General features: G+C 40.5%; 5 protein-coding genes and 1 long non-coding RNA gene across 12 annotated transcripts in view; 2 read left to right on the top strand and 4 right to left on the bottom strand.

Annotated features, from left to right (window-relative positions):
* Positions 1-273: 273 nt before the first annotated feature.
* On the bottom strand, positions 274-3293 carry LOC130154913 (uncharacterized). Its single transcript, XR_008823884.1, has 3 exons — positions 2302-3293; positions 1401-1606; positions 274-425 (listed from the first exon to the last, which is right to left on the bottom strand). It is a non-coding gene; the product is annotated as an uncharacterized LOC130154913 (long non-coding RNA).
* A 954-nt stretch (positions 3294-4247) lies between these two features.
* On the bottom strand, positions 4248-26200 carry ANAPC4 (anaphase promoting complex subunit 4). Of its 3 annotated transcripts, none has more exons than XM_056349199.1 (28): positions 25906-26200; positions 25211-25316; positions 24003-24135; positions 22733-22807; positions 22565-22591; positions 22412-22456; positions 20634-20718; positions 20135-20245; positions 19485-19568; positions 19148-19234; positions 18383-18447; positions 18248-18290; positions 18066-18142; positions 17524-17624; positions 17393-17444; positions 17036-17091; positions 15791-15840; positions 14809-14865; positions 14592-14648; positions 13948-14041; positions 12183-12280; positions 11626-11687; positions 11504-11542; positions 11315-11416; positions 8147-8224; positions 7211-7381; positions 5892-6015; positions 4248-5514 (listed from the first exon to the last, which is right to left on the bottom strand). In XM_056349199.1, exons 1-28 carry the CDS (start codon positions 26011-26013, stop codon positions 5299-5301), a joined length of 2403 nt encoding a protein of 800 aa, XP_056205174.1. In that variant the 5' UTR covers positions 26014-26200; the 3' UTR covers positions 4248-5298. The 3 variants fall into 3 exon arrangements, with proteins under 3 accessions (XP_056205174.1, XP_056205182.1, XP_056205169.1); XM_056349207.1 differs by having other exon boundaries at positions 15794-15840; positions 25906-26199; XM_056349194.1 differs by lacking the exon at positions 25906-26200 and having other exon boundaries at positions 25192-25316.
* Positions 26201-27024: 824 nt separating this feature from the next.
* Positions 27025-38847, bottom strand: ZCCHC4 (zinc finger CCHC-type containing 4). The gene is made up of 13 exons (XM_056349145.1): positions 38691-38847; positions 38254-38375; positions 36832-36914; positions 35926-36201; positions 35338-35418; positions 34971-35043; positions 33238-33388; positions 32627-32727; positions 31114-31235; positions 30433-30508; positions 29876-29927; positions 28996-29140; positions 27025-27325 (listed from the first exon to the last, which is right to left on the bottom strand). Exons 1-13 carry the CDS (start codon positions 38800-38802, stop codon positions 27199-27201), a joined length of 1521 nt encoding a protein of 506 aa, XP_056205120.1. The 5' UTR covers positions 38803-38847; the 3' UTR covers positions 27025-27198.
* Positions 38848-39000: 153 nt separating this feature from the next.
* On the bottom strand, positions 39001-64283 carry PI4K2B (phosphatidylinositol 4-kinase type 2 beta). 4 transcript variants are annotated; one of them, XM_056349158.1, is made up of 10 exons: positions 63962-64283; positions 56335-56492; positions 51549-51749; positions 50920-51051; positions 49390-49543; positions 47732-47799; positions 47128-47227; positions 44306-44439; positions 43186-43245; positions 39001-40599 (listed from the first exon to the last, which is right to left on the bottom strand). In XM_056349158.1, exons 1-10 carry the CDS (start codon positions 64281-64283, stop codon positions 40426-40428), a joined length of 1503 nt encoding a protein of 500 aa, XP_056205133.1. In that variant the 3' UTR covers positions 39001-40425. The 4 variants fall into 4 exon arrangements, with proteins under 4 accessions (XP_056205133.1, XP_056205140.1, XP_056205158.1 ...); XM_056349165.1 differs by lacking the exon at positions 63962-64283 and adding an exon at positions 60594-60986; XM_056349183.1 differs by lacking the exon at positions 63962-64283 and adding an exon at positions 60708-60986.
* On the top strand, positions 63685-89282 carry SEPSECS (Sep (O-phosphoserine) tRNA:Sec (selenocysteine) tRNA synthase). 2 transcript variants are annotated; one of them, XM_056349132.1, is made up of 11 exons: positions 63685-63822; positions 65719-65873; positions 68193-68311; positions 68399-68557; positions 71063-71216; positions 75173-75275; positions 77531-77660; positions 77781-77872; positions 84090-84183; positions 84813-84903; positions 86841-89282. In XM_056349132.1, the coding sequence occupies exons 2-11, from the start codon at positions 65785-65787 to the stop codon at positions 87088-87090; spliced, it is 1281 nt and encodes a 426-aa protein (XP_056205107.1). In that variant the 5' UTR covers positions 63685-63822; positions 65719-65784; the 3' UTR covers positions 87091-89282. The 2 variants fall into 2 exon arrangements, with proteins under 2 accessions (XP_056205107.1, XP_056205097.1); XM_056349122.1 differs by lacking the exon at positions 63685-63822 and adding an exon at positions 64263-64395.
* Positions 89283-114548: 25266 nt separating this feature from the next.
* Positions 114549-121896, top strand: part of LGI2 (leucine rich repeat LGI family member 2) — a 20452-nt gene continuing 13104 nt past the window's right edge. Inside the window, exons 1-5 of the mRNA XM_056326397.1 lie at positions 114549-114830; positions 114912-114983; positions 117826-117897; positions 121105-121176; positions 121739-121810. Of these exons, the coding sequence (XP_056182372.1) occupies positions 114634-114830; positions 114912-114983; positions 117826-117897; positions 121105-121176; positions 121739-121810 (485 nt within the window). The 5' untranslated portion in view covers positions 114549-114633. The remainder of the gene's footprint in view (positions 114831-114911; positions 114984-117825; positions 117898-121104; positions 121177-121738; positions 121811-121896) is intronic.

Below are 121896 nucleotides of genomic sequence, written 5' to 3'. Positions count from 1 at the left end.
GCAAAGGATAGATGGAATCAGCACTGCAGCAGCAACATAGCAAACCGTAAAGCCAGGCAGTGTAAGAAGATAAGCCGATTTCATTTTAAAACAAGACTGATTTCATTCACTCTCACCCTCATATCCACATACTCACAAGCACCTGGATGTGTGTGACCAAGCAGTCTGTGCAAAATTCAGGTGCCAAGACTATTGAATCCAGGAGGTCTGTCTAGGACTCCTTGTGACAATACACAGGAAAAGGGACACCAGCTATTGAGTTCTTACCACTCTGCGCTCCTCTTAGGCTGGCAACCATGTGCTTGTTTTGGGTAGGCCTTTTTGTACCCTTTATGAACTGTCAATAATCAGTCTGTCCATTTTGTCCTGCCTCCAACAGCGATCAAGATTTGCTCATTTGCTCAGGTCCTTCGCATCCTGACCACCTGCACACAGACACATGTCAGGATTTTGATGACCTGCTAATCTAGGTGACTTCAACACGTGCCATTCTTATAGCCCTTCTGCTGCTGTTGCTCCTTCTGATACCTCCAACTCCCAGACACTCCCATTCATACCACTTTTAACATATCTATTACAATTCTCCAAAATTTCAGTGATAACCAACCATGAAAGAGAACTAAAGAAATTATAACCCTCTGCAGAACAAAGCAGAGAAATTGTTTCAGTGCACAGAACTGCACAGTATCTTAAGGCAAGAGATGAACAAACAATAATTTGGTCATAGGTTATAAATGGGTTGTTTTTAAATATTAGTTTCTTAAATAGTTTCCTAATAAGACCATATGCATTCCATGTTATCTCTCTCAAGGGATTACCATAGATTGAAAACATGTTCTAAATATTATTAAATAAACTAACTTAGAGAGACTCACTTCTAGATACCACCAAAAAAAGATCTAGAACTCTCATCTGCTTTACTCACTAGTTCATCTTCCTGCTCTAATAATACTTCTTAGAAAAACAAAGTAACTAGAAATTGGGGCAAATAGCATGTTGTTTTTCATGCTGCTGATCAAAATAACATCACCTCAAGATTAACATACACTACCTGGAAGCCACAGATGGAAGACACCTTCCATCCTCCTTCTGCATTTCAATATTCTGAACGTTAAGTAACTGGAGCACTGAACCTAGCATAGATTAGCTGCCACAGGGGACATCACAAATGCCACTCATTTCTAAAGCAGAAAGCAAAAGCATTGTCCATTTGCTTCTAGTCTAGTAGGATTACACTACGAAGGGAATACAGTTAATTAAACATGTGGAAAGATAAAGTTTATTGTTCTTCAGATTACTGCAACATTTGAATAGCACTAGTCTTTGTGCTATCCTCAGGAAATCATAGGTTACCTCAACAGTCTAAAACAAATACGTGACCACATGAACAAATTCCTTACCTTTGCCCCTGTAAGTCTTATCTGTAGTGGCTGTTTAACAGAATGATTTTCCGTGCACCTGAGGACAAGTCTTCATCTTCATTACAGAATTTATATATCAATTCTCTTGAGAATTCCAAGAGGCAAGATCAATCTCTGAAGACTTTATTTTAACAACAAATTTAAGAAAAAAAGATGTACAGGGGAAAATGACTGCACTGCTAAACCTGTAAAAGAACACCAGGGTTTTTCAAATCAGATTTTCTGGTCACTTGGAAGCAGGTCTTGAACCTCACTTTCTCAGGTGACTAACACATACCCTGATCTCCAGACTGTAGAATCAAACAGTTTTCAGTCAAGCAAACAGATAACTGGTTTGTTCAAAGCAGAACAGATTCAGTGACACACTAAGAGAACTCCAACACCAGATCCAACATGCAACAACTCTACTGACATGGGACTGAATCCCTTTGTACGACAACAAGAGCACGGATTTGAAAACAGTTTTATTTCCTATACTAGGCCCTAAGTGGTTCTTTTCTTTTTCCTCTAGTAAAAGCAGGCTTACTTTAGGAGGTAGGGCTCCTGGTGAGAACTGTAATAACTAAACCTGATAGGATTCTTTACTTTATCCTCTAGGTTAAGTGTAAGAACTGCATAAAACCACCCAAGGTCTTCTGATTCACAGGAGCAGGCATGATTACATAAATTGCACTGAGCTGCCAGCAGAGCTGTAAAACTGCCAGGTAGGAGCAGTAGCCACTTAATACCCCCTGGGGGAAGAATGTCAGAACACCCACGCTACATTTATATCCCATTATAACTTCAACCCTGGACAGTGCTGGCACCCATGGTCTCCAGACTGATTTGCCGGGCACTCTATTACTTAATCTAAAGGTATAGTTAAATGCATTTTATTCACCTACAAGTGGCACTTTGGCACTTCTCTTCCACTTCCAGAGGCGGTGTGGTTTTTTTTTCTTAGAATTCCTTCACAGTGGTATTCTCCAGAGATCTCCATGTCATTTTGCATCTCCCTCCTTGAAACTCATCCTGTGACAATTCCTTTTGTCCTCTCTGCTCATTCGCATGCATTCTTCTTACTGCTTACTATGAAGTGATCCGTGGTGAAGTCTTCCTTACCCTCTCCAAAACATCCTTCTCAGACTGCTAACATTGCTCCATGGCACAAGCCAAGCCAGTTCTTCCCCTAAACCAGGTTGTGAAGCAAGAAATTAGATTAGTCACAACTCCAAAAGCGACAGCTAGCTCAAGGTAGCAAGAAAGAACTTCTCAGATATTACTGCAGTATGCAAGCCAATTCTGACTCCAGATACGTAGATGGCTTTCCCATTCTGTCAAGGTTTACATATGGGCTGAAAGCTTTTTTAAGTATGTTTTTCAAAGCCAAGCAGCATTAGGACAAACTGTAGGTATTGCTACAGAAATACACATCGCTTCTCCCCTCTGTAAAAAGAAACAGTTAACTAAAGCAAGCTTTTGTTCATGATTTCTCTCCATCCATTTCCTGTCTTTTTGAGCAGCTGAAATGGTCATTTATGAAGGCAGATGTGAACATGCAACGAAATCCATGTAAGTGGGAGGCAACGGTACCACAGCATGCCCAGGTTGTGATGCAAAACAGCACCAGCTGGTGAGAGACTGCAGCAAAGTGGCAAATTTTGAAGTCAGAGAGATTAGGCAGAAAAGGCACGGATAAAAGGTCTGGAAAAGCGATTACACGAGGTGAACAGCAGAAAATAAAGGCTGCCCAAGATCTTTAACAAACTAGAAATGCCACAGGCAAAAAAGGTAGACATTAACAAAGAAGCAGCAGTAAATGATTCTTAGAGACCTAAAGATTAATATTACAAAGAGTGAATTGTTTGCACACTTGCTGAGAATATCTTTTGATATTTTGATATTTTGAGAAGAACTTTTGATTACAAAACTATTAAGAAAGAATGAGAACTCCTCACAGAAAAAGGTAGAAAAAGCCTTGAAAAAAAAAGATGGATGTCGAAGAAATCAAAGTGGCAGAGACCACCATATCCAGACACCACCAAAATCCTGAAAACTTCTAGATCAAGTACTTTCTATCACCCTTTTGAAAAAAAAAAAATGCACAAGCACATTACCAACACATTTATTATTTTGCTTTTGCTACCAGATTTCTGTAGTAAGTTTGACAGGAGTCAGTAATGCATTCAGAAGTACCGACCTAAACTGGTGCATTTATATCGTGCCACTGTGAAATGTGGACAGTGCACATGCACTTATCCAAGCCATGAACAAAACCCCCACTGACATAAGTATATCCAAGACTGCACTAGAAAGATGCACAGAATAACCTCAGGGAGATTTCTGAAGGGCATGCCCCTGTGGGACAGGACACACCTGCTAAATTAACACAAATTTAGAAACAATTACAGGCAAGACAGAGCAGATTTCCTACTAGTCAGCAGAAAGCACAGTAAAACAATTGTTTGCAAGCACTCTAGTGTGACAGTTCTTAAAGTCAGATTGGAAGCACACAAGGCCAGGCTTAAGCTGAGTGGGTTCTGTTGTAGCAGCAATTTCTCATCAAGAGTAACTGCTCTACACAGAAAATCCACAGCACTTTTGAATGGGCATTTCTGCCCCTCCTGTCCTACAGCTTCACTGTGCCTTCAACCATCAGCATGTTACGTGAGAATGCTGAACAGCAAGCAGCTTTCAAGAAGGTTGATAAGGGAAAAAAATAAGAAGTTTCTCTCAAAACTTAACAGCTTTGTTTGCAAGGGTCTCGCCCAAACAGTCCCCAAACTTCAAAAGTCCATTTTTAAAAAGTTACTTAAAAACACTGTATTTCAAAAAAAGAGAAAGAGGGTAAGTCTAGTATTTTATTTTTCAAATGACAAATAGCCATTTCAGAAGATTTATTTATTTTTGAAATACAGAATGGAGCATTTGCAAAAGACCTGGTCCTCTTCACAAATACAAGGTACACTCACTGTTCTGAAGGAAGATCATGCATTTAGCAGCATTGTTCATCAAAGAGCTGAATTTTAAGTCAGTTAAGACTCTGACAGCTAGTAGGGAAGAAAATAGATTTTAAACACCATTTCTAGCTTTTACAACTTAGCACTACAACATTCCTACAGCAATGTATTAATTACTAAGCAACATGATTATGCTGAAGTCTATGCATGATACACAATGCCACATCAGAATAAAAAAAAAAAATACACTGTGTTGTTAACTTTTCATTATACAGCAGACAGAAGACACTTTCAGGAACAATCTCACAGAAACTAGGCAGGCTGAGACATGCAAATGTTTGACAAAACATACACACAAGTGTTGCACTGAGGACTATAGAACTGCATAGACTGAAATACTGCAGTACCGAGGAAGACAGATGTTATCAAAAGAGTTTTTAAAAGTATGTATTTAAGTAACAACTGCTAAGTTTTCTTGCCTAGTCTTCCGCTGATCCACAAGCTTATTGTTGGCCATACACTCTTAGATTTCGGCTCTACAGGAAGCTTCTGTACCCATTACTAGAACATAAACTTGAGGAAGAAAATAATTCGGTCCTGAGTGTCCTTTTCACATACAAATTCATTTTATCTTAGTAACAGTATTAAGGGCTGAGGAGGTTAACTACAAAAATGTCAGCTGGTATTTCTTTTTCTCTTCACCTATAAAAAACTGCAAATGGAAAAGTTCTCAAGTAAATTCAGTTCACACCAAACTGTGTGCCAGACAAAAATGGGTCAAATAAACATACTCTAGAACACAGACAGTCTTTGCTGAGAAGCAACACAGATTCTGACCACATCCTACTACAGCTGCTTGAGTCCGTACATGATACATCATCTCAGCAGTCTGAAGTTAAAATTAGAGTCTTGTCCCTTTACCAGTATAAAAGCCTATGTCAAGGATCCAGACTTGATTCATGTTCTTCGGTTTCATCAGGCAGTTCTTCAGCAGATGCACCACACACATTGTCCTGGTTATCTGCAGACTGATTTATCTCAGAAGGTTCCCCAGCTGCAATCTGAGTTGCTTCTTCTTCCTCTTCTTCCTCAACTTCCCCATCGTCCTCCACGTCCATCTCAAACACCCTCACGTGACGGAGATTTGAACTTAGCTACCAAGACATTAAGAAGTTTCCATTAATAAATAAATAAAAGCACCAATACTATTTTAAATGTCACCCAATAGCTTTGAAAATAGCCTTTATCTTTAAAATGGAGGCATCAAGGAAATTACTAACTTTTTTAATTGCTCTGCAGTCTGAAAAGTAAATCAAGTAGTTTAACTTCTGTTAAAAGTTTTCCCATGTTGTGTCATGAGAGAGATACGACTGTATCCTGACACACTTGTAACAGACCACGAGAGAATAATCTCTTAGTTAAAAAAAAAGTTTTCATAAATCTCACTAAATTAGCAGAAACAGGTTATCACTCTCTCCAGTCATAACATGTTTTAATAGTTTCCAAGCTTGTTCACATATACTATACTTACCACACAGGAAACTTTTCTAATGCCATTTACAGAAACATACTGAGCTTTCATGTTCTCCAGCACTCTCCACTGATTCTCCAAGAAGACAGTACGTGTCAATATCTCACCTCTTTGCTCATCCAGTCTGCACATAGCAAGAAGAAAAGCACAAAGCTAGTACATAAGAAACAATTCCACTACTAAGAAAAATCTCAGTCAGTCCATTTTTTTACATCTAACTTTTATTATATCATATGCAACAAGCAGATAAACATAAAAATCATAATGCTGCTACAAATATTCTAGAGTGGGGGATCCAACTGTGGAGACACAGCATGGTTCAGCTGAGGAAAAAGATTACAGCAGGTGAAAAGGGAGTTGTAAAGCCTGATCTTCCCACAAGGAACAGCCACAGCAGGAGGATGAGGATGGCCTTCCTTCAAACCTCTCTTCTACAAGAAGAGGAGCTTCTGAACAAAGTCCTGGAGGCAATCCCTCCACTTACACAGAAGTTTGGCCTTCATGACCTTTCAAAGATGTATCACTCCACCCCCACTCACAAGGTCTGTATGAGGGAACTCCCTGCCTATCAGCAGCCAGGATTAGTTTGAACTTGCTTTTAATATTTTCTGTTAATTCTTCAATACACAATTTCTTTGTGGCCTAAAAAAAAATATTTAGGGTTCAGTATGCCCATTTACTTTGGGGTAAAAACATATCTTAAGCAATCTACCAGAGGGGCACAGGGAGAAAAAAGAAAAGCAAGTAAGGCACAGCAACTAAAACATTAGATTCAATAATTACACTGGCCTTTTTTGTGTCTGTCTGTGTGCGCACGAGTGTGTGTGTGTTCACTTCCCCCAGATGCTCTCCTCTCCCTGTGCCAATGCAGACAGGGGCACCAATTCTGATGTTCCACAGCTAAACTGACAATAGCTGTTAAGTTTGACTACCAGGGAAAGACGAAGCAGTATCTGTGTATTTTCATTACAAGGTAGAGGTATATGAGCAAATATGCTGAAAACATCCTAAATTCAAGTATTCTTACCAGCAATGTTAGCAACCTCATGAAAAGATTTCTGATACTACAGGATGTCTTCAATTTGTCCTGGCATTTCATGAAAGCCATAAACACAGATAGTAAAAATGCAAAACCAACCCCCCAAAAAACACAAAACAAACTGTTTAAGGAGGCTTCCATCTCCCCACCCCACTCTACCCAGCACAAAGAGGTTTTGAGTTTAAAATCTTTACACACACGCAGCACACGAGTAACTATACACAATTAAAATATGTGCTTAAACTGCTTTTTTCCATACTTGCTCAAAGTTTTTCAGTACCTTTTAGTAGAATCCCAGATTAATTCCCTGTCTTGGTCCTCATCTGTGTATATGGAAGATAAAGGCAACTGAGCCAAGACTCTCTCCTTTCCCTCTTGTTCCACACTCTCCTTCAGAACTACAGTTACAGTTTCATCATCATAAAAGTGTGCATCTAAACAACTGTAGCATCTATAGGAAAATAATTTAGAAAGCATCGAGGAATAAAAGTAAATACAGAACTAAAATATTTTAAAGTTGCACAGCATTCATGTTAAAAAGTATACAGGAGTAAACAGTGAGCTTTACTGTTAAATGAATAAAAAGGTCATGCAGCTAAGACACTGAAAGACAGCAATAACCACAGCAGACTCCTGTATCATTCAGGAAAAATGATGTGAAGGAAAGAAAACACCCCAAACTTACTAGCAATCTTGTTATTTTCCATTTCAGGTGAAATGGAAGAAACAGTAAACACAAACACCCAAGAAAATTTAGAAACACAACTGAAGCTACAGAGGGCAATCACATCTGGCCTTTCTGCATGAAAAGGATGAGCTTAGTCTGGCATGCCTTTTAAGATCCCTTCAATCAGGCATGTCAAGTCTCACTCCATCTTAAAGAACATCACAGATATAAGTAAGAGCTGTTTCCAGCTAACTTATTTTCTTGTACATGTGCTAAAGCTCTAGTTTTCAACTAAAGAACTAAAATTTATTTGACCTTGAAGTGCAAAGTAAGTCTCCCACAATCCTGCAGCTTCATGCACCTGTGCCATTTCTTACAGATTGACTCCCTCAGGAACTACAAGCTGGTCCAGCATCTGAAGCAGTAACTTGCAAGATAAAAGCTAAACTATAATGCTTGAGAAGTCAACTTAATGTAAAATAAACACTAGAAAACATGGTTTTTTATTTAGCAATCTGCAGTTCTGGAAGAAAAATCAAATACACTGACCTGGAGTCTGAGCTGTCATTTATACTGTTGTTCAAGAAGCTTCCAAACTCTACCGCAAGAATTCCATTACTGACAGACCTAGAAGAACAGTGATTATTATCTTAGGGACTTAATTTCTTTCCCATTCATAGAGAACCCAAAATCTCTAATGACAACTGTGGTAAGAAATGGTGTAAGGCTGTCTAAGCTTAGTACAGTACATGGCTACTTCCCAAAATGGTGTAAATGGTAAGAACTTTTTGATTTCTTCTGCCCCTCAGCAAAACATGATTAATCGAGTCAAATGGGAAACAGTCTGGTTTGTGGGGTACAGCTCTTTGCAGGACTCTTGGCTTAGTTGTCCTAGTCTCAGGTCCATTAAGTTACTTGTTACTCAGATTTACAGAAAACAAGTTCAGACTGTTTTAGGTATCAATGAGGGAAGAAATGGGACAGAAACTACACCACAAGGCTGCAATTTTGTCATCAGCAGCTCTCAACTGGAAACACAAAAGATAGTTTCATCATGTATTTTCTCCAGCAGTAAAACTGCTTTAAAAATTCCCAACCCTATCACAATTAATTTTCATCTCAAATTAAAGACAGATTATAAAAAAAAAAAAATCAGTATTTTACAGAGAGGAGGATTTTTGTCGTTTTCTAAACCCAGGTCATTTCAGTGATGTCACTGACAGAATGCAACTTAAACAGTTCATAGAATGGTTCACGTTAGAAGGGACCTTAAATATCACCTAGTTCCAACACTCTGCCATGGGCAGGGACACCTTCCACTCGAACAGGTTGCTCAAAGCCCCATCCAGCCTGGCCTTGAACACTTCCAGGAACGGGGCATCCACAGCTTCTCCAGGCAACCTGTGCCAGTGCCTCACCACCCTCACAGTAAAGAATTTCTTCCTAATACCTAGACCAAACCTACCCTCTTTCAGTTTGTCCTTGTCCTGTCACTACAGATCCCACTAAGAAGCCTGTCCCCATCTTTCTTACAAGCCCCCTTCAGGTAGTGGAAGGCTGCAGTAAGGTGTCCCTGGAGCCCTCTCTTCTCCAGGCTGAACAGCCCCAACTCTCTCAGCCTGTCTTCATAGGAGAGGTGCTCCAGCCCTCCGATCATCTTTGTGGCCCTCCTCTAGACTTGTTCCAACAGGTCCTTTTTATACTGGGGGCCCCAGAGCTGAATGTGGTACCTGAGATGGGGTCTCACAAGAGCCAAGCAGAGGGGGTGAATCACCTCCCCTGACATGCTGGCCATGCTGCTTTTGATGCAACCCAGGAAACAGCTGGCTTTTTGGGCTGCAAGTGCACACTGCCAGGCAATGTTGAGCTTTTTGTCCACCAGCACCCTCACATTCTCCTCCTCGGGACTGCTCTCAACCCATTCTCTGCCCAGCCTGTATTGATTCTGGGGGCTGCCCTGACCCATGAGCAGGACATTGTACTTGGCCTTGTTGAATTTCATGAAGTTCACATGGGCCAACCTCTCAAGCCTGTCAAGGTCCCTCTGGACAGCACCCCTCCTTCCAGCATCTGGACCACACCACTCAGCTTGATATTGTTGGCAAATTTGCTGAGGGTGCACTCAATCCCACTGTCCACATTGCTGACAAAGACGTTGAACAACACTGGTCCCGCTATAGATCCCTGATGAACACTACTCGTCACTGGTCTCCACTTGGACATTGAGCCATTGACCGCAACTCTTTGAACGTGGCCATCCAGACAATTCCTTATCCACTGAGTGGTCCACCTGTCAAATCCATGTCTCCCCCGTACAGGGACAAGGATACCATGCGGGACAGTGTCAAAAGCTTTGCACAAGTCCAGGTAAATGATGTCAGTTGCTCTTCCCTGATCCATCAATGCTGCAGCCCCATCATAGAAAGCCTCCAGATTTTTCAGGCATGATTTGCCCTTAGCGAAGCCATGTTGGCTGTCAGCAATCACCTGCTTATTTTCCATGTGCCTTAAAACAGTTTCCAAGAGGTTGTTTGATCTTGCCCGGCACAGAGGTAAGCCTGACCAGCCTGTAGTTTCCCAGGTCCCCCTTATTTCTCTTTTAAAAAATGGGGGTTACATTTCCCCTTTTCCAGTTTGTGGGAACTTCACCGGACTGCCACAGCTTCTTAAATATGATGGATGGTGGCTCAGCCACTTCTTCCACCAGTTCCCTCAGGACCTGCGGATACATCAGGTCCCATGGACTTAAGCACCTTCAGGTCCCTTAGATGGCCTCCAAACCAGTCTTCTGCAACGGGTGGTTCTTCACGCTGCCAGTCTCCACCTTTGCCTTCTGCAACTTGGGCGCTGTGGCGGGAGCACCGGCCAGTGAAGACCAAGGTGAAAAAGTCATTGAGTACCTCAGTCTTCTTCATATGCTGGGTAACCAGGTCTCCCATTTCCTTCTGGAGATGGCCCACATTTTCCCTAGTCTTCCTTTTATCACCGATGTACCTATAGAAGCTTTTCTTGCTCTCCTTATATATCCCTGGCCAGATTTAATTGTTTCAGGGCTTTAGCTTTCCTAACCTGATCCCTGGCTGTTTGGACAGTTTCTCTGTATTCTTCCCAGGCTACCTGTCCTGGCTTCCACCTCCAACTGGCTTCCTTTTTGTGTTTTATTTTGTCCAGGAGCTCCTTGTTCATCCATGCAGGCCTCCTAGCCCATATCAGCACAACTAGGCAGTGACAAACTGTATCTTGGACACAGAAACTCCTGAAGGTACACAAAACTACACCCCAAAGAGATGTATTCTATTTGTTGCACCTGTGAGTCCAACTCCCATTTTTCCTTAAAGCATTAAATTTCAGGCTGCAAGGGATTAATCAAAGAATAATATTGACAGTAAGCCAAAGCACTGAAAGCATGATGCCCTGTAATTTTTCACAAGTTTGCACAAGTGAGCAATTCTGTGAGGAACAAAACTAAGGGAGCCTGATTTTTTTCCTAAGCCTAAAACTATCTTGGGTCTTGTGATTAGATTTTCTGAGTCTACTACAACACAAACTCCTGCTGCAGTTCCCTATTGCATTTCTCAATGTCTCCACATTTTTCTCTAATATCCAAGAAAGATCACATTCATGCTGTTCATTCCTTTTTTTCAAATAGATTAAAACTGTAATTGTCTCTACACATGTGCTGAAGCTCTCGAACCACTTTTTCCCTTTGTGTCTTACCTGGAAGTATCAGTATGTCTCCTCAAAATGTATATTTTAGAAACAGAATTTTCGAGTATGGTGAAGAGAACATAATGTATATTGGATGTTTTGTCATTCCACCTGTAATGTAAGGGAAGGAAATGAAAATTTAGATCAAGTTTTAATAATTGGTAAATTACATTGAACAAGGAATAGCAACATACTTACAGAAATGGTAGTTTAAATAACTGAGGTGTGGAATCTTCACTGAAAAGGAAAAAACAAACCAGTTTATAAAATGCTACTGTAATTTTGTGCAACTGAGCTCTAGAAATAACTTAAAGAAATACCTTTGAGAAGTTTTATAAAGAGACATGCAGACTGCTTGATGCACTGACTTTCCAATTATATCCTAATAAATACAATAGGCAAAAAATGCAGGCAGTTATTCATAATTATACATGTTTTTAAGATAAAAGAAACCTCAAACAAACAAAACCACCTAAGTACATCTGAAAAAAAATCACCAACACTTATGCTGGAATAAACATCCCCAACACAAACACTACTGTCACTTGACACACCTGTTTCATGTTTCTTCATAATATATAGACTAACATATTGTCAGCTAACAGTTATAACAGTTATCAAGTACATAGCACATTCACCAAGCTAATTAACACGAAAAATAGATCACAGTACCGTGGGAACAGAAGACATGAAACAAAAAAATCCCCCTTACACTCTCCCTAGCCAAAGGCAGTGGTGAAGCTGGGCTACATGCTACCCCCTAAGTTGTAAGCACTCAAAGGCAAAGAAAACTTCAGGCCTTACTACGCATGACTACTATCTTTCAGTTGACTGCTACCCCTAAAAGAAAGTTATCATTTATATAAATTGAACTCACCGCTGGCTTTTGTAAACACTGATCAATGACCTCTTCCATTTGCCTTTTGACAAAATGTAGTGATTTCTCAGGATAGTAGGGAAACAGAAGTGGACTTTCTGTAAACAGATAAAGTTTTTATAAAAAATGCTTGATCTCTATAAAAACATACTACACCGTTATTAAAATGACAAATTGGAATGAGTCCAGTGGAGGGTCAAATAAGATGGTCGCAGGGCTAAAGCATATGCTTTATGAGTGGAAGCTGAGGGGGCTGCATTTGTTCAGCTTAGAGAACTGAGGGCTAACAAGGAAGAACCCAGTGGTCTCTTCAGCTGCCTAAAGGAAGCATTACAGAGGACATTATTTTCAAAGCTGCATACAGGGAGAGGAGAATTAACAGTCATAAGCACCAGCAAGGGAAATTCCAATCACATATAAGGAAAAAAGTTTTGACAAGGATTGGTTAGCCACTGGAAAAGGGCAGACATAGAGAACTCAACTGCACAAAGCCTTGAGCAAGCCAGGTTATCTTCAAAATTAGCCCTGTTTTGACTGGATTAGGTGACTGCCTAAATAATTGCCCAATTATAAATTCTAACTCAATTAACTAACTGGATTACAATATGAAAGGAGATAAATGAATGAGAAATGGAGGCCTGTCTGCCCCTTCAGCTTTTCTTCACAGCCCGTTCACAATAGCAAAAAGACTGAATTGCATTTACCAAAAAGCTAGAAACACAGTTGTCATAAAATATCTTGTTTAAGCAAAACAATTTCCATGCTTTTTAGAGTAGCTATGAATGGGCTTCAATAGGACTGACTCATTCTTACGAAATTAACTACTTTGGAAGAAGACTTTTAGCTTCTGCGATATATCTCGTTACTTATTTTAAGTACATAACCTGTTTCTTTTCCAATGCTTAGCTGGAAAAATTATAACAACTACATCAACCAACAAAGCAATGTAAAACACCAATGAAGGCTAGAAGGTATCAATCAAATGACAGAAGCTTTACTTGTCCTATAGTCCCATAAACATCTCAACACTTACCATTAATACTAACAAAATCACTTAAAACCATCTCTACAAACAATTACGAAACTTGGGTAGTAACAGAAATGATCAGTCAACACATTTAAAGTATCAACCATATTTTCCAAGTATGTCTAAAACCACATTTTCTAAATATTACTTTCACAAATGAAAATGCTACAACTTCCCCACTTTTTATTGAATCAAATAGGCAGAAAAAGGCAGCTACAGCAAATTCTATTAAAAGGCAGCTTATGCTGTAGAAGTTTTACAGTCTATGGTTTCTGAAGTTAAACAAGACTAATTTTCACCATCAGCTTGCTATAGTCTCTTACTTCTTTTTCACCGCTAATTAAAAAATAGTCTCAGACTCCAGTGAAAGAGAACAAGTTAAGACACTTTCCCCCAGGTATGACTTAAGCGTAATTATTACTTCCTTGAACTCAAATCAAGACCTCCTAAAATAGACATCTCCTGGGATTCCTTCCAAGTCAATATTTCTGAGACTGGTACATAAAAAATATAGGAAACTCCTAATACCCAGAAAAAAGGTAATTGACTGGGTAAGCAGCTACATAAAAACTGCATAAAATAACATGGCACATTTGTTTTATTCTACTCAGATGAAAACCCACAACTAACACTATAGAAATAACTCTTAAGCATGAAAAAATAGATTACTCTTCTGCATTTGTTACATTCCACATGTATCTTTGATTCACTTTTACTTTTTACTAAAGCACACACAACCTTTAATATGAGTACTGTCTTTAAGAAAGTTAAACCACTGGTTTCCCTCTGTATTAGGTGGTGATACAAGGTCATCATCTTCATCTTTCAAGTACTAGAAAAAGAAATGGACATTTTTAAGATTGCATGTTAAGAATAAGGGACATTAGATTTCACTTCCACATTGCCCCTCACAAGTCTGTTAAAAATTTCTTGTTAATTTAACATGCCCTACTTTTAAAACTAAGTATTCTACCCCTTCTAGAAACATTAAGAGAAATCAACTATTGTCAAAGATCACATTGATATTTCCATAAAAAAAAAAATTTTAAATCAAGTTTCAGCACAAATGTTTTGAAATCCAGTGATTAATGGCATAAAGACAAACAAACACATTTCAGTTTTACATTACTATTGCTGGCTGCAAAGAAGTTTCACCCTTTACCTAAAAAAACCCAGCATGTGCAAGGTAAAACTATTAGATGAATTTTTAAACACTCCTTTTCCTGACAGGGTAAAATAACTAAAAGCTCTCCTTTACCATTACTGGAATGTGCAACAGAAAGCAAAAGGGACAGAGAAGAAAGGTGGACACAGCTTTAAAAGCTTCTCCATCTAAGGATTTTCTCATTTGTTCTTTTCCCATTTGTTCCCTAGTTCTTTACCTGACCAACTCTCTCCACATTGAAGTATTTTCCTTTACGATTGTAAAGTTCTGGTGCCTGAAAAAATTATGCAAACAAAACCATTATTTAAACCCAAAGTTAATGAGAAGTAGCGTACAAAAAGATGATTGAATTATTTTTTTACAAGATTTTTTCAGATTCAATTATTGGCAGCAAAATAGTCAGATGCTGCACTTGACAAACCAACAAAACTTACCTCATTAAAATGTTCAGTAAGAAAATCAGCAACAAACGTGATATCTTTTTGAGTCATCTAAAATGAAAAAAAAAAAAAAAACAAAAACCGTCAGAAAAGCAAAGGATAAGAAATACATTTCAATGAGCACAGAACACACGTTCTGCAGGCTGAACAAGCACAGCTCCCTCAGCCTGTCCTCACAGGGCAAGTGCTCCAGCCTCCAACTTGCTTGGGAGCCCTCTGCTGAAATCGCTCCAGTTTATTCATGTCTGTCTTGTACAGGAGAGCCCTGAACTGCAGTAAGTGTTCTAGATGAAAGATGATGAGTGCTAAGTAAGGAAGGTAACTACTTCCCTTGACCTCCTAGCCATATTCCTGTTAGTACAGCCCTGGTTACTCTGGGCCACCTTTGTTGCCAGGGCACGCTGCTGGCTCATGCCCAGCCTGCACCCACCAACATCCCCAGGTCCACCCCATCAGTATTGCTCCCCAGCCAATTTGGGCCCTGCTGTGCAGTGGGTTACTCTTTCCCGTAACAGAACCTTGCATTTGTCCTTGATGAACTTCAGGAGGTCCCTATCTGTCCATTCCTCCAGCCTACCTATTTCCTTTTGGAAGGCACCTCTGCCCTCAAGCGTATTAACTGGTTCACCCAGTGAGAGGGCGCCTGCAAATCTGACGCAAGTGTATTCCATCTCCTCTACCAGGGCATTGGTAAAGATGTTAAAATCCCATTCCGGTTAACTTAATCCTTTAGGGCATATAAAAAGCTGCTATACACAGAGGTCTCACATTCACATACAATATACTATTAACAAAGAAAACAAAAAAAAATTAATGCGAGACAGCATATTAGCGTGACTCTGCAGGCATCAACTTTCTCAAAAGAAATGACACAGACTCTATCCTTTAAGTTTTGGAACAAAAATAAACCTTTAATCCTGTGTTCAAGTCAAGCAGAATACAGAGTATACCACCATTTATTAGAAAATGTTACTACTACCTTGTTCAGCTCTGGGAGCACATGATCTTCTGACATCCTCAACATGGCTGCGGGAGAAATTATACTCTTACTGCATTAACATTAATACGTTCTCCTAATATTCTTAATTTTCCATGGCTATGTAATAAGACATTGCTAATAAAATAGGAAGGATTAATTTGTCAGAAGCAAAACAGTTTGGAATGAAGAATTACGAATTGAGACTAAAATTAAGCCTCACTTGCCCCACTAGTTTAAAATACAGATCGTGGAGAATTTTTATCTTTGATCTTTTCCAACTGCATTGTACCCTGTACAAGACTGAGATAAGATTATTATAAAAACAGTTCATATGAATTTATTCTTGTGCAAACTAAGAGCAAAAAAAAGATATATATAAAATACATGAATACTCTCATGTCCAGAATAATGTGTTTTAAGAGAACTGCACAGAAGTAATTTTAAATCAGTGAGGCTTAGATAAACAGTTCTCTGTCTAGTTTCAACACAAGCAAACACAGTCAACAATTAAATAATGAAAGTTCTAACATTATGACAGAGAACTCTGATTGTTCTGCTTTCTGCAATTTTAAAAATTAAAATTATTATATTTGTACTAGCAAGTACTAACGCTGCATTTCTGGTGCTTTTACAGTATCTGGTAAGACTGCTTACTTTTTTAAAAAAATTTCTAAAGAATCAGTTAAAAATTACAAACCTATTCATAACTACTTTATAAAAACAAGCAGGCTAAAGTAGAGTGCTCTGCTCTTCCTTCTAACATTTTACCTGCAGCTACACAGCTACAAGTGAAGCTGGGTATTAAGTGCATCTGGACATTCTGAGCCCCTTTACACCTGTGTGTAACCTTACAGGTAACTCAGTCCCCAAAGCATGAAACAGCAAGTGACAGAGTAAAGGAGAGTTAGACTATACTTCAAATTTGGTGTAAACTAAGTGAAGTCCTTTAATTTCTTCAAGTCAAGATCAGCAAACTGCTCATGAAGCAGACAACAGTTTGGAGTAACGCTACAGGGTAAGTGTATACAATACCCACTGTACACACACTAAGTTTAATTAAGACCTACGTGTTTAATATTCTAATTATTCTTGCCTTATCAACTTTAACCTTTTAAATGTCCAGGAATTTTCTGACAGAAATAAATAGATGGTTATAATTAAGATTTGCTTAATTACTTGCTGACATTTAAACGCTTACAATACAAAACAGATATCAGACCCTTACTATGTTATCAAGCTTACCAACATACAGCCATCGAAAAAATGCTTTGAAGTTTTTCATACTACTGTCGATAACTCTGAGCAAGAAACAAGAAAAGAAATTACCAGATCTAAATGTCACAAGCTGCTCCAGGCTTAAGTCCCATCTTTACTACAGAAAGGTCTACAAGCACTATCAATTTAAAAAATAATGCCAAATGCAACCTTCCAAATAAGACTTGTCTTGGGGTATGTCTATAAGACGCAGTGAGACAAGATAAAAGCTCACCACCAGAAGAGGAGCCTTGCTTTCCCAACCTCTTCCATTCCCAGCCACATGCTTCCCCTTATATATAAGACTTGATAATTGTTTTTTAACTCCCCAGACTTTATACTTACTGAAGCAGCTCATTTGCTTTCAGGATGAAAGAACCAACAGCAGTAATAGCCTCTGCAAAAAGAGCTAACCATTATTATTAAGCTTTCAAAATTGAAATCAAAGTGGGTAAGGGACAAGCACGCTACTCTACCTTCAATTCCAGATGCATCTAATCCCAGAGATTCATACTTTTGTTTCCATAAAGCCATTCCTTTCAATTCACTCAAGTGGTATAACAGTGCCTCAGAGCCACTAGGAAGGCAAAGCAAAGTAATATAATCTTTTACTCACCCTTTGGAAATTCACTGCTTCATTGCACGCTACATTTTTGTCATTTAATGTGCAAAGTGGAGAGCTTTGTAAGGTGGTCTGTCATGTAAGACAAAGCATCACTTTACAGAAAAGCAAATATTGCCCTAATGATTTTAACCACTCCACAAAGTTGGTGCAAACGTTTTGCATATATCCTGCATATATGCAGGCAGTGATATACAGGTGACATATCATGGAGACTGTTCAAAGTACTTCCACAGTTCTCCACTACCCAAAAGTAAAATAGTACATTTTGTCATGACCACAGTCTCTGCTCCCGCACACCTACATACAAAGAACCACCAAAGCAGCATACTGTCCTTTAGCAAAGCACAAAATATGCCATTTTATCTACAATGCATTGGACATTCTGTGACTTACCTCTGCAAATGACTTATGACCAACTTTTGTATACTGGAATAGGAAGACTCTATAGACTGACCGAGTTTTTTTAAACCCTGTTAAAATAGAAATACAAACATATAATAATTTTCTGTTAACAGACCAGTGATTAAAAGACATCAAAATAGATTATTTTAATATGTTAAAAGATATTAACATACCTTTACTGTCAGTTGGTTCATTAGTAATGCCTGAAGTTCCAGACTGAAGAGGTGGGGGAGAGAGCCAAATATATGTTCATTTTGTATTTCACTATCAAATGCAAATGCATACTCAGATAAAACAACAATAACTACCTTGCTTTGCCCCATAACAGCAGCTGCATAAACTCATCCTGAACAGAAGTGGTTGTATTCTTTTCCTGTCAGTCAAAATGATTGGAAAAGATTGGTGAAGAGATTAAATCTGGGCTACCAAATAATCTCACAAACACTTCAATAAAAGTGGATCGGAGGACCCGCCCATATCCTTGAATGCTGAAATCAGACTACTAATCACTGAAAATTTTCTAGTATTTTATGCTATTTTCAATTGTATTACCCAGTAAAAATTCCAAGCAGTTTGCCATCACTAAGAATCTATTTTGAAAAAAATAAATAAATTATTTGATTCAATTAACCTCTAGCCATGGTCAATGAACACACAATGTAAGCAAATCCATAATGGCTGTTACACATGCTCTGTTGAACTAGGCTGTAAGTTCTGGTGGGCTGTTACTCAACATTTACATTATTCAGTTTATCAGTGACTGAAGTTCAAAGAGCACAACCTTTAATAGAAAGCAACTGATAATAGCTGTGCAAGCTGAAAACTATCACTTCCGAGTAACTTAGAATAAATAAAAAAGCTTCACAACACAATCATGCTTCATTGTACTCTGATATCTTCAGCATCAGAAACCTTGACACAATAGCTTCCAGGTTGCCTCTGAACTTCAGAGTTTGTTAGCTGGAGGCATCATGTTTAAACAACATTAAGATATGCAGTACGTTAATGTGAAAAACAGAACTACTGCAAAAAAAAAAAAAGTTTTCCCAAAAGAATGGTTAATACCACAGTACCTGTACAAACTTTGTTAGTCGTGAGTCCATCTGCATCAATATTTCTTCCCACGCTTCACACATACATGCCAATGACAACTTTATATACTGTAATACAGACATTAGCATTATTCCCTTTTCACTCCCTTCAAAACACATGAAAGAACTGGATGTTACAATACAAAGGGAAGATACAATGTAGATATTACATAAAACTTATCAAATTCGAAGTTAGGGCTCTACAATAACTTAAAACCAACTTAAGCTTCCCACTAGGAAACCTTTATTTTACTTGCATTAAGAATATCAAAGCCTGTAAGAACTGTGATATTAAAAGGACGTTGTAGCACAACTGTACCTGTAACAGAGTTGAAATGTGAGTAAACTTTCGAGCCATTCGAGTTACCTCAGGTAAGTAACTTGATAATAGACTAGTGTCCAGCTATAATAAATGAAACAAGCAACAGTTACAGATGATTTGTCTTTTAAATTTTAGATTACAGAAACTAAAAGACAGATTGGGAGGACCCACAGAAAAATTGTCATTTCTTATTTCCTTAAGGTTGATTTTAAGAGGGAAATACATTCAATTCAAAGGGGCAATAAATATTTTTATTACATCTATAAAAACTCCTGATAGGGTTCCTCATTTTGGAGTCCTAACAGTAAAAGTTTTAGGGATGACTATTTCGGATAGACTGGATAATCAACAGCATTGCTGTGCCTTCGGGTGCAGGATGAAGAAAATCTGAATAACTGTAACTGTAATTGAATAAATGAATGTTCTATTTAAAATATTTTAAAATAATGCCTCAGATCATCATCATCAGTCTCACCAGTGAGACTGCATGTTAACATGATAAATCCAGAAGCATAATGGGGGTGAATTTCACAAAGACTGGAAATAAAAAGTTTGTTTTTTCTGCAAATAATGGGAAAGCAATAAAGCCACCAGAAAGTAATTAAAAAAACAGGTTTACTGTTAAAGAACGTTTTAAAATTACTTGCCTGAAAATATGTTATCTCTGCTGCATTGTCTGAGGAGTCTTGTATCTCTGTAATAACTGACAGTGATTTCAAATCACTAGACAAACATAGTCCACGACAAGATCCTGCCACCTGAAGGATTCCAGTTGGAAAGTTAATGAAATACTGCATTTCCTCCGAGACGTACTTACTGGTCTAACATATTCACATACAAAGAAGCCTGCAGTCACTGATATGTAAAAACAAAGCAGATTTTTCAGCTGCTGTTCAGGAACAAATGTACTCTTTTCACTGCAGATTAGTGTTGAACTTTGTTCCACTTGAAACAAGATGTTAAAATTGCCAGAGTTAAAATGTCTTTCCAACAGTAACAATACAACTCAAGAAACAACTATTCCTTTTCTTTAAATTCAGCAACCCAGTTTCACTTAAGTGTAAGTGTACATACGTATTTTTTCACTCAATTCAGCTGTAGTTTGGTACATTATGAAGAAAAAAATATGGAAAAAACAGAACGTACCCCAGTTACTGTAGCAATCTTGAACATTCCATAAGCATAAATCTCAATAAATCCTGAGCTGCCACCAAGGACAAGAGCATTAAGCCTATAAAAATAAAAGAATGTGTTGATGAGCACACTGAAACCAATTCTAATGCATATAAATATAATTCTTAATACTTAAAATTCATCCCTTTACTAAAGATCCTGTAAAGAACCACTGAACAAAAAGAAACACTGTGCTACTGTCTATGATACAAGAAATTTAAAAACCAAAAAAATATGAGATTGGATTTTATTCATAAGACCTGCCTCTAACATTTACAGAAAGAGTATCAATTACTAAATTAACTGAGAGAATAGGGGGAAAATTATACACTTTAGGCACAGAAGTCCTTCTTCACTAACTCTGTACTTTGTAGAGGAAAAGAGTAACAGTTTCTAGCAAGAGCCCACCTACCAATAGACAGCAAAGCATTCTTACAAAAGTAATTTTGTATTACTAACTACACGCAGAGTAAGTTTGTCAAAGTCACTCAGCGGCACTCCTCAGCAAAACCGCAAAGGCAATAAATGTTTGAAAGGGATGCAGCAGCAAGAAACAGCCACAAGGAACAACAGCACCAGAAACTGAACACCAGTTCAGAGAGTAGGGTCGGGGGCAGGCAGGTCTGCATTTTGCCCATTTATTACAACCAACTTGCTACAGTGACTGGGAAAAAAGCTTCTCTGTGACCTCTCCTTTTTTGTCTAAGTTTAAAAAAATTGAACTTTGGACAGGGAGGTTGTCTATTGCTGTCATACATCCATACTTCTTGAACTACACATATTTGCTTACATTGAGGTGAGCAGTAATGCTCTCCAACATGAAAAATGAGCATGTTTTACATGTCCCCTTATAAATACAAGAAAATTAACTGCAATTTCTGCCTGTTACACACCTAAATACATGTTAAAGGAGAATGATTTCATTAAAGTGAAAAGGGAACTTAACAAAATGGTATCTGAAAACCTTTTGGTTTGATTAACTGAATGGATGAAGGAGCACAGAGTCCAGAAAGCTCCTACACCACAGACAGCCACCACGTGTGTCTCTAGCAAGGAAGTCCTACTGTAAGTAGAGGTATCAAATCTTAAAAAGGAATAACTGGTAATAGACAGAGGTGAATAAAGAGGATGATTCTCAGTAGTGAGACTGTAAAGAACAGTGGAAGAAAGCGAATGGAAAACCAAGGCATAGATGTTAAGCACTCTCCTCAAAAATGCACCACAAGCACTCTACAAAGCCAGTCTCAGTGTGCTAAACTACACTTTCTCCAGTTGCTCCTCATGTGTTTCCTACTAAGTGATGTTTACTTATTTTAAAGTAGCCCTAATACAGCTGATATCAGAGCTAATTTTAACTTTGTCACACTCATGCAAACCCACAGGAATTTCCCATTTATAACAAGCATTCATAAACATTTCCAAGCCAGCTTAAGTAACACATATAACATAGCCTTCAAATGTACCCCAAGAAATCTTTTTCTAAGGGAAAGATATGGCATCAACAGCAGCTGCTAATGAAGTCCCTTATAACCCCCTAAACTGAGGGGGAAAGGGGTAAACTGATACTTTATTTTCCTAATATATTCTTTGAACTTGATCTTTGTACATGACAGAAATTCCATATCCTTTCTCCAGGACCCTTAAAAAGAGATTATGTATAACTGAAAAGTAAACCCACTTATCCATTGTTTTATATCTTTAAAAAAAACAACCAACCAAAAAAACCACAACCACCTGCATACAGAATTTACCTTACATCACCCAAAAGCTTCATAATCTCATCTGACTTTTCTTCACTGAAAATACAAAAGATATGATTGGGGGTTATATAGCTTTTCCAAATACTAGAAAACAAAATGAAACAAAAAAAAAAAAGAGAGATACACAAGATGACAATTTCTTACCTGAAAATTTTTGCAGTGGTACTGTAACTGAAAACAAAATAATTATTCTCAATAACAATGATCAGATATATAATCCAAAGCATCTGTAGAGCATTAAAGCTGAATAACCAAAACATTGACAACGAACAGCAAACTGTATCTTCTCAAGCTCAATAGCATAATGCTTACTTTTTCGGTAGCGCCGGTAATTTAGGCAAAAGGAGATTTGATTCATCCTCAGCATTATAAAAGGAAGTGAGAACACTGAAAAAGAAGTAATACTGTTTATCATCCCAGCCATAAAAAGCATATACTCAATACACCATGTATATTAAAGTTACAAATATCCAAGGGTAATCCCCTACAGGGCCTTTAATAATTTATCAAATCATCAAATTAATAAAAGAAATCTGAAAAATCTTTTTATTTCCACCGAAGAAGAACATGAAGTTTCTATCTGCTGGCTCAGTAGCTTGCCACCAAATCCCTCATCATCTGTAAGCAGCTATGACTAAGATTTTCTGTTTAAACCCTGTACAGCCCTGAAGTACAACCTACCTGCACCTCAAAAAAGCTAAAGACACATTACAGTGAGAGAAGACTAAATGCAATACCTTAACACCACACCTTAGACATGCCAGAAGGATGAGATTCCTCACAAAAGGATAAATCTACCTCCATCAGGGGAAAAATGCTAGAGTGATTTAAGATGCAGTCATTTTACTATTTTAAGATTGGTGTTTTCTGGAGAGGGGGAAGAATCCCAAAATCAGGCTTACACCACCTCCCTTTTAAAAAGAAATGTCTTATTTAATTATTGTCTGCAATAAGTTGCATATCAGAGGTTTTTGTAAGACCACAAAAATAGGGACCACAATATCCTCCAGCTCACAACTGCTGCTGAGCATTGTCCAGTGCCACAGAGCTTATGGTCACTAGGGGCAACCTGACTGTGTGAAGCAGGTACACCCACAATAGAATTGCCCACAGGGTTGGATGGAACACTAAAGGCAGATCGTGAAAGAAGTAAGCACCAAACTAAAGATCATGAAAACACAACTGAAGATAGATTTCAATACAATACTTATTCTGACTAACAAAACATCTCATTATAATATCTATTAATTTATTAAAATAATTAAAGTAAATGGATCAGAGACAGGCTGTACAAGCTAATATTAGACTAAGCAGTTCTTAAGAAGTGGGCACTCAAGATCATGCTGAAATTTTTGCGTGTAACCTAAAGAACCACAAGACTAAGATATCAGCACTAAAAATAAATGTATGAAAAGTGTCTATTTAATAAAAAAGACAATTTTAAGCAAAAAGGTAAAAAAATCCCCACAGCTACCTAATATTATATTATTTTATATGACTGCTTGTAGCATAGTAAGTATAAATTATTAGTAAAGTGGCACTACATAGCCCATAATTTACTTCAAGGGTTTTTTGGACTCACGTGCTTTCCTCAGTTACTTCCATCCAGTGCATGTATGTAATAGATGAGTCCACGGAGAAGGAGTGCAAGCTTTCAGGTTTTTCTACATCACACAGAATAATCCGCTTCGTATCAGTAAGGCCAAAAGCCAAAACTAGAGAAAGATGAATAAAATGTATAAATAACCAATGCACAAAACTTTGTACTTTACACAGACCTAGGAAATAACGTGTCTTCAAAGCCAACTACTGCACAGAACTTTGTCTGTTTACAGTCCTTCCAAACCATCTTTTGAAATCTACTTATTAAAGTGAAAATTTGAACTCAAATCATATTTTATGTGATGAATTTAAGTCAAAGGCCTGGTTTCACAATTACGTACCTACATATTGAACTGAACATGCTTTTAACACTTCTAATAACAGTTCTGACAAAGCAGAGGCTTCAGCTTTTGCAAATTTGAGGCCAAAATTATACATGAAGAATGTCCACCAGAAAGGTTTGGGTTTTATTACAACAAAATACAATTTAAGAATTGCTAAGCAGGTTCTGCATCACCACCTTCTTAACTTCATTCATCCACAAAAGCGTGTGGCAGGCATAGGTTTCTGTGCTTACTTCCTTGTAATCACACGCAACCAGCTTAAAAAGAAGTTTCTTAAACCCCTCGGACTCCATCATAAAACAATATAGGTAGCTTTTATCCACATGTCATGGAAGAAGGCATTGTTCCCGTTCTCCCACCTCTAATGAGTCAAAAAATTAACTGATTTCCAGCCTAGGTTTATTAAACTACTAACTTCAATATTATTTCTGTTGACAAGGAAAAGGCTTTTTTTTTTTTCCTTCTTTGGTGTATTATTAGAGCAATTTCAGACTATGCTAAATAAGCTAACATCTTCAGCCAATCCTGATCAGACAGCCTCTCCCAATAAATTTGGTATTTCATACAGAAATATTCTGCTTAGTTCGGAACTTGGGAGTTTTGCTATACCTTGAAAGCTGTATTTTCGACATAAACCCGCCTTGCAAATCTTTCTTGCAATTGCTTTCAACATTTTAAATCTCTCTATTACTTTGAATAAGCCTACATAAAACTAAGCCACACTTCTCTTGAAACAGCTGACTTGAGAATTTCCTTCACAGGTAAGAGGTATCGTCACCACAACTTGCACTGATTTCCAATGGGATTTTTAATGCACTGTATCACCTCATATACTTGACATTACTTTTGCCATCTGGTCTCCAAGCAAGGGCTGTCACTTCTTTTCCTGTATTTTCATTTGGAGGCAAACTCCACACTCGTTGGAAGTTTGCAAGCCGGTGAAGTAAAACCTACAAACACATTGAAGACAAAAACAATCCACGTTCTCCCATTAGTACCAGCTTGTAAATCAGCTCACGATGCGCTTTTTTAATAACTCCTGTGTCTTAAATTTAGATTCGTTCCTATGACATTTTAGAGAACAGCATACTGTTTACAGCAATACAGAGAAATAAGCTGCTGCCTTGTATAAGCCTGGAAGCCTGTAACCAACAGGGGCTACTCACGCCCCTCCGGCAGAGACAGCCTGAAAGCGCAAGTTTTGTCTTCATGCATGATCACATACAGCGGTTCCAGGAAAAAACATCTGAAAACATATTTAGCTTAACTAAGAAGTTTCACGTGCTTTAGAACGCCATAGAAGCAGACAACGTATTACCAATGAATTTGCTGGAAATTAGAAAGTAAAAACGAAGGAGCAATAAGTATTGAGGAGCTTGATAAAAAATTTGCTGTTCTTGGCTAAGCTTACAAGAATTATGCCACAGATGACAGCATAGGCACCTCGGGGACCGCAGAGCGGAGGCAGCGCCTCCCCGCCAGCAGCAGCCGCTCTTCCCCCCTCAGAGTCCTCCCCGCCGCCCGCCTGGCCCCACTCACCTCCCCCGCCCGGTTGGCCAGGGCGATGAGGTCCCTCTTGGGGGACCAGGCCATGAAGACGATCTCCTGGGGCAGCTGCTTCTCCCCCACCTGCCGGAAGGCGGGCATGGCGGCGGGCCGCTCCGGCCGAGCGCCGGCCGTGCTCCAAAGGGCTGCCGAGCCGCTCTCCCTCCCACCGGGCGCCTCCTCAGCCCCCAGCGCCGCCCGCCCGCCCTCCGCGCCCGGCTTCCGGAGGCGGAGCTTCCCGCCGCGCCGCCGGCTGGGCCTCGACGGGTGCGGGACCGCCGCGGCTGCCCGCGCCTTAGCGCCCGGCTCGGGGAGGGCGGCGCAGGGCAGCGCGGAGGCGGGTCAGGCTCTTCCCGCCCTGCCCGCTGGGACAAGGCCCCGCCTGCGGAGGGGCACGGCCTGTCCCCGGCGGGGGGCGGCTCCCTCCCCTCGCTCCCCACGCGGGGCCGGCGAAACGCCCGCGGCCGGGAGGGCCCGGCGGCAGAGGGGGCGGGGCCCCGGGCTGACGCAGCGCCCTGCGGGGGGCGGCCGCGTCTGGCGGCCGGTGCCGGGGGAAGGCCCTGCCCGGCCTGCCTGCAGCGCAGAGCAACGCCGTTTTAGCTTCGGGTAACGCCACAGGAGGCTATCATCCCCTCCCGCAGCGCACACCGGGTTTCGTATGCTTACACCCAGGAATACGCTAGCCCACCTCGGTCAGCAGTGCCAATCCAAAATATTGCATACAATGATTTTTTCTGATACAACACATGCAGGTAGTTTACATTTACACCTAAGGTCACTTTTTTTCACTTACAAAGCTTCTGAAATACTTTCTATGGTGCTGTTCTTAGTCTTTTTTCCATTTGGAGGGAAAATTCAAAAAAACCCAAAACCACAGTGTGAGAGGCCTGGGACTAACAGAGCTTGGACCCCTAAGAATCTGTGCCTTACCTTCCCCTAACTCCCTTCCTCCGAGACCCCCAACACCTGCCACAAAGCCACAGCATCCACCAGTACCCCGTTTCTCACCACCAGTACCCCGCCTCTCGACAGTACTTACCCCTAAACTTGAGGCTCCCACTACATCAGACAAATAGCTTATCCTGAACACACAAAATCATTACATTATACAAATATATTGTAAGTGTGTAGTTTACTTAGTATGTTTTTTTTGTGCGAGTGCTGATGTATGATAAAAGAGTTGCCACTTAACCCATTTTTATTTTGGATGTTAATATTAACATTTTTAGAAAATGGAATCAAAGGCTGGCCATAAAAAAATTAGTAATTATGTATCAGCAACCAAAGTCACATCTTTTTTTTCTTATTATTCTTTAATTTCTTCCTGGAGAATATGGCACGCTTCATAGCTGATCTTTTACAGATGCCCATCTTCACCCTCTTTACAGTTTTCTGCCTTTGCTTTTCATCAGCTCTGTAAAGCAAAGAAAGAACTTACTAATTAGAATAAAATGGAGAACATACTTCTACATTTGCTGGTATTTTAAATAATCTGTCATGTAAGTATATGAACTCAGAAGTACTATCACAAAAAGTGCAAGGAACATTCCATCTTACAATGTTATGACATCTAATCTTCCTAAAATTGTCTGCCCACTTTACTACCATTATTTTTCATTTATGTACATATTCAGCATTTAAACAGATATAGAAACTTTAAGAAATGCCGCTCATCGAGTACAAAAAAAGCACATACTTTCATGCTCAATATATAACATATGAATATACACTAACAGAAAGACTTAGAAGAAATTATGTTTAACAACATCATGAAGACTCCCGCAAATAACACAGGACCTAAATATAACTAGCAAGTTAATTGTTTTCTGTCTCTGACAAAGGATGTACTTCAAAACACAAAACATTGGTGTTTTTATTAGAAAAAGAAACCTAAGTTATCTTCTGCAATAAATAAGCAGAAGAAGTAACTGATGTGCTGAAAGGACTAAACCATTCCAGTACAATGGACAGAGTATCTTACTTGACAGAACAAACAGATGAGGTTTCGTAATTTCTGTTAGTATTCTTTTTACTTTTGTAAGCAAAGAAAAAAATATTAAGGGAGGGAATTTTTAAGAGATATGTAAACCAAAATAATGCTACCTTTTATCTCTAATACTCTATAACCAAAACTCAGATTAATGTCACAGCAGGACACAAAGAATATACCTGTAGTACTCCACCATCCAGCAGGCATCTGGTCAACCTCTTGGTACTGATCCAAGAGGTTAACTATCTGAATCTCACTATGCAACAGAGGTACATCTTTTGGGAGGGAAGATTTGGATTTCCACTGCTACAGCCATTCAGGTTTCACAGGCTCACAAACAAACAAGTTCAAGTACACAAACAAACCCATGCACTCTGGAGAGGAAGTTACTACAAAAGTGCAGGCCGACTACCCTGAACTGGAAAGACTGAGGCAACTGCTAGATCATCTCTTAGCAAATCCCCTTTCTTCTTTTCAGTTAATTCACACCTGAAATGTGTGAAAACACACATTTTTTTTTGGTTTTGATACATACAGGTACATGCTTGTGTATGTTACAGAAGCACAATCATAGCAGAATAAAAGTACTTAATGTGACCCTCATTAACATAGATCTTACATGGCAGAGATTCAGACCATACTACAGAGAACCTGAAATACCAGAAGAAAAAAAAAAAAGAAAAAGATACCACAACAAAGCAAAAGAGACAGGAAGCAATACAAACAGTGTAGTAACTTTTCTCTGCCCTTTCGTGAGGAATCCAAAGGGGGTCAAAGTGTTTCATTACTTTAATTTTGAATCTTCTCGACAGAGCTATCCCATGCATCATTCACCAAGTTTGGGATCCACATAAATCAGTTTTTGAAAGAAAAGCCACATTCAGGGACTGGGAGCCACAGCAAGTGACCTGCCCATTTTTTATCACGTCCTCCCTTCAGTGTAGACTACCCAGCAATAAACCAAGTGGGCAATAGTGAAAGTTGACATCAGCACCCAAAGCCAAAAATATCTCTTTCCAAATCATTTCCATGAAATAAAAACTAATCTCACCTGAATGCTACCTTTAATTATATTAATGAAATAGCACACTTACTGGCAAGCTGTTCTGGTGCGGGAGAGACTGGGACAGGAGCTGCGTTTGTGGCCTGCCTTGCCACAAACAAAACAGCCAGCATCTGTCTTCTCACAAGCATGGTTTTGAAGAGTGCAGCAGTTGCAATTGTTACAGTGAAACCAAGCTGCAAAATAAGTAACATGATTCATGATCTTGAAAAGGTTTAGAATCATCATTCTGAAACTAAGCTTTAAATATAGGCTGCATTACCAGGTTTTTAATTTTGTGCTAGTTTTATAGAGATGGATGTAGTCAGATTCTGGTCCCTTACTGCATTTCATAAGGTATCCAGGTACTTCATTAGATATACTGTGTAACTATTCCAGTGTAACTGAACTATTTTGCCATTAGAACTATTATACTGTATGCAATCACAAAAAAAATAGTCTAGATATTAAAACGGACTTCCAAATTGCTATTTCTGTACCAGCAACAAAAAAAGATTGCTTCAGCTATTTAAACACAGCTATAAATACATTTGTGTATGAAACATAATTTAATCATGCTCTTTCAAAAATTTTAGTAATCGCCTATTTGTTTATGAAATTCTAATGAAAAAGTTTACAAAATCAGGAAATGCTTATATGACAAATCAAAATATTTAAGTTTTCCCATAACAAATATAAATGGGATTTAGTATGCCTTGACACAGATTTATCACATTTCCACACAGTGCAAATAAACCTAAGTTACTCAGTGGCAACTTGTGAGAAATTGAGATTTTTCCTTTACTCTTTGTTTTCTGAATGATTACATTTTGTATCTTTCACAAAATATTTTTCTATTCTGGTTTGTAATCTCTGTTTCTTTGGACTATAGAAGCATACTTTTACTTAGAATTTTTTTTTTCTATACTTACAGGGTTTTACACATCTTTTGCAAAGCACACAATGTTTCCATCGTCTACCATCCTACAAAAGATGAATAAATGTTTCATGTGTTTGTTTAAAAAAATCCCCACAACATTCCATCTTAAAACTGAACTACCAATGTATGGTCCCCATTATTTACAGAAACAGGTCCTCTGTACGAAGCACAGTAACTTAGAAACAACAGTCCTGAGCATCTGTGACAACTGCAGCAAAATGGCTACATTTTGAAATTAGCAAGTTCTACAACTTCCAGAACTAAGAAGAAACGTACATGTCAACAGATCCTTGATGAATAAAGGTATAAGTGGTATATAGCAAACTCTTCCTGACGTCTTTCCAACACAAAGGAATCAGGGAAAGAGAAATTAATTCCCACTGGGTTATGAGTGATGTCCTATGAAGTTAGTAAGTCTATGAAAGTGAACTGTTCAGGGTTTCCCAGGGAAATCAGTATCAGAGCAGGTTTTTACCAGATCAAATATTACAGAAATTATTATCTGACTACTGCTAAAAGTGCTATCCAGACAGAAGTCAAAATACTTACTTTTGACGTACACGAATTGCATATCTCACAGTGCTGGTTACCAGAACTAACATACCGCTGACATACAGCGCAAAACCTAGGAAAAATAAATAAATAAATGTATTCATTCACTATTTGTTCACAAAGCGATACAAATTAATTTTATACAAGCTCAACAATAAACATAAGCATTTGCTAAATTAAAGATGATGGTTTTGATGTATAAAATCACCACTTAGGCCCAGAGCCTCATAATCATTTAGACACAGTACATTTGAATAAATTCAGGTGCCTGAATTCAAATTAGCAACACTATCAGCAGTAAATCAACCAAATCTATTCCTTTGTCCTTGATGCTTCTGTTAGTGTTCATTCTATTAACTATTGTGTCAACCAAGCTGACTATCAGGCACAGCTATAAATCTATCTCATAGACATACACACAGTATTTCCTACAGACAAGCTGAGGAATGTCATCGTTCCACACTGGAAAACGTAAATTTCTTTTTAGCTGCCCGGTTCTCCTACACATTGTTTATAGGACACACAACCTTAGAATGAGACAAAGAAATGCGGTCTTGAGCCCGGCATCCAAAAGTTAGGTATGACAATACCAAACAGCACCACCCCAAAGTCCTTTAGAGACTTTATGCCCTAAGAAGAACACACTCTCCCAGTGATTTAAGTGTTAACACATCTTACCTATAACCCTCTTCTACAGGAAGTACAATCATACTTGGGGTGAGGTTCGTGAAGATCCTGACAGGGGACTGCCTACGACCTGTCTTACCATGTTTATAAAGTGCATGATTATCATAGTCTACCTAGAAGAACAGAACCATAGAAAAAGAGTCTTAAACAGAATGCTAAGCAGAGGCAGCACTACTTACATATTTATTATATGTGCCTTACGAAAATTTCATTTTTATATAGAAGACTCTAACCCCAAATTAGATTCCAAATTCTACAGCTAGTATTTTGTCTCATTTATTTTTAAATTTGTGCAACCACAGTATCAGGCTAGACTCAAAAAACTAAGTTCCTGATACTACAATAATCCTATTTTACTTATCCATTTTTGCTTTTTTGCATGGGATACCTAAGATAACATTGCAGTTGTTCCATAAAACAGCAACCCATTAAAAAAAACAGCACTATACCATTTGGTCTATCTGGAAGTACAAAAGTTGACATGCATCTTAACATATCTCAAAATAATTATAAAGCTGCAAATCCAGTCAGCACTGGTTTTTCCAGCACTGCCTTCAGAGACTTGTCAAAAAAACTCTCATCTCTGAACACTAGCACAACAAATGCAGACTCTAGCCTAGCAGGACTTTTCAATTTTCTTCCACAAATTTCCATTCTGCAAGTATGCACCTGTCAAAATTAATGTAAATTTTGTCACACTGAAAACCTAGCAGAAAAGATGAGTTAATGGACAGACGACAGGTGAATTAAAAATACATAATAAACTGTAGGAGTGTTACAAAGTCATCAAAGGTGTTGATATAAGAATTAGTCACTTTAAAAAGGAACATGTAAATATCTATAACGAAAAACAAGAATTTGAAAAACAGAGTACATTAGTTAATCCTTACAAATAGTTAACAAGACATGGCCTTGGAGAAGGAATAGACACCATAAATACCTCAAGCTAAGAAATAAGAAGGTAAGCTCATGGAGAACCAAATAGTTAATGAGACCAAACACAAAATTACTTGACCTATGTGTGAACTATCTTAATTAACATGTAAAAGATCCACCTTCCAGCAAAGAAAGCCCCGTACTAACAAAGCCCACTCCTCACAGTGTGTGAAAAGAATACTGCACCTTTAAATGGAGGCAAGGCTCCCAAGACCAATAAGAATTAAGTGTGACTAAATGTAATTGTAAGCAATTGTAAGGAATTGTATAAACTGTTATATGTCGCGTTAAGAGGTATGCTAACTTTGTGGTTTACCACCTAAGCACCCATCTCCACACAGATGTGTAATAAACAAATATCTTAACTCTGTGTGTGGATCAGTCAAATACAGAATCTAGGCTTCACATGACATCAGAGGGTTTGCAGTACCTCCAACACAGTTAAAACGGAAGTTCAAGAAGGTGACCCATTTACAGACAAGTGCTACCTTTATATCAGCTTTCATTCATATTCCTGTTCACACTGCACATAACTGAAATTTAGCAGATGCACTGGGTTCATTTGTACCTGGTAATCCATCATATTGAAGGATGGAAAAAACTCAAGAATACGAGACTCAAAGAAGTATGGAAAAATCCAGAACATGGGCATCTCTTGGTTTTTATGACCTAGTGATGAAAAGACTTAGATGTAGTACCTTGTTTTTCTTTAGTGTACATGAAGCATGAAAAAAATTACAGTAAACATTCTTAATACATAAACGTGTATGTATGTCATGCTGGGCCTACGAACCAATTCCGTTAGGCAACAGAAAGTTTTGGCTTTTTTTATATACGCAGAGCTGTAAGCTCTACTTAACCAACAACTCTTGTCACCCACCTAGGCTGCTTAGAAACAGGCCTGGTTTGATAGCTTATTCTTCTCTACCATTAAAGTCCATTTTAATTGCAAAGTAGATTTTTAAGAGTTTTGTAAAAGTTTTTAAGAGAGACATAGAGAACTAGATATCATTAAACTAAAAGTATCAGGAAAGTAAATTAGACATATGGTAGTTGATCTTCAGAAATTATGACAGTGTTTACATTCACCCGGATAGCATGAATCACAAACTTTTAAACAGGTACTTTTCCTTACAGTGATGTTACAGCTCAGCCCACCTATCTGACTGTAATACATACCTTCTTTTTCTGTCTCCTTCCACATCGCCATCAGTTTTTTAAAACTAGAAGCCAGTGCTTCCACTAAACCTCCAAATGGGGGATCAGTTACCATAATGACTCTTTCACCCTTGTCTTGATACAAGAATTTCCTACAAGTCTCACATGCAGCCTGTAAGAAACAAGAAGTTAAATTTCCAGAAATACAGATTAAAGAACTAGTAAAATATTGTCTTTGGCAAAAAATTATTATTTTACTAGTTTCAACTTTGAAGATGGAAGCTGTTTTCTCTTGTGGAGGTGAATTTCCTCTTGTGTAGCATTTAAAAAAACAACCAGATTTGGAGCACTGAGAACAAGTGCCTTCTTCAGTTAGATAGAGATAATATATCAAGGCCAGATGCAGTACAAGCTTCCTAAGACAGCCTTCTTCCTAAAGGTACTAAGTTTAACTTGGAAAAAAAGATGTTATTCACAGCAAGAAAGCAAAGTTCAGGCTCAAAATACATTTTATTTATGCCCTTCAGTTTTACTCTGTAAAGCATCATCAAAGTAATGGGAAAAAATTCAGTCCACTGAAAACTGACTCAATCCATACTGGTTATAAAAATACAGTGTTCAAATTTTAGCAATCCACCATGAACCCTACTATTGAAGGAAATGTAAAAAGCTATGTATTTACTACCATCTTGCAGTGTTATCTCATCTATTAACTTTCCAAAACCAGATTTTTAATACTAATATGCATTCAAAAGTGCTGCGATTCAGTCCTTGAATATACAGCAATACAGTGTCATTACAGGTGTCACACCTTGAAAAAAACACTACAGTGTTTATAATGCAGATGAACAGTCTTGTTTTAAGTGAAAAATACAAAATTTGAGTACAGTAATGGATTAAAAACAATTCAAACGTAAGACTTTCAGACCAGCTTCCCATTTCATTCTAGACGGTTCTTTTTATTTTCATGATTCCCATCAAAATTAGGCTTTAGAATGGAAAAAATATTAAAATTATCTACATAGTGTGAAAGGTATTGCAATAAACATGTTTATGCAACTCAGTGGTGGCTTGCTAATAATGGCAGAGAAAGAGCAAAGGGGGAGTGAGTATACTACTGGGATAAATGTTTGAAATGTATGTTTGGAATAGAATTACACTGATTCTACAAAGCTACAATAAATGTCCTACTACAGCTGCAGGTTTCCTAATGAACTCAAAATCAAGCACTTAACGTGGTATTTAAAAAGAAACAAGAAATTCAGCATTTTCTTTAACCTTTACACTAATTCAACCTCATTTTATGACAATAAGGTTAACCTTTCAACCTTGCTTGCCTGGAATAAAGCGGAAAACCCTCCTCTTCCCTCCCACCTCAAGCACCAGTGAACAAGTCCCAGGGCATCCATTGGGCTTGTTAAGGCTGGGAATAAAACAATTAATTCTGTTGTAGCAACACAAGAACAGGGCTAATGTATATTTATATACAGCAACAACTCACACCAAACTGTCATTTTAAAAAAAGCAGCAGTTAAGGTGTATAAGTAACATTAGTTATTATCATAAATTTAATAGGCAACATTTTTTTTAACCAAGTGGGAATTACTGAAAAGGCACTGTTGATTTCCAGTACTAATGACCGTTTTTACCTCATGACAGTTGCTTTCTAGTAGACCAGACATGACTATCTTACAAAATTCTGCATCAACAACATGTATTTCTTTATAAAGCACTCAAGAAATACTTGGCCTTACCTCTCCACCAAAAAAATAATGATTAAACATGTTGTAGTGGCAGAATTCATCCTCTGTGTAAAACTGTGAATACCTGTAAAATAAGTTTTAATAGTAGTAGAAAAATATAAATTACTTCTTGCCTGCCCTAAGGAGCATTTACAGTAAAAACAAGGCTTTAAGAAAAAGACCACCTTTGGGTTCTGATTACTGGCGAAACACACCAATACTGGGAAGTAAGTACAATACACACATTTGTGTATGTGTGCAGGAACACAGACACAGAGACAGGAAAAGGGAAAACAACCACCAATTTAGCTTTTAAAGCAGTAAGAACACAAACCTATGTACATACTCTTCAGACAGATAAACGTTTGTCAAAACCTACCTGAAATCAATATCTAGCAGAAGGCTTCTAACCCTGAAATCTTCTTCTTGTGATGCTTTTGACTGGATCATTTCATGAAGCCTGAAGTATAATTGGAGCAAAGAAATTTAACACATAATCATTGGCTTCAGAAATTGTCTCGCAAGACAAGAATGCCTGGTACTTTACTAAACCTAAAACCAAACAGACAGAGAAAATGGAGTAATCTGAATTTGGATGATTGCATTTGGCTAATATTCAAAGTTAGAAAAATATGTTAGTCTTAACAGATGAAAAGTCAGTGGAGCCTACTGGATCACTATGAACAAAGCAGAGGAGAGAGTAAAAACCAAAGCAGAGGAGGGAAGGAGGGGGCAAGAGAGGAGGGGGAGCATGAGCGTGTGTCTGTTATTTGCAGGGCACCTACAGTCCTCTCCTGTATCTTATAAGCTCAAAACAAGACCCCACTTAGATGCCTGGATAATCCCAGAAAACAAGCATAGTGAACCTCTTATTATGGGAGAAGCCTTGATTATTTAAGTATTAGTCAGCTGCACAGTTTTGAGAGCGAAATATTAGTTGGAAGTGTAACAATTCCCTCTGACGTACCTGGGTGTTCCAACAGAGAGCACTCGTTTGAACCCTAAATCAATAATAAGATCCAGTAGGAACTGGCAACTTCTGTCTGTAAATAAATACTGCGCATTTGTTTTTTTATTCTCCAGCGGATACAGAAGTTGACTGGGACTTTTTAACTGGGCAGTGGAGATATCACACAGGAACTGGTGATTGGAGTGTTTTTCCCATTCAGCTGGCAATAGCAATTGCTGGCATTCCTGGCAAAACCTCCTCTCTGACAATGGCAACAGAACAAAACTCTTGTACCTGTAAAACCAAAAGACAACAGGGAACTAATTTTGAAAAAGCCTCTATAAAAGACATGAAGGGGAGGTATAAAGGGGGTTTCAAAAGAGTTGAGACTTTTAAACAGACCATGCAGCTTAAGCTGCTTTTGCAAAACTCCACTATCTACATGCAAATGAAGTAATATACTGGCCAAATATATTGACAGTCCCCATAAAATAACTAGATTACAGAGTGAAGACTCCATATCAACTACCAGCAAGCAGTCCTGTACGTTTATATACAAAACTGGGACATTATTTGTTACTGTATTACCTTTGCTTCTTTCCACAATGTTAACACTGTTACTTTCGCACAGTGAAGTCAGGAATAATTTTTTGAACCAAAACTGCTACTGACCTGTTGTTGGCACATTATGAGCACTAACGTAAGAAGAACTATACATTAAAAAAAACCATACAGTTCCTGGGCTGAAAATACCATGCTTTAATCAGATGTTTCATGCAATTTTCCCATTGCAGTCAGCCAGTTTTTCTAAATCCCTCTGGCTTCTTTTCATATTTTAATGAACCCTGAAATATTATCTCTACATTCAGTATACTTAAACTTGTATTACTTGATTTTTACTGAAGAAAATATACATAACAATACCTTTCCACATTTTGTCTGTGTGTAAAAGGAGGCTGATGATTTCTATTATATTCTTCACGTGCTGCAAGCCTCGTTTCTGACACCTGTAAAATTTATATATATAAAAAGTTACAAAATGAGTAGATATTACTCTATATTGTTCGTTAAATCTCAATATTAAACAGAAAGGGTGCATCAAAGGTCTCATTCTTTAGTTACTCTGCATTCACATTCCTTAGATTGTTGTTTCAGAAGAACAAGAACGACTGCAGCAGAGGCATGCTGCAAAACAACACAAGTCTCATGAATTTAAACTGTGAAAAAATAAATATAAGCATTTCATTCTTCTACCACATGTAATACTCGGAGAAAAACTTACATGATCACGATGAAGACAGAAAGAGGTACACTTTCCATTATTCACACATGCCAGCAGTTGCATTCCCTCTGAAGAACCATATGTGATCTGACCCTGAACAACTTGTAACAGCAGAAATGTTGCCAAGTCTTTTGTGTGTTTTTATTTTAAAAGCACAACAGTCCTTCTCTGAGTCTCCTACTTTGCTCCCACAAAACATACTTATGGTTTAACAGAGTTCCAAGACGAGTGCAAAACTTAGGGAACTGATTTCTTTACAGGGGGAAGACAGTGAAGTACAACAGAACAAAAGACACCTGATACAAGTGGCATTCAAAACGAAATTTCACTAGGAATGTCATTTACATCTACACAACCAAGTGATCAACCACCTAATCTTCTCTTTATACAACTTTTCAGTAGCAACCAGCACAGCAATGAACTGCTTACGAACCCGATTCACCTCCAGCCTGCCAACCTGCTGAGGATAACGACCACAACACTGGACATTTTTATAGGAAACCGAGAAAGGAACACAAAATGTAGTGGACAAAAGCCATGGGAATCTCACTGTGAATACACATCCATCCCAATTTTTCTACCCTACAATTATCTGACCAAAGTTCTTAGACAAAAAGAAACTGCTACAGATATTCTAAGACTATCGAGTATCGCGCTGGTGCCCACCCTCTCACTATTTTGTATATCCCACTGCCTGCCTGTATCCACCAGATTTTCTCTGTATTAATCACGAAGATGAAGCCATCTTGGGACTGGAACTATCCTATTTTGTTCAACATAGCACAGGATTAGCAAACTTCATACCCTGAATACTGAAGCCTTTTGGCAATACAGTAACAAATGCCAGCTCTGCTCAAAACGTACGCTGCCCTCCTTAACGGTTATACTTGAAACGTATTATCTTGACATAAGTGCTCCACTAAACACAAACCATTAGACAAAGTTTACAAAACAGCAATTGCCACAAATTTCCAGAACAAAACGTACTACTTTTTTCCCTAGTTTTAAATAGAAGGGAAAAAAACCCCGAATATTTACCATAGTCTTAAGCAGCGCTCACTTACCTTCTCATCTTCCCACTGGAAAAAGTTACAATCTTTTCTATCCCTACAAGCCGAACAAGCATAAAATCTCCTCCCACCTCCTCCTCCTCCTTGGCCGGTCTTCACGAACAGCAGAGCGGGCCCTGAAGGACAAAGCTCAGTTACGGGATGACACGCAGGGCACCAGCAGATGTTTTCACGCCTCCACTGCTGGCGCCAGGCTCCCAGAACCAAGCATTAACAAAGCGTTGCGTTAAAGGGCGTGGAATAACTTGGCAGAAAATAATTTTTAGATTTTCCGACACAAAGGCCGCATTAAAACCCAACCACTGGCAGGGGAACCAGGGGCGCAGCTGGAGGCGAGCGACAGAGGCGCTCGGGGACGTGCCCTCCGCCCCACCGCCGGGAAGGGCGGCCACCGTCGCCAGGGCCCCGCAGCGCCACCCCGCCCCACTCACCGTGCGGGCAGCTGGGAGCGCTGGGCGCCAGCCCCAGCAGCGCCAGCCCACCGGCCCCCGGCCGCTCCGGGCCGCACACGGCCGCAGGCCCCGCCGCGCCGCCAGCCGCCATCTTTCCGCCTCCCTCCCAGCAGCCCCCGCCACCGGAGCACGGCGGCAGCGGCGCAGCCGGCGCCCCCCAGCGGCGCGGCGGCCCCACCTCCGCGCGGTAAAACGGGCATTAGCGCCAGGGCCCGCTCCCTGCAGCGCCGAGCCCGAGCCCAAAACGCGCAGTTTTACGCAGTGACATTTATTTTCTCCAGTAGGCGTGTCCGGTACATAAACACTATCTTTAATTTTTTAATAAACCGTTTGGATAAACAATCATGGGAAGCTTATAAAGGCGATCATGTCAGTCTTATTTCATACCATACAGTGAGCTTTACATTTAAGGCTTAAACGTTTCAGTTAGTCATGTAAATTGCTGGCATGCTACATTAATATTTACATCTACTCAAAAATAAGTAAAATACAAGCATTTTATTATTTGAGTTCAGCAGTATTGCTTAGAATTACAAAATAGAGTAGTGTCTGAAATACTGAAGGTTCCAGAAAAGCAGCAATTTTCCTCCCATTCCCCCTCCTAACTGTCCAGAAAATTACTAAAATAAGAATATTTGCCATGTTACATAAGCCACAGATCGAGAAACATGACCATCAAGTCTTCAACTCCGTAACTTAAACAAACGCTAATGGCAAGGTGGGCACGGCCTTGCCCAGGGCACAACAGCAGCTCTGTGCTCCATGTATTACGGCCCTATCGTGGCTGTTCTGGTCCAAAAAAACACAGCTGTGTTTACACAGAAATTTAGAAGGCAGACTGGCTCTGTGATGAACACGTTAGCATTTCTGTCATTAACGGTGCAGAATCACTTCGGTGACTACCGATGAACACATTATTACAACAAATGGCAAAACAAACCTGTAACAACATGGTGGGTGCAATTCTTTCATTGTGATGGCTCTATCAAGAAATATCACAACTTTCCATACGTGTGCTTAAATTCACAAGTTCTAAAAGCTACAGGTGAAATTTCAACCTCTGAAATGTACACTCAGTTTATTGTGTCACAGTAGGAACTGTGTGTACTTGTGTTGAATTTTGCTATAATTCAACTAAACTGTTTTTGGTCCCCACGTGCAAAAAACCTACTTAGAGCATTTTTTTCCCCTTCTCCATTTCTATCACTGGTTTGTCAAAGACAAACTGTTTTGTTTTTTTTAGTGCATTTTTCAAGTAGCTTAAAATACAAGAAAAATTCCAAGGAAAAGCATTTTTACAATCAAAGATAACATTCTGCACTTTGTCTTTTTAATGACCGTATCAAAAGAAATTGATAGGGTATAGGTTTTCACATTTATATTAAACAAAAAGAATTCCTGTTGTATTCAAAAGTAGTTTCTCAGCATATGCAAACCATGTATCTTCCCTTATTCAGAATACATTAATTTAGCCTATAAAAATACAGTATGGACAAGTTCTTGTTCCCTGACATAAGAATTCACAATTTTGACACAAAAATTGTAAACCTTTATTACATTCAAAATACATTTCTTAAGTCTTTAGAATTTAAGTTCTGAGGTGTTGGCAGTCAGAGCTCTTGGCATACAGCAGAAGTACATTATTGCAGAGCCTTTACACAGAAGTAGCTTTCTAAAGTTAAGAAAAACTTACTCTTCCCATGTATTTTTGATGCTACCAGGAGGAAAAGAAAGGCTTCCTGCTATGAAAGGTCTGTGTGAATGCATTACTCAGATGAACAACTCGGCCCTGACTTCCAGTGCTACTTCGCTCCACAATCACACGTGGCATCTGAACAAGCTGAATGGGACTTTTTTCATCCTTTAACGCCTGAGTAAGGTTTAGTATCTAAAAGAGTAAGAGCAGGTAAGGTGAGGGCACACAAGTAAATCCATGGCTAACCAGCTTACAAATTTAGATGCCCGTCTTAAACCAATTCTGTAGAGGACTGTGCTATCAAATGCTTTTTAAATAGATCTACTGCAAGTAGAAGTATTTTTATTTATTTGGTTATATTATGACATCCTACTGCTCTCTGACTACCCTTCTTTTCTTGAATATTTCATGCAACCCTCTCCAAATTTTTGGAAAATGTTACAGACAAAAAAATAATCTAACGCCATTTTAAATTTAGCACATCTCTTAAGAGCATTGCACCTTTAATGAAGGAAACCTGCAGGAAAGCAATCAACATGTATTTAACATAGGATCTGCCAGAAGTTTAGCTACAAATTATTTTCGTATCAGAAGATACGAAGCCGTATTATTAACCCAAACCAAACCCAGTGCTAAGATCCAAATTTAACCCTCAGCTCCCAGGATTCTGTTATCTTCTTTCTAAAACTTCAGTGCTGATGAACTGCCCTCATAACTTACCCCACGTTCAATGTTACCCTGCTGAAAACTGAGGCAAGTACTCAATTCAGTTCTGGTGACACACTTGCATTATCCTTAATATTAAGCCTTTTTCTCCCCTGCACAATGCCCCTTTCTTCCTTGTGTGACTTAATGATCCCCTGCTCATTCTGCACTTTCATGACTGAAGAACCCTGACAGGTAGTCTTTTGCATGGTTTACTGTAATTTGGCTCTTGCAGCAACTGCATTTGACATTTACATTTTCTAAGTTCTAAGGCAATCCTTCATACATCTGTGTTACCTGGTTGTTTAGTCTCCATATTCTTGACAGAATCGTTTATCTTTGGTTTGAAACCCTTCCCAATATTTTTTTCCCCCCACTGCACAAAATTATGGTTCTAAGTACTTTTGGACCCCAGATTTAAAGATCTTGCCCCTTACCTGCAAGACATATTTCTCTTCAGACTCCTTATGTTCACCAACTAGATTCTTCATTTTCTAATTCTTAGAGTTTTCATTTTAAAGGATTTATAGATGTTTTGGCTATACTGCAAATTCATCTTAACTGAATAAATCCATTATTATGTGATCTAGATATCCAACTCTTCTTTAATAACCTTGTAACATACTTTGCTTTTACACCAAAAGCAAGTCCAAAATCAGTGCTAAAAGGCATCATTTGCTGATTTCCAGTCATGTCCGAGAATAAATCATTATCTGTATTTCTTCCCCAAGTCCACACCTAAAAACCTTAGTCTTCCACAGCTAAACAGATCCTTGTATAGCTAGAGAGTTTTTTTTAAAAAACCCAACTAAACAAAAAACCCCAAAACCAAAACCCTCAAAGGTTTGAAATCCACCTCAAGGAAAAAGGTGTGAAGAAAGGGACCAGATGCAGCCTTTATAGTAGGAAATTAATTTAGACAACCTTAGCAAGACTTCTCTCAATTATATAGATCTGGGTTATTTCCTTAATCTTTTTGTTAAATAACAGATTCCCTATAGTCAAATGTCTCATCACAGAAAAGCTACTTAACACAGTGTAAAATGGATGAATACTTCAAAAGTGACCTTCCAGTGACTGCACAAACTTCTCAGGAAAGTTCTTTCTAAAATAACTCCTATAATCCAATGTAATAACTAAGGTCTGCTGGCTTTTAGCCACCACACGTAACTAATGTTAACTAGGATTATATTTGAGTAAGCAGAGCTGCAGTCTTGTGCGACATACTTCTTGATACAGGAAACTACAGAGAAAAGGTTGGATTAAGCCACTCTACAAATTGTGAATGTCTAGCTTTAAACTATCCATGTTGAATTTATGAACACAGAGGAGTCACATGCAATAAATTCAGGGCAAATGGGACTATTAATTTGTCTAGTCCAATTCCCTTACATTTTCACAAATCACTATTTTATGCCTTCAATGAACTACACAATTTGTTCTTAGCTAAAGCTTGTTTCCAGTATATCACACCAGTCTTAAATTTTAAAACATCAAGAAGATGGAGAAACCCTTCTCCCTCCCTTGTTTCAGTGTTAGAAAAGACCCAACACAACTTTCATCAAATTTCTAATCCGAAAATGACTGGATTCGTTCCAAGTATGGTTCTGACATTTGCTAGGATGAAGAAATGTTATTACCTAATATTGCTTTCTTGTGAGAGGCATTTCAATAACCAAGTTAACCCTCCAAAATAAAGTCTCATTTATTTTAATAACAAAATCACCAACCAAGTTTTCTATCCAAGTTTATGATCCTTCTCCAGTGTTTCACTTTTAAAATACTTTCTAAAAATATATAGGTATTAAGTCCTCCCCATCCCCCACAGAAACATTAAAACCCAATTACATTAAGAAAATCTATACAAGTGAAAAAAATTATCAATTTACACTTTCTGCTGTCCCATCTATATCCAAATAAGAACAAACTCTAGAAAGAAATTTGGTCTTCTCAGATGACAATACATTCAAGTGTCTCAATGCAATAGCAGTCAGGTTTTGTAGCTCTAAGAAAACAGCTGAGAAGTGATGACAAATTAAATACATAAATAAAAATATAAAAAAGCAGTCTTACCTGCCCCCTCATAACAGACATTTGGTTTTCAAAAGTAGCCTTATCAAATCCTTTATCAGTCTTTATTGGAGAAAATGAACAGTTGTTATAGAAAATGACCCATTTATTTTTAGCTACATATTTAGCATGCAAATTCATCAATTTCATAATATGCATAGTCATATTTAGCAACACAATTTTTGAAAGCTTCAAATACTCATAGTATGACACCAAAAAAAAATAAATCTATTTATTGCAGCACTTTTACATATGTAAAAATGAAGGATGTTCCACATCATAAAAGTGAAATACGTCAGTGGATGCCACTTCAGGACACTAGTAGATAGGCTTAATACCATCACATGATGTTACACTGCTCTGTCTTTCAGTTTTACTCTGGCTAAAGAACACTTCCTCCTTCAGATTTATTAAATACTTAACTTCACAGGGTTTAACAGACAACCAAGGGTCACTCTGAATACAACCGAGTCAAAGATGCAAATATGGCAGATGTGTTTCAGGATCTAGTTTTGACATTACAGCTGCATTTTCATTAAAAGTTTAAAATTTCTATTTCTTTCCATCCTGATGATTTGGATTATTTCACTTGAACATCTGACAATTATTTATGGAATGTTTTGGAGAAGGACACTTCTTTATGTGTCAATACAGTAAATTTGACTTACTTTAAATACGGTCAAGATTTCAGAATCAGCTTCACACAACGTAGGTATGTAGAATTAAGTATATGAAAGGTATGCAGGTACTTTAAGTTACATTAAATACATGATTTCCTCAGGTTACTACCATTTATTTTACATGTATACATACCACAGGTATGCTAAATGGACTTTTAACATAGATTTGTGCTACAGAATTTAACTAGCTTTAATTGATAGTAATCAGCTCATCTTAAAACATGATTACCTTCTATATATGTTTCACATAATCAATTAGCCACATTAGTGACACAGCTTCCTCTTAACTATATAAACCCTTTCTACCACACCAGTGTTAAAACTAAAATAGTGCAGTATTATGACACCCAAGTTAAATTCATAAAAAGAAAAACCATCTAACTGTTCTATTAGAGGTATTAGCTATTTTGGTAACGCTCAATTCAAAGAAGCACTTGATTCACCTTAAATAGTTCATAAAGATCTTCACAAAGATCCTGTACGAAGTTCATATCAGAAATGCGAGGAAGAACTAGGTCTCTGGTCTCCTGAGAGAAAGGAACTTTTGCTTGAGGAAGCCAAGCCCAGTGAAAGGGATCTAAAGCAGAAAAACAGTACACTTAAAATTACCAACAGGCAAAAAAGAAATTCGCAGGTGCTTACCACTGATCAGTACTCCACTGCCTACTAGGAGTTCTCAGTAACACCATTTTTAACAACATTGTCACCTGGTATACCTCTTGGCTACAGTTACAAAAGCAGCTTTACAGCTACTAACCTTTTTTCCAAACATTGAAAATATATTTTAAGTAATAAATATCTAGTTGAAGCAATAAGTAAAAAAGGTATGTAAATTAAACACTGTAAGCAACAGTAGAAGCCTTCTAGTTTTGTAATGCAGTTTCCTTTGGAGTAAATTAATGGCTGCAATCAAATAGAAATTTTTCAAACGTTTGACTCATACTGAAGTATTAACAAAAAAGTACCATTACTTTTTAATAAATTTTTTAGTTTAATAAAATGCCTTATTCTAAGCGTGTTGAGAAAAACATTTTGGATTTTTCATACAATTGCTATCAAACAGTTTTTTCAAGAAATATGGTAGGAGTCATTAGTATTACTAGATGTAAAACAAGAGACCAAACAGTATCAGTTGCAGGAACTGAGGAACGTCACTAGTAGCAGGCCACCCACTGAGCTTCCTCACACTGCTCACAATTAGAGTCTGACAGTCCAGCCAGTTTTCCACCCACCTCACAGTCTGTTTGCCAAGTTCGTATGTCACATTTCACTACAAGTACACTGTGAGAAGCCACACAGAAGGCCTCACCAGAGTCAAGGAAAGTCAGTATTCACTGCTCTCCCCTCATCTACTGAGCCAGTCATCATTAAAAGCTGTCTAGTCGGTCAAGCAGTTTGTCCTTGGTAAATCCATGCTGGCTTCCCCATCATGTTCTTGTTCTTCATGTGCTTGAACATGGCTTCCAGGGGGATTGATTCCACGATCTGCACAGGGACTAAGGTTAGGCTTACCTTGTACCCTGTATCTTGCCCTTCTTTAAGATGGACGCAATACTGTTTTTCTAGTCATCAGCCATCTCCCACATTACTGCAGTCTTTCAAGTGATGAGAAAACTGCCTCACACCGACAACACCCAGCTCCCATCGTGTTTCCAATGCACTCCGCATTCCATCTACACCTATGAACTTCTGTATGTCCATTTCCTTTCTTCTGCTTTGGGTAATGATTCATTCCCAGAGGCCCTGCTTATGAGCTCTGAGACCCAAGAGCCTGAGAGCAAGTTTTACAGGTGAAAACTGAGGCAAAGTCAGCATTGAATAACTTGTTCTTTCTTATGCCTTGTGCCTTTATCTCTTTGCTGCACTTTTCTTCAGTTCCACTCTCACTTCTAATTTACTCAGCCCCTTCTTGTTGCCCTTTATACCCTCTGCTAGCTTTACTCCAGCTATGCCTTGACTTGCCAGACTCCATTCTTGCACTTTTGGACAGTCTGTTTTTCCAGGGGAGTCCATCTTGTTTTGCTTGGTTTTAATGTACTCAATTTCTGTGTTCCAGTTCACTCAGGAGTTCCCTGTTCATCTCCATGCTACACCAGCCCCCTGCCTTTTGGATAGGCTGTTCTCTGGCTTTGAGGAGGTTATCCTTGATGACCCATCAGCTCTGTTCATCAAGAAAACTTGCTCTATCCATTAAGAGCCTGCCATTTTCAACATTACGCTACAAGTTTTACCTTTACAGAATTGTCACACGCTTGCCCAGTGGAATTCTAGGTTTATTACTGTTGATGCTGAAGTCAAAGATGTTATAAAATAAGCAATATTGCCATGTCTCTAGAACAGCTGCAGAAGTGACTGTAGCCAAGAGATATGTAGGACAGTAACTGTTGACTATCAAGATATGCAGAGCTCTGGGTGGAGTAATTAACTAGCCTTTTAACAGCAAAACTAGCCCACACTTAACTGCCATAATCACTTGATTGGCTAACAGCCCACAGAAATAATTGTAAACCCTGTTGGGCACTTCCGTCTAAACCAGAGGTCCTCAAACTAAGTCCCACGGGCCGGATACGGCCCCCCAGGGTCCTCAATCCAGCCCCTGGTACTTACAGACCCTCCCACCCCACCCCCCGCCAGGGGCTGGGGGGGGAAACCAAGCAGCCACAGATAACTGCCTGCCACTGCATCCGTCCGCCAGCCCCCTGGTTAAAAAGTTTGAGGACCCCTGCTCTAAACTATAAGTAGTCAGAGATGTGGTCAGAAGCACTCTAGCTTTAACTTTTACAAAGTAAGCTAAAGCTGAGAACAAGTAAAAATAACAAATAGCTCATCTACTTGTTCACCTACAACAGTACCCTTTGTTTTGAAATAGAAATTTGGCCATTAAGAGAGACAACTCACATATCCTTGCACTCAGATGTTTTTCAAGAAAACACACAAGAAGCGCCATGTGAATTTTTTCCAGTTCCACCATCAGTCAGTTTAAATACAGCAGTATGCTTATGAATATCCATGTATTAATACTGCTTAAAAGGTATATGGGTAAAAAAATATGAAAGAGGACTAAGTCACATATGCCATGGCAAAACTGGAATTTGTTGCTAACTTTCTGAAGTATATTACTTAAAATAACCAAACAACAAAACCCAAACATATGACTACACTGATGATTTCTTAGTTTCTTAATACTTAACAACCCAAATAAAGAAAATACTTATTTGGAAGTTCCTCCTCCAAAAGGAAGATGACTGAAGAATGTGATACTTACATGCCCTCCACTCATCAGGATGCTTAAAAGGAAATGCTAAACCATTGTCAATTGCAGCTATTTTAATAGTAGATTCTTTAGTTACAGTCCACTGGTTATCCTATGGAAGGAATATTTAAAAGTTAAGTGATACTTATGTGCTTAACAAAAATAGTGAAATACATTAACAAATACTGAATAATATACTTTTTAGCTTCACTGCTTGAAGTCAGCTCAATACAAAGGAGTATACAGATAAACCCCAGCAGATATAATTCTTACTCTGCCACCATTAAAAAGGAGCCCTTCTCCCAAATACAGAACAAGCACATCATACAAATAGCTGAAGAAGCATGCTTGAGCAACAGTGGGCAGTTTTACTATTATTATAGCCCAAGCTAGTAAAGAAAAAAAATACAGAACAATACAAATAAATTCTAGCACTGTTTTATCCTGACTAGCCTAATCCAAATAGTTTTTCCATTCATTTCACCTGGAATAATTTTCAGTTATCATATTCCTTGAGACCATGCACCAGGGTTAAAGCCAGGCACTTAACCCCCTCCAAGACCAAACTATAAAACTAAAAAAATGTAAAGAATATGTCTCAGTACAGTTTTCTTACCTTATCTGATAGATCAAGTCCATCATCTTGTTTTTCATACCTGACTAACCAGTTATCGTTACCTCTGTCTTTAAACAGGAAAATGCATATCACAATATGTCATTTATAAAAAAAAAAAATCATCTAAAGTGATATACAACAACTAATATTGTAAATTGAGAATTTACCAAAAGACATCAGGCAAAACTGTTCACAAAGGTTCTTCCATCACAATACATGCATTTTAGCTTTACTGAAATGTATGAGGCAACTGATTTACTGAAAAGACTAAAAATTTACCAGGCATTCTTTTATGTATTCCTGCTTTAGTTTCCCCAACTGGCTGAATATACAGCAAAACAAACAAGAAAGTTAAGAGAAAAAAATTTTCATCCATTTCATGCAGAAAGATTGGCCATAGTGTACACTTTTCATGGGGAAAAGGATACCAGCAGCAGCAACCACAGTGACTTCATTTTTAAGCTTGTTCTAATGCTGATGGGGAAAGGGAAAGGCCCACCAAAATTATAGATACTGTGATGTTTGACTGCATGGAGAAAAACTCTTCAAAGATTAAGAGGGAAAAGAAGCCTAAGAGCCTTTCAGAAGCTGAAAACGTCCGCACTGTTCAGGCAAAATTCAGACACCGAGGGCTTCGATAAGGTCTTTCATAAGGTCTTTCACATAGAAGATGATTGCATGGATCTGTAAATCCTTCTGTCATCTGCTCCCTTATGTTGAGTTAAACATCCATCATAAGATTTTCATGTTCTGTCATGTTTAGATATATTAGATGAAGGTCAAATCATCCATGTAATAAGGTTTTGTATTTTGAGTATATTCCTTACAATTTTAAGAATGTCATAGGACGCAGTAATCGTTTGGAAACACCAGGATCTATCTGATAAAGTGACAGACCACAGTAGCAGCTAGAAAGCATTACGTTCCTATGAAATGTTTTTCTTTAGTTTACTTCTAAAAAGCCATGGGTTAGAGTGACTTATTTTCAGCTGGATTCCTTTCTAATAAGTGAATTTAAGGAAAATGCACTAGAGCTGGTATGTCTGAAGAAGAGTAGACACCCACTTTGACAAAGCAGCAAAGAAAGTATTTTAAATATAAAACTGCCCTTAGATTCTTGAGGAAATAAATCACCTACATAATCAACAGAAGAATCCCAGCTTCTGAGTGAAAGAAACAAGAATGCAGAAGAACTGAGACACATCACAGTTGTATTTCAGTGCCTAGTCAAAATGAATATGAACTATTTTGGTGTTACTGTGCTGTTATTGCCTCCAGCTTAGCATAAAAGGAATGATAGTCATCGCTTTTCTTATGGTTCCTGAAACTCCACCAGGCCTTATCTAAATCAGGGGAAACAGACAGTTAATAGCCTACTGACAGAATTAAAGCATAATGAAAGATTTGTTCTTGAATTCCTACATTGCTTAAAAAGACCAAGTAACAGCCAAAAAGTGTTGTTTGGATTCTATCATACTGCATTATTTAATGTTGAATCCAGAGTAAACGTTTAAGTTTAAAATGCAACCTTCTGGCCTTAAATTGTGAGAAAAGCATCTGAAATGCATTAGAAGCCTTCAGCAACAGCTTTCAGCCAGCACTGCTTACCATTTCTGCCTCACAAAAATAGATAGATACCAAGAGACACTAACAAATACCTGTATTTCTGATGACAAAATCCAAGATAACCAATCTTTCAAACTGTGACTGAAATTCTTTCCTTGTGTTCTCAGGTAAAGGATCAGTTTCAAACTTCCTGAGCCAGTAGTCAGCTTCCTTATATCCTTCAACAAACAGCTGGAAGGAGCCAACCTAAAACATAAAGAAACTGCATTTGGAAAATGCACTTGGATAGGTCACATAACTAATCTTAACATTAACAGAAAAACTGATTATATACCTTCAAAGTTCAGAACACGAAGTATGACATTAAAAAAAAAAAGATTACTAAGTAGTTTCTCTGCCATTCCTAAAAATCTAAAAAAAATTAATACTCATATCATAAGGGGCTTTTCTGTTGGGTTTTTTTGCTTTGTTTTGTTAAGGGGGTTTTTTTAGTATTTGTTTAAGCACCCACCCAGTTCACCAGGAATAAAATGTAGCCAGAGAGCTCAACATATATGAACACTCCGTATTAGAAGCAGTATTTGAAACAAAGAGAAAGAAACATCTTTTCTCTTTTTCATTGGAAACACTTGGTTCAATAGCTAACAGGAAACTCACCAAAAAATTACAGAGGAAAAATCTTCCTCTCTGAAAAGCTTGTATGTTTCACTGATGAGAACAGCAGCATTAACCACTTTTTCAAGACCAACACTTCCTGCATGAAAATGGCTTAAACATTTCCCAAGAGTCCAGGGAAGAAAACTACAGATAGCATAGACTGTATACATATGGGCAACAGGAGAGGTGCACAAGATTAAAATTCAAAGTAGCACTTATATTTGAGAAGTAAAATGCAGATAGATGCACACGTGCAGAGACATGGATAAACACACAGCATGTGGAATAACGATGCTGATACAAGCTTGCATAACGTATGTCACATGGATCAAAATTCCTGGGAACTGACACAAGTGGGTTACCCAAGCTGTTTAGGAACAGAATACTGTGGCAATATTTTGGGGATACAATAAAGCTCATTAGGCAACAAAGATGTAAGGTATTAGTCAGTAGAATAGTGCATGCAAGATTAAAGGAAGGTATGATGAATAGATAACAGCATACCTAAAAGAATAAAAACCAATAGAAGGGGAAAAAATAATAAAGATTGGGGGGAAGGAAGGGGGCGGGAGACATTTTAAAAAAATGAAAGAACGAGATATATTGCAGGGGAGAACCAAACAATGTGAAAACATGACACTGAAACGTAGTGTACTACACAGTCAAGAAGAAAAAAAACCAGTGAGAGATGCACAGCATTTTAACATGTTACTCCTCCAGCAGAAAGCTGAACTCCAAACTGAAATGAGAGGTGGCAAGATTATTAAAGTAGTTAAAATGAAGGTATGGACAGAGTGGATAGATTTTGCACAGAAACAGTCATATTTATTAAACTTCAGTCACTCATAGATAGGTAATCTCAGCAGTAGAAGAAAAATCCTGTTGAAAACTATGATTATTTTTTTTTACTCCAAAGTTTTGTGTAAGAATCAGGAAACACACAAATTGCTTATTTTTCATCTTACCTTAGGAGGTAGTCCAATTCGATTAAATTTTTTAGCAACTTTTGGCACTTTCTCTAAAGCATATTTTTTTCCTCTTGACTTAGCACGATCTATTGCACTGTAATTAAAGGTCTCACTGACAAGCCAGACAACCTTAAAATAAGAAAGTTAAAAACTCAGCTCAGAATTCCTCATTATTTCAATTATAAAGTTACAGTAAATTTCATGCACAGTTGTCAAAAAAAGCAAAAAGGAAACATCAGGTACTTCTATCAGACAAATTTTATATGAAAAGGGGAATAGCTGCTCTTTTACGTATCTCAAAAGAAAAAGGAAATCTTTATATGCTGCTTTTTGCAATTTTTGCATCTCACCAAAACATAAGGCACAAACATGTCAGAAAATGCTAGGAAGTGAAGTGGTTCCAAAGAAGAGATTCAATTCAGATCTCATACTACTCCTTTAAAACAAAAATAACCGTCACTACTTCTACACCAAATTACCGTGTCTTTGGACCTGAAATAGTTCACAAATGACTTGAGAATAACTCATGATATACAAGGATGTCTCTACAACTACAGTCCAGAGACTGAAAAATCCATCACTATACATTTTTTTGCACTAAATAATTCCTGTATTTAAACTTTTACCTTAGTTTTAGGTACAACTCCAAGCCCCAGCTTGTCATCCACAAGATAGGCACCAGCTTCAGAGAGGTATCCCTGATTTGGAACGAGGCAGCCTCTGCCAAAGCAGCAAGGACAACAAACTTTGTGAAAATATTTGGTCCATTTTGGATTTAGATGTCCATAAGGCTCTTCAGATTTTGGTTTGAACACTCCAATAATTTTCTAGGATAAATAATACAAAATTGAAGTATGAATACTTTGAGTTGAAATTATTTTGTAAATCAGTTATTTGGAAATATTAGTTAGATATAATACATCACATTTTACAGTTGCTCTTTTTAGATGACAAAATAATAAAACAAACATGGTATTCCAAATAAATTTATCAAAAAATGCTTGTGCAGAAGTAGTACAAATTCAGAACAAGCTCTTTGTAAGAGAAAAATTGAAACCAGCTAACATTTACTAGTTTTTCAAAACTAAAAAGCACAGCTTTTTAGAATATAGGGTGATTTTTTATATTCTAAGGTTTTTAAAAAAGGAGGTTTTAGAAGTAGTTTTAAAAATAGTTTTCAGCCCACCAATTAACTCATTGTCAAGATATTTCAGACAGGCATAATGGTTCCAGGAAAGTAACAAACATACAGAATGCTAATAATCAAATGTCAGGTTCTCTCTTTTGTATCTATTTTAGCTATTGCTTTAAGTTTGAATGGATCAAAGCATTCTGCAGTTTGCAATTCCAAAACGTGGTGCGGATTACCACTGCTGGAGATTCCTCAACTCAAAGCTGACAATGGTTCACAGTATCAGCCATCATTTATATTGGAGACATGTAGTAAAGCTTAAAATTACTCAGAGTACTGTGTCAAATTTTGGACAGCATGCTTCAAGAAATCTGTTAACAAACTGGAGAAATTTGAAAAACACAAAAAATGTGAATAATGAAAGACTGTATGAACTAGGATAGTTTAGCCTGAGTGAAAATGGGGCCCGATGAACTAGGTAATAGGTTGCTATAGAGAAAAAAGGAACAACACATCTACTGTTAAGGAGCCAAGAAATGACAGGCTTAAATCACAGCACAGAAGCTGCAAAGAAAAAAAAACCTTTTGAACTTTAAGAGTGGCTCAAGACTGGAACAGTCTGCCAAGTTGTGGAGTCTCCAAAACAGGATGCCACTAACAACAGGTTAGTTAAACATTCATCAAGAATCATGTTAAAACGATCCTGCTCCACAGTGCAGGCATTAACTAGATGATTTCTCAAGGTGCCTGCTACACATGTTTCTACATTTGTTAACCTCAAACCACAAGATTATCACCACACTAAAATATATAACCTTCCAATTGCCTATGATAAACTTTAGCCTAGTGCATAAAGTCCATGTAATGCCTGTTTTATAGCTCAAGTGAAATGCTGCAGAAATGCTGTATCTTCATTCCTTCTCACAGGACTACAGTAAGTAAATCAAATCATTACCTAATATATATTTAAGAACAACTGCTTAAGAACCATTTTCACATAATAGTACTTCGCCAAATCCTTATAAAAAACCAGTGAGTACCTCTAAGCTAAACACTGCCTATTGTTGCACCAAGACTCACTAGCTGGTTTACACTCTTAGGTCATGAGCAAGTTTGCTGGCAGTCAGAAACTAACATTCTGCTTCAGTAACTGCTGATTCAACTAGACTAGGGAGAGGACCTGACTAGCTGCTCTAGCTTCTAAAGAATTTTCACCCACTTTGTCCAAGACAGCCTAACTAGTCCAAGATTGTCCAAGACAATCTTGCTCTGCCCAAGACAAACTACAGAGAATTTACTTCATTCAATCTGTAAACAGATTACACAAGACACCAGGCATGAGCAGCGTCACCTGTCCTGTCCATCTATTTTGATTCATTCCCATCAGCTACCAGGAAAGATAGGTTACAAAATATCACCATTTGCATTCATCCTATAAAATCAGGTTCCTATCAACAGGGGCAGGAAAAAAACTGACTAAAATTCTCTTGGTTTTGATATGCTGTCATCTGTGATTCTAAGGTTATGTTCAAAATCATGAGCAAGTTCTATGCAACTCCACGGACACAATTCAATTTAGACCTACACAAAAGGTTGCATATAGAATATTTATAGTAAGCGTAATGTGAAAGGCCAGGATGTTCTCTGAACACTTTACTGTTTTTATCTTTTTAAAACCACAACACTTTGGAGACTGAATTTACTTGGTATACTAGTTTAGTCAAAATTCTAATGTTAGGTTTAGAATTGTTAAAAAGTTATTTAATTTTTTCCTATTGAATCATACATATTTACCTGCTCAAAACAAAGCTAGCAGCTTTTCATTTCCCAGAAACGTCATGGTGTACTTGGTAGTACATGCCAAACCATTAGTTACCTCTTTTCTGATTTGCTCTTTTGGTAATACTTCCTACAAACTGCTCATTTTAAAAGGGAGCTTAGCTCATTTCATTACTTGCCCGGACCGTACTGTGCTATACTATCAAATCTAGATAGGGTTTTCAAGGCTTCACTGAAGTCAGAACCTTGCTCAATTTTACAGAGCCACTGCTGTTGAGGACCACAGTAGTCCCAGAAAACTCAATATGTAGAAAAACTACCAAGGCCAGTCTTAATTTTGCAAATTAAAACCTAATTTCTAGACTGACTCCATTAGCATTATCAACTTGCCAACAGCTAAACTGTCAAAAACATGCTGCAGAACAGTTTGTAAGAGTCACGTCTTTTACTTTATTGGTTACACAATGAACAACAAATACAGAAATATTCAACACTCCAACAAGTGCTGCTTAAGTACTGAACTGCTTCCTATCAGTACACAACTATGGCAATAAATATATAAAGTTAATTTTAATTAGGCAATTTTAATTCTATCTTTCTGGCAGACCCAAATCAGCAAATAAAATGACCTAATGGAAACTGGTTATTTACCTGTAACTTGGCATTAGCTTGTGTAAACGCTTCAGAAGCTGACCAGTAAGAAGGCTTAGCATGTCTTTAATAAGCTCTTCCCCAGCATAAGGAAGAGAAGATGACTCAAGAAGAACAGCAGCAAGTCACAAAACTGGTCTGAATGATGCAACACCATCAAACAGGATGTGAAATCCATTTCAAAAATGGGAGTTGCACTAGTGACAAAATTAAGTTTTATCAGACCTTTAATAAGGGTAACATTTAGATAAGCTCTAAATTTAGCGCAAAGAATAAAAGCAAAATTGAAAGTCAGCTAGGAACTTGGTATTATTCTCAGAATCCCATGTTGGCAAATACTTTCGTATCTTGCAATGAAGTTTTTCTGGCCCACATAAAAAAAATGGTGGGTTTTTTATCTTCATTTCTGCAAAATATTTACATTCAAATCAATGACCTGCATGAAAGGGGAGGGCAAGTCACTCCTAGGAGCAAAACTAACACTTCACTGAAAAACATTAGTAAAACCAACAAGATCACCACCTAAAAAACAAGGAAATAAGGCACTCCATCCAAAACACTATGGTTACAAAAATGATCTGTTAAGTACTCTCTTATTAGCCCCAGGGCACAGTCAGTCTCCCAGGCATTTGCTAGTCACCAAAAAAGTGCAAATTTGCACATACAGAAATCCAGCACAAACATGATTTTTTTTCCTAGAAATTCCTCTACTAACTAACTTTCTAAGAATAAAAGATCTCGACTGCACAGCATTAGGAAAAACCAAAAAACCCACTTAACCAGCTTTAAAGCATATTTAGCATAACACTGTAGACTACTCTTCAGACACGCCATGCATTGAATGTTTTGAAAAGTATTGATTTAAACCAGTATTCAATTACTCTCATGTTTTTCCTATTTCATATTAAATAAGACATAATCCTAATCTAAATAACCTATTTAAAAACAATCTGAAGTTTGAGCATGTACATATAAGCATATAACTTGAATACCTACAAAGAATTAAACTACTGAAGTAGGGAAATGACCTGAAGTCTAAGAAGTCTGCCAAAATAAGTCTGGTGAAATTCAAAGTTTGAAAATCTGAAGCAGCATTGTACACAACAGCAAGAATCCCGCAAAGCAACTGACAATGTGAAAGTATGTCTGAAACATAATTTTCTCTTATAAAGTAATGCTAACCAAATGTTGCTTTTCAAGCAAGATTCAGGTAACCATTACTTCTCTGTCTCAAAGTAATCTTAGGATACCTCTTTGATGATCACTATTCAAGGTACCATTTACCATTAAGGGAGGGGAAACCAAATCTTCAAGTTAAGATTCAGCAGACAAATGCAAGTAAAAAGGTAGATCTGTTTATACTGATCTTCTTGCCTATCTACCAATCATGCAGGAGGAAGGACACATGACCTAAATAAAAGACTATGTAAAAAGAAAAGAGATAATATAGGAGGCTTGGCTAAAGAAACTTAAGCAGTACCGAAATCAGAAGCTCAGTTGTGTCAAAAATCAATTAAAACATACAAAGAACAAGATGTTAGATTCTGCACAAAGGAATTCCTGAATCTTTTTCACATGTTAAAGAGGTTATTTTTATTTTCTTCACATTTCTTTGGTGCAGATAATTCAAAACATGGTAAAACTGCAACAGAAAAATAATAGTTATTTTGGCTTAGCAAGACATAGTTAGAAATCTAAGTATTACTCTCACTGCTTTTTCAACACAGATTTTGGCATACTCTAAATTATTAAACAATTTATTTAGATGATTTCCATTTAAATAGAATTTTAAAATTTCCATGTTAAACTCATTGCTGATAGTGCTTCTGACTTCACAGTAACATGCTCACCCCTTTTGGATCCTTGGCAAAGTAACTTCCACTGGATCCTTGAGAGATTCTTTCTGGAAAAACTCCACACTCTATAGCTTGTTCTGCTCTCAGAATAATTTCTGCAAATTCTGGATCATCTAAAAATATATTCATATCAGCAGTACGTCCTGTATGCCCTGAAAAATAAGAGAACAGGCAATCTTAAGTGTAATTTGTACTACAAATTAACAACAAAAGTAAACGTACTGAAAAGCTAACAACCTTTCCTGCTGTGGTCATTCAATAGCAGGCTAAAAAATCTGATCCATTAAATCAGTGCAAGTTTTCCCACCGATTTACCCATGTCTAATCAACCTTTTGTTTAAGGTAAATCAGCCAAATCTGTAACAACTCATTCGAGACTACCACTGCAAAGTGCTTACATTTTTCGAATATTTTTATTTATATAAGGAAGCCCATAAAGAAAAAAAAAACACCTTCAAAATCATACCTATTAAAAAAGTGCTAATGATTTTACATACCATTTTTATTAAGATTTTTGTAGTATTTTTCAGGGAAAGCTATCTGAAAGTAAACTGTCCATTACCCACTAACTTATTAGAATGGCATCATACCCTTCATTTACCAGCTTGGGTAACATGCTTGTTATCTGCTAAAACACAACAAAGTAATTCACAAAACAATTAGCAGCACTAATATCCCAGTGAAGTACTGGATACCATCACCATTCCAATATTAAATACTATCAACTGCTTGCAGAATTTCTTTACTACTGACCAAAAGATCAGCTCTACGCAGGCATTTATGCAAACTCTATGCCTCTCCAAAAACATTTAGCCAGATAAAAAGAAGTTGCCAAGATTTAATACCTGTACCGTCCTTTAAACCCTTCCAAATTATTTCTTTGCAAGTTTTGAAACTGCAGGGGTTCGTACCTTACTTTTAGGGCTAGGATTATTCCATGTTCTTATCAAGTGCATTTTAATGGGTCTGTGCACTAGGGCTCATTTCTGCATTCAGCAACAGTTGCATTATTCTAAATTAAGCATTCACAGATAAAGTCGCCTTGTTCCCATTTCAGCACTTGAAGAAACTTAAGCTAAAATAACACACATACATACTTCTGGAACAACAACTGACAGAACTAATTCCAAAAAGATACTCCTAAACAGTTTATGGATAGCCAAATAAAAAAATAAATAATAAAAATTGCTCTTGACGTTTTGGAACACCTTTCTGTAGCATACGACATTCACTGAAGTTTTCTAGAACACTACCACTTGCTTGCATGAACCACCCACAAATAATACAGCTTCTAAATCGAAAAGACTTAAAAAGCATAAAACACACAAAAACCTTAGTATTAAGCTGATAACATGAAGAGAAGCCTTAAAAACTAGTAACAGTTCATTCTTAATGATCAGCTACAGCCCATTAGATCAGAATCTGTTAGACTACATGGCCAACACTTCTGCAATAAACTACAGTTTATTTTAAGGCTTTTATTGGGACTGCCGGGGACAATCAATGAATTTTATTTCATAGAGTCTCAGAACCAAGAGAAAGGGTTCTAGAGTTTCCTCGTCACCGTGTACTTAAGCGAGTTAGGGAAATAAACCAAAAAAACCACAATACGTTTATTTTTATGGGAAAAGTCACTTTGAATCTGTGGTTCTTATTCCATATTCAAGCCTCAACTATCTCTACATGAGAAATGTCACAACACACAGCTGAGCTGTGTCTACTATATATTTTTGTCAGCAAATGCAAAAATCAGTGTTGTGCATTATACTGTTACCAAAGAAAATGCAACATCCATATGAAGCTGCTCTGCACGTTGATCTTCCAGATGAAGAGGACCTACAGATGAACTGTCCATAACAGGGACTGAAGTTATCTATGCAGAAGACAACTTTCAATTTCTGTGCATTCACTCCAGAATCTAAAAACCGTAAGAGTCTCACTGTCTTGAGGAAATTCTAACATAAATTATAATCTACAGGAAAAATATATTCAATTAAAAAAAAATTAAAACCAAACAAACCACATTATCCTGCATGCTCAAGGAGGAGAAAAATAATTTTTAAAAGTTATGATTGCTACCGTGCTACTAGAAAGCCTTCTGTTACCACAGTGACGTGGCTGTACAAAAACATATAGGCTGAAAACAACAAAACTGGCAGTTTTAAGAAGTTTTCTTTCAGCTTACCAACATTCTCCATGTGAAAATATGCCATTTTTATTGAAGCTAGTATTTCCTGAATGTGGCAGCATTTTCTAACTTGGTTTCTTCCCTGAAAATTATTTTAGCCAAGTTTTCCGCTGTGAATGCATGTTAGAGTTGCAACCTACTCCCAGTACAGTCTCCAAACTTACAACTGTAACTAATCAAGATTTTTCTTGCAGCCGCTCTTGAAAACTACTCTTCTCATTAAACTGTCACTCAGGAGACCAGGGCTCTCACGCGCACACATAGTCTACCTACCAAGCCCAATCCCTTTTTCCAAATTAGTTTGGACAAGGCCTAATGCTGTGAAGCCGCTATAGTGCAATGGTGAGGACACACCGAAGAAGATACAAATACTATCACCTCAATCTGTTCTTCCATCAAATTAACATGACATAAGCTAAACTACTACACTTTGCAAGATTAACATGTATGAACTCCGTCAATACTAAACTCGCTTTATACTATTTTAACATTAACATAATTAAAGGTAGTCTTTTCAACCAGTTCCATCTTTTTCTATAGTCTTATATTCTGACAAGTAACTCCATTCTGAAAACGCTCTCCACATTGCAATAACATGCATGAATAACATCTCTTGCACGTATGTTCCACCTGAAACCAAAAGGTAAGAACAAGGAAACATGAGCAAGAGATGAGATGATGCAATCAGAGTTCTGAGATTTTCTTACATACTCTTGGGGCAAATCCCAAGTAGTACTCTGCATTCACGACGCTAATTGCACTCTGGTGCAAGACCCACAGCTCTAGTCTCTGCTCTGAAGCATTAACTGCTATGTTTTGCTAGAAGCGCTGTCTCATTAAGACACCTCAAGTCTCATGGGAACAAGACAGAACTCTAACACTTCAAGGGTGCGTTTGCAATACACGTCTGGTCTATGCTTGGGACCATTGGTTAAAAGATGAGAAAATTTTTTTTCTTATGGTTAAACACAGCGCACTAGCAAAAGCTCTATGGGGCTGCTAAAAAAGTTACTAGCACAACTTATATTGCTTAAATTGATGGGGGCTTTGTTTGTTTTTAATATGCTGTTGTCGCAAAAGAAACCATTTTTACCAGTCTCTGGCAAGAAATCCTATGGTAAAGTTACAACAGCAAACACTACTAAGTGATAGACGTCCACAGATTTATGTCAGCAAACCTCTCCTAGATGTACATCTCATCTGTTTACAAAGTTGCACAGAATCTGAATGCTTGAAAGTCTAAAGGAAAAAAAAATAAAAATAAGCAATTGCTTAGTTTATTGTCTTGCCCTTATATTTAGAAGTAGATAACGGCCATGGTTACGCTTCCTTTCAAATCAATAACTATGTTCTTGCATTTCTGCATTTTCTCATCACATTTCTTTCTCTCTTCAAGACTGGGTTTCAAAACATGGAAAGTGCCAAGTTCTCTATGAAACCAAAAATGGGGCAGAAGAGTTCACATCTAAAACTCTTAATACAGGTGACAGTACCAGGAAGCGAGTAGCTGTCCGGAGCCAAGAACAGAAACAGAATAAAACTTTTTTTACAGGATGAAAAGATAGGGGTCACAAGCAAGTAATTGTTGGAATAGGGGAAGCAAATAGAAAACTCGATAGCGTTCGCCAAGCGTGCAGGAAGCAGCAGCCGGTCCCACCACAGAACACAGTCTGTAAAATTTGTAAAGCCAAAAGTTGCAAAAACCATAACAGAAACAAAGCAAAGCCCAACAGAACAGAAGACAGAGAACAAGGAGACGTAACAGTGGAGACACTCTTGAAGGTGTAAAGGAGTTCGGGCAGCCCCGCACAGAAAGGCGCGGCACTGCAACGCCGAGCCATTACCGCCCGCGCCGGTGCCTTCCGAGGAACGCTCCGAAGGAGCTCTCTGTGGGAACGGGACACCTCGAGCCGGCACCGGGTACTTCAGCCCCTACAGGCACGTTCCCTGCCCCTCTGGCAGGGCAGGGGCCACCTCTCCCCCGCCAGCCAAGCCACCTGCCCGCGCCGCTGCCCGCCCCCCCCGGTCAGCACCGCCCGGCGGAGGCGGCGGCCCCGGGCCGTACCTGCGGCAGCGCTGGGCCCCTTGTCCCAGGCGGCGCCCGCTCGGCGGCCGCGGCCCGACGCCCGCAGGAGAGGCTCGTCCTCTCCATCTCCCTCCGGCCCCGAGTCCTCCTCACCCGAGTCTTCCTCCTCAGGCCCCAGCTCCCCACACAGCCTCACAGCCCCGCCGGGGGCGGGTTTCGCCCCTTGCGGCCCCCGCCAGGGTGGCCCCGCCTGAGGCGCCGGCTCCGCGAGGAGCAGCAGCCGCTCATCGGGCTCCTCAGCACCCGGCTCCGCCATGGGCGGCCGGGACCCAAGCGCGGCGGGAGGCGCCGCCGGCCGGGCTCAGGCCCCTCGGCCGCAGCCCATTGCACGCTCCGCCGCCGCAGCCGGCTCCGCGCCCGCCGTGCCCCCGCGCCTGCGCGCGCGCCGGTACCCGCCCCCGCCGCTACCTGCCTTAAAGGGGCCGCGGCCCCAGCGGCGCCCCCGAGCCGCCGCGCGTGTGAGTAGCCGGCGACGCCGGGCTGAGGCGGGGTCGGGAGGGGCTCCCGCCTCATCTCCAGGCCGGCTACCAGTCACGGGGCTAGCACATCGGTGTGCAAGGAATTCGTGCCCCACGGCGGCGTCGTATCCGTGGCACGGCGGAGTCTGTGCGGCGAGGTTCCCGCGGTACCTCGGCCGGGGGCCAAATCTACCGGTGCGAGTGTTCGTCAGCTGGTCAGCTGGTGTTAGTCTGCACATGGCTTAAGACAGCCTCAGATCCGCTCAACGTTCTTCCGGGAAATCACAGCCAAAGGCCTCCGTACTTGTCTTTTTTTTCACTGTTAGTCACTTAACAGAACATCCCCGACACCGGCTTTACTTGTCCCTCTGGAACAGGCTTGTCTCCTGGCCACCGCTGTCCACTAGCCAGCTGCTCTCCCTCCCCATACTTCAAAAGGCATTATTCTACACCATCACGGTGATTTCCAAAACAAAGCCTAAAAATATATATGTGAAAACTATGAATACGTTGACGTTATTTCCATGTTCCCGCAACCATCCTTGTTATTAATTGCAAGAAAAAGAATACCACTATAACCCCAACATGCTGCATCAGACTTTGATGTGGATACCCTCTTCCCACACCTCTCTGTACAGGAGGGGGTTTCCTCAATGCAGTACTCAAAAAGATTTTGGTGAAATATGGGAGAAAGATACACGTATGAAGTACTTGTAGACAACTGGGATTCTGGGTTATACTGAGAGCAAACCAGTGCTCAGCTAAAATAATAATTGCACATACTGAATTTTCATTATTCTAGAATTATCCATAATACAAGGATTCATTTTGTCCATAACCCAGAACACAGAAAGAAAATTACTTTGCTTGGTTACTGACAAAATAAAACCTTACTGAAATGTTTGACTTGTGTTTGTTTTGTCTCAGGTTACCTGTCAGCCAGTGGACTTTGGAATTAAATTGTTGTTTACTTATGTAACTACTAATATCTGTAACATTGGATAAAATCTGTTCACACTTGCATTTCTGTTTCCATTCCTTTCTATTAAAAATGAACAGTCAACTGTGACTGCAGATGAATAGCCATTTTATGCCCAGTAAACAAGTATATGAAGGTTACAGCGACTGGATGTTATTTTCCATACAGAAAATTATACAGATGTTAATTCCTGCATGAAGCAAACAAAAAGATCAGACTAAAATGGGAGAAGTCTGACATTTTGCCCAGCAGACCATTAAGGAAGACCCCGTCTTCCTTTAGCTGTATTAGTTATGAGTGCATTGTGGCTGTTTCAGTAATGCTCTGTTAACCAGTCCATCCATGGGTTTTAAAAAAAGTTTGAAAGTTCTTTCTATTGAATGAACCAAAAAATGAAATAGCTAATGAGTTATTTCTTCTGGTTTAGAGAATCTTCTACACCTGCTAGTCTAGTGCATGTCTAAATGCAGTTAACTTAGTTTTTATCTTCTACTGCAATGAGAATTCTGTTACTTGCTCACAGGCCTTGATCCAACAAAATCTTTACATTGCCTCAATCTTCAGTGCTGCAGAGTTCAAACACTACCGCGGCTCATAATTAAACAAAATACACATCACCATCATTGCTATGAAACCATTAATTTTAATTCTGATTAGCTAATACTCTCAATTAGCCACCTGGATTAAAATTATTAGCAATTAAATCGTGCAAGTAAGTTGGATCATTTTCCTCACGCTAACACTTTTGTCTCTATCCTTCTAATCCACAGAGCATTCTTTGTCATGTTTATAGTATGTACCGGAGTACTATGGGGAAACGTTGGAGTGGAAAAAGAAGGGAAAACGTGCACCGTGGGGCACTTGTAAGCTTTAGGTGAGCGCCCTCTTGTGACACTTCAAAATAAAGACCGCGGTGACGAGCTGTTCGGTATTTCTACAGTACCGGCAAAGCGACACGTGGGGACAATCCAGATGCAGCATGACTGCAGGGACCGAGCAGCGGGACAATTCAATTCCGAAGCTCCTTTCTGTTCAACAGGACTAAGAAACTGTGTTAATTATAGTCTGAGCCAACAGTTCAAACAGGTAAGACTGCTCTGTCAGAGCGCCTGAAAGATCCTAATCAGGCTAATGAAACCTACAGAAGCAGCATGGTCACTATGTACTTTTCACACGTTAATTACCCGTCAGAGCTCAAAACTGTAAAACAGAAGAATCAGGTAAGACACCGTAAACGAAGTCTGTTGACCCAGTACAGGCTGGTTAAAACTAAACACTGGAACAAACGCACTGCATACCTCTTCAGTTTTTGCATGCTTGCTACCGGTTATTTCAGGAAGGCACACGGCAACCTGCCAGCTCCCCCGCCTGCCAGAGCGCAGCGCCCGCGGGGGCCGGCGGGCACTCAGATGCCCTGAGGAGCCTCTGCGCACCCGGTGAGCTTCCACCTGCTGAGGCTTCGCTGGCAATCCCCAGCAAAGGTCCGATCCTTGCCCCACATTGCCTGCTGCTGTGTTTTTTCCCCCCAAATAATGTAAATGTTAAAAAAAAAAAAAAAAAAAAAAGCAGATTAGCCGTCTCCTAGTTGCACGCCTTTCTCTCTGTAACGCCACTTCGGCGCTGCCTCCCCAGCCCCGGCGGGCGGGCTGGGCTGCGGCTGCACCCAGCGGGCCGCTGTTCCGTGCTGAGGGCAGCCACGCCGCCACCTCTGCTCACGGACACGTTGCGAAGAGCAGAAAAGGCGCTTCCCTGACAGGAACCTTAAGGGCAGGTACGTGGCCGTTCTCAACAGCCTAACGCTAAACTTGGCGGGGGGGCGGGGGGAACAACCCATGCACAGGTTCGTCACAAGCCAAGAAGCCTGCCTTCTGGCGGGCGCCTCCCCCTCACGGAGGGAGGCCGCCGGCTACCTGTCGGGAGGACCGCGCCCGGGCGCGGAAAACGGCGATGCTCAGCGGCGGCGGCAGGCACAGGCCCGCCTCCCCCAGAGGGAGCCCGGCGCCCGGCCCTGCTGCGGGGGGCGCCGCCGGGACCGGTCTCCGCCGGCGCCAGGGGAGGGGCGGGGCCCCGGCGGCGCATGCGCAACGCTGCCCCAGGCGGTCTCCGGCGGGAGCTGGCCGGGTGGCCCGCTTGGCGGTCGCGCTTGAGGAGGAGCGGCGGCTCGGCGGCGGCAACAGGAGGGGCCGGGGCCCGCGCCGCCGGGAGCCGCGCCGCCGCCCGCCCCTCGGCCATGAACGCGGAGAACTTCGGCTGCAGCGAGCGGCTGGTCACGGCGGCCTATGTGCGCCAGGGGGCGCAGGGCCGCCGCGCGCACGAGCTGCGCCTGCGGGCCCTGCTGGAGCAGGTAACCGGGCCGCTCCCGCCGCTGCCGGCCGCCGTGCCGGGGCCCCGGAGCCGGGGAGCGCGGCGCTGAGCCGCCCGCGGGCGGCGGCTGGCCCGGGGCGCGGGGGGGGAGCCGCCCCGCCTGCTTCCCTCCCGGCTGGGGCACGGGGCGTCCCCGGGCCGGCCCTGTCAGCACGCAGCCTGCCGGGCGCGGCGGGCCCCGCGCCGGTGTGCCCCTGCAGCTCCCGCCCCGCTGTAGCGGCGCTCTCGAGCCCGCCGTGGCGCTGCCCCGGCTCGGGCATGGCGGCTCGGGAGAGCTGAGCTGGCCTTGCCGCGGTGGCAGAGACCTTAGGGAGCCCCGAAGTGAAAGGCCTTGTTTGGGAGAAAAAAATTACTGCCTTAGGTTGTGCATTCGCCGAGAAAAGCTCAGCAGACAGTTAAAGAATGGTTTTTTTAAACACTAAAATATTAACGTATTGTTACACGAGGTAAAAAATGACGCTTGTGCCAAAACAATGTATTTGTCTCCAGTGTACAGAAATCATCATCGAGTTCTCAAATCTTTCAGTTCTTGAACATCCTTAGTCACGTCACCTGCTGTTTCAAACTTAACTTTCATACCACGCTTAAGACATGAATTAGTTTTACTGAATTTATTTTACTCGTATCGCGACACGTGCAGAACCTCTGCGCTGCGGTGGTAGTGCTGGGTGGATTTATGAGTACCTTTCCCCAGAGGATCTCTTCTGCAGTTTGCAAAGACGAGTGCAGGTCTCAACTCGGTAGAGAGCACAAGAACGAGCATGTTACTGTTTGCGGTTTTGAAGTTTGTAAATGCTTTCCTTAGCTGCTAGGTAATAACTAGAAAGGAAAATACGCAGATAGGAAGATGTGTTATAAGTGAAACAATATTTCCCTTCTGCTCATAATTAGTATTTTTGCTTTTGTAATACCCAGTTATCTCCCTTTCGCCCAATTTTCTGTTGGATTCCTGTAGTAGATTCTTGTCTAGAGAACATGTTGAACCATAGTCTTCTAGGGAGTAATTAACGTGTAGATGCTGCAGTGGTTTTGTGTGTACTTTAAAGAACACTTGAAAGTGAAAAATAGCTTGCCTATTTTAATATCGGGATATGCTAATGTAATTGCACTTGATATACAGAAAAATCATTATTTAACTTTTTTCTTTGATGACAGGTTCATAACATATAATACAAAACAGCATAACAAAAATACAAACTGCTGTTCACTGTGGGAAAGAAGGAGAAACATTAATCAAACAAGTTGCATAAAGTTTTGTTCATTTTTGATTTCCAAGTTTTGTGGTTACCTTTCTGTTATTAAGGGAAAATGTCCTGAAGATGGATGGGATGAAAGCACCATTGAACTGTTTCTGCATGAACTTGCTATAATGGATAGCAATAACTTTCTGGGCAACTGTGGTGTGGGTGAGAGGGAAGGAAGAGTGGCGTCAGGACTCGTTGCCCGAAGGCATTACAGGTATAAATCACTGGCAATTTGAATTATTCATATTTTTTATTAGTTCCTTTAAGTGGCATATTTTATTGTGTCTTGTTATCTGAAACCTTGATAGCATTTGAGAAAAACAGTATAATAATATTGAATTGATACAACTTTCTGTATTGAAATTTAATAATGCATTGGAAGGTCTGGAATGGAACAAGAATGTTCTGTCAGTGTTATGTCCTGTATGCTGAACTGGTAGAAGCTTAAGACATTGAGATGACTGCATGCTGGGGAGTCAGAGATCTTCCTGTTTTAAAATAATCTGTGCATTACTTGCCTTTTTTAATACCGTACAGATTTTCACGTGTATATTATTAAAACCTACTGCATACTTAGTTGTAAAGTATCAAGCATTCCTAATGAACAGCTATTTGTATTTAGTTATGTTCATTAATATCTTTATAATGTAAGTAATTGATATGCACATGAAAACCCAGTACATCTATAGTATGTTTTTATATGAAGCAGGGAGATCTATAAAGACAAGAAGAGCTTTTAGTAGCTTTAGTAGCTTGTAGACCTTCTGACTCTTGATGGGATGTTGCATGCTGTAATTCTAGAGGGTCTGTGTTAATTGATTTATGAATATACTTTTTTTTTTTTTTTTTTTTGCACAGACATCTGTGCTGAGTACCTTGCTGTGGTGTTTAATGGGAATGAAACAAAGTGAAATTTCCTGGAATGTTTCTCCTAGAAAGATTAACACAAAAGTATATTAGAGACCAGAAATTTAGTAAGCTTTACCATATGGAAGCTGAATTACTTAAGCTTAATGGCTTTCATAAACCCTACAGTACCATAAAGAATTAATGAAGAAAAGCACTAATACATTTTGTTTTCTGTACTGCTCTCTAGTCTAGGATATGTGTGGCAAGGGAGGTAGGTGGTCACACTGGGATGAGTATCCAAGGAATTATTGCTTTCAGAAAGTACTGGAGAAACCATGCCCAGCTTTTGGCCAGAGACAACCTGGGCTGGCATTTAGCTGCTGTCGGTCTGATGCAGCTCCGTCACCTGGCATCTTGCCTTCACCTATGAGTGTCAGCAATAGCAAGGAAAGGCACAGAGGCATCCTCTACTCCACTTATTTCTGCAATACCTTTTACAGGTAACTTTGGGAGTGATGGAGGTAGCAGGAGATAGTTCTCAAGCTGTCTTTCAGCTTAATAAATTCGAAGGGCCAGTCTTAGAGAGGATTGCTCCTTAGAAAGGAGTACATATTTGCAGAAAATAAGTAGTAGTAGTAGTATGAGGAAGCTATTAAGAATAATATATTATTATATATTATATATATACCCAAAGTATTTATATACGTTATATATAATATGTATAAAAATAAAATATTTTTACTGGAGCGAGGTTTATGTGCAAGCTTCAATTCATTATCAAGCTATTGTTGATTTCAGTCAATAGCTTGAAATGGGGGGAAAAAATTTTAAAACTATGTTCCAAGAAGTTCTGAATTCCATACACTCATCAGACTGCATTTTACTTTATTCTCAAGACAAAACCAGAATTAAAGCCATAAATAGGTGTGTATTGTTCCTAGCTTACTTGAGCAGCTGCTGCGTTTGAGCCATAGGTAAAATTAGCTCTGTAAACTTTACTTTATAAACGGTTTCAGTACCGTCCACTCCTGAAAGGTGCTAAGTAATATCCAACATTTATAAACATAATTTATAAACACCATGCAGAGATGGTATTGCACGATACATAATATTGAATAGCAGAATCAGGTAGATGAAATGAAGACGTAGAAAAAGATGGGCAAAGTGATAACATTAACCTAATTGTCTTTCAGGATGTTTTGTCACAGTATGTATTATGTCTTTGCCCTATGGAGATGAAGCATTTCTCAGGGAAGTATCTGTATAATACCACTGTGCCTATGGTATGCTACACTGTAGGCAGCAGGTTTTTGTTTTTCTTGGGAGTTGTGTGCCTGAGCGTGTTGACATTTGTAATGCTGATTCAGCAGACATCAAGAAGTACTGAGGTGCCTTTAAAAGGAAACTTGCCGGATGCTAAAGGTGTTGCTACTATGGGTCTTCTCAAAGTTTTTACTTGCATACTGGGAACACTGTTCATCTACTTCTAAAAAAAAAAATAAATCAATTTCATGCGAATATATCTTGTTATAATGGAACTTGTTATGGCAGATACTGACGTTGCATTGGATACAGCATTTTCCACAATTGTTTATCAAATTAAATTCTCTTCAGTCAGCAAGAATTATTGCTTTGGGATGTGAAAAAAACTTGATGTATGCTTTCAACCTTTTTTTTTTTTTAGGTTGATCCATGGAATTGGAAGGTCAGGTGATATTTCTGCAGTCCAGCCTAAAGCTGCAGGGTCTAGCCTTTTGAACAAACTTACTAATTCAGTAGTTCTGGATATTATAAAGCTGGCTGGTAGGTGTAAATGTGAAAATATCTCTTGTTTGTGGGGGCATGTCTTGGGTTCTTCATGTTAATTTCTGACTTGCTTTTTATGTGCAGGTGTCCGGACAGTGACCAATTGTTTTGTGGTTCCTATGGCAACTGGCATGAGTCTAACTTTGTGTTTTTTAACATTGCGGCACAAGAGACCAAAGGCAAAATACATTATCTGGCCACGTATAGACCAGAAATCTTGCTTTAAATCAATGATAACTGCAGGTAAGAAGGAGCTGACTGATTACACAGTGTGTTCTTCTAACAGATACAAAACTTCATCTAGCAGCCTGGTCAGTTCATATGCTTGCGGCAAGATCCTTAAAAGGCCTAATGCATAGTAGCTGTAAGTGCTTTATTTCTACACTCCTGATTTCTAACACATAACCACAAGTATGAGTTGTCTTCCTGATGCCTTGTAAAATGTAGGCGTATGTTTTGGTACAGAGGTGTATATAGTCAATAGAGAACACAATACTAAGGAAGTTACAGTTCACTTTTGGAGTTAGATGCCTAATTTGCTGTCCTGAGAATTATGTAAAACCAAGGCTCATGGTTCAAATCTCTCTTAGATTTATGCAAAAAGCATATGTGTCCTAGGAATTGTGATCAAAAGGTGACAAGCTGTGTAGTTTGCACATTCTTTTCTTTTAGAACATGGGGAGTGTTAGCTGCCCTACTTGTTTTTAATCCTGCAGTGTCACTCACCTCACTCAGGAAATTAGTTTGATGCCTTTATTAGTTCAAACCTTCATTTCTCTCAAATGGACTTCCTTGTTTACCACTCTGTAAGTAAGCAAAGGGTAGGAGTCTGTCCCTGCATTGAAGCTACAGACAGATGCATAGGATCAAGGGAAGGGCAAGTAAGGGAGACTTAATTTTCCAGCTCAGTGCACATACCTGCAGGTGGTGGCATAGATTCTGGTCCTAGTTCTCAGGACACATTTATTCTTTGCATAAAAGAATCATTAGATAAAAGTTACTAAACAGTTGGACACAGGAATCCAGTGATTCTGTCTAGGTAAGATGCAGGGGTGTTTAAAAGGTATCAGATCGGAACAAATAGAAGATGTATATAAGAAAAGTGGGAGTGTTTTGGGAATTGTATGCTCAATTTAGGACATCAAGCCAAGGAAATTAATGTTTATAATGGAGAAGGTTGTGAGGAAATATAATTGATCTGTTAATTTTTTAGTAGTTTAATTTAGTAGTTAAGACGTCTACCACAAAATTAATTAAAAGAATTATCAAATAAAAAAGAGCAGGCAGCATCAGATATCTAACAACTGTCTACTAAATGCAATCTCTGTCTTCTAGATCGCTAATCGAAAACCAGACTAGGGCTAACAATGTCAATAAATTGTTCTAGTCTTAAGTTCTTCTGTAGAGTTTGAGCCTTAAATGTCAGTGTTAAGGCGCGGTGTTGAGCCATAAAGGAATAATTCACATAGCTGTGGCCATGTTACACTGCTTTGGAAATAACTTCCCCACCCCCGGTCCTTACTTTCATTCAGTAAACTGAACATCTCTGTTTTTTCAAGAAAGTAATAATTGCTTCAGCTAGCATGATGTTGCTGCCGTGCCACACCTGTTTGGGGAAGGGAGTATATGGTTTCCAGTGTTTTATTCTGTAAACAGAACCTTTCTGATTTAGTTATTTATTTATAAGTAGAAATTTGAGCAACTAGCATGACAGGCTTCCCTCCCCGACAAAGAAAACTCTTCAAGTGCTACATTAGGTCAACCATGCTTTTGTCTAGCTGAATCTTGACAGTCTTTGAGGGTGGAGATTCCACAACCTCTCTGGATAGCAGTTCCAGTGCTGTGCTATCCTCTGAATGAAAAAAAGGGGGTTTTTGCAGTTTATTCTGAACCTCTCAAACCAAAATTTGTTACCGTTGCCTCTTACTGTATCCTGCCAAGGAGCATTTGGCTCTCTTGTCTTTGTAACTCCCTCTCAGATAGCTAGGAGCTGCTGTTAGCTAATATCCTTAGCCTGTTCAGGCTTGAGAAGTGTGGCTCTTACAGCCTGTCTTTCTAAGCTGTGTGCGCGATACCACGCCCATCTTGGTAGCCCTTTGATGGATCTTCTCTGGTTTTGCAACATCTCTCCGGAGCAGCCTATTCCATAACTGGAAACATTCCACCATTTAGAAAAAGGGGATAATTTTTCAAACGTTTGTCATACGTGTCCTTGAGAAACAACCTTATGAGGTTCACTGTAGGACAACTTAAATACAAACTTAAACTTAAAAAATAAAAGACTTGGGAAATAGCTTGATTTTGATATGACAAAGTTCACTTCCAAAACGAGGTCAAACACGGACATTTTTATATTTTAAGAAGTCACTTGGAAGTTTATAGATTAAGGCACAGGTTTTATGATGAAAGCCCATTCATAATAATCATTATTGCATTGCTACCTCTCTTGGCATTCTTTTTTAGAGAGGCTGTTTTAGTATGCTAATGTTTCACCAGACCACCTGTTGCTGTTGCATGCAAAGACTGTAAGGTAAGCTTTTGTCTGGAGTCCGGTATTTAACAAGAATTTATTGTAGTTTTTAGCTGTATGGACATTGTACAGTAAAGCAGTTCTTAATCCAAGTCTGAAATAATCTGTTAAAACAACAGAAGCAAGGTTATTTTTTTTCAGATTTATACTGGAACTAAAAACCTGCAATTAGTCAGAGATTTGATGATACACGTTCAGGTCTTGCATTTTTTGTTCAGGTTTTGAGCCTGTGGTGATAGAAAATGTGTTAGAAGGTGATGAACTACGGACAGACATAGAAGCAGTGGAGGCTAAAATCAAGGCTCTTGGTGCTGAAAATATTCTTTGTGTGCATTCAACAACATCTTGCTTTGCTCCAAGGGTACCTGATAGGTAAGTAACCTTTAAGAAATTTGTTATTTGCTACTGTAAAAAGCACCAACAAACAAAAACCCAAACAAAACCTCCGTGTTTTGAATGTCTGTTTCCTTAAAATTGCTTGACTACTGCCAGTAATTAGTAAAGATACTTTAATCCCCTTGCTTAAGGAAAATGGCAGATCGAAACAATGTTCCGCTTTCAGAAAGGTATATTTAAAAAGTGAGAACAATGCAGAAGGCGTTTCTTCTGTCATGTAAGTGAGGTTCATGATGATCTGTTGTGGTGAAATGAATATCATTTTGGCAGTGGTTTTCTTTTCATTTCATGGAAATCGTAAAACTAGACTTTCATAGAAACATAGTGCAGGAAATGTAGCTCCATAGCTAATGCTGCATTTTAATATTGCTGTTGCCTTTTCTACTCTTCTCCTCTAGCCATTTTTTCTTAGGCTGTTAATACAGTTTTAAAAAAAAAAGCTACAACTAAATTTAAAATCTTTGCTTGACTTACTCTTTCCTGTATTATACTGGTGTTTATAGGGCTAATTAAAATATACTGATATAAGGAAACTCTTGGAAGCATGTAGGGCAGATGCGCTGTACAAGTATAACATACGATTTGCCCTGCTGTAACTTATCTTGGTTTGAACATGTTGCTGCCTGATCACATGATGCTACTACTTATAATTTCCAGCTGTTAAATCACCATTAAAAGAAGCTTAAAATACATTGCATTCTTTCCTAATATTACGTATCCGTATGTGTAAAGCCCATATTTGCTGTGAAGATTTCATTCAAGCACTAGCAGAAGCTGAGGTGAGCATTACAGTTACGGATGGGAAATAGGGTATCTGTGACATTATTTCAACATGTAGCTTGGTTATGGAATACTTGAAACATTTCTTAACCTGAAAATGACATGTTTGAGTAGAGGTGCCTAAAGTACTTGGTATACAGAGTCGTTTGTCCAAAATGGGCACCTTTGTTACTCACAAAACCTGCTTGCTTCTTGATAATTATTTTCATAAGAAATAGAGCAAATTCCTTAGGTTTTACAGTTGAACAGGTATATTTTTATGGGCTTATATGTAGTACACTAAAGTATGAGATATTAGTAAGATGTCTTTTTTTACATGGTTTCAAATTTAGTGTCTCAGTTGTTCCACTTCAACTGTTTTTATCACAAAATTTAAGAGACTTATGTTTAAAGTTCCTCTGCAGCGTGTGCTTTTTTTGTTAATTGCTTTGTTATGTGGAAAATTTAGTTGAATATTTGTAAGTGTAGGAAAGAAACATTACTGACTTTGAAACATGGCAAATAAAGATACGTTTCACTCTGTTTTCCTACCTTTAAAAAAATCCCTGTATTTATGATAAGTTAACCTAGTTGCTAGAGGGAAGTTAAAACCATATAATTCTGTCAGAGTACTATGAACATTGCTTGAAGTTGACTTGCAGATTTATTGGCTAACTTAAATCACAGCTATCAAAATTGAATGGTCTATTTTATAGCTTGGGTAAATGAATCTTTTCCTTATCTGTTTCCTTTTTTTTTGACATGCGATTGTTTTGTCCTCTGCAACTAAGAGATGAATTATTAGGCAGCGGCACTGTGTTATGATATACCACAGATACAGGAGGATTTGAACGCATTTTCTATTTAAAGGATACTGTCAACTATTGAAGGCCATAACATTCATCTTCCTATAGGAAGGAAAATCCTGTACAGCATTTCTGGAGGCTGTAATTTTAAATGTCTGTTTTTAAATACCTTGCATTTGTAAGGCTTTGTTCAGTTGTGGTGGTGTTTTAAAATTTTAAGTGGCTTAGGATTGTTAAAAGGTCAGGGTAAGAGGTTTATGCCTCTGTACCTATCGCTTTCCTTTGAAGTATTATTGAACTTCATGGGAATAATTCACTAGTATAAAAATCCCCTTCCTCAGAGAGACATTAATTCTCAGACAGTCTTTACCTGCTGTTGCTGTGACTTGTCCCTGAAACTACTGTATCTAAAAAGAGAACTAAAGGAAAAAGAAGTGCCTTTTTCAGTTAGTTTATGTACTTAGCAGAACTCAGTATCTTGTTACTTTCATTTGCATTGTAAGAAATTCTTTTAATGAACTTTCACAAACAGGAGAGAAAGAATTAATAAATTGGAAAAGCATTCCTTTAATTCCTATTTGTGGCTTTTAAGAGCTCGAGTAGTAGCCAAACTTACATTAATGCTGTGTTTTTCAGATATAACTAGCAGCACTTTTAATGGTTCATTTTAAGCCCTGGAAGCAGACAAGTGCTATGCATAATTGTTTGCTTTCCTTGCATAATCACATAATCTTTTCAAACTGTAGCACACTCATCCTCTGTTGTAATATGGATTGGATTGTTCAGGACAGTATTTTTAGGAAAAATAAAGAGACTTTTGTTTTCAGTACTTGTAGAAGCTAGCTTATTGCTCCTTTAATCTCAGGAGGTGAAAAAGACAAATACATGTACATGCTCTACGTTTCCAGTTTGGTGAAATTCTCTGCCTGCACTTGAAAAGAAGCCTGTAAGAGGGGAACTGTTGAGTCTCTGTGGACGATGAGGAATGAGTGATCAAGATTAATAGATCAGAAGGCAAAAACTTTGCCCTGCATAGTGTTATGTTTCCTGAATTATTCTGTTAACGTTACGTAGTTCAGGATTCAGGATGTTGATAAATGTGAAAAATTACTGGACGTGCAACTCCTGACAAATATCTTGACTGTAGAAGATCCATATGTACATTATACTACTGGTGTTTCCTGATCATTAAATACTTGTGATTTCTTTAGGGATAATATGGTGATGATGTTTTCCTAAGGACTGAGGTTCAGAAAACTTAATCTTAAGTTTGCAGCTGAATTTTGCATTACAAAATGACACTAGGCAATGTAACAGAAATAGCATGCCAAAGAATGTTACCTCTTGGAAAATGTTTTTATATTGTCACATTTTATATGAATGTCAGTAAATTACAGTGAGAGGCTGTACAGAAGGAGATAGGTAAAAAGGCATTGAAGGTTTAGTGTTTCCTGATTATTTTTTTTTAAATACTAATACTTTCGTCACTTTATTATGTATTACCTTATTTTTTCAAATATATTTTATTTCTAAAATATATTCACAAGTTTGGGGAAAATCAAGAGTTATTAAAATATGTATTAAAATAATAAATAAAGCATGATTGGAGTGCTTCAAAAAAGGGCAGAAAGTACATGTATATTTAAAACGCTGAAAGCCCTTACCCAAAATGGTCTATGTACCCACATCAATTCTAGTTTGACTGAGAAATCAATCCAGGCTGAGCTCACTGATTTCAGGGATTTCTAAAGGCAAGTGAAGAGTAAACAGTTGAGCAAAGTTCTAACTTGTTGATCTCCACATTCAGACATTTTAGGGCTCTCCGTTCCTTTGGAGAGTCTTTTTTGTTCGTCGGTTTATCTGAAATATGCAAGTGAGATATCAGCCAAAGGGTTGAATTAGTTCTTTGAAATAAACAGAAGCACGTTAAAAATTCCTGTTACATAATGCTTTTCATTCTCAGACATCTTGAAACTTTTCAGGTTTGAAATTTTCAGGTTGAATATTAGAAGAAAGGGGAAAAAAGTGTGAATAGCTAAAGCTCTGTTAATTATTGCTAAAGTAATAAAATTTTATATCTGAAGCAGAATGATTTGGAAGCTGTTTACCGGTTTCCAGGTAAAACTTTCAGTGAAGTATGAAAAATTTCAGCCCAGGTCAGCATTTTGTAGTATATGAAAAAGGTAACAAAATTTTCTCCTTAACCTTTATAGCTTAAGGTGACAAGTACTGCCTTGAGGTACTAATCAAAAAAGTTTCTTTTCTCACTCTGACCTCCTTGTAGACATTTCAGTCTTTTAATGGTCTGATTTGTAACATGAACTACAGTTATCAATGCTTCTCTAAATAACAATTCTGTGCTCATAGGCTAGAGGAACTGGCTGTGATCTGTGCTAATTATGACATTCCCCATGTTGTCAACAATGCATATGGAGTTCAGTCCTCAAAATGCATGCATCTTATCCAGCAGGTAGGAGCTGTGTATTTCCAATAGTAACTTTTTTAACAAATATAAGTAAAACTTTGACTGTAGACAACACTAACAAATTTTATCTGATGTTTCACTGCTTTGCATCTAATCTTATGCATGTCTGGTATTTGAACAATTTTCTGAGAGAGCAGAGCAGAGGGAAATAAAACTTAAAAATAATAGTTATTTCTATGATGTGATTTTAATGTAATGAACTCACATTTATTTAGGTTTTCATTAAGTTCAGGTGTTTTTCATAACAGAAAAATGTCCCTAATAAGTTTTCTTAAAATATTTCCTAGACTTGTTGGCTAAAAGTGAAATAATGAATCCTACTTAAATAGGAATTAAGCCTTCAACAGAATGTGAGTTACAGATTTTTCAATTGAAGATACAGGATTCTACAGCAAAACTTCATGAATCTTTTCACTTAGAATATTGTTGATACAGAGAACAGCTGAGGAAACTGGGTTAAGTTCAGTGTTAGGTTCAAAAAAGTTTAATTTCTCTTGCTGTTTAGTTTGAGGAGCTTGCCTAATACCTAAGATCATCCATGAAACAGAATTCTTGCATTTTTGTTCATTGCAGTGTATGTGCACTGTTTCTTCACTATTTCCTTTTTCTCTCTGTTGCTCACATTAAAAGAATAGGGGGATTTTTTTTAACAGGATGCAGGGGATCCTGAACTATTATGAATTTAAAATATGCTGGTTGGGGTTTTTTTCCTAATTAAGAAGACATTACATTATTAACTAAGCAGAGACCAACTTGATAAATAATTAGGATGGGAATGTCATGTTGGCAATTCTAAATCTTGAGAGACTGAAGGAATTTGACAAAACTTGCAGTGATATGTGAAATAGAAAATGGCATATGCTTTATTTGTAATGTACTTAGTACACGTTTATTGTATTTAACTTGCACAAGTTTAGTGAAATTCTAACATGAAGGAGGCTGTGGAATTGCTGAGTTTTACTGCATGAAGTGTATCTAATGATAATCTTTTCAGACTATAAAGCTACAAATAGAACTGTTACTGTGTTGATTTCTGTGTTTTTTCTTGGCATGGTTGGGTTGTTTGGTGGTTTGTTGTTTGTTTGTTCTTGGGTTATGCAAATGGATACATTTGAGCTCTGATTTGTTTTACATTTATTTAAAAAAAAGTATTTCCTGTGATAGAAAATGGATTGATTGCCTGTGAGAAAGTAGTTATTAATGAATACTTAGGAATATGTACATGCTGAGCACAGTGTGAACAGACCTTGCAAGGGTATCACAGGAAAGAGCTTTTGAGACCATTTTATTTGTCATGCTTTTCCTCTGGTGGTCTCCTGTCAATTAAATCAAATTATCCTGTTGGCATTCATTTTCCCATTAAAAAGCTGACAAACTGAGAGTGCTTCGTCCTCTCTCTCATGCACTAAGCTATTAAAACATAGAAATAATAACTGTGGTTTAGTTGGGTCTGCTTTTTTCACTCTTTTGCCATAGGCATTAACTTTGTTTTTATGTCTTGGGTTTAGTTTGTAGTACCTTAACATGTACGTATTTAAATATACTTCAATATGTATGGTCTTTAATACACTTTTTTAATGCTGCATACTTCTTACTTGTGCAGTTGACAGTAGTGGATTACTCAAATTGAATATGTACTCTAGAATCTACATTTTTTCCTTTACAAATATCTGAGTGGCTAGGTATGAGGATGTTTTGTTTTCTGGGAAGTGGGGAAATCTGCTATAGGAAGTTACCTGGATCTTGATTTTGCAAGCAGCCTTGTAAGGAAGAGTACTGTCACAGCCCACTTGTTTTAATGCAAATTTATACATGTATCAAGAAAAATCTTCTTTGCTAATGAAGCATTAACCTGTAGCCCTTTACTGTGAAAATCTGTTTTTGGGTTTTACAGTTTTAACTGTATAATTCCCATTAAGTTCCAAGGGTTTTCTTTTTGGTTGTTATTGGAAATAAGCTATGCTTAGACTTGCAGGAACTAAAATCAGTATTTTAAATCATAGCAAAATAGGAATTTGTAAGGTACTATGTAAGCAGACATTGGTAATAATAGTCAACTATGCTAAGGAAAGGTAATGCTGTTTTTAAAATTTTTATCACAAATACAGCATCTGAGAGAGTTTAAGGAATTACATTTGTTTTAGTTGTACTGTTGTGTAATTATGATGTGTCATGTGTTTCCTTTTTCCTAATGTATGCTGTGGACGTTTTTGGTTTTGTTTTGTTCCTTTTTGATGAAGGGTGCTCGAGTAGGCAGAATAGATGCTTTTGTTCAGAGCTTGGACAAAAACTTCATGGTTCCAGTAGGTGGTGCTATCATTGCTGGCTTCAATGAGTCCTTCATTCAGGAGATCAGCAAAATGTATCCAGGTAACTAGTTCATGGACTGATTTCATCCATACAAAGCGACTGTAGAAAACCTGATTATCAGCTTTCGTTCACATAAAATTTATTTTTGCCAATTTAATCTGTATATCGTTTTGTTTTCAGGAAGAGCATCTGCGTCTCCTTCCTTAGATGTCCTCATTACGCTTCTGTCTCTAGGTGCCAGTGGCTACAAACAGTTACTGAAAGAGAGGAAGGTAAGCTTTTTGGCAAGCAGCACTTTCTTGAAGTGAGCTGTTAACGAAGTCTTGTTGCGAAACAGCTTTGTGTGGTAAATGCAGTTTCTGTCTAGAAAGCCACTGAACTTCTTCTGAGCTCACAGCTCTGAATCTGGGAAGGCAGTGTGTTATAATTACTTCTTGGCTCAATGGTGCTCATGAGTAAGCATGATTTCCATGTTGTTTTCCAAAGCAGAAAGCTAAGCTGTGGTCCTGTACTATCTTGTATAGTATTCATATTTATTGTTCTAAAGCGTGACTAATTTTGTCAGTATAATAAGTAGAATTTTGCCCACAAAAGCTTAATCTGAGAAATACTGTGCTATCTTGTCATGGTCACACTGCTTCCACAACTAAAGCGTGAGATGAGAGACTGAGGCGTAGCCCAGGGGTGTCTGTTCTTCTTCATCTGGCCCTATTGTGCCTTTGTGCTATGATAGTGTTTAATTAATGTGTGTGTACCACATTCTCTGGAGGATCACAGTTTCTGGTTAGGTTGTAAATACTGCACATGGCCACAAAAAGGAAAAATACTGTCATTTAAGGTATTTATCTAGATACAGAGCTAGGTTTCTTCTCTGCCTCTCACAGACTGTATGTTTTATGTTGAGTGCAATGCCATTGCACAGACATTCAAGAGGTCTAAGGTTGGAACCTGTCTATCTTGAGTTGTCCTTAATTCTGAACATATTACAGGTCTGGTTTTGCTATCTCTATGTATAAACACAGAGGATTCTTTTTGTGGAGGGTTTTAGGTGAGGAAGTGCTGTGAATTACGTACTGTTAATATTTTTAAATCCTGCATTATCCCATTATTTTATTTAGAAACTACATTCCAGTTGTTTCCTTCTGACAGCTTGTCTCTGATTACCTGGCAGGGCAATAGTGCTGGGTGCTGTGACTTGTTTCTAGCTGCTTGTAGAGACATCCAGGAGCTCTGTACTGGAATTGTGATCCCATAGGAATAGCTAGACTGTAGAAAACCAGGCCAGCTTAGTGGCCTTACAATGACTAAGAAGTGATCTGTGCAGCTAAAGTGAAAACATGGCTTCTGAAACACCGAAAGCAGTTACCACTTTTGCCACTGTTGCAATACAGTTTCTAACATTTTATTTTGGGCTGTTGTATGCATTACCACGTGTGGTTTGTATCTTCATTAAAAGCAAATTGTAATTTTCCCGCTTCACTCTCATCTCCAAAAGAATCTCAAGTGAATTTTTCATGTCAAAGCTGAGTTTTATATTAGATTTACACTGGTAGCAGATACATAATGGGCAGTAAAAATATTCTCCAAGTCATAAATAATAATTCTTTCATAAATAAAATGTCTTAATGAATAGCTGTATATTTTGAATTGTCATTCTCTTGGAAGTAGAATTCTAAAGTGAATAAAGCATTATATTTTTACAGCTTCAGGTCTTTTTATTTCAAATGTGAGTATATACTATAAACACAGTTATATATGGCATAAATATGTTTCTTTTATTGGATTTGTTGTAGAAGTAGAAACCTTTTTTTGCTTAAATCTGTTTGTTCTTGAATTGTAAAAATGTAATAGTGATAGTTTATTGCCTGTGCTCTGTGAAAGCAAAGGCAGAGCTATTAGGCTTCCAGCAGGAGCTATTTATAGCGTGACATTGAGTACTCCTTTCTATATCGGTGCAGCTGCACCTACTCACACAAAAAGTCAGCTATAAAAAAACTTCAAGTGTGGGGGGTTTTTTTTGCTTTCTCTTTTTATGTTGTCCTTATTCACGTGGGTGTTACTTCAGGTTATTTGAGCTCAAACCAGAATATTACTGAGATTAATCTCACACAACCAAGGAAAGAAATAGTCTACCGTTTTTCTTTTACCCAGATGAACTGTTTAATGTAGGAAGGGAAGAGATTATATGAGAGAGGAGCATGTGCATGGAGTGAGGTTTTCTGACAAGCTGGCAGTGGTGGAGTGTGCAGTGTCCAAGAGTATGAGATTATATGATACAATGTGAAGGGTTAAAATGGTGCAGTGGATCTGAGGACAGAAGAGCACGGGACTAACACACAGATACTGTCCAAGTGTTTGAATAATGGTGGCCATATATGAAAACTTAGTAAGGAATGTTTTCAACAGTCCTATTCTCTGTTTCCAGAGAAAGGATGGAAGATGACCACCAACAGTAATGTTTTCTCACTTGTTCTGAACTTTCAATATTCCTTTTTATGTGTTTATGCGGTGTTTAAGCCAGTAGTTTTCTGATCTCAGTAGGGGATTCTGGGTCCTTTTGTAATGCAGATGATGACAGCTGATCCATGGTCCAATTTGTTAATATCTTTGCTTTTAAAGAACTGTTAATAGTATGTAACAATATTATGATAATATCATGTATTATGTTTTTGTAGCGACTCCTTTGATTTCCTCAGTACAGGTTATATTGTGTCTCATATTCTGCATTCCCAGGACTTAAAACTTCCTGTTTTCATTTATGTATGTGAGTGTCTGAACCAAGCCACATGTAGCAAATATAGTGGTTACATTGTGTAATAGCATAAAGAGGAAACAGGCTTCAATTGTCACCTCAGAACTGATGGAGAGCAAGGACCCTACATTCAGGTCCCTGCAGATCAGGTTTAATACCCGTTAACTATTTTAAAATACGGTCCATTTAATCCATTTAACTCATTATTGTAACAGTATTTTTGAAGAGGTGATGGTTTCATTTTGTTTTCAGCAGTTACAAATTTCCTCATTAGACTTTTCTTAACAATCTAATGATCAAGATAATACCGGTTTACTTAAATGTGTTTCTGTGTTACTTGGAACGTGATGGAGCCTTTTATGTCTGTATCCATCTGTCTGTATACTTTCTAAGAGTGCTTAACTGGAGTTATTTTTATGTCCTTATGGAGTATGTATCTAAAATATTTAAAATCACACCGAGTGGGAGGAAATTGTTTCGTTTTTAAAATTCAGTAAAATACTGGGTTTATGCTTTATGGTTTATCATTGATGCAACTATTCTGATAGGAATAAATAATTTGTACAGTTCAGTGTGAGTTTGTATTGCTGTTCTGCTTATGAATGAAGAATAAGAGAAAAGCCATTTAATGCTGGATATTTAAAGTATAAAAAAATCAAATATTCTTACAAGACATTTGTTACTTTTTTTTTTTTTTGTCTAGTCAGTTTGCTACACTGTAGTTTGTCAAATGTGTGGGAATATTGCAGGATTTTCCTTGTGTGAAATATGTAGAACGATATTCAGAGTGGCTGGAGGCAAGATAGTTAACAATGTAATCATTATCTTAAATGGCGTTGTGTAATTAAACAAGTGCCAAGTTAAGAATTTCTTCCTAATATCTAATCTAAATCTACCCTTTTTCTATTTAAAGCCACTGCTGCTTGTCCTGTCACTACATGGCCTTGTAAAAAGTCTCTCTCCAGCTTTCTTGTGCCCCCTTTAAGTGCTGTAAGGTCTCCCTGGAACCTTCTCTTCGCCATATTTAGAACGCCCATCTGCTTTTTTCTCTAGAGTTACTGGCTTTTTCCTTACTTGTTTCTCTCTAGTTATTTTCATTTGGAAGAAGAACGGTGCCTAATTTAATACATACATAGAGTGGATAACTGGCTATACCAACTTGCCATCCTTTAAATAATAAGTACTGTAAGAGATGCAACAGAGAATTCCCTAGGTACAACACACAAAAAGTAATCAGTTGTGAATTTGTTCCTGTTGCAGTACAGGTTTTCTCAGTACTAATTTCACCAATTCCATAGTAGACATAATTTATGTACATTTCTGTAATTATGTACATTTCTGTAATATGTTGCTTCAGTTGTAGAAGTAAATAGCCAGCAGAGGGAGCACAAATTAATTTATGATTTCTATTAAAAAAAACCACTAATAGAACAGCTAGCACATTGGTGATGCTCATTGTGGAAAGCAAATAACAAATGAATAATGTGTTTAGATTCAGTGAGGGACCAGAAGGAGGGCAAAAGTGTCTAAACATTTGAAACATAGATGTTTTTCAATTTCTGTGACAGAACTGTAAATAAACTCTGATGAATTGAAACCGTAAAACCACTTGATTTACAAGTGCTTCTGAAAAATAAGAATGAATTTTCACAAGTTTCAAGTTCTGATAATTAACCATTGATGCCCCCCAAAATTGTAGATGGTAAGGTGGTACTTTTTTCCTCTGTGGCTGATTTCATTCTATAAATGTGAGTAAAGAAAAAGTCAGGAGCTGTATTTGTTTGATTGCTTGTGAAGTGAGACTGGGTTCACTGCAGTGGCTCAATAAAAGCAGCTGTAATACTCTTCTAACTTAGCTACCACAAAGCTCATTTGGTTTCATAAGACCTTTGGAAAGTTCTGCTCAAAAATACAATTTTGTTGATGAACTATAATTTGTATCTGTTAAAGAGTCCACAGGTCAGAACAGGATACTGGTCTATACACAGAAGAAGCAGCTCTATTTAAAGAATGAAAAAATCACTTGTCAGGTCCAGAAATTGAGGATCCTTAAACATGCAGTGACATTGAAGCAGATTCTTCATGGCCAGAAAGAGGAAAAATCTGGTGTTTAGTATTTTTTAAGAGGACTACCTTGTATCTGTATTTTTTTGCTAGTTTGTATGAGAGACCAAGCATTAAAAAGGATGGAAAAGAAGCCAAAGGATACAATAAGAAGAATGGTCTCTCGCTTTGTCCATAAGCGTTTTGAGCTGGTATGTGAAGAGGAAGGTGTTAAAGTGAGGAAAAGCATGAGCAATTATCATAGATTACTACTGGGAAAGAGAGAGGAAATAAAATATGGATGAAGTAAGAGAAGCAGCCTTTTATGTGCAGTGTGACTTGTGTCTGAGCCAAAACATTTATGAATCTCAGTTTTATGACACTTTCACAATAAAGGTGCTATCTAATTAAGTGAAGCAGAAATACAGATGTCTCCATTTTTTTAGTAGGCTTGAAGAGGAAAGGTTGGTCCCAGGAAGGGGACTGGCTGCACAACAGAGCTGAGTATTCAGGAGAGTATGTATTTTGTGAAACGGCGCATTTGAATGTGTACTCATAGTCTTCTCCTTAAGAGACTGTGTATTGCCATTCTCATACAGAAAAAGAAGTCTGTGCACTAGCAGTGATTGTGAGATGCCTGGTGACAAGATGCACTACTTTTAGTCTTGAATGGATTAATAGAGAGAAAACAAAGCGGCAATTTGCCATAACACTGACATCTGTGGTAGTAATGTTGTGTTCTCTGGAGCTCAGGGAGCTAGGGTGCAGGGAAGCTCTTGCAGGAGTGGAGTGGGGTAAGACCTGCTGTGCGGTAGGAATCTTTTCAAGATTTTATCTCCCTCAGTTTCAGGGCCGCAGAGAGAATGACTGATATCCCAAGTGAATATATTAGACCAGACAGAGTTTTGTACCAGCTTAAGGGGGAAGAACAGTCTTCAGGAAATGGAGCTATTCCTTTATAGAATGATTTCAGAGGATTGTCTGGTCTGCTTACTTGGTACTCTTGTCTGGTGGTGTAACCCCAGCTGGCAACTAAGCACCACACAGCTACTCGCTCACTCTCCCTGGGTGAGATGGGGGAGAGAATTGGAAAAGTAAGAAAACTCATGGGTTGAGATAAAGATTAATAGGTAAAGCAAAAGCCATGTGTGCAAGCAAAGCAAAATGAGGAATTCATTCACCGCTTCCCATCGGCAGGCAGGGTTTCAGTCATCTCCAGGAGAGCAGGGCTCCAGCATGTGTAACAGTTACTTGGGAAGACAAATGCCATCACTGCAAATGTCCCCCCCTTCCTTCTTCCCCTGGCTTTACATGCTGAGCATGACATTGTACGGAATATCCCTTTGGTCAGTGTGCGTTGGCTGTCCTGGCTCTGCTCTGTCCCAGCTTCTTGTGCACCTCCTCACTGGCAAAGCATGGGAAACTTGAATGTTCCTTGACTTAGAGTAAGCATTACTCAGCCACAACTGAAATGTCGGTGTGTTATCAACATTATTCTCATACTAAATCAAATACAGCACTGTACCAGCTACTAATAAGAAAATTAACTCTATCACAGCTGAAACCAGGACATCATGAAAAGAGGATCAGCTAGGCACCTGTAGGCTATAATGGACACTTAACTGTTTTGTGAAATAGCTACTATTTTCTCTGTTTGATAGCTAATAACAAAAATATGGCATCTTCTTCTCCAGGAGATGTTTTCCTATCTTTCAAGTGAGCTGAAGAAGCTGGCGGATAACCACAATGAGAGACTGTTAGACACACCACATAATCCCATTTCCTTAGGTAATTGTTGGGTTTATGTTTTAAAAATATTCTAATATACTGTGCATTCATATTACACTTTCACATACGGTTCCTACATGTTAAACATTGTTCACTACACTCCATTAAATTGTTCATAGGCTGATATGAAACCACTGAACCCAATAAGGTAACCTACTATAAAAGTAGAGTAGTGACTTGGGCCCTTAATTTTTTTTAAAGAATTGCTCCTATCCAGTATACTCGTTTATTGTAATCAAGGCAGACAGAAGACATTAGCATGTAGTAATACTTTCTAAAAAAGTAGATTTAACGGTAAGTTAGGGTATAATTATTCTACCCATCATCTTACAGTGTTGTAAAAGAGATTATGGAATTCCTACTCGAGATATTAGTTGTAACCAAAAATAATATTGCCTACCAGTGCAGAATCTGCTTTACATGCAGTCTAACCAAAGAAGTAATCTATGACAGCTAGTAAGAAAACTAAAAATTATGAAATGTAGGATTTGTATTTCTTTTTTTCTTTGTATCTGAAGACAAGTGCTCTACTAGATTTTTACTGTTGGAAAACAGCCTGTCCTCTGTGATTCTACTTTGGAGAAAAAGAAGCTTTGTAGTAGTTTTAACCTGACCTTTTGTTACTTTAGCCATGTCACTGAAGAATCTAGATGAAAATAACGATGCTGCTGTTACCCAGCTTGGATCTATGCTCTTTACAAGACAAGTATCTGGAGCAAGGTGAGCATGCTTTGAATGTGAAAAATTTGGGGGGTTATATTAACATATATTTTACGAAATCCTTTAACATTTACCAGTTGTCTCACGATTGCAGATCACAGTCTGACAATAACACGTCAGGGAGTAACATACTCTTCTTCATCACTGTTACCTACTAATAATGTCTGCCTGCCTGAGTTAGCGATGAGGTCCCCTTTGTTAGCTTTGGTAGGCTAAATAGATCATCTATGCCCATTTAATTTGGTGTCATTATTCCCCTGGGTTTCACTTAGTTTCCAGCTGTTGTCTGATCTTAAGTTGTAAGCTGTTTAGGAGAGATCTTTGTTTTGTTTGTTGCAGCACAAATACAGTTGTGCTGGATGTCAGGGGAAAAAGCTTTTAATACTGCGTGTAGCTTTTTGTCTTACGGAAGAAAATCCTACTTCCCAGAACTAACCATGTTTAAAATAATTTTAAAAATCGACAACCTGAGACAGTCGGAGCTGAATTTATTCTTAGAAACAGCGGTATGTGGAAATGCAAGCCAAATAATTGTTAATTATTTTGGTTTCAACCTTTTAGAAGAAGAGAATGATGTAAAATTTGTTTTGGCAGTGTTCCTTAATCTGAATATTACTGCTGCCATGCTAACTTCTGCCGTAGACTTAATGTCATTTTTTGGTAGCAGAGCTGAATGTTTCCACATCAGAAGGTATGCTTCATTAGCTTGGATTACTCCACTTCCTGCACAAATGAATGACAGTAAATCTATATGTACTGTAGTTAGATGCTCTTTTTAATTTGCCTGTCCTAACCTTGGCTTGTCCTGCAATTTCAGCCATCTTTGGCAGAAATGATTCAAGAGGTTCAATTTTTGAAATTAAAACTCTCCAGTTCTTTGCCTGATACAAAGGTTTCAGATTTTTCCTTTTTTTATGTAAACAAGTAATTCTTTTACAGTACATAAACTGTTTGACTTGGCATTTCAACAGATTTTAAGTGTTACGCATGTGCTGAATGTCAGTGGTAGGAATAGCGACTCCCTGCCTCAGCAGCGTACAGGCTTTTTGCATAACCTGTGGTCAGAGCGTTTGGACAGTGAAGGATCTGCTAATCCTAGTGGTATTTTGTTGGAGTGCAGTTTCTTTTATGAACTGCAGGGAATGTCTCTATAGAGGTAGTAAATTCTTAGAAATGGATTGGTGTTAACTGCTTGTATAGGCTTTAACTGCAGCTACAAGGCTATAGTTCCTTTAACAAGGATGTGGATTAGGGTCTTGATTTATCAGGGAATGTATATGTACTAAAAGTGCTGAGAAATAGGGTGTAATCGGTAGAGGTTCTTACTGTGAGGAAGAGGTAAAGCAATGGCAAAAGGTATGCGCTGCAAGGAGGGTGTGAATATGAGATTAACGTCATAGGATTGGGCAAAAAGGGTGGGAGGAAGCTGGGATCCTGAACCCTCTGAATCCCTTGAACCCAGGCATTTTGGAGTGCGGTGCCCTATGCCAAGCAGATGTCTGCCCTCAGGCTGCTGCCAATATGGTGGTCCCAGGGAGCTCGGGGTCACCAGGTTGCCTAAGGAGCAGCAAACTGGAAGTGCAAGTCAGATAGATAGGGCATGTTATGGAATAGGAAAGTTTGCTGTAGATGTCTTTTCCCCCACACTGGGGTTTCGTAAATACTAATAGTAAAGACCTTAATAATTTAACTGAGGAGGGGAAGTGACATATGCATGTATATGCGTGCTGACTTGGGCTAATCCAAGATCTGCTACTATTGTCACTCTTAGTGTGGTGCTTGGGTACTAACTTGGAGAATGCCTGTTCTAATCTGCTTACGTTAATTTTTTAGATATTACACTGTATAGTACTTCTATAAATGTGTTCATCATGGGATATCACGTAAAATGTCCGAAGCATCTTTAACTGAATCACAATTTTATTTGTTTGTTTCAGGGTTGTTCCCTGCGGGTCTGTACAAACAGTGAATAACTACACTTTTAAAGGCTTTATGTCACATGCAAATGACTATCCCTGTGCTTACCTCAATGCTGCCTCAGCAATTGGAATTAAAAAGCAAGATGTAGATGTATTCCTAAAAAGACTTGAGAAGTGTTTGAAGACTTGTAAAAAAGAAGCAAAGAAAGAAAGAAGTGTGAATGAAATAAGTAATTCTAATAAGGGCACAGAACAACTTGAAGACTAGAAGATACAGATTTAGTAACACAGGAAGATACGCTTTTGTTTGAAGTATGTCAGGTTTGCATTGGGTTAGCATGGTGAATCTGCAGCACAGAAAACTTATTCCTGATCTGAAAACAACAACAACAACAAAGTTGGGTGAAATTCAGCTTTCAAGAAAGTAGGTGATATTCTTTCCGAGACAGGGGCCAGACACAAGTTTTTTGCAGCGTATAAATGCACGTAGTATCTGCAGAAGTAAAGCCTTACATTCATAAGGACCTTGAGCTGGCCTTCAGCAAATCACGGAATGCTTATTCACATGGTTTTGATTAACAGGATTTTCTGTGGCAGTGATTGAATTCCTTCCTAAGTATAGACCATCCAGCAAGAAATGTTTCACTGCTCTCAAAATATCTCCTTTCTCATCAGCATGCTTGCTACTTTTCATTTCTTTTTGAGGATTTATGTAAGTGTTGGGATAGCCCTTACTAAATACAATGTTAAAACTGCTTGGGGAGAGTTGGAATAGTAGCGTTTTTCAGGTGTTCTCACCTCTCATGACTGCCTAAAACAAAGCAGCCCTCAGTGGCAAAGAAAAACCTAGAATACCTCATATCCCGTCAGTACTCAGCTCTTGGAGACATTTGCATAGTTCAGCAACCCAAAGGAATTTTAATGATGAAAGCAAGGCGTTGTAGAGCGGAGAGGTATAGTAGTGGGTTTGGACTTTTTTTTATTTCTTTTTTCTTCCATCTTTTCTTTGATAGTGTGATCAGGTCAGAGACCCACTGAAAAGGAGTGCCTTGTGGGATTAACGCAGCGGTTTCAAAAGCCAGTGAGAGCTAAGGGTATTTTGGCATTTTTAGTCCATTGTTGTTAAAATTTATAGACTTCCATTTCTGAAGTGTCACTTGCCATTGGTACTGTTGCCTCTGTGGCTGCATGCAGTTGCTGATTTGAATTCATTAAGCAAACAGTAGATTTAGAGCTGTTCCTGAAACAAAGGTTCCATATCACTGGAGTGACAGTGCTGTAGGCTGCAAAACTTCTACTTATTCCTAAATGCAGTTACTGCATGGTATGTAGTTTTTATGTCATTTACTATTCAAAATGAGTTTCGTGTTCAAAGACATTTTCTTTGTCTGTCTGTAATGTGGCATCCCAAGTATTACTACAATTAATGAATTCTAAATGTCAGGAAGTACTGTAGTTGCTTTGTTTGGTGGGATCTGAGACAGGTATCCTTCAAAGCCCTTTGTAAATTGTTTAATCAAAGTAGTAGTTTTTGTATTTATCTACAATAAAGTAGTGTTTTTGAAAGGATTGTCTATCCCACGTGTTCAAATGAATTGATACAAGAGGTGATGTTAATAAGCAGAAGTTAATAATATGCTAATCATCATGAAGCTACTCTCACTTAGGGAGGTCGGTCGTGTCTTAAGCTTAAATTGAACTGCTGCTTCTACATCGTTATTGCTACAGTTACATGTTAGATTGATTAAAGCTTGTGAAGGTATGGCTCCCCGGACTACCGTCAGAGTTGTTATTTGCTGTACAAACACCTCCTAGGAGAAATGTAATATAACTTGGCCACTGAGTCCTTGTGGCTATAAGGAGGTGTAAATGTCTTGTCTTTTCTTTCTCTCCCTGCTCCTTTCATTTTTTTTTTTATTTTTTTTTTTTATTATTACTGAGAGCATGCTATACCTCAGTTTATCCAGTCTGTAAAGCTCTTCCACAAGCTCTGGAGCCAAAACTCTGCAGCTCACTGCCTCAGCATTCAGTATATTGGAGCAGCCAGTGAAAACTACAAGGCCTTAGTGGTACCTTTCTTGCTGGTTTTTGGTATTGCTGTTCTGTGCCTGAATGAGTATAAATTATTGATGTAGGTGACTAGTCACAGAATGCGAACATTAGAACTATTGTTATGAGAGTGTAGAGAGGTGCCGGGTAGCAGCTGAAATAAGCGTTTGATGAATGATATCCTGAAACTGAATAAAGAAAACAGCAGTTGCCTTCTCTGGGAGGAAGAAACCTGTGCCTTTTATGGTCTCATAACAAATTGTCTGCAGCAAATAATTCACTCACTTCTACTATAGATTGAACTGCTTTCTCAGGTAGTGTTTTTCCTGTCTTCAAAATGTTTCCCGTTTGAAATAAAAGCTGAAAATTTCAACAAATCACCATAAACAAGTATCCAGGGAAAAAAAATAAGTGGTTTGTTTTGATTTTGACCTTTTAAAGCTTCCTTTTGTTTAAAAAAACTTAAGATTATGAGAATTGGGAAAAAAATAAATTTGTGTGTCATTAAAGTTATTCATAAATCTTAGTGATGCCACCTGAAGTCAAGAAATCTAAAATAATTTGAGAAATGTGCCCCACCATGAGGCATAAGCTCTTGAACTAGATATTTGTGTTATATTACTTCGGTAAGCTGTTGTACCAGTTTGCAGTTTTATTTACGTGCTTTGTCCCTGTACATGTCTTCAGTTTTAATTAATATTCAGTTTTTAGAGACAGAAGCATTATGTAATGTCACTATAAATAGAATGAAATTTGAAGTAATTCACATGGCAATATAGTTGCAAGTAAATGGACAAGACTTGGTTATTTACAGCATATTTGCAACAGGAGATTCAGTAGATAAGTATTTTTCAATGAAAAATATAAATGACAAATAAGTCAATTTCTGTTTACATTATATATATCTACAATAAAGTAGTGAAATAATACTGGAACATACACCCAGAGCAGAGTTTTCCTTTGCGTAACACATATGGGGAGATGTCATGGCCATGGCAGGTGTCACCCACTAAATGGGCATAGGTTTGTCGTACTATGCAGAGTAAAACAAATATATTAACGATATTTGCCTTCTATGGAGATCTTTCTAAGATGGTAAAGTTAGAAGCTTCTTAATTAACTGTGTAGCCCTTTTCTTCATCTATACGTAGGCACATGTCACTAGAAGCTTCCACATACCTCAGAAATCTTTAAGAACCAACTTGCTGTCTCCAGCATCCATGTTACTAGTGAGACTTCTAGGCAGGCTGCCTGGGCTTCAGAACATACTTGGGGTTCGTACAGCAAAAATCCCTAGTAGAAACACCAAGAACAGATGCCCATTCAGTAAGGCTATCTCACAGCTACTATTTATGTAGCTAGCTATCTCTGTCATCTTCTAGGTCACAGCATGTGGTTACCAGCCGTGAAGCAGGAATGGGCAAACACTTAAAATATTCCAGAAGAGCTGAGGATTCGGAAAGAGAAGTTTGGGATGTTTCCATTCTTGCTACGTAGTCTGCCCTACGTACCCTTGCTTACTGCCCTATAGCAAGGGTAGCAAAGTGATCTGTCTACTTGGCAGCTACCAGTTCATAGAGTGTATTAACAAATACTGAAACTGGGGTGTGTTTGAGCATCGCAAGTATGAGAAGCAGTGGCTGTACAGCTAGCACATTTCCCATTCTGCTTCTGCAGAACGTGTCTTCTACAGATGCTTACTGAAGACTAACCTTTGACAAGAGGGCAGGATGCATCAGTAGGCAGGGACCCCTCAAACTGCTGCAGTCTGAATCACCAAAGCGACTTTCCTGCCCTAGCGGAGCCTGTAACTGTTCTGTGAGATGCTTTTCTTTCCCTCTGATGTTGCATCTTATGCTATGTGGATCTATATAGGTAGAAGAAATGAAGGAGCAGATGGATGTGCCTTGTGAAAATAGCACTGGGATAATATAGAGCAAGCGAACTGACACCAAATGACCCATCTCACAGGCCCACTCTTGGTTTACTTCTTTTGTAGTATCTGAGATAATGAACAAAACGAAGGACTGTTTAAGCAATAATACTGCCTATTCACACTTTGTTCGTAATGATTGCCTAAAATACAAAGCAAATAAAATCTACCAGATGCAGCAAATTCTCTTGAGCCTAAGAAAGCAAAATTGTAATGTTGCAAATGTAAATGCTGGCATTGCAGCTTAATACACATATAAACCAAGCAATCTATATTGTGTGATCATCATTTTTTAGGAAAGGCTGGAGCCCAGAGACTAGCAAATGTTCTCATCTGCAGTGTATCAGCAGTTCTCAGTCTTCAGCTGCTGTATAGATAATAATTCTAATTGAAGAATCATTACATGAATCCATATGTGAATGATAGATGGGCTATAGCCTTTTGTTCATGATGCTTTAAAAACTGAGTTGCTGTTTTCACTGTTATAAGGGGTGATTAGTTTGCCTTTTTTTTGGTTTTTTGTTGTTTTTTTTTTTTTAAAAAAAAAAGCAACATTTTAATCAACCTGGTCTGACAGGATTTGGAATCTGAAGGAAAAACAATTTCTGTAGCTGACAATTTTTTAAAACAATAGCTATTTAAAGGCTTGAATTGGTTACAAAGTGACTCTCCACAGAGAGAACCTTTGTTCAAATGTTTTTAATTCTAAAACCAGTGCTTGAAAAATTGTGCTGTGTGCTGTGTAATAATTGTTTTTCATGTATTATACTTTTTTCCCTCAAAGATAACAGTGTACACTTCAGTGCAGTTTAATCATTCATTTTTAAAATCACAGTTAAAAAGGCATTTGCTCGGTTGCTCATCAAGCATCTGTCATATCAAAGAACTAGTAATATATTTATCTTGATGGATAAGCTTCAGTGTTCTGGACCAAGTTCAGTGTAACTGGACCAAGCTTTCAATACTCTTTTGGGGATCCTAAAGTCCAGTTCATGATGTAATTAAGATCGGTGTGATAATTATATCTGCTGCTGAACAGGAGTCTTTCATCATACCACATTTCAACTAAATTCTTTAGCACGGCATCAAAGCTGATCCAGTTCAGAAGCTGAATTGCTTTCTTAACATGGATGGTGGAATTTAATTTGCCTTTAGATCCTGAATTCAAATCCAGGCTGACTCAGCTATAGCAAAATTACAACTGCTTGGTTTTTAACCTAATGTGAATAGAAAGAATAGGGTGGTTTCAGATGGGTGCGGCTTTTCCTATTGTCTCAAAGAGCCGCAGACATTCTGCTGCCATCTTACACTTACTGCTGGTTGGCGGGGGGTGGGGGGTGGGCAAGTTGGTCTTGTGCAAAGAACATAACAGCGACAGAGTTGTGTGCATTATTAATCTTTTTCTAGGCCTCCCAAGTAGGAACGTACCAGTTCATTGAGAATTCAAGACAACATGTAGTGTTTCTACTGACCTGTTCTCTCCAAAAGCAGCTTCTCAGGTGCATTTCTTGTGATGGAAGCGTACCAGGGGAGCAAGGGCCAAAACACAGGGAAAAGGAACAAGGTCTCCCAACATTCTGGAAGGTTTCTGGATTGCTTGTATGTGTTTGGCTTTTGCGATGTATAAAGCTCATATTGCTATGTAAACTCTTGAAAAAAATGTTTGCAGACATTCTGGTCCCTTACCTGAGCTGTTTCTGAGCTGAATGCAGAGCAGTGACCCCGCCGCAGGCAGCCACGCCGTGGGTTCTGCTTGCAGGAGGAGGATGCAGTGGCCAAGCAGGAGAAAGTGTTCCTGCTTTGCTTTGATATTGGGCTGCCAAGCAGATAGGACAAATAGAACTAGTTTGCAGACACAAATGGTGCTGAGCAGTTAATCCTGTAACTAGTCTTTTAGAGTCTGAGGAAGTGCAGGTGGAAAGAGTGCTTAGTTTGGTCTGTAATATGTCAAACGAGGAACGTAGCTATTGAGGGCATGAAGCTGTCTGCCAAGCTACAGGGAAGTACCTTTAAAAAAAATCTGCAACATATTGTATAAACTCTTGATTAAATACAAGTCTTCTTACTACTCTCATTGTCATCCTCTGGAACCCTCTATAACGAAGCTACAGTCCAGGTTCTGGCTTTGATTCTGCACAGCATCTGTTTCAACAGTTGTAGAGGAATTGAAAATGACTTAGCAGGTAGAGGAGCTTGGGATACAAAGATACATTTTTAAACAGAAGATATGGAAAGTGTCTAGGAAGTTTATAAAAACAGAAATAGCCTGAAATGCTTGCTGTGCAGCTGAGGCGGCAGTGAGTCTCTAGCAGGGTCTGAGTGTGCACAGTAGTCTTGACCTGCTTGCTGCACAGTGCAAGCACCAGAGAAGACTGTCAAAGTAAAGCTCTCATTTCACTGCGGTAGCAGCCTGCTCTCTAATAGTATTCATTTCCAGTACTCTGTTCTCCCCTCACACCACTGAGTAATTTTTTGGGGTGGGTTATTTCTAGCAGACTTTGCTGTACTAGTGCATCAGAGAAAGGATAGGGAGGAGGAAGGATGCCTACCAGTGCATTGCCATCCCCACTGATGCAGAACTTCATATGCAAGAAGTCAACTGGAGCACACAAAGGCAGCAGGTGCAAGTGCACATGCTGCTAGCTCTTTTTGTTGAAGGGTTTATAATCAGTAAATGGGTTTGAATACAAAAATATTTTTTAATAATGATATAACTGATGCTATTAAAACTCAAGCTCATATTCCATGCAGATGGCACAAACTGTCACGCTCTGGTTTTCTCTTTGGTTTTGTTTCTATAAATTTCAGCTGAATGTTGAATTTGTGTCAGGGCAGCACTTCAGGTTTCAGAAAAGATGCACACCATGTCAGTCTTCTAGCAGTAGATGGTTTTGTCAGGCCTCGCAGTTCCTCTCCGCTCTCTGAAGGCATGCTTAGGAGTTCCAGCCTCACTGGCACCCAGCCCTGTTGAAGCGAGGTATTTCTCAGGGGCTCTGTGTCTTCAGAAAGAATGTGTTGTGGCTGCTGGAGGTCTTTGTAGGCTACATATACTCTTCCCAGTGCCTTGTTGTGACTGCATGCAGTGAACTCTGGATCCACGGGCTCATATACAGGTAAATAGTTTTTACGCTCTTCTTGCACTGAGATGGGCAGCACACATGCTTCATTATTGCTCATGCACCCTTATCAGTATTAAAAGTTGTGGTGAGTGAAATACTACTGCCACCTTCAGCAAGGCTGTAAGGCATGTGTGGATTTGCTAATGGAGTGGAGTGGGGCTAAGAGCGTTTCAGCTCCAGTGATGGTAACCCTTGTGCTCCGAATAATGAAATGCCATTGCACCGCCAAGCGAGGCAGAGGCTGCAGTGGCCCTTCTGCAGGTGTAAACGAGGCAGAAGTGAACTGTGCAGCTGGCCTTGGGTTGTTTGGTCTGCTGATCCCAAAGGGAGTTGTGTTTTCTCTTTTCTAGATGCAGCGGATCTGCAGTGGGCTCAGGAAGAAGAGGCAGTAACAACGTGTGTTTGTCATGGAAGCAAGTAGCTGTGACTCACAAGGCTCCTGGGGCACTGCTTCGCAGAGTTAAAAGACGCTGTTTTCATTTAGTCGCTATATAACTGCATTTATGAGTCTCACTGTTCGCTTTGTTCTCACATAAGCCTGTCTTCCTGCATTTCTAGGCCCTAATTTTCCCCTACCTTGCACTTCCTGTAGATTTTTACATCCATGCAAGCGGTGTTAAAACTCAGCTCTTTTGATGTGAGAGTGTTTAGCATATATGCTGCATTTACTTGGCACAAGCATAGAAGGCCATAGCAGGGGCAAGGCAGCGGGGAATCAAGCCAGTTGTTTACATCTCCCTCCAAAGGACTGGTAGGTCAAACATCCTTCTCCTGTCCACAATACTCTGCCATTAACAGCTGTTAGTGAGTGTTAGCGCATCATATTTTTTTCCCCTCGAGGCTGAGCACATTATCTCTACAACACTCCAGCACCTTGCTGGGAACATGCCACAGTTCTGTTTTCAGAGTGTTTTGTTAATGCTAGTGACCTTGGTGGTGCGACCACAACACCTGCTTTACCTGATAAGATCATTAATTTTTTTTTCTCTGCAGCCTTTGTGTTGAGCCTAAGCAAATCTTCATTTGTACCTGGAAAACATTGCTGAACATCAGCTTACTGGAGCACTGACCTGTATCTCCCGGTATTTTTTAAGGTGTTAAATAGGCAATTAGAAGAAATCACTTCAATAAAAGCAGAATGAACACAAGCCTCTCGTTAGCTGCAATGGAGCAAGACGGTATTGGAATCAATCGCGCAGCTTTTCAGCTGTCACTCTGCTGCAGCAGCAGCTGTCTGTCAGTCGAGGTGACAGCAGAGAACTGATCTATACTCTTCTCTGAGCTACAGAGATAAGCTGCACACGCACAATGCATTCCCAAAATAAACACATCAGGAAGAGCAAGGTATTTTTTTAATGATAAATCTTCTCACCCTTCCAACAGTTCCCCCTCCCTCCTCCTTTGTTAGTTTACCAGGTTGCTGTCACCCCCTGCCTCTTTTCTTACAGGGGCCATGTGTTCTCCTTCTGCCTTTTACCTTATGGGTTTGTTTTTCTGCATGCTGCCGCTTTGTATTTCTGCGGCTGCACCCACCTTCTGCATCTCACCGTCTGTTGCATCCTGCCTTCGGACAAGGTGGGCCTGTCCGCAGAGAAGATGCAGGAGGTACTGCCTCCCAGGCCAGCGTGACCGCAGCTGGCAGTGCCACGGCTGCAGCTGGTGTCGTAAAATGCTGATTGGAATTGCTTGGAGAAGAACTAAATGGGTCTGAAACTCAGTGTGGAGTAAAGGAGTTGTAACTCCAGAGCTTCTGTAGGAGCTAGCCCCACTCCAAGCCTTAACCTAGCCCTTTGTGCAGGTGGGACTCCAGGGGTTTTCTATTTGCTTTTGCTTCTTTATTGAGCAGGCATGAGTTTACTAAATGAGAAGGTCCCCTCCCCACTGTTTGCTCCAGTTTTGTGGCTCCTCCACAGCAGTGCTGATATTTACATGTACAGGGCAGTCCTGCAGCTCTCCTCTCTCTTCCTCACCCCTGGATGTAGAGAAATGAATTTCCTTGGCAGAAATCCTGCGCTACATACAGATCTTGCTATGTGGCCCCATGCACAAGTATATCCTGCTCGTATGTCCTGCATGACAGGGCTCTTCAGGCTGCTTTGCTCTCCAGTCACACTGGGGTCGAGGTTGCTGCTGTTTTTCTGCCTTATTCTACAGTAGCAGGCATTTGTATTTAGGTGTCTGTGAGTCTTGGATGACCTCATTTCATCAGTAAAATATAGCAGTGTAAGCACTGTGTCATGAAAGTGCAGGGGATGGTGGTGGCTCAGAAGATTGATCGTGTCACTGCTCCAGACTAAGAGCACACACATCATGAGGGACTTACTTCAAGGCCTTCCCAAAAAGACCAGTAGAAACTAGCAGCTGGCAGAAAAAGAGGAAAAGGTGATCTCAGAGAAACCTTTACATGTACAAAAAAGACTTAAATCTTTTCAATGAAAAATTAAATTTAATTTTTTATTTTATGATCTTGGTTGTATAACATTTGCGTGTATTTTTTAGTTCTGCCTGGGGTCTACAAAGGCTGACATGGAAAGCATGGATTTCTCCATCATTCTGTGAGATGGAGCCAAGTAAGTATCTGTATTGGGTCCGGCTGATCCCCACAGCAGCCCTCAGTGCTGTGCTTGTATGGGTAGCTAGGAAGGTGGTGATCACACACCAGTGCCTTGGCTGCTGCTGAGCAGCGCTGGCACAGCACCCAGGCTGCCTCTACATTTCCCCCCCACCGGCAGGCTGGGGGTGGGCAAGATCTTGGGAGGGGACACAGCCAGGACAGCTGACCCAAAGTGACCAAAGGGATATTCCATACCACATGATGTCTGCTCAGCAATAAAAGCTAAGAGAAAGGAGGAGGAAGGCGGTGGGGGACATTCATTATTTATGACATTTGTCTTCCAGAGCAACCACTATGCATACTGAAGCCCTGCTTCCCAGGAAGTGGCCAACCATCGCCGCTGATGGGAAGCAGAGAATAACATCTTTTGTTTGCATTTGCTTTTGCTTCCGCACATGCGGCTTTTCTATTGCTTCATTAAACTGCATTTATCTTGACCCATTTCATCTTAGTTTCTCCCCTGCTCCGTCCTGCTGAGGAGGGGAGTGATAGAGCGGCTTGGTGGACACCTGGCATCCAGCCAAGGTCAACCCACCTCAGTATCCTCCCCATTTTATAGGTAAGAAAGTAAAGACAGAAGGATCACCCCCGAGTGCCAATTGCCTTTCGTGTAGCTGTGCTGGTTGACGCTGGTTATGCCCCTTGGTTCTGCCTCAGGAAGTCTAAAGTAGCAGGTCAAAGTCTGGTGCCCAAGACAGGCAGCTCGGGACATATGCTGTCCCTGTCCTTGTGTCTCTCTCTTTAAGGTGCAGATTACGTAAGCTCTTCCATTTTTTAACTGTTTTCTACTTAAACAAGGAAAAATATATTTTTGCCTGAATAAGGTTTTCTGTAAGATTCACAAGACCAAATGCCATGTTACGGCATATACAGGGGTAAAATCAGCAGCTCCCGCTTCCCAGGCTCGTGGTTTTGACTAGCTAGCTCCTTTGATAATTTCAAAGGGCCTAAGATAAAAGGAGCTTAGAAAATACAAAGACCTCTGATTTCCTTCTAGAGGTACAGTGGAGGAGTAGGGAAGTGACACTGAGCCATCACCATTTCTATAGCTCTCAGTTCACTGCATATACACTGCCAGAAAATGCCAGTTTTCAGGCCTGTCAACAGATATTTCTCTTAAGTATTTGAAGTATCTCAGCAATGATAATTACATAGCCTCTTGCACACTGCCAATCCTACCTTTGAAGTCTATGGTTTTAGGAAAGTTTAATACAGCTTGCTTAAAGTTAAGCAAATAACTTACCCACATGCAATAAAACTCTGGGCATATTATAAAACTTTATATATATATATATATATACACACACACATATATATATACACTGTTACTTTTAGCTTCCCAGAAAACAGTGTATCTAAAATAAGATTTTGAAAGCAAAAGTTTCAGCAGTATCAGTTAGTTGGAAATGTAAAATCTCTTTCTGATTCTATCTCAGAGTAGATTGTTTTCTTTGCATTTTAATAGAGAGTGCTGAACTGCAGCAGCAGCATACGCTGCATTGATACACAAATATTTGATTTGTTTTCCAATAAGGCTGTAATTTCTGTCCAAACTTAGGGCATTGATGAGCTCTGCTTTCAATTTTACTGCAAAATCTCGACAATAAAATAAATAGAAGGCATACAAGAATACTTAAAGGCAAAAATTAAACCCTGACATTTCTAAGACATGTTTTATTAAAAAAATTCTAATAATTTAAACTGTTCTCTTGGTAAAAAATAGGTGCCTTAAATCATGATCTCCTAAGCCACACGTAATCCATACCTATATAAAATTTCCCTTACGATTTCACATTTTGCATGGATGCTTTCAGTACACAAATATGTTTTCCAGATTTTTGTGAAATTCAGGTAATTTTAATAGCTAATAGAAATAACAACTGCATTCGGAGATGTCGAACATAGCAGAATTAAGTCGCTTTTCCTTCCAAGCATTACACACATGGGGTAGACAGAGAGATAAGCGGTGCACTCCACGTTGCAGGCCAGCCTGCGCTGGTGTGAGGGCTGGAACACCAGCAGGTTATTGATCACTGCCGCACAGCTGGGCCAAGCACAGACGGGTCCCAGCAGAACTCACCTGTGCCCTTTATTTAACCAACTGTTAAATGCAAGAAAGATAACCAAGGCATGAGATAAAGCAGTGCTGTTTGGGAATGCCTTTGAACAAATCCAATTACACGTTAATAGAGCTTGCAGGAGTGGGGCCTGATCCTACCGGCTGTTGACAACTAGCAAATGAACTTCAGGGGAAGCTGAGGCTCTCACTGGTACTTGGCATCAGCCTGGGCAATAACTGCAGCTCCTGGTGGACCTTAATCAAATCTCTCCACATAGGCTCTTCCCACTAATGTTTAACCTGTCTGAACTGTGGGCAAGTCTGGTTCCTCTGAGTGGAGGTTCCTAGCTAACAGGCTAACAATAAAAGGAAAAAAAGCCCCCCAAAACAACCAACCCAAACAAACAAACAACAACAACAACAAAAAAAAGGCAAATAAAAGAAGACGGGCACAGGGAACAGACAAATTAATGCATTCAAATTGTAGGCTTACTAGGGCAGCAACTGTATTGCTCCACGTCCAAGTCATGTGTGCCATTCTAGAAACCCCTTCATTGTTGGTACCCATTCAGTAACCATTCTTGTAACAATGACAAGTGCTAAGTAAAAGCCCCCAGCCCAACCCAAGAAGCCCTAGCTTGCTTCCAAAGAGCTCCCAAGAGTGCCAGTGCTATGATGGATGGCCCCCTACTTGAAATCTTCCTTCCTGAAAAGCACAAGACTGTCACTATTTGTAAGCTTTACTCACACAGGTCAGCAAATATAATAGGCAAATATGCAGAGCAAAATGCATTTTGATTGATTAGACAGGCTTTGGAGAGAAGGCACTGAGTTCTTTATTACAGATATTTATCTTATAGTCTTTTCCACTCTGCTGCTTGTTAGTGCATATGGAGGTTTTTGCATGTATTTTTAAATACTAATAACTGTGAGAGACATGGGAAAGGCTTTTCAGTGGATTTTCTTTTATTTTAATTGAAATGAGGGCAGATATAAAGCTAGCCTAATCTCATCTTTTTCAGGTCAAACCTATGTATTTTCCAAGTACTCAGGGCATTATTAAGAATCAACCTAAACTATGTCACAAAAGGTGTAACTAAGGATCCCATCTTTATAAATATTTCAAGTGTCCATTATAAAAACAAACATCAAAGTAGCAATGGCATTTCTCTTTTATCTGCATAAGCGTACTTGGGAATATTGCCTGCATTTTCCCATCTAAAATGGTCACCGATAGGTGGTGCCAACTATTTCCACATTCCACACAAGATTCTTCCTATTTGTTCCTCCAGCAAATTCTGCCTGCCTCATCTTCCTGGCAGTTCTTCCTTAAAGCCTATTACTGAACAATATGCAATTCCCAACAGATTAATCTGAATCTTTTCATATTCCTTCTTTGCTGCAATGACCCTCAGTTGCTCTTACATGCTAGTGTCTGGGTTTTCCCCATGCTCCAGCTGGTTGCAGCCACCTGTCAAGCAGGAACTTCTGGGATTCCTGCACCCAGAGCTCTGGCTGCACTCCCGAAGAACTTACGTTTGTCTTTGTTCATAGTTTTTTGATCTTGACTGTATTTTTCCATTCTTTCTGGAAATGGGTCTTAACGTTGCTCCAAAACAAATAAATCATTTTCACTCAAACTCATCTTTAATACAACTTTTTAAAAATTCTGCTTCTGAAAGCAAAAGGGAAAATGTAAAGAAAGGAAAAGGTCGTATAAAGTAAAGTTGGTCAAATGGTATAGAATAACTCTGGTGGCTTCATTCTTTTATCTTAAGCAAGGATATTATTTTAGCTCATTGATTCAGAATTCGAAGCGATAGGTGTTTTTTGTTTTCAGTGACTGTCTGGTTCATAGCAATATGCTGTTATTCCAGCTAGCAGATGCTGTAGTGCTAGTTCTTCTACTGCAAGTCATGGTGTTAGATTTGCAGCGGTGGGGAGGACAAGGCTCGTCACTGTTCAGCTGTCAGCATTGCAGGTGACGTTGTCCTGAGCCCTCTGCAGGAGCCAAGAAATACCAGTGACTGCTGGACCAGAGAAGGACCGCGTGAACCCAGCCTCCACACCAGAGACCAGCTACCTCCTTTAGTAGCTGATATTCAGGGCGTATATGCATTTGCACTTGTAATAGCTTTGTTAAGCCTCTTTTTTCCCGGTGCTGCCTATAGAAAGCGATGGCCTTGAACACTGAGGATATGCTAACTGGGGTACTTCTGGGTTGTGTCTGCGAGCCTGGATCTGGAGCGGGGTATAACTCGTAAGAGGAGGAAAGCTGCCGTCTCCAGCACCCCTGTGGTACAGTATGGCCAGTCCACGTCCCTCAGCTCCCTCTTGATTCTTGCTGGAGGGTATATCTAGGCCAGAACACTGCTGGTATGAGACTGCCTCCCCAGAGGCTGATTTCCTAGCTGTCAGAAACAGAAAAAGACATGAGTACCTCAGATGGCTGTGCTCCCTGGCCCCTTTGAATGGCAGCCACCGTCCCCAGACTGTTTATAAAGGCAGCTGCCAGAAGTCCTTTTGACCTAAAAAGCGTAGAGAGTCTGAGCCCCATGGCATGTCTGAACGACCAGAGTGCCTCGCTGGACTGCCCAGCCATGGGCCACAGCCGGGGCACCTGCACCGCTCACTTGAAGAGCAGTGGCACCCTTGGAGCACGGGCCCTTCTTTCCTGCGTTATGAGGCCACAGGACGTCAACCTATTTGTTGCTTCTGCACAGTGTAATGAGCATTGAGGGGATTTTTTTTTTCTCCTTGGCACACCTGGAAGGATGAAGTACCTCCCTCCTCCTCCTCCAGAGGAGTGAGACTCTAAGCCTCAGGCTAAGACTCTTTCTCTCAAGACTTAGAGAATCCCCTGGGGCAAAACTGAGACTAGATTTGTCATTTCCTGATGAACGCTGATCAGAAAGCTGATGCAGGAAGGTGGGAGGTGGTGCTTATACTGGCTAGAACTGCATTTCATGAAGGCCTTGATCCTATAGTATGTTAAGGTGGTCTAAGAAAATGTAGTGGTTCAAGGATTTAATGGAGACAGAGGCAAATAAATGCCCTGTTTCTGCATCTCCTTTCATAGAATCATAGAAGCATTTAGGTTGGGAAAGACCTTTTTGATCATCAAGTCCAACTGTTAAAGTTGTGTTTGCTTACCCTTTGAGTTGAAGTATGCCTGATCTGGAGCCCTAAGTCTTCGGCAGTTTTAGGCACAGGCACCATTTGAACTTAGGACCCATCAGAGTCAGGCAACAGCCAAGCCTTCCAAGAGGAGGCCACTTCACTATTGAAAACCATGTTCTGTAGGTGATGCCCAAATTCTCAAGCTATTCAGCATGTTTGACTTCAGACAAGGCACAAAAAGGGATGTCTCAATCATCTAATCTTGCACATCTACATCAGGTTTTCTTTTTTTTCCACCAGCCTACTCGGAGTTAGTTGTTGCTAGTAATCCATCCTCCTGCCTGTGGGAGGGAAGAGTCTTGTGCCCTCCCTCATGTGGCCTTCAAGGTCCATCTGATACCTTACTGAGGTTTCAGTGTTCTGCACCTAGACCTTGTACAGGGAGCTATTGGCTTGCTTTCCCAGCCTGTCTTTTTTTCTTTAAGTGAAAGGTACAACTCCTAAACTGCAGCTTCTAACATGTGTGCATTGCTCTAGATAAGATCTTGCTGACCCTGTAAGAGACTTCACAGTGGTTTTTTTTGTCGCACGCTTATGAATTATGGGTATTGAAGTGTAAACATGGATCCTAGCAAGGGAAATAGAAATCTGATATGAGGAAAAGAGATGTTGTTTGGGTACACAAATTGGAAACATTGACATCCTCGTTACAGCTCTGGAGAAACTGGATCAGGTTAATCATGTGATCTAAAACATAATGGAGTGTCCGCATTAATTTTAAAGACCTCAGTAAATCAGTAAGTGTCTTGAAGGGTGAAATAGGTGTCCTGAGCTTGAATATTCATCTTTGTCTCCAACAGGTTTCATACTAATCTAGCTGTGTTATAAAAGTATGAAGCAACCATCTTTCACTTAGTATCAGCAGCAGACACAATACATGACATGTAAATTCGCTGAAGAAACTGAATCATCTGGGAAGAGGAACTTTTCTGACCCTTGACTATAGATGCAAGGGAAGAGAAAAACAGAACTGAGCAGAAAGTCAGACCTGCCCTAAATAAGCGTGATCCTGAGAAAAAGCCCAGAGAGGCAGGTCTGGAAATATGCTGCCTGGAAGAGACTTGGTAGAAGCACAGAAACTGTCTTTGTTTTCTTAATCCCTCCAATGCCCGAAGGAACAGGGCTCAGAAATTTTGTAAGAAACAGCATTGCATCAATATCTCCTAAGCAGAGCAACTTGCAAGGCCTCCACATTTTTGGCCAGAAAGTCTTGGATTTGCTCTTTTGCAGCTGCTTCAGGATCAGGTTTTTAAATATTTTATAACTGCATCCCTTTTTCCTCAGTTTATTCCATTCTATCAGGCTTGTCTAGGGCTGGCATACCATCACTCCTCTGCCAGGTAGGAACAGATTTGCCGGTTGCTGTCCTGTAGAGCGAGAAACCTGTGCTGCAGGAATACAGTTTTTAAGTGTCTTTGCTTTACCTGCAAACACTGTGTGTATAGATAGAGACAGAAAATAGATTCAAGAAAATCCCTTGTCATACTACATGCAACCAACAGCACCTCATGGCTCCTGCTGCACACACAGCCTCCAGTGCTGCCCAAGCCTTCCCTTTGTTGTTCGTAAATCACTGGCATGTACTGATCACTGCGTGTTTAGTCACTTACTTACCCTCGGTAGAGATTGAAAAGAACAAAGGTAAAAATAGAGACTTGCAAAAGATTGCTTAGTGCCATTAAATTTAATGTCTTTTCTACTAATAGATAAGAAATTTTCCGTCTAAAATATTTTTAACTCAGTTCTAGGCTATGGCAGCAAAAACATAGTTTTATGTCTTTCTGCTGTTTCCCAGTTCAGGTGCTTTCTTTTATTCCGTTTTCTTTCCTTATTTTGTATTAGATGGTTCCAATGTGTTCTCTTGTTCTTCCTGTTTTTCAATGTTCCTAATAAAAGCTCCAGCAATAACAGACCAATAAAAGATAAATTCACACTTCAGCTGGGATTTTATCATACATTTTTCATTCATTCCCAAATCCCTGCCCCCAAGATCCACAAATAGGAAATCATGACTTAAGCCAAGGGATCACAGCAGAAGGAACAGCTGATGGTATCTCCCAACCTTTACTCACATCTTAGCCATATGGGAATAATACTTGGAATTAGCTGCATATGTGCTTATTTTCTAAGCTTCCTGCAAAAATTGTTATATATTCTATTACTTTACCGTGGGATGACTGAACAACCATATTTTTGCTCCAGTCCATAAGTGTTATTGCATAGGCTTAACGCTACTCATAAGATTATATGAGCCACACGCACAAGGAGGGCTGAGTATACATAACAAAATCAGAGTCTTAAAATGTCACTGTTAGATTTAAGAATCAAGCACCTACACTCTAAAAATAGTTCTCTGTTCCTACCTATTCATTCAAAGACGGAGGGCAGGCTGCTTTGCCAGCTGGGTGGCAGAGGCAGTGGCACAGGTGCTGTACTCGGTGGCACGGGGAAAGGGTGGGTGGGCAAGTGCCAGCAGCAACGCCAGACACTGGCTCGGCCCGACCCGCTTCTCCCTCTGCCAGTGTAGCCAGTTTGACGTGAGTGGGGTGCATACGTTTAGTCCTTCAAAAGGCTGCCACAGTCCTCTCCTCGATTCTCTTGAGCAAGGCTGAAGCATTTTGGCCAAATCACCAGGAGCACCCTTAGCCAGGGCAGGTCTGGCACCTGCTGTGGGGCGCGGAGCTTGTCCCCAGGGGTGCAGGTGGGCATCGTGCCTGAACACAAGGCTTCGCCATCCAGAACAGAGGCCATGGCTGATACACACACACGTGAAGGAAGATGTGGTTAGCTGCTTCTCTGGTCAGCAAGCCTCTGTCTTGCACTTAACAGCCTTCAGCTAATCAATCCAGAGGTCCCAAGGAGTTAAATGCAGATATAATTCTTTCTCTCATAGTAGGCTGGGGATGTGCAGGCAGGATTCAGCCGCGATGCTAAAATCCCATTCAAGCAGAAATGTCACGTTATTTACTTACTAAAACAATGCTCTTATTACAAAGACATGTTAGGAGTGAAAATATGACAGCATCTATTTTAGGTTGTCATTGATCTTTAATTTGCTGTGACCTGAAGGTTTTCTATGTAGTCAGTGCTTTTTGGCCAGAATATGTGACTGCAGGGAAATGAGTAAATGAGTGCCAGAGATGTTCTTTTTTTCCTATGAAAAGACTGAAATTGCTTTGTGTAAATGTGTGGAAAATGCTGATATTTTGTTTCTATAAATACTTTGCCTCCTGCGTGCTGTATTTCATTTGTGCTGTTTCCTAGGAGTATTTGGCTTCTTATCACTTTTATGCAGGGTGCTGAATACAAATGAGCTACAGTTTACCCAGCAACAAACTGCGGAGCATTTGTGACTGTTGTGCATTTCCTTAGCAAGAGTAACTACTGAATGAAGCAGATTACCCTGTAGCCTTGCAAAACACTGAGGATTATAAAACACGCATTTAGTGGATAAATACACAGAGGAAAATGCACAGACACTCTCTGTTTCTATATATACGGATATGCATGTATATGAATATATCTGGGTGATGCGAAAAAAAACCCCACCCTGAAATAATCCATCATTTTTAGTGAGAGTTCAAATATAGGGAAGGCAAAAAAATTCAAAGTTACATTTCCTGATCTCAGTGACACCACCTACAGCCGGGCTTCTTGTTTATGGCGTCTATAAACAAGGCTCTGTTACCACAGACTCACATGATCACAGGATGATTCAGGTTGCAGGGAGCTCAGGAGGTCACCAGTCCAACCCCTGCTCAGAGCAGGGCCAGCTCTGAGGCTAGGCCAGGTTTCTCAGGGCTTGATACAGTTGTTCCCCCAACTGCAACAACAGAGGCTGCACAGCTTCTGAGGGCAGCTGTCCCACTGTCTGACTGCCCTCCTGGGGAAAACCTTGTTCCATATATCCAGTCTGACCCTCTCTTGTTTCATCATCTGTTGTCTCCGATTCTCCTACCATGCACCTCTGTGAGTGAAGACCCTGGCCCTGCCTCCTCCATGACCTCCCCGTAGATGCTGGGGGACTGCAGTTAGATGCCTCCAAGGCCACCTCTTCTCCAGGTTGGACAAGCTCAGTTCCTTCAGCCTGTCCTCACAGGGAAGCGCTCCAGACCCCAGCCAGGCTGGGGGCCCTTGGCTGAACCCACCCCAGCTCATCATCCTCTTTCTTTGATTTGAGAGGGGCAAAACTGGACACAGGATTGCAGATGTGGTCTCACCACTGCTGAGTAAAGGGATCTAGTTAACTCCCTTGGACCTCCTGGGCATGCCTCTGTAAAGTATGGCCCTGGTTGCTCGTGGCCACCTCTACTGCCAGGGCATGCGGCTGGCTCATGCCCAGCTTGCACCCACCGGCATCCCCTGGTCCACCCAGCAGAGCTGCTCCCCAGCCAGCTGTGCCTCAGTTGTGTTGTTGCAGGGGACTCTTTCTTCCAAAGTGCAGGACGTGGTATTCATCCTTGCTGAATTTCAGGAGATTCCTCCTGGCCCATTCCTTCAGTGTGTCAGGGCCCATTGCATGGCAGACCTCCCTCCCGTGTATTGAATGTTCCCCCTGTTTGGTGTCATCCGTAAGCCAGATGAGAGTGTGCTCCTGGAATCATCGGTAAAGATGTTAAATCGGACAGGTCCCAGGACATGTCCCTGCTGTACTCCACTTGTCACTGGCCACCCGGTAGAGCATGATCCATTTACTGCTACTGTCTGAGCCCAGCCATCCAAGCAGTTTTCACACACTAGTTATCCACCCATCCGGATCATAATGTCCTCACTTAGATGTAGGAATATTGCAGGAGACAGTGTCAAAAACCTTGCTAAAGTTAAGGTAAATATAATCCATTCAAGAAAAGTGTTCCTGGAGGACTCGCTTCGTGATTTTCGCAGGGACCAAAGTTAGGCTGACTAGTGTGTGTTCCCCAGGTTATGCTTTCGGCCTTTTCCAGGAAGAGGTGCAAGATTTGCCTTCCTCCAGTTACTGAGGGCCTCTCTGGCTGCCCAAGCCCCTTCAGAGGAAGATGGTGGCCATACAAGAACAGCAGCCAGTGCTGTGACCAGCCTTGGATGCAGCCTGTCAGGTCCCATGGAGACCCATGGGCTGAGTTCTCTGGAGACCCCTGACCCAGTCCTCACCCCCTGCAAGCTGTCTCCTCCTCCTCCTCCTCTTCCTCCCACACCACCTCTCAGCGCAGGGGCCTGCCATGATGGTGGCTGCTGGCCAGCACCAGGGCTGGGCTGGCTAAGGTCTGCTGCAGCAAAGGGAGGAGTAGGTAGGTCGAGGTAACTCCTGGTGCATTTTGGCAGTGGGGTGAACCAAGAGGGAAGGCTCCCTTCGCTGGTGAGGGGACAGCCTAGTAGAGGCAAGAGGAAAAACTCAAATTTCGTCAAGAACATTTTAGGTGAAAAACCTGGACGGCTTTTAAAAGACTTTTTGAACAACTGCAGCAAGCTTTCCCCGAGCTGGGTAATCGGCCATGGGCAGAGGAGGGGTGGGAAAAATGCACTTGGAGTTACACGCCTTAAGTCATCAGCCAGGTCAGTTTTAGCTTTTGCTCACCCAAAGCCTGAGCAAGGACTTGCTCTCAGAGGGGAATGGCCAGGTAAGCACTGAGGTCCTCAGACCTTCCCATGCATGTGCCACTTCTTCAACTGCTAAACTATATGCATGGCTATGCCTGATCTTGTTACACAGGAGTGTTTGTACTATTGCAAGTGAATTTAAATGAGTCTTCTTCAGCTGGTTGACAAATGTAATATAGATGGACTTGACAATTTTATCCCTTGCTTAAATTAAATTGTAGTCCATGGTACAGTGTGCCAAGTTAGGCAAAATGACGTTATGATTACTGTAAGCTGGTGGTCTCCATATCATGATTTGCACCTACTTAATACATGCAGTTTTAAACCTGCCTTCTTTGCTGTCATACATTCAGATAGCTTTTCAGTGCACTGGATTAGTTTGTACTAAAATATAAATACATTTTATCAATACAAAGCATATTTTACCATAATTTAACATCATTAAACACAGAACAGACTTAGTAAAAATACTACTTACATGCTGTAGCACAGTGGTTACCACACATAATTTTCATGGGACTGGGATAAGAGAAAATGAAGGGAGGGACACTCACAGTGAAATGAGTATAAGCAGCAATGGAGGAGCCTCCTTCCATCCTGATGCTCTCCACGTGGCATCCAGTGATAAGAAACCCACCTTCAGGTAGCTGCTTTATGAAGAAAGAGCTGGTAAGGGAGTAGAACCTTCTACAAGTATTTCAGTGCATAAGTACTGCAGTGGAAATGGAGCAGGATAGACTTACGAGGGAAAGAAAGAAGCCAGCAGAGCTTGACAAGGCCCCTTACGCCTTAGTCAGCACTGCCCCTTCACACTTCCAGCAACATTTAGTATGCCCAGGCTGCACAACAGATGGAAACTGCATAGAAATTAGGAGAAAGATGAGTAAAATCTAGCAAATCTGGCACCAAATGCTATGGTGTCAATACACCCAAGCGGCTCTGCATCTACTCGGTTAATCTTGGACGGTTCCACCTGTTGCTGAGAAAATGGGCTTTGACTTTCCTGAAATTCAGAAAATACCATAGCACTTTCTAGCATAAATAAAGCTGTACCAGATTAAGTCTGACTGGTGTTTGCAACCTGGTGGTTACAACCTCCAAGCTGAGCAATGTCTGTTGTGTGATGGACATGAACTTCATTTTGAAAGTGTGGAAGCCAGTTTGGGGTCATTTTCAGGGAAATTGGGACTGCAGAGAATTGATCCTCTCCTAAAACACAGCGACTGTTTGTTCCGTAAGGGTGCTGTATGGGGCTGAATGGCAAGGTTTGAAGTAGTTCAGTGCACATGAGATCAGTAAGTGGAATTGGGGTGAAATGGTCAGGGAACCGCAGCTGATTAAATGGCATTAAAATTTATTAGTCGATTGTACAATTTGTCAGTAAACAGGCATATACGAGGCAAAACCAAGCCTTCTGTAGCTTAATAGCCCCCTGCCATGACTCCCACAAAGCCTGCTTTCCTTCTCCCACAGCCTCCCTGTCTCTTTTTGTGGGTTATCTGAAATTATGGGTTATCTCAGGATCTATTTTCAAGTGCCCATGCTTTTAAGGGGCTGCAGGTTATCTGAGTTTTGACCATACATGGAAAAAAAATACAGTAATTCTGTTTCATTCATTTCAAAGCACATAATCCACTCACAGATGGACCATTTCTTATGTAGCCAATACTACAGATATTCTGTCCTTAAGAATATAAAGGATGAAGTTTTCTTTAATTTACAAGTCTAATTTAGAAATACTTTTTTCCCAGTTTAAGGTGGAATGAGAAAAAATAAAATTCCTTCTTGATTTTTTGGGAGGTTAGGTGGTCAAATAGCACACCAAATTTCACATAGTGAAACACTGAAATGCAGTCATCCTGCAAATATGAAAATCTCTTTTTCTCATAGAATTGTCATCCTGCCTGTGGGCTTTTTCTTTTGCCTGGTGTCCTAAAGAAATGAGACTTCTGTTATTGCACTATCTGTTTGCATTTGCGTCTGCTCGCCAGAACCCTTTGATAACTTTGAGCTCGTTCAGTTTGAACCAGTTTGGAGAGGAGGACGGAGGATGCAGAGATGCTGAGTTCCCACTGACAGGCAGTGGGAAGAAGAGCTGAGGGGCAGGCAAGGGGCGCTCAGCCGCTCCTCGTTCTGCTCACCCTTTGCAGTGCCCAGCACTTGGTGGCAGCTGGGCTGGGCACACCCAGAGCACGGCGCCAGATGGAGGCACGTCCAATTTCCTGCTCAGTGGGCAGGCACAGCGATGGGGCACAGAGCTGTAAGGGCCCTTTCTGAGCAAAGCCTTTGTTCGTTATCTGGGTGCCAGGCTGCAGAGTGATTATGCCTACAATGTAGTGAGGAAGCAACTAGCACTAAATCTGGCTCTCTGAGGTCACCTGCAAATTAATTCTGTGCACACCTGTCTGCAGCGAGGGGCATGGCCAAAGCCTCCTAATGAGGGGTGTGCACAAAGCCTCCCACATCTTAAGTATCAGGGAAGAAGAGACCTCCTGAGATGGGCATGGAGGACAACAAAGAGCTCAGTGGAGTGTGAACTGGCTGCAAAGGTGCTCTGCTGCATGTAGGCATATTCCAAGGCAGAACTTGGGTGGATGAGTGATTGCATGTAATCAGCACTCGTGTATGAAATAAAAGATCTCACATGGGGTCCGTGCCTTCATATGCCACATGGGGCTGTTGGGAAGGAGAACGACTGTTGCATGAGATTGCTGAAACTGGGGTAGTGGGGAAGCACAGATCCCAGGTGGGTGAGGATGCTGCAGGGAGGGGAGGTGCAGGGGGACGTGCATGTACAGCCTGAGGTCAGATGCTGTTCACTTTGCTCTTCAAACAACACCTTGCAGCTCCTTTGGTGTCTTAGACCTTCACAAGTGACGAAAGAGAAAGGCATATGGATTGTTCTGTCTATTAAGCTTTTGTTCTATATGTGATGCTAATATACTGTTAATACCTTTTCTCAAGAAGACTTATTGCAGGGTAGGACCATAGGTGAAGCCACATGTGAAAACCTTTCTGGGTTGTGTAAGTCCTTTCTAGATCTGGGGGTTTGGAGCCACTGTGAATCCCTGTTTAGGGGGCTTTTGGTAAACATGAAAGCAAGGACAACACGTTTGACCAAGTCCTCTTATTCTGGTGTGATATGAATAACCACCCCCACCACACATGGTGCGCAGCACACCTCGGGTGTAAGAAGCCAGGGCTGGTGCGCAGGGTGTCATTGCAGAGGACTTGCCAGCTCTTCCAAAGTGGGATTTGGCAATCTGTACTTTTGTTTGATGTCTGAGAATATTTTTCTAAGATAGTTTTTATAAAAGCCTACCTTGCAGTGCTGCAGTTCAGCAAAGAAAATCCCCTTTGTGCTTCTTTAAAAGAAAACTGCAGTAATATACCAGGTGCGCGATCTGGACCAGAAATCTTCAGAAGTCAAAAGCAAAGGACATTTAATCCTGACCAAGCAGACTAAACATTTGGTATGAAAGCTGGAGAACGTTCAAGATAATAATAATGTACTCTGCATGTTGCAGTACATCTCCTCTAGCAGTTGGAGTCCAAAAAGGTCACATCAACCATGAGTGAAGAAAGAAAGGAAAACACTCAGCAAGATGAATATTGCTCAGAGCATAAATTTTCCCATACCTTCTTCCACAGCAGGGTCACAAGCAATTAAGAGTCCTCATAGCGGGAACACTTCCACTGACATACTTTCCTTTCACCCACAGGTTTTTTTTCAAATTTCTTACTTTGGGCAGGTGGTCGGTCATGATCCAACAAAACTAATTTTTATTTGCAAATTAACCTAGCAATTAAATTTCCTCAGACAAAAGGTTGAAGTGTTCTTCCCTTCTATACTTCCCATTTTGTATGGGGTGAGCTGATCATCTCTTTGTCCATTACTGTCCACTTCTGTCAAGCTACAGGAAAAAATACAGTGAAAGCATTTATGTTAGTATTTACTCAATAAAGCAGGGATTGAGACATGAAAATGAGAACATGTGAAAAATACCTTCCTGTTCTTGAAGAAACAGAGCTGATAACTTTCACATCAGGGTATTTATTTTAATATTTATGTGCTTCTAAATGTTTGTCTGATTCTGTTTCTCTTTGCAATCCAAGATAAATACCTGAGATTTTGGAAAAGAGAAAGAGTCGTCCTGTTCACAGAAATGACTGTGATAACATCGTACATCAAAGTGACAAGATGTCTGAGCTGTACTTACCTGGGAATCGGAATATCCTCCACTTAACATCCACTGGGAGGATCGCGTGCAGCACTGTACACGTCTGCACTGGGGTACATGTGGTGGTGTCCCAGGGGACCTGCATGTTTCCTGGCACACTTGGTTAGGGTGACTGCTGAAAGACATGGCATATCCTTTGCACCTCATGTATCGGTTCAGATTTTGATATCATGCCCGTTGACATACTGTCTGAGTGCTCCTATGCTTGTGTTACTGGTTTGAAATGCCATTTTATCTATGGGTATCTGATAGCGCAATCATTCATATGCAGCTGACTGCATTTATTTGTGGCATGACTTAAATGGATGCACCTGCAAGTCTACATAAAAAATCACCTAAGCCCATGAACTGGAATTTGAAGGAAGGCAACAGAATGCACATTTCAGTGTTATTTCTCATTCTTTGGTGCTCTATTTCAACAACTTTTTTCTTCTCAAAGAAGAGAGAGGATTTTGTTTCTATACAGGGCTACTGTATGGATACAATAGACACGGCTTTTTAAAACAAGCAGGTTTTTTATGTTCTTTTAAGGAAATTTATATGTGCGTATGTATATGCATATTTATATTTCTAACCCCCTCACACACCTGTTTTCTGTCATGTGACTATTCCAAGGCAATCATTCATTTTTAATTTCAGCAAGACAGGGCCGTCTGCTGCATCCTGCTGGCACTCCAGGCTCTCTCCTCAGCCTCTGTCAAAGCCCTCGCTCTCCGTGCCAGCTCCCTCCTGTGCAGTACCCCAGCCCCACTGCACCTGCCTCTCCTTCCACCTCATCCTCCTCTGACCTCCAAGACCTCCAGAGAGAGCGGTCTGTACCTGGCAGCCCCTCACTGAGTGGAGCAGGTCTGCTGCAGGCGAAGCTGCAGAAAACACCCCAGGTGGGGAGAACAGGAGAAAATCCCCCTTCCTCTTCCCCAGGGAGGGGGAAATGATTGACAAATAAAACCCATTTAAATCAGTTAAATCAGAAAAACACCCTGTCAGCAAAATTAATTGTGAGCAGTGACAGCAGGTAAATAAGCTCCCCTTTTGGAGTGTCGTGGGATGTTTAGAGGTCTGCATGGAAGAGCTTAGCACCAGTGAAAGCTGCAGAACTGAGTTGTGGAATTGGGGTCCTAAACTCTTTGGGATGAAATAGGTGTGTATCTTTTAGAGAAGGTGCTTTACATACCAATACAGCATCTAAGACATTTAAAACCTTGCAGCAATACCGGACCTTGAAACTGTGTTTCCTGACAGTGTGCTGAGCACAAGTTGAGCCCCGGGGAACCCCACCCGTGACCGGCTGCCAGCCTGAAGCATATTTGCCATAATGCTTTGAGCCAGACCCATCAGCCAATTTCTCACCCGGCATCTTAAGGAATTGTCTAGCTGTGTGCTGGATATTTTCTCCAGAAGGGTGCTGTGAAAGGCAGTATCAAAAGTTTTTGATTTCTGGTGGTGTTCTTGTATTTATTTTGGGGGGCTTACAGTGACCTCAGGATAAAGTACCCAGCTGGAAGAGAATGACAGGAAAATCCAACAGGGCTCAGGGTTCACAACAATTTCTGCCTGCTTGCCAATGAAATAAACATCCTGGGATTATTGTGGCTGTTGAATTAAGATGCAGATGCAGTGCGTAACAGCTCCTGTGAAGAGTGGTATTACATGAATCATTAAAATCACTGAAAAGATAAAACCAAGCAAAGACGACTGGGAATAACACCGACCTCAAGTAATTTCTCTGTCTTATTTCTACCTGATCAGATGACAAAGGAATTAACCCGTTAACTTGGGTGTTGCTCACACTTTGTGAATTTTTGCCTGCTGGACTGATTATGTATGGGTGGAGATGATGAAATCTGGGTCTGCTCAGCACGAAGAAGAGGAGGCTTACTGCTGTCTTTGGCTGCCTCGCGGGAGGCTATGTGGGAGCTGTGCAGTCAGTGGTGAGAGGCAGCAGGCACAAGTTGCAGCAGTGGGAGCTCTCATGAAAATTTTGCAACTGGCCCGTGCCGACCAAGAGGAGAGGCTCAGAGACAAGAGACAGAGTTACAAGAGCAATGCTTTTGTTCACGTGCATGGGGCATCGTCCCATTCAAATTGGGTCACCCCGAGTGTGGTTTTACACACAGCTCTGATCCCTTTCAAGTGTTCAGATACAACATGATTTGATCTATCATTTATTAACACGCGCACAGACTACTGCAAAGCAACTATAATTCTGTGGCGTCATCATCCATCTGCTTCTTTCTTGCTCTGGGTGTCCCTGGAGTGGTCTGGCTACAGTTATTGTGCTGCCAGATGATAGCGGGTTGCACAGCAGTGTCGGGGGGGGGTGGGTGGGGGGTGGGGGGTGAGGATGCTGGTGTCACCTCAGTAGCCCAAGGGGTATCCCTTTTGCTTCAGGGTGGGGGCTGCCATCCTCGTCCTTGCAACGAGCTGGGGTCCTTTAGTAAGCATGACTATGCAGTGTGCAATGTATTACACATTGTATATGTATATACATATATGTATGTATATACAATGTATATACATCTATCTCCCTTAAGAAAGTTCGTACAGTTTCACGCTAGAAAGACTGCCTTACTTAAAAAGCGTGAGCCTTTCCTAACGAAATTCAGGCTAGCCGGCAGGGAGGTAACTCACGCCGGACACCGCACTAGGCGGCGGCGCAGGCTGCCCTGAGCAGCTGTACCGCTTTGTGTTTAACGTGAATTCCGACCCCGCGGCACGAGCAGCCGTCCTGACGCCGAGCGGCTCCTCTGACCCGCAGCTCTCTTGCGGGAACATCCCAGAAAACCAGCAGCCCCCGGACCGGCACCCCCGGGGCGCCGGGAGCGGGGGCACCCCGGGCTCTGCCCCCGGCAGGGCCAAGCCCCCGCCTCGCACCGCCCCTCGCACCGCCCGGCCGGCCGCGGCGGCGGGACCGGCCCGGCCCGGCCCGGCCCCGCAGCGCAGCGCAGCGCAGCGGCGGGGCGGCGCCGCGCTGATGTCAGGGCGCGGGAGGCGGCGGGGAGCGGCCGCCGGCCGGCGGGCAGCGGCGGCGGGGCCGGCATGGCGGGCCCGCTGCGGCTGCTGGCGCCCTGCGCCGCCACCGCGCTGCTGCCGCTGCTGCTGCTGCTGCTGCTGCCGCCCGCCGCCCCGCGGAGGCCAGCGCGCTGCGCGCCGCCCTGCAGCTGCTGGCGGGAGTCGGCGCTGTGCGTGGGGGCGGCGGGCGCGCCGCGCAGCCTGCCCGCCGGCCTGGGCTCCCTGTGAGTGCGGGGCGCGCCGCGCCGGGGGGCGGCGGGGGGCGCGGCGCCGGCCCGCCTGACGGGTGGCTGCTCTTTTTCCAGGAGCCTGGTAAACGGGACCTTCTCCGAAGTCAAGGACAGGATGTTTTCCCACCTGCCCTCCCTGCAGCTGCTGTAAGTATGGCACCGGGGAAGGCGGCGCCCAGGTAGCGCTCGCCCCTTCCTCCGCAGGGGTCCCGGGCGCCTGGCAGCCAGGCAGGGAGCGGGTGAACCCCCGGCTTGCGCAGCCGCCCGAGGTGGCCGCCGCTTGCCGCCCGAGGGATGCGTTTCCCGCTCGCAAACCACTTCATAAGCACGTATTTAGTTACTGAAGGAGGACAAAATGTTTTCCGGTGCCCTAAGCCCCTGTCGTGGGTTTCTTTTTTTAATTTCAGCTTTAATAAGTTTAGGGCCGGGTTGCTCACCCACCCACCCAGCCATCCCCGGAGTCCTGTGGTGGCTCCCACTCCTGCTCGCTGCGTGCCCGGGAGGCTCGCGCTGGCTCTGGGACGTCGCAGAGGCTGCGGGGACACACCTGGGAGAAAGCCCCCGTGCCTGAAGTGCTGGTGGTGTCCGCAGCGACCCTCCGTGCTTCAGCATCCAGCTCGGAGGGCAGCCCCGCAGATGGCTGCCGACCTGGTGGGCCTCCCAAGAGAGAGCATGGGCTCTGGGCGCTCCCACCTCGGGCAGGCCGTGGGGTCGTGCCCGTGGCATGGTGAGGTGTGTGCCGGCAGCTTGCGCAGCTTACCCAAACTTGCTTTGATTTAGCTGTCCGGGGGGGCAGCAGCTGGGAAGGCACAGAGTGCCCCGTGACCCCCCTGGGGAGCCTGGATGCTGGTTTCTCCAGTAGCCTACAGCAAAGCCAAGGTGCTGCTGTGCCCTGCCTAGCCCAGCACGGCCTGCCGGTGACGCCCCGTGCCGAGCGGGCAATTCCCACCTCCCCCTGTAAGGACCCGCTTACTCCCAGGCAAAGACACACTGCAAAGAAAAAATCAGCAAAAAGATGTGAGGCGTGCCAGAAACCCAGGGTAAGCACTTGCCAGAGAGCTAGGTGTTAAAATTGGTCTTAGCGAGAGGTAGTCCCTGAAAGCATCTAGTAGCCGGATGGCCAGCCTCTTCTCCTCAGGCATCGCCACCCCTTCTGACTCCAAGGCCTGTCTCGCTTGGGAGGAGCAGCACCCCATGGAAAATGCTGGGGAGAAGTGGGCGAAGCAAGGGCTGGAGGCTTTCACCTTCTTTTGCATGGCACTGGTCCCAAACCCAGGTTTTTGTGGGACTTGGGGGCCAGCACAGAGCCCTGGGCAGGGGGGCTTTGACCACCAGTGAATGGGGTCAAACAGCAGACCTGTGCCAGCTGGGAAAGGAGGGGGTGAGTCCAAGGGTGGGTTGAGAGAAAATGTCGATGGGGAATTAGAGACGGGGGGGAATCTGGCTTGTTTTGGATAGCGCTACTGGGAAGGGGGAGGAAGAGTAGCTGAAGGTTATCCCTTTTCCTCAGCTGTAGTAATAGATTTCCAGAAGGAGAAGTTGGGGGGTGTGGGGTGGTGGGATAGAGATCAGTTGTTGAGAAAGTCACAAGTTGCCCATCTCACTTTATGCAGTAAATCAGCTGTGGGAGCCAGAGGGCAGTGTCACCACCACCGCCACTACCTTGGGCCCTGACGGGTTTTGTTGCTGAGTGTAATTTGCGATATTTCCCATCAAACACGAGAAAAAGGAATAATTAAATGACAAAAGAGATACGTGCATACGTACCTCAGGACTATGTGTTCTGTGGCAGTAGCCATGGTAAAATAGTAACGCAAGGATTTATTTTTGATGGCAGTCTGCATCTTTGTCAGATTTCTTTGGGATAATTTAAGGAGCATTTGTCTAGTATTAGCATAATAACCGAGGATCACAGGGAAGGTTTGCATTTCATGTTCGTTAGTCTTCTAAATTAATTTTAGTAAAATGCCTAAAACCATATAGAAAGAGGATTAATAAGTTACTGTAATAAAGCGATTAGTAGAGGCATATTCAGTCATAGCAGAAAATTCTGAATTTTCCAAAAATGATTTGAGTAGTGTTTGATTTTTAGACCAAATAAAAAGTGTTGCTGTTTTCTTAAAAGGAGATCACTCTCTGTCCCTTTGAACATCATCATTGGAGATCATCCACGGTTGTGCTTTGATACAGCAAAGAAGGAACTTGGCTGGCAAAGCCTCTGTGGCATCCTTCTGACCCTGACTGCCTTGTCCTGGCTCAGGTGACAGCTGCTCCAGTGCAGCTCTAAAGTGTTTTGTCCCTGAAGTTCACATGGGAGGCCAAGGCAGCGGTGCCTGGAGCAGTCAGCACCACCGCTCTTCCTTGCTGCCTGCAGACACAGGACTTTGCTTTGCAAGGACAGCAGGACTTTCCGTCTCTAGCACTTTGGGCAGGTCTGTGTTTCCAGCTGACAAACTGGCTGTGTGACCTGTGTTTTGTCCTCCCCACGCTGGGGGCTGTAGCCTGTCTGTGGGTCAGTCTCGGAGCATCCCCCTGGGAGCGCAGAATGAGTGAGTGCTGAGGCAGTGCTGCGACTGCATAAAATGGGAGCTGGCGCTTGGGAACTCAGGAGTGGTGCTGCGATGATTTCTTGAAAATTGTCGGTGTGGCTGGAGGGGTGGTGGGCAACTGAGGTCTACACTCACCCTCTAAAGGTGGCTTGTCCTGCTCAGGGGACCAGAGAGTCAAGGGCCAGCTTGCATTTAACCAAAGTGAATGGCATGGCGAGCATTTTTCCTGGGGAGCAGTGGACATTAATTAGCATCACATTATGTCTTTGATATATTTTTTTTTATAGACCATGCCACGGTCTTTTATGTGTGCTGCATTGGTCGGGCAATATGGACTTAAGTCAGTAAGATTAGTTTGGTCATGGGCAATAAACACAACAAGCATAATCCAGCTTGTCAGGTTTTAATGTGCTTTCCTAATGCCTGCTCTCCATTTTCAGCTTGCTGAACTCCAACTCCTTCACTGTTATACGAGATGATGCCTTCGCTGGTCTCTTCCATCTAGAATACCTGTAAGTTTGGTGTTTTATGTCTTTCCCTGTCCTTTATAAATCAAGATGTTTTGATAAGTTGCCAAGATTCCTGCTGTGAAGTCTTAGTCTTCACTGTGGTTACCAGGAGCAGGGGAGATGAAGGATTTATGTTCCACTGTTGTGCAAATGTTCTTTACGGTGGCTCACCATTTTTCAGAGGTTGCAGTGGATTTTTGAAATACGCTATGAATGCAAGGTGGCTCTGTGCAGTTACAGTACACCGAAAAGGCATTGCTTAGCAAGAGCGTGTCTGGGCTTTCCAGCACAGTGCCATTGCTGTCGATGGGCTTTGAACCTCAGGAAGAGGTGGGGGAGCCGCTCCTGGATTGCTGGCGGCCTGAAGAGGAGTTGCAGAGTGTCCGTGTGCTGTCCAGAACAACCCTGATTACCAGACCAGCTCTCTTCCCCCAACTTTCTTCTCCAACTTAACCTTTTTTCTGATATCCCTTTAATGCCCATGGCATTTATTATTATATTACAAATAATAATAAATATATGAAAATATATTAATACACCATATATATTATTACAGTTATTTATAGTATAATTTACATTTATTTAACTCTCCTTTACGCAGTTGATTTTTACATTACCTTAATTTCCAAATCTATCTTTTTTGATTATTTTTTTTTAGTTTACTTTTTTTCTTTAAAAAAATTACTAGCCCTGGTACCAGGTTGTCCTCACTTCATACTCTGAAGAACTGCCATTTCTCTGTTGCTGGACGTGAGCTGGTATGTTTGAAACTCTGAATACGATCTGAAAAAAATTTCTTCTTTCCACCCACTTTCCTGTGCTGAAAGGCAGCTGTGGAAAACATTTCTGTCTTTTTCTAAAGGAAGAACAATGCTTATGGAACTGACTCTCGCTAAAGTCTTGCAGGCAAACAGGTATTAAGGTGGGATATATTCAGGATTAATAGTCTGATATGTGTGGAGCAGCCAACAATGGAATTTGCAGACAAAAAACCAGAGGATAATGGTAAATGGATATGCTAAAATCCATGATTCAGCTACATATGGATTTTTCAGAGATAGCGAGATATATAATAATTCTGTTTTCTGAGTGTCTAGAAGAAAAAAATTAATTTGCAATACATTTATGAAAAGAAAGAAAACCATGTTAATGTTTTTTCATTAATGACTTGCTTTCAAATGCTGATGAGCTCATCCCAGCAGTACATGCAGTTGTAATGGTTGCACTAATGACTGCAGCCAGATCCCTGTCCGAAAGGAAAAAGTCCTGCCCCTCCTCAGCTGGTCAAAGGGGAAATCCCTGGTTGCCAGGTGCAAGCCAGGGAACAGGATGTGGACCAGTAAAGCCTTACAGTTTCAATTTCCTTTAGCTGCAGCTGGACAAGTAGTCTCGGTTAATGGTTGTGGTCACCCTCCCTGCCAAGTCCACAGAGTTCTTCCTCTTCCCAGCAAATCGCACCTCCCGCTTTTGGGAACCGGGTGTGAGTGGCCTTTCTCTGGCGTGTTTTTTTGGCCATGTAGCTAGTAACACTCTTAAAGCTTCAATAACTCGTGTCTCAGCTACCAGTGATCAGACCTGATGGAGAATAAGAGAACCTCACTGACAAACAAGAATGACAAGTTCCTTTGTGTACAAAGCAAAGTCTCTGGATGAAAAGCAGCTGGGAAGCACCCACAGCAGATACATATATATCTACATCTCCAGCTGTGTCCCGCTGCGCTTGCAGCACTGATAATGGCATTCGATGCACCCTTAAACTAGCTGGCCCTGTGTGCAGAGGTTAGGTAAGACAGGTCTGACGAAGATGGGAGCTCTGCTGGTGAACAGAGTGGTGTTCCCAGGGTAGCATCCCTTTGAGGCCAGGTTTGGTGACTCAGGAATCCAGCAAATTACGAGTCCCAGCCCAAATTTGCATCGCCTTCCTGCAGCGTGTGCAGTGAAGCCATGTTTATTTGCACGGACCGGTGAGCTGGTGCTGTGCAGGGATGCCAGGTGCTGGTGAGGGTCTCAAGAGGCAGTTTAGCTCTCTGCTCTGTGGATTGAATTTGTGTCCTCACACAGCCTTGTAACACCGAACGCTCTTCTAACGTCTTCCATGTAGGCACAGCACTTTCTCATCCACACCCTTTGCATGTAGCCAGGGTCCCAGCCACTTCCTGAAGGATTTTGGCTGTGTCTAAACTGCAGAACCAAGAGCACTTGTCTCCTGCATCCCCATCTTGGTTCTCGGGAAAAGACTGTGGCTCATAGCATTTTTCCTCTCTTTCCCTGGAAGGCAAACAAGGATGCGTAGGAGGAAAGGAGACACTTTTATCTCATAAAACCTTTTATAAAGTCAGCATGCAGTTGTCATCATCCAAGTACAGCTGTACCATGCAATATCTTGATGGCCACCTGGCTGCAATCACTTTACAGGGCTGATGGTGTGTTTACGGATGCATCCTCGAGTGCTCAGGGGTCAAGATGCTCAAATATCAGCTCTTTCTTTAAATGCTGACATGGAGTCAGGAAGAGCAGCATGCTCTTGGAATTGATATGTGCCTGTCGTCATTCCCCCAGCGCACAAGGCCATGACCTGTGTGCAGCCATCACCCTGCAGAGGTGGCATCCCAGCTGGAGAGATCTGAACTGTGGCACCGAGAAGAAGGCAGTGGCCTTGCCATTTATGCAGACTTGGGATGTCTGTGGTTCGAGTCATGGCTCCGGGGTGTGGAGGTGGCACTGCATGTGCAGCCACGGCAGCTGCCCCTCAGAGAGCCCGCCTGCAGCCTGGGCATCCCTGGCATCGCTGTGCTGCCCCATAGTTTTAAAACACAGGTGGTTTGTGAGAGGAAAGGAGGTCCTTTGCAAGTCCATCTCAGAATCCTCTCCTACGCAGGTCTCTTGCCACATGCGAAACATGCTGAGCAGACTTAACTGACAGAGGAATGACATTTTTGCTTTGTTCATTTTATTCCTCTTCTGCTGGATGTTTGTGTCATATGCTTTCGCTTGTGCTGCCTGGTACTCGCCTTGTTCTGTGCAGTCCACCCGAGGAGAGGGGAAAAGGGAACGTGAGCAGCTCCACCGAGATTTCCCCACCTTTAAGTCTAAAGGGGCTGCCCAGAAACCTGCTGAATTTGGGGACCATAAGTTAAAGCACTGGTGATGCTAATAATAATGTTAATTAAAGTATTTTATACTTTCCATCCCCCCCCCCCCCCCCCCCAGATTCATTGAAGGAAACAAAATGGAAACAATTTCAAGAAATGCATTTCGTGGCCTTCGAGACCTGACTCACCTGTAAGTTATTTAACACTTAGCAGAGTAATTTGTACTTGAACAAAACACTTCTGGGGGACTGCTGGTTTTTCTGCTACGCACAAAACCTCCCTTTCCCTCTGTGCATCAGCTTCCCCCTGCTGTCAGCAATGTGCCCTCCACAAATTAAAAACTGGCCTTAAAAAAATTCCTGCTTGGGCAGCACCGCGGTGTGTTCGGCTGCCTGGGCACGCTCGCGGCTGGTGCCGGGGTGCGGCTGTCACGCACAGGTGCTGCACTGGTAGCACCACCACACTGCATACTCGTGATTAACATTCCTGTTTCTTTTCGGCATGCTCAGCGATTGCACTGTGTGCTACATTTGCACCTGGGCAGTAAAAAACTTTGTATCTTTTACCTTTATGTGAGCTTCAGGCAATCTCCATTCCTGAATGAGAATAATTTGTATGTGCCTGTAACTATTACCAATGCCAGTGGCTGGACAGTACTAGATAATTACTGACCTGTAGGTGAGCTCAGACTTAGTAAGAATCAGCCAGACAAGAGATAAGCATTGATACTAAGCTCTGATTTTCTTTTCTAGTTCTTTGGCCAATAACCATCTCAAAGCTCTGCCAAGGGATGTCTTCAGTGATTTAGATTCTTTAATTGAGCTGTAAGTAATGAGAATCTTTCTATTGACTGCCTGCTTCTGTCACTCTGTTACTCTGAGTTTTACGTTCTGGGTTTGTGAGGTGCCGT

Source organism: Falco biarmicus, chromosome 1, assembly GCF_023638135.1.
Source record: "Falco biarmicus isolate bFalBia1 chromosome 1, bFalBia1.pri, whole genome shotgun sequence".
NCBI classification, from domain to species: domain Eukaryota; kingdom Metazoa; phylum Chordata; class Aves; order Falconiformes; family Falconidae; genus Falco; species Falco biarmicus.
Note: the sequence above shows the minus strand (reverse complement) of the source record. Positions and strands in the feature narration are given on the sequence as shown.

Coding starts and splice junctions, on each gene's coding strand:
- PI4K2B (XM_056349158.1), bottom strand. CDS start 64,283: ATGGCCGAGGGGCGGGCGGCGGCGCGGCTCCCGGCGGCGCGGGCCCCG. Junction 47,800..49,389: donor TTTTGTCATCAGAAATACAG/GTATTTGTTAGT, acceptor TCCTGTTTAAAG/ACAGAGGTAACGATAACTGG. Junction 40,600..43,185: donor TGTCTGTTATGAGGGGGCAG/GTAAGACTGCTT, acceptor TTACTCTTTTAG/ATACTAAACCTTACTCAGGC.
- SEPSECS (XM_056349122.1), top strand. CDS start 64,282: ATGAACGCGGAGAACTTCGGCTGCAGCGAGCGGCTGGTCACGGCGGCC. Junction 64,396..65,718: donor TGCGGGCCCTGCTGGAGCAG/GTAACCGGGCCG, acceptor TCTGTTATTAAG/GGAAAATGTCCTGAAGATGG. Junction 84,184..84,812: donor ACATAATCCCATTTCCTTAG/GTAATTGTTGGG, acceptor TTGTTACTTTAG/CCATGTCACTGAAGAATCTA.
- ZCCHC4 (XM_056349145.1), bottom strand. CDS start 38,802: ATGGCGGCTGGCGGCGCGGCGGGGCCTGCGGCCGTGTGCGGCCCGGAG. Junction 36,202..36,831: donor CACAGACAAAATGTGGAAAG/GTATTGTTATGT, acceptor TTGGTTTTACAG/GTACAAGAGTTTTGTTCTGT. Junction 35,044..35,337: donor CTGCTAGATATTGATTTCAG/GTAGGTTTTGAC, acceptor CTTATTTTACAG/GTATTCACAGTTTTACACAG.
- ANAPC4 (XM_056349199.1), bottom strand. CDS start 26,013: ATGCCCGCCTTCCGGCAGGTGGGGGAGAAGCAGCTGCCCCAGGAGATC. Junction 19,569..20,134: donor CAGAGATAACATATTTTCAG/GCAAGTAATTTT, acceptor CATTTATTATAG/CTGGACACTAGTCTATTATC. Junction 14,866..15,790: donor TCCCAGAGCTGAACAAGGTA/GTAGTAACATTT, acceptor TTTTCATTTTAG/ATGACTCAAAAAGATATCAC.